The 121896-nt window shown below is 32.9% G+C and overlaps 6 protein-coding genes across 7 annotated transcripts in view; 4 read left to right on the top strand and 2 right to left on the bottom strand.

Moving 5' to 3' along the window:
• The first annotated feature begins 2748 nt into the window (after nucleotides 1-2748).
• Nucleotides 2749-17876, top strand: LOC130655624 (tyrosine-protein phosphatase Lar-like). The gene is made up of 20 exons (XM_057458398.1): nucleotides 2749-2995; nucleotides 4104-4282; nucleotides 5200-5337; nucleotides 5852-6011; nucleotides 6998-7275; nucleotides 7371-7509; nucleotides 7583-7821; nucleotides 8839-8986; nucleotides 9077-9180; nucleotides 9344-9542; nucleotides 9650-9752; nucleotides 10612-10858; nucleotides 10935-11001; nucleotides 11350-11476; nucleotides 12400-12515; nucleotides 12599-13687; nucleotides 13777-14105; nucleotides 16760-16899; nucleotides 16986-17121; nucleotides 17378-17876. Exons 1-20 carry the CDS (start codon nucleotides 2914-2916, stop codon nucleotides 17450-17452), a joined length of 4095 nt encoding a protein of 1364 aa, XP_057314381.1. The 5' UTR covers nucleotides 2749-2913; the 3' UTR covers nucleotides 17453-17876.
• Nucleotides 17877-20975: 3099 nt separating this feature from the next.
• LOC130655868 (uncharacterized) lies at nucleotides 20976-81707 on the top strand. Its single transcript, XM_057458683.1, has 56 exons — nucleotides 20976-21064; nucleotides 27754-27823; nucleotides 28120-28442; nucleotides 30531-30672; nucleotides 30798-31117; nucleotides 34334-34487; nucleotides 37494-37712; nucleotides 37794-38291; nucleotides 38593-38891; nucleotides 39940-40075; nucleotides 43299-43673; nucleotides 43892-44248; nucleotides 46966-47337; nucleotides 47432-47788; nucleotides 47888-48325; nucleotides 49323-49700; nucleotides 50983-51360; nucleotides 52834-52956; nucleotides 53165-53497; nucleotides 54134-54673; nucleotides 55169-55428; nucleotides 61184-61271; nucleotides 61359-61734; nucleotides 61860-61971; nucleotides 62082-62280; nucleotides 62365-62481; nucleotides 62586-63203; nucleotides 64250-64282; nucleotides 65347-65465; nucleotides 65665-65726; nucleotides 65841-65992; nucleotides 66302-66607; nucleotides 66703-67011; nucleotides 67125-67457; nucleotides 67544-68281; nucleotides 69310-69600; nucleotides 69678-69971; nucleotides 70492-70803; nucleotides 71048-71374; nucleotides 71529-71699; nucleotides 71875-72198; nucleotides 72590-72742; nucleotides 73100-73276; nucleotides 73689-73865; nucleotides 73949-74058; nucleotides 74142-74215; nucleotides 74619-74758; nucleotides 74852-75148; nucleotides 75731-76027; nucleotides 76893-77195; nucleotides 77841-78313; nucleotides 78408-78505; nucleotides 78641-78797; nucleotides 79137-79475; nucleotides 80426-80579; nucleotides 80847-81707. Exons 1-56 carry the CDS (start codon nucleotides 21062-21064, stop codon nucleotides 81467-81469), a joined length of 14928 nt encoding a protein of 4975 aa, XP_057314666.1. The 5' UTR covers nucleotides 20976-21061; the 3' UTR covers nucleotides 81470-81707.
• Nucleotides 81708-87844: 6137 nt separating this feature from the next.
• Nucleotides 87845-95491, top strand: LOC130654555 (uncharacterized). Of its 2 annotated transcripts, none has more exons than XM_057457167.1 (17): nucleotides 87845-88072; nucleotides 88939-89092; nucleotides 89186-89280; nucleotides 89485-89688; nucleotides 89923-90095; nucleotides 90226-90667; nucleotides 90740-90969; nucleotides 91041-91208; nucleotides 91280-91535; nucleotides 91630-91898; nucleotides 92070-92470; nucleotides 92785-92944; nucleotides 93144-93369; nucleotides 93451-93526; nucleotides 93599-93648; nucleotides 94366-94611; nucleotides 94683-95491. In XM_057457167.1, the coding sequence occupies exons 1-17, from the start codon at nucleotides 88006-88008 to the stop codon at nucleotides 94757-94759; spliced, it is 3294 nt and encodes a 1097-aa protein (XP_057313150.1). In that variant the 5' UTR covers nucleotides 87845-88005; the 3' UTR covers nucleotides 94760-95491. The 2 variants fall into 2 exon arrangements, with proteins under 2 accessions (XP_057313150.1, XP_057313149.1); XM_057457166.1 differs by having other exon boundaries at nucleotides 87849-88072; nucleotides 92782-92944.
• A 1-nt stretch (nucleotide 95492) lies between these two features.
• Nucleotides 95493-102523, bottom strand: LOC130654556 (sushi, von Willebrand factor type A, EGF and pentraxin domain-containing protein 1-like). The gene is made up of 19 exons (XM_057457168.1): nucleotides 102365-102523; nucleotides 102081-102231; nucleotides 101895-102009; nucleotides 101533-101629; nucleotides 101401-101457; nucleotides 101079-101195; nucleotides 100551-100676; nucleotides 100018-100143; nucleotides 99774-99905; nucleotides 98854-99072; nucleotides 98528-98719; nucleotides 98051-98290; nucleotides 97430-97669; nucleotides 97141-97347; nucleotides 96954-97046; nucleotides 96716-96871; nucleotides 96453-96629; nucleotides 96206-96343; nucleotides 95493-95727 (listed from the first exon to the last, which is right to left on the bottom strand). The coding sequence occupies exons 1-19, from the start codon at nucleotides 102438-102440 to the stop codon at nucleotides 95549-95551; spliced, it is 2838 nt and encodes a 945-aa protein (XP_057313151.1). The 5' UTR covers nucleotides 102441-102523; the 3' UTR covers nucleotides 95493-95548.
• Nucleotides 102524-105736: 3213 nt separating this feature from the next.
• LOC130653849 (gremlin-1-like) lies at nucleotides 105737-106472 on the bottom strand. Its single transcript, XM_057456350.1, has 2 exons — nucleotides 106376-106472; nucleotides 105737-106083 (listed from the first exon to the last, which is right to left on the bottom strand). The coding sequence occupies exons 1-2, from the start codon at nucleotides 106470-106472 to the stop codon at nucleotides 105737-105739; spliced, it is 444 nt and encodes a 147-aa protein (XP_057312333.1).
• An 8460-nt stretch (nucleotides 106473-114932) lies between these two features.
• LOC130654772 (uncharacterized) overlaps nucleotides 114933-121896 on the top strand; it is a 12834-nt gene continuing 5870 nt past the window's right edge. The window contains exons 1-7 of the mRNA XM_057457388.1: nucleotides 114933-115083; nucleotides 116389-116547; nucleotides 118622-118702; nucleotides 118984-119178; nucleotides 120470-120586; nucleotides 120984-121229; nucleotides 121544-121716. Coding sequence (XP_057313371.1) covers nucleotides 115021-115083; nucleotides 116389-116547; nucleotides 118622-118702; nucleotides 118984-119178; nucleotides 120470-120586; nucleotides 120984-121229; nucleotides 121544-121716 — 1034 coding nt within the window. The 5' untranslated portion in view covers nucleotides 114933-115020. The remainder of the gene's footprint in view (nucleotides 115084-116388; nucleotides 116548-118621; nucleotides 118703-118983; nucleotides 119179-120469; nucleotides 120587-120983; nucleotides 121230-121543; nucleotides 121717-121896) is intronic.

The raw sequence follows: 121896 nt of genomic DNA, 5'->3' as shown, positions 1-121896 counted from the left end.
ACAGTGCAAGAAAGACTCTAACCATATGATAAGACTTTTTATCATATTTGCATAATCTTTGTATCGAAACTTATTTCAAAACGTTTTTCTGGAATTATTGACATTCTCTATTTGTTATTCTACTAGTTAGAAAATGTTTTCTACTAGATGTAGCTATGTAATAAAAGAAGTTTACATGAAGTGTTAATAAAAAAGATAGGGGACATATTTTGCCCTAGACAGACATACATGATAAAAGGGCACTGACTGTATATTTTCACCTCGTGGCTTGCATTGCATTATACAACATCAAAACCGTTTAGAATCAATAACCCTACACTTCGTCGTGAATTATTAAAACGTAAAATAATGATCGTAAATAATTTTGCTCGCTTGTGCTTGCTTCCGCCCGTCCGCCCTTCCGCCCTAACCCCCAAAGGGTTTTCAGCCCCGGTGTTTTTTTTTACTCCAACAAAGTTACCACAGGACACTTTGCATAATAGACGAGTTAGTGATTATTAAATAAAAGAAGATTAAGAAGCATTAAACTACATCAATATCTATTTAATTCAGTACATCAATTAAAATAAACCAGATTAAATGAGAATAATTATATGTGTGTGAACACTTAATGACAGTTTCGCTTTAAAGTTAGAATGTGAATTATTTTGATTAGTGTCAGTAAAACATTATTTAATCTGCAACGTTCTTATTAAACGATAACGTATTTTTTCCAGCCTACTGGTATAAAATTGGAAAGCTGTTAGATTGTTCTTTTTAATATTGAGATTTTTTTATACCGAATGAATATATCGGTTGCGGCTAGTGGTATACCCTCCTTAAAAGACCTTCTCGAAGAGATTTGTAAGTGGTTGGATTGGTTAAAACAATTACGAAAGAAATTATCTACTTTTGAAAGGATTTTTAATTGACCTAAAGCCATAAATGCTAATTTCTTGCAGAAAAAGCTCATCTACAGTTCTGTTGTTGTATCTATATATGGCAATTCTATTGCACAACCAAAAAAGTGATAAATGGTTTAAGTTAGTATTAAATATTTTACTTATAATTCTATAGTGTACTAACACCGACTAACTTTTAGTTCGCACACAACTGTTGTTGAGATCAAAACTAAAAAAACAAAACAATTTTGCTTGTGTATGAGCTAAGATAGTATAACAAAGAGCTGTTTTCTTTAATATATTATCCCATCATGCTCAAATTTTATTGAACTGATGATTGATTTTTTATAGTCTTGTGGTCTTTTTAGTTTGTTTTTTTTTTCATACTGACATCACCATGGCAATCCCCAACATTTTCCTGCTATTGCTATCAGGTTGCTTAGTTTTACTTGGGGGTTTAAGTCCCAACGATGCATTCATTACCTATGTTTCTAATGTGACTGCAATCAGTATGTAAAGAGTGGATTTGTATCGGAAGGTAATGTAAGTCCGTAGAATTCTATTGTGCTCTTATGTTTAGTCACCAATGCATTTTTTTTAAAGAATGTATTACCATTCTTTAGAGTTTACACTGCGCTGTTTCTACTAATCATAACGTCTCGATATAAAGAACAGTACGCTGCCAAATTTTTGGACACGCTATCTAAGATAAAAATTAAATTATTTCCTTTTCGTTAGAGAGAAGATAGAGTGTTTAATCCAAAAAACCCAGCGATTATGATTTTTTTATAAAAACGTGTTGCGTCTTTTGAATCCATCTATATTTGAAACGGAGGGCGGAAATTATTATGTTCTATTCTGGCACTAAACATTCGAGACTGACTACTATAGTTTGGTCCTGCGAATACTGTGGTTTTCAACAAATGTAGCTCTAGGTCTTAAATATCTTCTGCATGAGCTCAAAATTAACCTACTTTTAAACTATCTAGGCTACAGATGGAGTTACTCTTAAAGTCGGAAATATTCCCAAACAAACAAAATCAAAATAGCTTAGATGAATTCAAAATATTTGCGTTCCTTAAAGAATCAATTCTGCATAAAATCCTGATTTATCAAACTGAATCATAGCCTGCAGAACAGTAATCAATTGATGTAAAATAGTGTTAGCGACGGAAGAAGCGAGAACTATCAACCTTTTATATATTTTTATACAGCTTTAACCACTTTACAATATAACGTTTTGCTCTGTAAAAACAATCATTTACTTTACGATTATTATAATATTCTTACGTTTCACATGCTTAACGAGTTTTAACAACCTAAAAACGTCAAAAAGCACTATTGTTTTATGTTTTAAAATTTTGTCTTTAAAGCAATTTTATGTTTCGGTTTAAGATACGCTACTAATTTGCTAACCAACATAATTTTGGCGTGTTTTTTTTAATGCTTTACTGAGTTTGCATAAGTAAACTTTTTAGTATATTATGAGCCTGATATACCATTTTAAAAGTATTGGTAAAGAGTTGTAATAAAAACAGCACTTTTTCTCCTACTGTTGACCATGTCAGCCTGTAATTCTACTCCAATTAAAAAGAAAAACAGTTTTTAATCACTTTCTTTCCATGGAATCATAAATAATGAGTATCATGTGAACACTAATATAACCAATGTTTTATCTGTAATGATGTATTGTATGGAAATTACTATAATTCGTGGAAGAGATAATATCTTGTATATTCACATATACCATACAATAACAAGCTTAGTTGGCGTGATATTTCTTAGCATATGCAGAGGTTATAAACAAATCATTATCATTTTATTTCATTATTGGATCAATCTTTAGTTCCTTTTAAGTTCAAGTTTTATATGTTAATAATTTGTCTTATGCATGTTTGAGAGAAAGTATTTCATAGCAATGAAAAATAAAAAGTGTGCAAAGAGATATGTCTTGTAGTGTTACAATCGGCTTCCAGAGTATTTAATTAAACATCATCTGATTCAAATGTTAATTTAGAACAATTAATTTTAAATGAACATTCACTCTGGTATAATGAAGTATATTGTCATCAAAGCGTTTCTGTATTGGAATTATGTGGCACCTGTGTTAAATGGTAGGGTTTTCTTTCTTTTTCTAGTAACACACATAACACATTTTAAACATGCGCTTAATAGTTTTTTAATGCAATGACCCAGGCCAAGTAAATAAAGATATTAGCAAACATGATAAACATGACAGCGAATATTCACACAGTGGTTTACAACAATTCATTTACCAACTTTCAAGAAAGAATTAGCATAATAAAAAAGCGTTTTTAGCATTTTCTTTCTCCTTTTTAATAACACCCAAATATCTTGATCGATTTTTAAGGGAGAGTTTAGAGAAATTCTTCGATTATGACATCACAATTTGTCTAATACACCACTATCTGCTTAAAATTACATACCTTCAAGAAAAAAATTTTTACATTCTATTTAAAGTTCCTAAATTAATTTTATATAACATATTTTCTGGTTTTTACATAGTTTGGTTAAATAAATGGCAAAAATTGCCCGAAAATCCGTTTTCTACCGATTTTCATGTAAAGCCCGAAAAATCGGGTAATTGGATTAATTGCGTGCCAAAATTCTCCGAAAGATTCCCCTCCACGAAATAAAGTTGTCTTGTAAATTTCAAGTCCTTAAAACTAGAAACTTAACGAAATATTCTTTAATTTTTGAACACGTGATTAATCCGATTTCCGCAGTTTTTCAGAATTTACCCAAATTTCGAGCAAAATCGGATTTTTAGGCAGTTTTAGGCGTTATTACTTGTGAATTGTGTGAAAACCAGAATATATGTTAAATAAATTTTATTTGACTGTCAGAACCTAGGGTAATTGAATTTTAAGTGTAACTACAGGTTTTACCATCGTTTAACGTTTGAAAGGCCTTATCATTGTAAGCGCTCCACACACTATAACCGTATGTGCTCTAAACGCTCTACTGGACGCTCAACACCGGGTCCCCCTATTACTTCCTGACGCCGGTTTCCCGGCTAATTTCACTCTAATTATTACGTTTTACCAATTTTTCAAGCTGAGCGGCTTCTTGCCTTGTATATTTGTTGATGAAAATCTGTAGTGTCCAAATTATTAAACTTGTTTAGAAACAATTTCTACCAGAATGGCTGCAGAATTTAGGGAACCATTTACTAGCTAATTATATTTTCCTTTCGTTAAGCATGTACAGATCGCACTCCACTTGGAATGGCAAATGGATTGATCACTTCCAGTCAATTATCAAACAGTTCAATATTTTCTACTGGAAGTGCGGATTTTTTTTTACCGTCGCGTGGAAGACTTTATTCTTCAGGAACATGGTGTAGTCGTGAAAGAAGTTATCAATCAGAATGGTTTCAGGTATTGTGAAGAGGTCAAAGGGGTTTTCAACATTCTTTACATAACTCAAACAGTGAGCAAAATTAGGGATAATTTATACGATAAAAACATCGCGGTAATTATATTAATCAATAAATATAACCAACAATGTATAATTTTGGCAATATATTTTAAAATTAAATTTATCTTCAAGTCTAAAAGGAATCAATAACACACATATCATACAGTCTTTACATTACGTTCTTATAAGGTTACTTGAACATAAAAAGTACAGCTATAATAATAAAATCCCTAAGGTATACCAAGCTACATAATCAATCAGACTTTGATGGTTAATGTGTGGCTTTTGTATTCAAATCTGGTTTAATGTCTTTAATCCAGAGTGCTTCCAAAGTCATTAAGTGATACACAAATTTAAGTGACGTATCAAGAATTCCAACATTATCCATTGTAACGGTACAATTACAAATGCCAAAGTGACGGAATTTAATTACGAAAGAAAATTGTCAAAATTTTACATTGTTGGTTATATACATTGATTAACTTACGGATAAGACCATGTTTCAAACATCACTCAGTTGTCTTTTCCAATTAATTATAATTAGGTTTCAACTTACTTTTAACTTCGGGTTTAAACGAATGGGGAGCTCAAGTGATAGCTATAAAGCAAAAATGCGCAAAAATTTGTGACCATCAACGCGAATATCCAGTTAAATTAACATTTACAATGTGTCTGTCGACCAAGCAATAGTTCAATATAATATTCGCAGGCTAAGTTAAGTGCTTTAATGTGACTTTGAAAGTTTGTGTAATGGAAATCTATAGTAACTTTGTCTTTGTCAACATTTTCTAAAAGAAGAATAGGGATATGCGGAGACTCCATTTATGACAACTTTCATTTGTACATTGTTGACATTGACATTATTTTTTCTTCTTAGGTTTCTTTTTATAATCAAACAATAATCAATGGAATTGCTACTCAAGGTGATCCAAATCATGCTCCAAATTTTATAGTGGAATTCAGATTAGAACACTCAAACAATGGGAAGGATTGGACGCGATTTCAAAACGACAAGGTAAATGTGTACACTACTGTGGTGTATTGAAAAATGATCAAGTATTCTACTTGCAATTTTTTGACTTGCATGCAAAATAAGATGCTGCAAACATAGATACGGAATTGAAAAATGGCGGTCTTGTGCGATCTTCAAAAGTAAATCACACAAAATCGTAATGAACCCGTTGAAGATTTCCAAAATAGTTTTATAATTCAAATCAGTTTGATGAAGAAACTAATATCAAGGTCCTATTGATATAATTTCAAATAAACTGAATAAATTACTACCTGATTATCCTGCAACCTACTTAAAACAAATGTGTGGACTATTTATATCCTTCTTATATATAATTGTACAGAATTGTACGCCAGTTACTGCAATTAATTGTACTATACTGAGTACAATATTTTGTTTTAAGTGAAGATTGTCCGGTAGTGCAATACCACCCACAACACGTTCTTTTGGATTTTTTAAAGGAATTTTATTTTTTTATAATGTCAGTTCGTTCTGTTTGTAAAATTATACATTTCAGAAGTTCACAGGAAATGTTGACAACACCAATGTAGTATACAACTGGTTTATAACATCAATGTTAGCTACCCATGTTCGTTTGTATGCAACACGTGTACACAGAACCGATGATAAAGCTCACACATGTTTGCGAATGGAACTTTATGGTTGCTTAGAGAATGGTGAGTAAAATTGTTGATGTTTTTAAGTAACAACCTGCTTGTTATTCTTATACCCTATGCATATTTAGGCAGGTAATGTTGTCTGTATCTGTTTTACCTAATTTACATGACACATGCAGTGGCGAATTTAGGGTATATCAAGCTAGTCGAGTGGGCTTACTTTATTCCAAAAAAACTATTTCTTTTATCATAAAAACCTTCTCAGGTGTTCTCTTCAAATGGGCCAATTTGAATTTACGTAGATATGCATATAAGATACACACACATATTATATATAGCTCAATGCATCTTCATAAAATTATATGGCGCAATAAGTAAGGAACTGCCTGATTATCCTGCGACTTACTTTGCATGATGTTTTATTAGGGGAAACAAAATTCAATTATTTGCTTTAATTCCCGTAAAGTTCTAGGAGTGGAAAACATTTTTAAACTGCGTCTAAACAGATCAGTCGCGTATCTTAACACTGAAATTAGCAGCAGTACAAAGCCAGTAGGACTAACCAAAAATTAAATTATTATTTTAACTTTTGATAAAATTTCATCATTATTTCTATGATACTGGAAAAAATAACATGAAATTGCTGACAAAATTAGTCATGGTATAAAATTGGACATACACAGTATACACAGAAGTTGTATTTTCGCAACATTTCGGCTGCTAATGAAAGGCGAGTTCATAGTTCTTTCCAATTTTAAAATAACCTTAAAAAATTGAGGTTGGACCACATTTTTTGTCACCGATCTGAGTATCATTTTTGCGTTATCTTTTAATAAGTTTTGTGTCAATTCGTGTGTCAATGAAATGTGTAACTTTGTAGGTCTAATTAAATATTATATGTTTAAATTGAAATCAAAGAAAGGGTTAAGTTATTCTGTTATTCGGTAGCTTTTCTACCATTAATCAAACTGCTTCTTAAGTAGCGACAAGAGTGGTTATTATAGAGATATATATGCAAAAGAATTACAACTTTTATACTTCTTTAGAAATACTCTTACCACTTGGTATGTCAAGCGGTATCATTAAGGATTCCCAGTTGATTGGACCCAATGGACAGAATGAAAAATCAGCGAGATTATTTGTTGCTGGAGAGGGGATGATTCTAGAACGTAGTAATATGTATTTGCAAATTGATTTAATAAAAGCAAAAACAGTTACTGGCATATCTATACAAGGCTCTTACAAAGAATGGAATAAACGGTTTGTGAAAAAATATGTATTAAGTTATTCAAACGACAGTGAAAACTTCATACAGTTAGAACAGGTTAGTATCTGGCATAAAATTCAATTTAATATGTTATATACATATTATGAAACGTTACGTGTTACATATATTCGTGCTGTGTAAATTATTTTTAGATTTTTTTGGAGAATGCCGATTTGGGTGCTGTTTTTGTTTCTATATCGCAGCCCACAACAATGAAATATATTAGAATAACAGCAATAACTTGTGAAAACAAGTGTGGTATGAAAGTTGAAGTTTATGGTTATGACCCAGGTAAAAGTGCATTTTTGCGCTGTCTTGCTCCAATCAATGTTCATGCTGAATTTTAATTTCTTTTTTTCTTTAGTATGTTTTGAAACATTGACAGATATGAATATCTACAGCAGTAACGGTTCATCTGTAACAAATATTGATATTGACAGTCCATATGCATGGTGTGGAACAGATTCTTCCGATTATGTTCACATTGTATTTAATAAACAAGTAGTAATTTCTGGAATAATTTTACAAGGAGATTCGAATGAAGATAGCTGGGTGAAAGAATACAAAGTACAATATGGTGTATCCATATTCAAATACATTAGGGTTAGATGCTTTTGTAATTAATTTCCCTCAGTTTTGTTTTGTTTTATATGAAAACAATAGTAATTAATCATAGCTAAAAGAGAGACATTGAGTACTATAGGGCTGGCCAGCTCGATTACTCAATAATAAACACTTAAATTGAGAGCTGCAGCACACCGGATCGAGCGGTTGGCACATGTGGACTTCACATCCTGTGAAATGGTATTAAAAAAGAATTTCCAACAATAGCAGTACTTAGCGCAACCCCGTTTGGTTTAATGAAAACACGGGGATTTGCCGCAAATCTTAGTGTACTGCCTGTCTTAAAAATAACTCTTCCACAACTTCGAAGTGTATAATACAGTTAATACAGCGAATACAGTTGCTACAAACACACAACCAGTCGCTACACACTTTTTAGTCATTACCTCCATGTTTCTTAATGGATCCACGCCTTAACAGAGGCTCCACATTTGAATGAATGCTCCACATTTGAACAGTTTCTCGAAACATCCCTTTCATTTTTGTAGAAGTCAAACATAGATTTAAGAAATAAATCAACAATAAATACGATCAAAGAATTAGGAAAGAAACAACAGGGCGAAAGCTAAACACTTTTTTTTTCTTTCTTTTTATTTGCGAATTACACAAGGAATCCGTTGTGAGTAAGTCACCAAGAAACTAAGTTGTGCTGTCCCTACAAGTGTTTTACTAGTCCTCAGGCTCCGCTGTATGAAAACCAGTAATGCACCTTTTAACTTAAATTCTGAGAAAATAAATTATAATTTTTTTTTAGCATAAACAAATTGGAGCATAAACTAGTGCCTGAGGAAGTAGTTCATAAGTCATTTTAAGAACGAGAAAAGTGTAATCAAAGCACGTTAATGAAGGGAATCTTTGAATTAGATAGACACCATCCTAGCTAGTTTTTGTGTGTAAAAATTGGTGGTAAATAAGACAACCAATGACTCAATTTATTCCACTTTTTTTCCTCCCCCAATCTATACGTGTAGATTGTTCGGTTTATATTACTTTTAGAGTCTAATTGGTACCACTGCACGGATATCTCCATTATCTGTTAACTGGCTAAATCCCTACATCGTTACAAATTTTCTACACATTACTCCAACATCTTGTAACAATGGCAGATGCTGTTTAAGATTTCGATTAAAAGGATGTCAGTTTGGTAATAGAACTTTAAACTTGGTCGTTTTTTGAAATTAGGAATCACTGAATTGGCAAAGTAATTAAATTAATAATTTTCTCGCATTTTCAGTTCTAGAAGAGCCACATACAATACAAGGAAGCATAACTTCTTCAACAATCACATTTACATGGAAAGCACCAATTTCGCATCCTCTTCCAGTGGACAAATATCATGTATGTACGTTCGAATTGATAATTGCTACGCCATATTTTGTTATCACAACATGATCTGCAATTCTATTTTAGGGTTTTTTAATTCCCTTAATAGTTTTAAATAATTAATAATAGCTACTGTTTGATGTATTCAATAAGATATGCAATGCTTTTCTTTCCTCAGATTGCAATTGCAGCATCAAAGGACTATCAACATGAAAGTAATTTCTTCTTTCCACCTATCAGCACCACCACACCACATTTAAGTTTTAATGTTACAAACATAACCTTTGCAGCAGCTCGTGTTCAAGTTAATATTACAGCGGAAATTCAAGGAGTAAGAACATCTGCTGAACCATACAACTTTTATGTTCAACCAAAAGGTGAGTGCATTTGAATAACTTTAGAGAAATTAGAGCAGTTCTGATCAATTTATTTGCGATTTATAGAATCTTCTACATGATGTTATTGATAATTACTTTTTTATTAGATCCATCGCCACCTGGTTTAGTAAAAACTGTTTTTAGTAATGACACAAACAATGTTACGATTGTCACACTGACCTCTTCTTCAGATGAAAACGGACCAATCAGGTGAGTATCATTTGTTCGTCTGCAATTGTGTAATGTGTGCATGAAGATATACCAAATAGCGCAAAAAAAAAAGAAGAAAAAGGAAAGTATATATTCCTCATTTTTTTACAATTTTTATAAATAATAAAATAGACAAAAATAATAAAACAATGATATATTTTTACGAAGCTTGATAGGAGATAAAAGAACGGAGATTTTGCTTTTCACTAATGCTTGCAGGTGATACAGTGATTGGTGACAAAACTAACCATGTTTTCGTATCCTTCGAGCGTATTTTATCCTATCTGGCGGGCTAGGATACTATTGGTTTCCAAATTGTAGCTACTATCTAATTCTAACATTATAAGCATGCTCGTGTTCCCTCATAAAAACAATATCTACCACTTGCAGAATAGATAGCTAGCTATAGCTGCTACCTTTTGCTAGAAGGTGTCATGCATACATAAATATAAAGATGTTTTAGGCTTAGGACGAGCATTTATGAGCCAGGCACTATGGGAGAAAGATTTGGCGTCAATCAGCAAAGGGTGTGAATTGGCAATAGGAATGTTTAAGGACTTTATCAAAAAGTTACTTTTTTTATTTTCAATTAAATTTTAAGTTTGATCATAGGCGAAAAATAAATTCCTGCAAAACTTAGTCATCCGCAAAAAAGCAAAAAATTTATGCTTTTTTTAAAAAAAATTCCTTCCTGTGCACATTTATAAAAATAAAGTATTGTTGAATTTGACAACTCTGTCAGTTATTATAAATTTCCCTTTCTCTACAAAAATTAGCATGAGCATAAAAAGAGAACTCTGAGGCAACATTCAACTTTTGAATTTGTGCCATCTAAAAAAAAGTAAATGTTTACTTGTAGCTATTATGAGGTTGTGATATCAACAACTCACAAGATTAACCTACCAAACCAACTAGCAAATAAAGCCGAATCTGAATTAAAGAATCTAGATTATTTTCTTGCTGCTACCGTAAAAGCTGATGATTTGACAACAGACGGTATTAAGTTTATCTTTGTGGAAGGTAAAGAAGATGTTTATGGTTTAAATGCAAGAATATCCACCACGGGAAAATATTATTTGTATTCTCGAGCTGTTATAAATGGAAATGTAGGTTTACATGTTTTGTCGTAACCATTTCTTGTTTAGAATGTTTATTTACCCATATATTTAAAATTTTAAATAGGATATTACAAAGTATGGTTTTAATAACATCAATTATTTTTCCAATCTCTCTCAAGGAATCCTGATAGGTAAGTTTCCTTATCTAAACACGCTGGTTAATTTACACAAATTCTTGTTTGTGATTATAATTGCTTTCACCTGTATTCTTTCTTCTCAAGCATCATGCTCTTATGCTTCTATTGTTTATGTTGAATAAAATATTTGTACAGAAATACTGTTATAAACAAGCCAGGCTTAAAATGTAACTAAGCATCAGCGACAAATCAACTGTAATTACCTTTATTAAAATAAAATAAAACTTCCATTAGGGAATATGAAAAATGAATTATCGAACCGTATTTTAACTGTATACAAACCTTGAAATTAACTAAGTTAATTCGTTGTGACGCATTTCATACACAATTTTGTTATTTTAGACATGAAAGTGACTCCTAAACATGTGGAGCCAACAGTATCATCAAGTATTGGATTAATAGCAGGTGTTGCAGCTGCTGGTGTCGCTGTCATCATTGTATTTGTCATTGTAATCATTTTCATGAGAAGGTATATTCCAATCAAGAAGATGCTTGTAAATTATCACATTAACGTGAAAGTTAACTACACCTTTTTCCTTATGTGCAAAATTCACAAGAAAGCGGCGATTAACAGGGCAAGCAAAAAGCTCAACAACTGGGATAAGTACTAAAAACAAGCGTTTACTGTGAAAAAAACGCTTCAAAATAAAGTAAAACTAACGTCAAAAGGATTTTCACACCATAGACATAAGAACGCAAACCCGACTTGAACCCGTCTCTCTTTTTATGACTATGGTCACACATCAAAAATAGGCCATTTCTTTTACGTCACAGTGTATTTAAATTTCTATGTGTGACTATACAAAAATATTATTGTCACACAAAAATAATTTTAACGACGTTTACTCTATAAAAATATTGGTGGCACCAAGGAGGTTTATAAGGAGATGTATTTCCTCTCTCTACAAAACTCCTCGGTGGTACTGCACTGTATAATACTACATTTAAAGATAACAGATGTAAAAAAATTACGTCATATTGCTTCAACACTTAAGTTTGTGTCATCTGATTTCAGATTCAAGGAACTTACCCCTGTCCCAAGAACGCGGTAACCCCAAATAAATTCAAAATTTTGCACTTTTTATTACACTGAAAGTTACAATAAGTTTTACTACTACATCATATGCCCATTAAATGTTCAGCCTAGTCAAAGAGGCGGCTGGTACTTTATGCTTCAGCCCCCACTCCCTTTTCTACCTAGTGCCACATTAAGGACTCTTATAGTCATTTGTACTTTTAGGTAAATGATATGTTTATTAATAAGTTAGACAGATCCTAACCTAGATAACTCTTAACTTCCTCGAAAACAACACTAAGATTTAGGCCAGATTAAATTTTCGAAAAAAAAATACATTGTATAACTCTTTTGAAATACATATCTTGTTTATTTAGACGACGTAAAACCTTGAAGAACTCTTGCAACAAGCGTGTTTCCTCAACTTCTATAGAAATGAAAGGTCACAATGACTTGAAATCACATGAAACTGTTTATAAAGACGACGAAGCAGGTCGGATGGATAATAAGTTCTATGTAGTCGCTTTTTTAAAGTGCTTTTGAACAATTATTAGCTAATATTATTTCTTATTAAAGGTCTACCAAACGAATCTTACTATAATGTTGCAGCGAAGCCGGCATTTCCACCTCTTTCTGTTCAAGAGTTTTTGTCATTTTATTTGGAACACAAAGATAACGTCAGTTCGGATATCGTTAAGCAATTTAAAAGTATTCCAATGGAACATTTACATGAACATAAAGTTGGATCAATGCCTAAAAATAAAGAAAAAAATCGTTACTTGAACGTCACAGCGTACGACCATACTCGCGTTGTCTTGCAGAAAATTACTGGTAAAGAGACTAGTGATTACATTAATGCAAACTATATTCAGAACTATAATGGACAAGTTGAATATATTGCTGCTCAAGGACCAAAAAAGGGAACAATTTTTGATTTCTGGCGAATGGTGCTTGGTGAAAAACCTGCAGCTATCGTGATGCTTACAAAAGCAGTGGAGGGTGATAAAGCAAAATGTGCGCAGTATTGGCCAATTGATAATGGAAAGGAAGTTTATAATGGTATTGACGTGGAAGTGATTGAGGTACAAGTGTATGCAGACTATGTAATTCGTAAAATGAGAGTTTGTTATGAAGATAATAAACATCAGTTTACACATTTGCACTTTACTTCGTGGCCTGACCATGGCTGTCCAGACTACCCCACGTTGCTGCTAAATTTCTGCTATCGAGTGAGACAGCTTATCCCATATGAAAGTGGGAAGCAACTTCTCGTGCATTGCAGTGCTGGCGTTGGTAGGACTGGATCATATATTACCATTGACGCAATGCTGCACTTGGTTAGAACAAAGCAGCTTGTTGATATATACAACTACTTTGAAAGTATTCGACAAGATCGCGTGCAAATGGTGCAAAGGGTTGAACAGTATAAATTTATTTATAGTGCCATTTACGAAGTTTTATGCTGTGGTTACACAGGAATAACATCATCGGAATTTCAAAACACTTACAAAAATTTAGTATCATCAAAACACGTTAGAAAGATCCCTTTGGAAGTCGAATTTAAAAGACTGAACAGCGTTAATATACCTTTTGGTGAAGAAAATTATAAAGCTGCTTTGTTAGAGAAAAATTCTGCGAAAAACCGATATCCAAATATACTGGCACGTAAGCACTGATTTCTTTAGCTTTACTGGTTTGTTAACATTACACCATCTTTAGTAATTCGCTCTATTTTTGACTTCTTTTTGTTTAAGGTGACGAATTTCGTGTATATGTACCGCAAACTAAAAATTCTACCGATTATATCAACGCTGTTTTTGTAAATGGATACAAAAAGAAAGAAGGAATAATAGCTACACAAGCACCATTAGTTGAAACATTAAATGATTTTTGGGTTTTGGTAATGGAGCACGATGTGACAACAATTGTGGTGTTGAATAGCACTGATGAGAATTATCATAACTATCCATCATTTTGTCCAGTTGAGGGATCGGAAAAATTTGGTAATCTTACAGTGAATGTTGAATCAAGCACTCGAGTTGGTGACATCAGCATGCAATCATTCCTCATATCAAATAAAACGGTTTGTATTTGCTTTTTCTTAACAAAATATTAGTTAAAGTAGCAGAGAAATCATCAAAATGACAAAGTTTTCAGATTCACAAATTGTGAAAATTGCTACCACGAATTTCCAGGTGTTAAATTTTGGTTCCTCGTGTTGACATTGTAACGAAATAAAAGTTTCTTAAGGCTGTGTGCTCATATCTATTACAAGAACCTGAAAAATTTGACAGATTCTTTTTTGTCTAATAATCTCCAAACCAAGTGAGATTTAATTCAGATTTCTTTTCTAAATTTTATGTTTTCATATGGTCTGTCTGCATGACAAAAGTAAATTTAAGTCCTATCTGAAAGACGTCATCAGAACGTTACAATTATGTCCCGAAAGGATATTTTTTATATTTTTTATATATGGTTTCTTTATTTTTAATAAGTGTTTACTCTACTGTAGTGCATGGCCTATTGGTTATGGAGTTCACTTTGCAATCACAAAGTCTGTGGTTCATTTAACAGTGCCTTTACCACAGTTACGGGTCAACCTAGGTCATGTAACGGACATTGGGTACGTAATACCGTTATGCACCAACACTTAAGTAGCTATCCACTACATAGACATTCAGAATACGACGCAATTGATGTTACTACTAAAAACTATTACTTTTGTTTAACGTTATTTATTCTTAGCAAAGGATGTTAATAATTTTAAATCCACTGCGTTTTCAATATCAACATTCGTCGCAACAATGAGCAGCAAGTGAAACGCGTCGAATTTGGGGGTTGGACTTTTCCTCCCACGAAACTTTGGTTCAAAAAATATATGGGTACTCAAATGTTTTGCTTCCTTTTTGTACATGTATTTGAAAAATTGATACAATGAAATTCAAAATCGAACTTAAAGAAAAATCTTTATAAAATCCTGGTTTTTATAACCTTTTCACAGGTAAATCTTTAGAAAATAATCCTGGTTCCCAAAAAAATAGCTATTAGTTAATAAATACAACATAAACTGTTTTTTCCATCTCTTCCGAGAAATATTACCCTCAGTCAGCGTATTGACCTCGCAAGTTCGGTCTTTCTCGTATTAGTATTAATTTCCATATTACGTCAGCAATACTATTTGATAAATCTACGGATTTTAGGATAAATCTGCGGATTTTAGGCCTATTTAGTTAGACTCATAGGCCTGAAAACTATGAATTTCCAATGTATAAACTATTCTAAAGGATCATTAAATAAAGGTTGATCCCTTAATGGTAACCAATAAATCAGTTAGAATGTACAAAAATATTTACTATCTTGACCTCATTTAGCATTTTGTTTGTCAATTTTGGTTGATTGACATAACAAATTATGGTCTAATACTTCACGCCTTTAGCAGGACTTCGTTGAATTTTCCCCTGATTTTACAAATTAGATGAAAAGCCGGACGCTTTCTTGCTTTTCGGATGTTATTAATTTTCATCAAGTTAGGCATTCCTCAAATTTATTAGTCTGCACCATCACGCAAACAGTGGTTTAATCTACAGACACATAAAAATCTTTGTGCAATGATGTAAACTTTATTTCACAAAATTCACGGGTAATTAATTTTTATTATTTCCTTAAGCACGTGTCTATTGTCTACTGTTTATGAAAAACATATTGGTTTTATTTATTTCTGCTTGAATGGAATTAACAACAAAACGTTTTGATGAAAAGAACAATGAATTTCACTGTTCGCCTAAAACAAATCAAATGATAAAATAAAGTGTTTTCATTAGTTAGGAATTTTATTGCATGCAAATTTATATTTACCGTGACGGAAGCTTTGCTATAAATTGTTATACGAGTAAAGTCACGGGCAAGTAACATTGTTGTTATAATTGTCAATTTCGGTCAAAAGTGATAAAATGAAACTGACAACAAATGATTTTGTGATAAGAACCATAGAATAAATTTTAAATGTTTCTCCACGGGGTTTCGTTTAAAACGTTTCTTTTTCAGCCTTCTTAATAAAATTATCAACAAACCTTTTTGTGATAAGAAGCACAATAAATTTAAGTCGATTATTTCACGGGTTTAAATAACTAGTGTTTGAATAATTCAAAGCATTTATACTTGTTGCAATGATTATGTTAATTGTCAATTACAAATTAAAAAGGTTCATTAAGATTTTAAAGCCGATAAATTCCAGAAAAAGCTATATTGCTATGTGTCGTTATATTGCTTTCAAATTCAGCTAGTTTGTATTGCAATGAAGTATAGTACAACCAAATTAAAAAATAACAATATTTATTATAATAAAACTAACATAGCACAAATACTAGATCACAATCTAATGAATATAACATGATTCTAGTAATTCTGACATGATTCTATTAATTCTCAGGGATAGCACAGCTGGTTCCACTTATAATTAGTTGAATTCTTCCACCAACACAACTTAACAATGAAGTGTTCTTTCCACATTCAAAGCAATTTCCACATAATAATAAAAACAAACGTTAGTTTGAAGGTTCCATAAAGAAGGTTACAATGATATATTCTTCTGCTCACAAATGTTAACTCTTAACCATATTGAAGCAGACACTGACAGACTTAATCAAATATGGCAACCACAATCTAAACGTGTAATCAATCTTGCCACATCACAATTTGTTTGTCATTTTCTATTGTTCAGTTTTGCAATTTTTTTAGAATGATCGCAAAGTTAATAAATTGCAATTAAATTGGCCAAACCATGATATTCCAGATTATAGTTCGTTGCTCACTTTAATTGATGAAGTTTTAAAATCGCAACAGGGCTATGGTGATGGTACTATATTGGTTACCTGCAGGTGATAATTTTTTATGTCCAATACCCTTCACATTGATGAAGCAACTTGATAGTTGTATCGATAAATATTTTGTTCTGTATTTTAAGTGATGGTGCAAATCGTAGTGGAACTTTCATAGCGTGTATGAATGCATTGGATCAACTGAAAGTTGAACAACATATTGATGTGTTTCAAACTGTACGAAGAATGAGATTAGTCAGGCCTGAGTTTGTTGAAAACATAGTAAGTAGTGTTTATTGTCGTGAAGTTTATTTAAGTATGGTTGAAAGATGCTGTACATAATAGGTGATATAAGGGGTGAATGAATGAATAAATGGTGATGAATGAATAAATGAATAAATAAATGAATGATAAATAAATAAATGAGTAAATGGATGAATGAATGATTGAATGGATTGCAAAAGGGCGCAGCTTTTTATATTTGGGGATATCTTCAAATGTTATTCACACATTTTTCATACATTATATTCTCTTTTAGCGACAGTATCAGTTTATTTACACCGTTTTGAACAAATACTTGGATTCATTTGCAACGTACTCCAACTTCAATTAATTCTTAATAATATACACTTCACTTCACAGTGAAGAAAATAACGTGACAAAATGACAGGATAAACCTTTAGTTGAACTCCAGGGACTAACTTTAAGGATACTTATTGTCTGCTTCGTTGAGATGCCACTTATAGATCATTTTGGAGCCTGAAACATGCCACTGATCCTGAATTGTTCAAATAACAGTTACATGATCAATCGTTTGATTTTTGCTGTTGCGTACGTTTGCTACCCACGCAATATTGTGTGTAAGATTATATGCTTGTTATTTTTTGATATTTTTTTAGATACTTAAATATTTTTAATATGTGTTTAATTTTAAAGAGTTAAGGCTAATGCCCGGAAAAATGTAAAGATGTCTTTCAAAGATTAGGACAAGAAAAGTACGCAGTTTTCCATTCTACTATTTGTTTTGTTAGGTATGGCTTTTGCTTTGAGATTATCCATTTTCTACCAACTAAACAGATTTCTATTTTAGGATTACATCGCTATATTAACTTTCTTTATCAAATATTCTAAAATGGTTGAATAATTAAGTTAATATTATTTTATATTTTTTAAAGTATTTTGTTATATATAATTAGTATTAAATTATTTTTGTAAAAAGCATATCTCAAGAAGAAAATTTTTCTCGAAAAGTAATTACTTCCGCTTTGTATTCGAAACTGTACAGAACTACTTAGTAAAATTTGTTTTTTTTTCTAGTCAAGTATTTAATGGCGGAATTCGTGGAATTAAATCATGTAAATATGTTTTAAAAAATTGTGTGCAAAATCTAGTGCTTAACATCAAAACTACTGAATGGGAATTCGAAAACGCGGAAAAAGTGACAAGATAAAATCTTATTTTTTTAAAATCTTGTTCAGAGACTGTATTGCCATTGCTTGTTACTGTAATCAGATCGTTGATGGCAATTACATTTAACAAATTCTAACTTCTGGTATTTTTTCCTAAATTTTTAACATTTATCTGAGAATCAATCAATTACACATATTATTAAGGAGCACTCTCCCCTCTCCCCATAATTATACGGCGAGGTGATGTTATGGTATTTTTGTGAATCGATTAAATCAAATAAGCCGGTGATTGACCAGATACGACAATACAATAATTAGTTCAGGTCTTTACTTCCATGTCTTTGTCAGGGAAAATATAAAAAAAAAATATTTTGTTTTGTTTTTTTAAGTGACACAACCTCATTAATTCAAACACAAAATGGTTCGGAACGGAAAATTTCTATTTTTAGAATCTGATTGGTTGATAAAATTTCCCGTTTAGATCCGTTCCATTGATTTTATAAACGCTAATTTCCATTTTAAAGGCTACTTGCCTGACCTCTGAGAATTCGCGGATTGATGCTTTTTGCCAATTTTGTAAAATCTTCCAAAAAGTGCCATCGACTCTATTTTTGCAATGGGTTGCAGATAGGCACCAAATACACCTAAAATTTTGAACTAAATGTAAAAAAAATTTCTGTTTTTAGATAAACTTTTGACTGGAAAGAATAATAACAATAACATGTTTGTTCTAAATAAATAAATTTGAGTATCATACTTTATTAAAGGCAGTTCGTTTGCAACACAACCCCTGAAATGATAAGATAAATGCATGACAAAATGACAAAAGAGTTACACATTTCATATCTTAAGAAAATTAAAAATTAACTTTGGCTGGACAGTCAAAGTTGTCTATTTCTAAATATAAAAGTCAGAAGTCATTAGCTGTTAAAATGGAACATCTTTGCAGAGAATGATTTACCTTCATTCTTGTGGGACAATTAATATTTATGAGATGTAGAAAGAAGAACCAGACACCTGCAGTGGTCTTATCACTTTCTGCTGTGTTTTCACAACCTAGTTCCCAGCAATTGTTGTCTCTTTTTTATATCAGGACGGTGAGACGATGTGAAAAAGATACAACAGGTCTGGAAACGAGATTAGTATTTTACATGAAATTTTAATAGACTTGCTTGTAAGATGAAAACCTTAATACACCATGAGATTCCAAAGAATTAATAATCCAGTAGGCAACCTCGTTCCTAGTGCATTTTGGTTTTTTTATGACAACGGCTAAGGGACCACAACACCCTGGGGACAAAGTTGTACAATAGTCTTCCAATAACTCGTGCCACCAAAGGAACAATGAAGCACTTTAATTAGGTAAATAGATAACCTTCGTTTGGGTATGCAAGTTGAATACTCTGTTCACTTTTTTGCTTTGAGAATGAAGTTATCAGGGGTGTTTTGGTGTAGGCAAACGCAAAAATGATTTGACCTATGAGTTAATTATGGGTATTAGTAAAAGTTATTAAAAAGTCCAAGTAAAAAAACACTCCAGTGAATCATTTGACACAATTATTTTAGCAGTTCAAAGAAAAAGAAATAGAAGATAAAGATCTTGTTGCGTCACTTTTCCATAATTTATATGTAACAAAAATTTCTGAGCTGAAAACTTAATAAGGTTTGAGGAATAAAAAAATCAATGATTGAGTGATCAAAACTAATTTATTTACGGTGAGTCTGACCTTGGATCTCATTTTAGATTAGTAAGTTACATTGCGATATCAAGTAAAAAGTGTGCAATTTTATGAACAAAAATAGCTACCTGGCTACAATCATTGACTAGATATATTAAATAAAGATTTCGAAATTAGCGCCACGAGTGATCACATTGGTTGTTTCTATCTTAATGTCTACTTAGCATTTTTATCAACTTGTCAAAGTTCGCTCGTCAGTGTAGCGAACTTCATATCTTAGGTTATTTAGTTAAATGCATTCCTGAAGAATGCTATTTGTTGCTGACGTCAGCTCATTCATTTTTGTCAAAATTTGTGAACTTTGTGGGACGCTTTGTTGATTATTTCATGTGGCCGTGCTAAAGAATACCACTAACGACGATTTACGCTCTTTACTAGGCCTACGCCTGCGCAAATATAGCGACTTTATAGTCTGTGGGCTGCAGAGTATTTCACCTCTTTGTTTGTTTTTTTAAATTGAAGAGCAAAACTGCTTTTGTTTATTAATTTTCTTTATGATTTTAGTAAATTTTAAACATTTTGAAGATGCTTAACCACCTGTCCTGAAAATTATGGACTTTTTTCTTTTTTTACGTTGCTATGTAACGAGTCTATAAAAGTTGACATTGATATTATAAATCAAATTTTTAGAGAAGTATCGCCGTGGTAAATGATTTTTCTCTCTGTCATGCAGTGCTTGAGCAGGTGGTCGATATAGTAATAAATTTTATGTTGCTAATTATTGATATGTTAATTTATTAATAACTGATTAAACTTTTTATCGCAAGAAAAAAAGACCAAAATGCATTTACCCTTCTCTTGTTTCCTGTTTTCGTGATTTATCTACAACGAAAAATAACGTTCTAAAATCATACCGAAAATGCCAAAATGTTTAATTTTTTGTAGCTAATTTTTAATGTAAATATGACTATAGTTTTTGCGAATAATATTAATAAATAATTTATAAAAATATATGGATGAAAAATGAAAAGAATAAAATTTTATACAAGTTCATTTTGAAAAAAATGTCAAGTGAGCGAAGTTTCATTATGGTATAAAATGTCTTGATACTTTTTCAATGAACGAAGCTCCATTATGGTAAGGAATTTTAAATGTCTTGTCAGCGTAACACCATTTGATTCGTTTTTAGTTGCAATCAGTTTTAACATCAGAATATCAATGATTTGTTTTGACTTTGACCAAAAACACGATGTAGTACTGTTTTTGCGCAGTTATTGTTACGGTTTAAAACCTTTGTACATAACTTTAACTTAACCGTACTGACCATGAATGAAGATGATAAAACAAAAACAAAAAGTTGTAACAGGATAGATCAGCCTTGAACAAACATTATATTCCTTTTATTGGCCGCACTATGACTCGCACAAAAAAATATTGAATTAGTGTTAGCCTAAGGAGAAACAACAAAGCTTGTTTACTTAATTTAACAAATGCGAAACTGCAATTATTTTTACCATCCCTATTAACAAGGTCAATGAGGTAAGAGAGACTTTTAAAAGCAAACAGCTCCCTGCAAGACATTATCGCTGTTGCATTTACAGTTTGTTTCGACTTATGAAGATTTTACACAATCTAAATGTTATTCGTTGTGTGAAATAATATAAAGCATAACAGATATATTGATTTCGGGGAAATTATTTTTCTCAATTCTTGATGAACAGAGGATAAAACACCCAAAAATCACAGAACTGATGAGAGAATTGTTATTTAGTGGAATAGGACAGAACTCTCCATCTTTAAGTCACAAGGCACTGTGTTAAAAGTTTAAAATATAATGAAAGGATAATAGTAAAGAAAATAGAGAAGGAAACAAAGTATTTGTTCCGGATAGGGTGGTCATTGCATAAACCTTTGTTTGTTTAGCAGTTATTAAACTTTTTCAACGAAGCATCTTTGATGAAAAACACGGTTTTATTACATGCCAACACAGTATATTTAAAGTATTGGATTGAGTACAAAAAATTGACTCTTTTTTCATTTTTACTTACGTAAGACTACATAAGATAAACTATTTATCTATCTTTGTCGTTCTGTACCCTTTGTGTCATGTTTACTATCATTTTTAAGTCAGCACATCATTGGTGCAGAAATGCACTGATGATCCTCACCATATTGCATACATTTCACCAAAAATTTCCTGTTTTTTAAATTTCAACGTCCCTAGTCATCCACAGAGATGAAGCGAGTGCCAGCCAATTATCAAAAAGAGACAAGGAAGCCCTGAGAAGGAGATTAAAATCTAAAGTTTATCAAATGCCATAAATAATTAGCTTGTTTTTCTATAAAATTTTCAGATGACTTTCAAGTTTTTATTAACTACCATTTCCCCAGCATGACATGCTAAGATATGCTCTTTGAAAACAAAAAAATGCCATCAGAAAGTTCTTCGCAAACCCTTTGAGCACAGTTAACCCAGACCTTTTGTACAAAACGACTGGTTAATAAATACAAATCATAATGTAAAATATGTTACTGCTGAAAAACAGAGGGAAGTAGTCTTTTGGCATTTAAAACATAAACATTGGTAACTCGATCTTTTTTAGGCCAAGTTTTTACAAGCAACGCTTTTTATTTTATAAATTGAAATTTCCCATTAAATCTTTATTCACTCCTTTTAACATTTGTTATTTCTCTGCTAAAAAAAATTAATGGGTAGTTTCATCGTTCCTCTAATTAGAAAGGAAAAGGAGCTCTGGTCAGAAAAGATACAAGATGCCCTGGGGACGAGGTTGGAGGATCTTCTATTTTATTCGACAGTGTTTTGAAAAGTCAAATTCTTCATTGAGTATAATTTCTCTTAACTAACATTTTTTATAAGAAACACTTTATAAAAATTATTTGGGTTCAAAGATCGATTTTCGTAGATTAATGAGGCTCACGAGAAAAAGTACTATTCTTAAAAAAAGTATGTGATCTGCCTGACATCTTGGGTATTTTTCTTGATTATAAGTTATCCTTTTGAGGACTGACACAAGAAATACAGTTTAAGCGTATCCCCGATACATACAGCGGGTCATATTATCGATCAGGTCCGTAAAATTATTCTGCAACGACGGGTTGTGTGTCGAATCGAAAGCGAAAGCCCATGTCGTTAAAAAACACTTTTGTATCAGATTAAAAGTCTTCTTTGCACATTCAGAACTTTGCGAGTATTGAAGATAAGTTTGGATGACTGACTAGCTAGCTTTTTAGTGAAGAACAATGTTGACGATCAAACTAGCCATGATTGGGGGAGATAACAAAATTATTTTAGTTTTCCTCTCAAATGATGTTCGGATATCCACATGATTTCAATCATATTAACCAAAATTGTTGATTATTATAACAAATTATGTACAGCCCATGATTGGTTAACTAGAGCTGAGCGTTTTTCTCCAGCAAGATCACACTGATGCTACATTAAAAGACCTAACCCTTCTTCCTTTTTCTTTAAACCTGTAACACAAGATGAAATGCTTGAAACTTTCAATCTCCTAAGTCATTCTAAAAGTACTGGTGACTGTAGCATTCCTAGGCAAATCTTCTAATGTGTACCACAAAGTCTCTCTTTTATCCTAACCTTAATTATAAATCTCACTTTTCAAACTGGAATGTTTCCTAATTCTCTCAAAACAGTTAAAGTTATTCCTATTTTGAAAAACAAAGGTTCCAAGACATTAACAACTATCGACCAATATCCTTGTTATCAAATATTGACAAAATTTTTGAAAAGCTTGTTCATGCAAGACTTTCTTCTTTTTTGACTGAATACAATATTATTTCTGAACGTCAATTTGGGTTCCAAAAAAACACTCTACCTTGCTCTCATTGATCGCTCTAACTGAAGAGATCAGGAGTGCCCTTGATAATAGTTTGTTTTCCTGTGGTGTTTTCATAGACCTACAAAAGGCCTTTGATACAGTAGGCCACAAAATTTAGCGTAGAAAACTTGAGGTTTAGGGTTTTATCTGGTGTATCTAACCGTTGGTTCATGCCTTATCCTTCTAATTGTAATCAATATGTAAGGTAGAAAGACTCAAGCTCTTCTCTTAAAGCAATTAACATTGGTGTACCTCAAGGCTCTATATTAGGACTTTTTCTCTTTATTTTATATCTTAATGCTCTTTGTAATGCAATCATCTACAGTAAAGCGTCACTTTTTGCTGATGATAGTAGCATTTTATATTCTGATTTATCTGTCAGAAGAATCCAAAAACGTGTTAATATTGACCTCAAACTTCTTTTTAAGTGGTTGTGTGCTAATAGGATTTCCTTGAATATTGCTAAAACTGTCTTCCATGCACTATTTCTCTCACATTTGAATTATGCTTGTCAAGTTTGGGGTCAAAACTTAAATTCCACTAATAGAATTCTTTTCTTTCAGACTTATCACCTTTTCCAAATTTCTGATCACTCAACTCCTTTTTTCTTCAAACTTAATATTCTTAAAATTTCTGACCTTATAAAATTTCGCAATGTTCTTTTGATCTTTTAAATCTCCAAACAACTTACTCCCTTAAGGATAATCAACACATTTGATCTTCATTATTATCCTGTGGAGCACGTAAGCAGAGGAAGGGAAACTGACTACTTCATGAAACCTGTATGTCATACTTTGACATATGGTATAAATCCTATTGTATATCTATATAATAATATGTGATTGTGTCTGTCTGTGACAAGCAAAGTGAATGTGTTCATTTTCACTGACTTTTATGTCTCAAATGTTGAATTTTCTGACGTAACGGCGTGACGTCAATAACACTACTTTAACGTCAATATCCTATATTAAATTAATGAAGCCATTACAGTGCACCTAAAACTTTTTTTCACCGTGTAGGTATATAACTAGGGACCACCTGGGACCAATTTGTGTAAGTTTTCAAAACCTGGGTGCCCAAATCCGTTTTGAAATGCACGGGTTTATGATATCATCAAAAAACTACCATATTTCCGTAACCGTTGGTCAAAAGTACATGATGCTATACATTTTCTTGATCAGCGTTTTAATATCTATAAGATGAAGGCAATGGGTATACAAATTTTAAAAGAAAAATTTTTGTACTTTTCATAGGGACTTTGCTGGCATCAGCAAAATTTTTAAACCCTTATATCTCATTAACCATTCATCATAAGCACGTGATTACATACATTTTCTTTAAACTCTATACAATAGAGGTAACGCAATAACAAGGCTGTAATTTTTTTTGCAGATGAGTTGCTGATGTCATCAAAATTCATAAGACGCTTTTTTTTAATTTTATCCTGCCTCAGGTGATTTTTTCACGGCTTAAGTTCTTCAGATGAATCAATAATTCATCTGAAGAACTTGTGCAGTGTGAGATGTTGGGTTCTTATATGCAACCATTAATAATCAAGACCTGGGTAGGGTCCAGTTCCTTTACAGGCAAGTGAGACTAATAACCATGGCAATCTTTAAGATTAGGTCTATTAGTAGAAACCACCCCCACTGTGTCAGGCTCTACATGACATGTTCAATGACTAAGGTAAACCTAATGTATATTAACCACAATACTAAAGAACTGTAATTCTTTCACCACAATTAACATGAGCAAAACTTGCAGTTTAACTTGCAGTTAAACACCTTTTCTATTAATAAGTTGAAAACGTTATGTTTCTGTTTTCTTACAGACCAATATCTAACTTGATTTGTCTAAATAAAACAACTTTACTTATATTGTCCAAATTTTTCTATCAATCTTTATTTATTTTTTATTAGGATGCATTTTTTCAATTGTTTTTGGAGCTCATAAATAATTGAAATATATGTCTCTTATCTTGGAGGCCTCTCCTTTGATTAATTTTACTATTGGGAGGTCTCCCTCCATTTGTAAATTTAGTTAGTTATTACCTTGTATAATATCTATATATGGAAAATTAATACTACTATTACTACCACTACTTCACCTTTCACTTATATAGCTAGATTATTTTAGTATAAATACAAATATCTTGGCAACCCGTTGTCAGTTTTTGCAAGAATTTAGCTAACACTGCATACGCACTTTTTGATAAGAATGTAAACCTCAAACTTTGTCAGAAATAATAAAATAAGTTTAAGAAAGAAAGAGAGGAGCTTCAGAAAGAGAGAGAGATGTGGATATTTTACAGGGCTAGTCTCACGAATATCCAGGGATATACCATGTCTATTATTATTTCCAGAGGGGGCCATGGCTTCAATAGGGTGTCCTAGCCCAATTAGAGCCTGGGCTTTCAAACCCAATGGCCCACACAGTGTGCCATCTTCCCAATTTCCTGCACATGACTTAGGTTAACCTAGGGCAATAGAAACATTCACTCACCCATATTGTATCGCAGCCAAGGGGATCTAACTCTTGCTTCCTGCACAAAATGTGAGAGTTATTACCACTAAGCTGCGAACAAATTTGTTTGTTTGACTTGGACAAATCTGTTTTCATAACTAAGAATATTCAAGCCTGAATTTTGATTTAAAATAAGAACAAGCCAGGATATAATTCTATTTCAATGCTATTTCAAACTTATGACATTACACTTACAAATTTCTTATTAAGTGTTGAAAGTATTTCATGCCTATTATATGAAATAATTGAAAGCAAAACACCACTTTTAAAATGCTTTTCATATTTGATTCCTTGATGATTGTATATAAAAGGATCCCACAGCCAATCCACCTTTTACAAGTCGGACTGGCCTTGCTTTTCATGAGAAATTTTATCCTTATTTTTATCAAAGTAACATTAATTTAAAGTATTTACAAAAACATTTTGACACATGGTGGCTACTTTCTATGAAATTAAAAATTGCTCAAAAAAGTTGCGCTTGTCAGTAAATCCTCATAATTTCAACCAAAAAATATAATTGCAAAGCAATTGCAAAGAAAGTGCCAACAAGTGGAAGGATGTGGATAATAGAAACTGTAGATAAGAAAGTCCTAAATACCACACTATCAAAATAAAATTTGTGTGAAAAATTTCTGTATATGAGCTTGGTACAAGTTTTTATTATGCAAAAGGATGGCTGAAAGTCCGAAATAGATGAAATTAAATTTAGAAAACTCTTCGGCTATACAGTCAACGTCCACTATGTTGAATTGCGCTATGCCAAATATCTTGCTATCTCAAGGAAGTCCCGTCTCTGTAGCATTTGCCTTACATAAAACAGTATAGGTGTTATTTTGTGAAAAAATCTACTGGATACCAAAAATCAACAACTACCATTTAGGTCCCTCCATTGTGTGTAACTAAGCTTAGGAAAAACATGCCAGACCATTACCTTGTTAGTAGTGCAGAGGTGAAGACAAATTATATAAACAAATTATTTTTCAGACCATTTGCCTTTATAGCTTAATTGGCTTTCAGAGAATCTAACTTGTCCCATGTACATAGCGCAATAACTTACATGCATTACTTATATATGTACACATATTTCCCAAAGTACTTCATAAGGGAAGAAACTTTCACAATGCTTTTGACGATCTGCAGGTGAGTTGGTATCATTTTGCCCTCCATCTCTGCATTATATGCTAATTGTTTCAAACTTACAAATATAACCCTGTAATATCTACTTTTAAAGAGTATTTAATAAAGTATTTTCTTGTTGCTTTTGCTATCTAAATCATAGTTGGGGTTGTCACAACCCAAAGTGTTTCTTGTTTTATATTAAACAAATTTTTGCATATATGTAGTGTGATACTGTATTTGCTTTTCTTTTGTTATGCATTTTGTCAAAAATCTATTTTATTAATAATTGTTACGGACTCTCCAAGTTTATTGTTTCTATTTCAGATCCGTTTTAAAACTTTTCTACTGTTGGTCATATTCCCGATCAGTGTTGCCACAAGAGTTGATACATCATGTAAGTATTTTGTCTGCCATAGGAAATCTAATTTTTGTTTTGAACAGGTCAATGGCTTTACCTCTTATTCTTACGGGTCTATATACCTATAACCTCCTCCTTATCTCATCTGGGTTCTATCCTGAACTGAATTCACAATTTCACCCCAAGTTGCACAAGCAGGCACTGCAAATTTGAATTCTGTTGTTGAATGAAATTCAATGTGTCTGATCAGAGTGTCAATGTAAGAGTGGCACCTTTTTTTTCTTTTGATGCAGCTGATATCTTTAATTTATTTGATTTTGTTATAATTATAGCATGCAGGCAGCCATTGGGTTTTCAAAATGGTGCTATTGCTGATGATCAAGTCCAATGCAATACATATTTTGCTTACAGCCATTGTGCAATTACCTGTTCCCAAGTCAGATATGCTAAAGGCTTGTATCAAACATTTCAATGTTACGAGTCTGCTTACTTTAAAATTACGTTTCCACAGACCACTGTTCTCACTGGAATTTTGGTAGATGTTATGAGGGGAAGAGCAGATTTCCAAAATCTTTTGTCTTATTGCCTTGCTTGTAGCATACAGAAATTTAAAATAATTTACAGCAAAGAAAACATACATTTTAAAGAAACACAGGTAAGACATAATTTGAAGAGTAGCACTTAATTTTTTAAACTTTCTGTTAGTAGATTTTCATAATAAGGTTTTTAATAATAGTTTCATAATAGTTTTGTTTAACAGTTTACTATAATTTATAAAAAAAAAATTTATAGTGACTTCAAGCCACTGCATTGTTTTAACGTGGAAATTAGAATTATAACTTTAGAATGTTGCATAAAAACGTACTGGCAGTTAAATTTTAGTAGAAGTTACTAGCAGTTAAATTTTAGTAGAAGTTACTAGCAGTTAAATTTTAGTAGAAGTTACTAGCAGTTAGATTTTAGTAGAAGTTACTAGCAGTTAAATTTTAGTAGAAGTTACTAGCAGTTAAATTTTAGTAGAAGCTACTAACAGTTAAATTTTAATAAAAGTTACTAGCAGTTAAATTTGTCAATGTCCGAAAAAAGTTGTCCAACTTGTCAGTGTAAAAACGTCTTGATTGCAATGTTATAGCACCATTCTGCCGAGTTATTTACCCTTTTTACAAAGTCCAATGCAATGACTTTGCTAAACTAAGGTATTGGTGTCAGTCTTACTGATGCATTGTTTCTGACATAAACATCAGAAAGTTAACAAATATATTTTTAAAGTATTAAAAATAACTTAATTTGTTAAATGCTATATCATAGTTTATGTTCTCTGTAATCTGGCTAAAATTAAAGAACTTTAAAATCACATTTTATAAATACATCCTTAGTTTTAAAAAGAAATTGTCAGCTAAAGCAAGTAGTTTTTAACAATTTACAGCAACAATTTACAGTAACTTTAAAAACAATATTATCCTGCAAGTGCATCGGCTCTTCACTGGCTTGTGATAAAAACTTATATTTTTTGATATGAAAGTGATGATAAAAACTTCTAAGGATGTGTTAGAAATTATCAATACTAAACTGCTCTCTCTTTAATAGTCTCTATTGCACAACTTTCTACGCCTTTTATAGACCCTAATTGTTTAGTCTTATCAAATTCAGTGTTTTCCAGGTCTCTACTAAAGCCTGTATGCTTTATTCTTTTGTACATAATATTTTTAAGCAAAAGTCTGTATTCAAACTAACAAAGAAATTATTTGAGAAAGTGTACTATACTAGCGCAGAATTTAGAGCGAAACTTGCACAATGTGGGAACATTGTTTTAACTGAAAAGTTTAGTAATGTCTTGTAGCTGATAGTGTTGTGGTAGAGCGTTCGCTTCCAGTGCGGGAGGTCTTGGGTTCAAACCCCAACCGAGTCATGCCAGAGACTATAAAAGTGTGAATCTATCCTTTCTGCTTAGCTTTCAGCATGAGAATAGAATTGATATCTTAGGTGGTTGTCTAGTTGAACGATTGCTGTGCTTGCACGACTTTCGTAGCTCAAATGGGAGCTTTAAATGCGCTAGGACCCCCTTCACAGGACCCTCGTTGATAGCAGTACCAATAGGAACTGAAGAGGCTATCCTGGGTAAATAATTTCAATAGTTTTCGAATACACTAACAAAGGCTTGGAGTTTCTGAAGGTTTAATAACAACATTTTAAATAAACGCTTACAGTCATTCACTGCCACCTAGCCTAAGTTAATTTAAGAAGTTATAATAAACAATATTAACTACTACCAAATCAGATTAAGGCTTTAAAAACTAAAAAAGAAATTTATTTTTATTTTGAGATTTAATGTGCAGCTTGAAATAATATATGTAAATAACTTGTATCTTAATATAGGCTCTGCAAGTATAATTAGAAATAGTATGCAACTATATAAGGGCAAAGTAAAAGAACTGTTTTATTCAGAGAATGTCTAAATAAAGTATAAAACTTTGAGGTCAAATAGCTTGCAAATAGAGAAGGTGACATAATTTATTTCGTCCATGAATGGGTTACTTCGGACACCTAGGACTGAACGTGGCAGCCTCATTTGTTTTTAAACAAAAAATTTTTCTTGTGTTTATTAACAAATTTTAATTGGTTGATGTGTCCTCTATTCGACCTTCCATTATTTTACAAATGTTAATAAACAAAGTAAAGAAAACAGAGAAGCTGCCGAACTTATTCTTTATATGAAAAAACGTTTTTTTACTTACATTTTTAGGTTTATGAAACACCAAATGTTACTAATTACATTTGGTTTGATGTTGCCTTGTTTGTTAAAACAGTGGAAATACAACCTACTCTTCCTTCCAGCGGTATTGTATCTGGCAGATATGAACTCTTTGGCTGTTCTTATTGGAGCCGTAAGTGGTTACATGAAATATTTTCATTATTTTATATTTTTATTATGTCATATTTTTATTATAATATCTTCTATGGTTAAAAACAATGTATTACTTTTAATTCTGTTATTTTCATTTTTTTAAAGACGGAAAACCCATGGGATTAGCTAGTGGTCGTGTTAGTGATGAACAACTTGCAGATGGTCATATATATGAATATCCTCCGTATCTCAATCCACATGGTGCCAGATTAAATACCGCCAGAATGGATGGTTGGAGATCTTCAAGTTATTCCTGGTTAAGAATTGACTTTGGGACTAAGCAAAAGATATTATCCATATCTGTGCAACAACATGTACCAGACTCCTCTAACACCAATAGTTATAAAATATATTATGGAGATGCAATGTTTGTTAAAAAGGCATATACTGGTGTGCAGGCTAATGATGCTACATCCACTGCTGTGGTATGTCTATTATAATACATGACTTTTTTTGTGAGCCAAGAATGGTAGCTGTGAATAGTGACAGGTGAATTCCTGTGGAAAAACCCTTTGGTTATGAATACGATTTTATATTAATTGCATTTATAGTTGCATATTATATTTATATTAATTAGTTTATCTGGTACATAATATACTATTCTTTTACCAATTTCAGTACTTACAGCAGTGTATGTTACTTGTTACTTTTCTTTTCCTGCATAATATATAAATTTTTTATGGTTACTAATTTTAAATCCAACTTCATGGTGCTTAAGAAGTGATGTAAAATCTCCCACTTGGTATCAAAGTATATTTTTTCATATTTTAATTTTTCCTGAAAGTAGAAATTGAGTTCAAACTTTTCCAGTTTCTAATTTTTGAAGTTAGGTCATGTGGTTGCTTGAAAGCGCCTCAAGCGCAACGGTTTTTTTTAAATGACAAAATCAACAAATACGATCTGAAAGTAGAAATTGAGTTCAAACTTTTCCAGTTTCTAATTTTTGAAGTTAGGTCATGTGGTTGCTTGAAAGCGCCTCAAGCGCAACAGTTTTTTTTAAATGACAAAATCACCAAATGCGATTTTAAATTCTATGACAAATTTTAAGCAGTAAGGAGGTATAATTTTAGGATTTTAGCCAAACATATCATTCTTTAAAAAGTCGTGGGCATTTTTAAAAAGGAGTAAAAAATACTAGGGATTACGTCTAGGGCGTTTTCCAAATTTAGCCAAATTCAGCTTTCTATGGATTCAAAATGTCTGTATATTTTAGCAGTATATTACAAATACTAACAGTGTGACCTTTATTTCTATTTATTCACCTTGAAATAATTTATTTTATAAGGATATGACAGAAACTTTAATTGTGATTTTCACAGTTTTAATATTTTTTAAAAAGATAGGGGTATTTAAACCATATTAAACAACGTTGGAAACTCATCAGACTTGGTAAGTTATTGGTTACATGATTTCAACGATTTTGGCTTTACAACATTTTTTAAGCCCATGCGCCAATATTTACATAATACCATGAAGTTTTCCCCCAGAATTTATTTTTTTCTTATTAAGGGTGCAACAGGCATTAAAAATACAATGCTTTAAATCAGAAAAGAAACAGAGTACTCCACACTTTGCTGACTTATTGTGCAACCCTATAAAGTTTGTAAAATAATGATATCGTCATGGCAGCCTTAGGTTTTTTCCATTGTTTCATGTGCTGCCAAATTGTAAAAAAAACACTGCTTTTCCCAGGCTTTTATAAAATGAGTGTTGCGCACTATGGGAATTAATAACTGTTTTGAAAATATAGTTGTAATAGATATATCTATTACAACTATATTTACAAAAAACTGCAGAGAAACTACAGAAGCTAGAAATTTTGAAATATATAACAGCTTCTTATGTGGAGAGCAAGACCCAAGACGCGCTTTTATATTCCCATAGTCAGTTAAGAGATTGCCTATAGTGCGCAGCACCTGATTTATAAAAGTGCTGGAAAAGCATGTTTAAGCAATTTTAGAGTCCTTAAAATGTGAGAAGTGTTACTTCTCTGGGTCTTACAACTTTTTTAACATAATAAACCTAAACCCAGTAACACCTAAACTGCAATTACGATGTCATTATTTTCTACACAAACTTTGGCGTTTGTCTGAACATAGCGCTTTAAATATTCATGTGGTTTCTCTGGATAATTTTATGGAAAAAAATGCAGTATGCCCTGCTTCATGCCCCTGGTGTGAGTTTCAGTATTATTTTGGGATAGGTTATGTAGAATTTAAAAGTAATATCTCTTTCCTGCATATTTTTAAAGTTTTACAAAAGTTAGGACCCTATAATTTGGGAGTTTGCTAATCTAGTTAACCAAAATTTTCCCAAAATAATTTTCCCAAGGTAAGATGATAGAATTGATAGTAGCTGCAAATGGGAGATTTTCACATGGTTTTTCACCACTGTGCTTTGCCTGTTGTGTATTTAAAATGTGAATTATGTCCCTTTTTGAAAAGAAGTATGACAATAATTTAAAACTTCTAAACTAATCTTTTTTAAACAAATCTTAAGAAAAAAATTTATTCTCTAAGATTTTATTTGCTACACCTTCTTTATGGTTTCTTTGTTATTACTGAATGTTACTTCAAACCATACTTTTACACATCTAAGATAAAAAAATTGATTGTGCAAAATTATGTGTTATAATTTAGATTAAGACTGGTTAAAATAATATTTACCTGTCAAAGTGTCTGTGACATATTTTTAAAACTCTGTAAAACCTTTTTTGCATTCAAAATCTTCCTTAAACTACCCTTAAACCAATGGATTTAAGGTTTTTTAGGTTGAAAACCAGATAACCTTTTATACTTTGTCCAGGAAAAAGTAGTTTGGATTAAAATTAAGGCCTTTGTGTAAAATAGTTTAAAATAATGGTTTTATATACATTTAATTATGATTCAATAGAACACTGAGTGTTTGGTACGAATTGGCCATTTTATGAAGCTAGTAGTTATTTCTGCATCTTGTACAAGCAAAATATTTTTGTGATAGTTATTTAAAAATACTTTTCAGTGATGTATATGAAGGGATACATTTATAACAGCTCAAAAAAGATACTGATTAAGAAATCATGCCCAAAGTGTTTACTATATCCTTGAAGTCTTTTAACATAAAGTTTCATCTAATTGTGTTAACGCAAGTTAAGTGTTATTCTAACAAAAAGGAAAATGCTTCCACAATTGACCATGTTCACATTTCACAAAACAAAACCAACTTTTAGGCTTAATTCTCCATTATTAGTTCACTTAATTAGTTTAAATCATTCCTGAATGTTGTGTTAGTTTAAACACAAAATATATATACATTATTGCTGGTCTTCACAGCATATGTTTTTGCTCATTAAAAACTGCAACTTTCAGTTTTTCATAGAACTGTGAAATAACATTGATAATTTAGAGGCTTCGAAATGCAATATTTTTATCCTCCATGTTGTTACATCCCCATTTTAAAGTCTCTTGGGCGTTGAAGTAGAAATCATTTTATAAAGGATTATTTAATAAAATATTTGAATGCTAATTTAAAAACTATTCTTTTCAAATAAGTCCTAAATACAGTGTTGCCTAGAATCCCTTTTTTTAGTTTTTTATACTTTTTTATTAAAAAATCATGTAATATTACAAATATATAGTGATCTAAAACAATATATTATCTAGGATATTACACCACCTAAGACCTACTCATCGTCAGAGATTACGCAGTTTGTATTCAACTACCCGTTATTTGGACAGTACATTGAATATCATCCAAGTTGCACCTATGGATGCCCTTTTGTCAAGCTGGAACTGTATGGCCATCCCTTTTCTTATCGTAAGTTATAATTTTGTTCTAAATAAAAAAAACTTTATTTAAGTGGGGATTCAAATGCTTGAAATTATAATTTAATCCTGTTTTGTGTATGTGTGTGTGTGTGTGTGTGTGTGTATGGTGGTGGAGGAGGAAGAGGGGTGGGTTAACTTTACTGCCCCTTTGGTTTATTATCAATAATTTTTGTTCTTGCTTAGGTATAGGGACTTATTTCTTTTTTTCGTGTTACAAGAAGATTTGAGCAAGTTTATTTGATTCTTTTTACAAACAGATAAAAATAGTAAAATTAGTTCAAAATAAATAAAATTCCAAGCACAGTGCTGCAATGAGTTATATATGAGTTATAAGCTACCACGACAAAGAACAAACTGTGCCTAACGGTTTACTTACAGTAACTTGATGGAAAACAGATTGTTTGTAGTTCTTCTAGAATGTTTTTAAACATCAAAATAATTATTGAAAGTATCAATGGTGAAGTATTTTAAAGAAACACTCTTTAACCATCGTGCATTAATCATGTTAGCTGTTTGTTTGTTTTTGTTTTAATGTTTTTGGCATGATTAACAAATGAATCCAGCTTTCTCAACAGACTCACATTAAACAAAACTTTTAGAGTGCTGCTGTAGGTAAATGTCACTTGTAAGAAACTCTCATACATTGTAACAATCTTAACCCACTACTTGCAGTTACATACATAAGTGGTTATCAACTATCGTTCCAAAGTGCTTGTATTGGGACACAACATTGAAAATAGTACCACCATAAACAACATGCAGCGGCATACATGAATCTTCATGTAGTTTTAATTGTTGTAAATTACCAAAAAGCATCACTTTGGTCTTGCCTCTGTTTATATGTTCATGATTAGCTCATTTTCACGGAAATAAACTTGAAAAGATCAATGTCTTCTGCAAATTTGTTGTCTGTCAAATTCTTTAATTTAGTATAAAGTTGTCAAAGAAGATAAAAAATAGTGGTGGCCCCAGAATTGAACCCTGGGGTACGCCTCAATATATAGCTTCTTCATTAGAACAGATATTGTCAATCTCCACATTTTGAGTTCTGTTGAAAAGGTTATCTGTTAACCACGCTAATTCATTCTCTTTAATACTATAAGCCTGCGACTTCGTTATTTAAACACCATGAGCAATTGTGTCAGGCTTTAGATAGGTCTATGTTTATACAGTCTACCATTTTACCATTATCTATTTCTCTGCGTACACTATCCCATAAAAGAGTGGAAGCCGACTTGATGGATTGTTTTTTTTCAAAAATCCTGCTGACGGATCACTCAGAACATTTCCTTATTCTAAGAAATCCATTAACTGGTTATAAACAGCTTATAAACAGAAGAACGAATATGGGTCTAAAGTTTTCTGGATTGGAACTATCACCAGACTTAAACACAGGCATAGTGGTTAGCACAGTGGAAGTTTCAATGGAAAGATTGACAATATGGCATAGCGGCTTAGATATGTTTTAGGTAATGATGTTTTTCTTGGTCAAAATGACAGAGGCATGGCTGCAGTTTTCAAAGCTCTTATAACTTTACTAAAATAATTTCTGAAGTTATTTGCAATTTTTTTTATCTATGTTATCTATGTTACTAAACACTGATTTTAGTGTTTTCTTAAATTTCTGAGGATGACCCATACTCTCAGTTAAGGTGGTTTTCTGAATAGTTTGCTTCTGTTTTTTTTTTTTGATTTTGTTGTTACACCAGTTACACAATTTTCTATAAATTTTCTAATCATTATTCTCTCTTATTTTACGTGCTTTCAAAAGTGATTTGTCATGGTTGTTCATGTCAGATTTAACATCATCGTTAAGCCACTTGAAAGGACGCTCTTTAATGCGTTTTGCAATCATAGGTGTGTGTTTATTAAAAAATTTCTGAAGTTCAGTGTTGATGTAATCAACTTTGTTGTGGCCATCTGTAGCCTAGTAGACAGGGTTGCCAATTGATATCATTTATATTCTTACATATTTTTTCTTGATCATAACTTGTGTAATTTAAACATTTGATTTTTGCACATGGAGTTTTTCATGTGATTCATTTTTCTGATGCAGTTACCATGTCATGTTCACTAAGTGATCTGGCAAATACATCTACAAAAGATACGTTTTGTAGATAGTTGGTAAAGAACAGATCAATTAAAGATGTACCTGCTGAGGTATCTGTTATGCGTTTAGGTTTATTAAATAATTGTTTAAAACCATATCCATTAACGATTGACTCAAAATCTCTGTCAGTGTTTTTTTTGTTTCATAATTGATATTAAAATCTCTCAAGTATGATTTCAGTGCAATTACTACCTGTAACTTTTTCTCGATGATTATTTCATAATCCGTTGGAGTTAGGTTGCAAATACTTTGATCCCTCAGTAGGGCGATAAAAACATCCAATTAAAAGTGATTTTTGTATAAAAACTTTTTTCCATAACGACTCAATTAAGGAATTTGAAGTTTCATCCATCTTTAATATAGAACGCATTTTCTTCGCCTATCCCCGAACTTTGGTTTTGTTTTAAAATATCCTTGTATATAAACCATCATTATCTGTGTTGTTGTTGTTAACAATATGTGTTCTGATAGTTCAATATTGTCAATTTTCCTTTCTGTGAAGCTCGAAAGTGATTCAAAGTAAGCCATGTTACTTAGTAATCCACAAATGTTGTGGAAAACTAACTTTTCTTTACATAATGCCATGAGGTTTTCCTCGGTCCAGGACACAATTCAATATCACCACATAGTAAAAGTAACAACAACAGTTTAAATAAAACTTTATTGACTTAAGTGGCACTAAACGCGTTTGCTTTAGTTGCTGCCACCTTTTAAGAATGACATATTAAAGGCAAAAGAATTTAAATTTCAAATTTAATTAACAAATCACCATGTGTTAAACTCCAATCAATACTTTGTTTCTTAAGCTTTTTCTTTAATTTTTTAAACATGGAGAATGTTTAAGTATAGTGCTTTCGCTTCTTATTTATTATCTGCTTTTCTTAGCTGATCATCATTGGACTTTTCGTTCCGGATCCATTCAGGACCAAGTGACATTTAAAGACCTTTCCTCTCGACAACCTTTAGCATCAGATGAAGAAGGTGTTTACTTTGGAAATTCTACAGAACAGAGAATTCAGACTACAAAGTTACAAGGCGAAAAAAATTGTTTCAATAATCCTGATAGTTGCACATCTGGATTTTCAGTTGCCTTCTCATCAAAAGGTTTGCTTTGTTATGTGTCAGCTATTAGCTTTACTTTTTCTATCTGTTTTGTAATAAATATTTAATAAATACCTTTTTTAGTTCCCAATACAAGATCAAAAGGAGTCAAGAAAAGTTATGATATTACAGTAGCATCTACTTATGACACAACTTGCAAAACCAGTAATTTTGACTTTGCCAATAGCATTGGTGTATACATTCCTGATGTTCAAATACAAAAGAAAGTCGAAGTGCTAAATGACGTCACTCTAAAGTTATATTATACACAGGATGGCAACACTGGAGAAATTAAAAGAAGAGCAAGATTATTTATTGTGTCTGATTCAGCTTTTGTAACAAACTGTGAGTACACAAGCAAAAAAGAGTTATTATCGAAAGATGTCAGAATAAAACGCACTAATGAATATTTGGAAATCTTAGATTTAAGATCATTGTTGGCAATGGCAGTTAAATCCATGAATTGGTATTCCAGTGTAAAAATTGCAATTGTTTTTGAATTAATTCCAGGAAATATAGATGTTTTAAATTTTCCAGTGTTGGGAAGCGTGGTGGGAAGATTGGATAATTTTATTTACTATGGTAAGTCTTTTAACCCAATTAGTTGCAAGAAATACAACGTAAGCTTATATGTAAAATTATAAATGTTACTGTTGGTAAAGTTTGCAGGAGTTTTTATTGTTACGAAATAAAGGACTTTGGAGTTTTCAAGTTATTTTAAGTTACTTGCACGAATTAGCTGCAATAATGCACCTTCGTAGGATGGTGGATTAGTGGGCAAAATGGGTAAAAACCATTTGAAAATGCGAATTTTTTGAGGATTAGATTATTATTATTTTTTTGATGTGTTAAACTCAGTTTCGCTTGTTATATTTCATTTCAGCATGTGCTGCTAAAATATTTGATTATGTTGTCAGTGTTAATACAGCAACATTTTCAGACAAAGTGTCATGCTCCAACACTAACTACCAGGCTTCTAAAGCTCATCCTTCGCAAACTTACTTTTGGAAAGACTGTAATCCTGGTGATAACTATCTACAAGTGGACCTGCAGGAAGAACAATTTGTGTTTACACTTGTTGCATATGGTGACAAAACAGGTTCACCTCATCAATTTACTTTAAAATATTCCTCAGACAATGTGGATTGGAGAGATGTTGTTAATGCTGACTCAAGTATACATGTACGTCCATTTTTTTATTATGTTAATTAGTCATTGATTTTTTATTTCATTTATCTAGAGGCAAAATGATATTGCAGAGAAGTATAGCCAATATGAGCATAAAACCTGCACATTAGTTTACCAATGCTGCTAAGGTTGTAAATTGTGGGACTTGAACCCACGTATTCTTGCTTGCCAGGCAATATATCTGCCCACTGTGCCATAAATTTGATGCTATCTTTATATCACAAGCTGTAGACAAAGTAAGGACACTACATAGGAAAGATGTATCTCTCCATGTGACATATTTTCCTCCTAAAATGTATAGCAGTAATATATCTCCGAACTAGTCAATAAAATTTTCTCCAATTGTATCACACCCTGGGAGGCATACACCCTCATCGTTCTGTTCTGTTTGTTTTTTTATATCAAACTAGTCAATAAGGCCCGTGGAAAAATCTACTTAGGCAGGAGAAAAATGAAAAGAAAACTATCACTTGAATTTTAATGACTTCTGGAAGGACTCATCAATGCATACAAAACGTTTTATTCAGATATTTGTTTATCTGCCAAATACAAAAATTTTTTTTAGAAATTTGTATATCTGTTTCCCTCATCATATAGATCTTAAAATGCTGATTAAGAAAATGTATAGTATCATGTAATTTTGACGAATGGTTGCAGAGATATTGAGGTTTAAATGTTTTTTAATGACTTCATCAATCTGTTTATTCTAAAACGGATTCGGTTTGAGAAACTTACCAATTTGGTCCCAGGTTTTCCCTAGTTACCCACGCGTTAAAAATTACTGTGTCACCACCTTGTTTCCAAGTTATTTGGTCTTAAAGTTTTAAGGGTATTGTAATAGCTCCATTAATTAATTATTTCAATTAATTATTTTAACTTTATTAGTTTGTAAATTTATCATTTGAGACAGAAGCTTTATGGCGACATTAGAGGAAAATGAACACATGTCGAAATCGCCTGTCACAAACACATTGACACACCATATTATTATAGGAAATGGTTTAATGTGTATTATTTTTACTTCAAATTATGTTATATTTAGATGTTCCAGAAAAAGGAATACTTTATTGAATATCTTAGTCTTCCATTTCCTGTTTATGCCAGATATTTGCGTGTTCTACCTCTAACCTTTCGTGGAGAAGTTTTTCAAATGAAGCTGGATGTTGTTGTCTGTGATTGTGAGTAATATGCATGTATATTTACGATTCAAGGAGTAATCACTTCACTTAAAACTATTCTTACGTAATTGTATCACCTACGTTATATAGAAACAGCCTGCTAAGTGCTAAAAACTACTATATAAACAGTGATGAAACATGTTTTAAGAGAAAAAATAATAGTAAATAGAAAGCAATATCTGCATTGCTGCCTAAACGCGTAAAGGATGTAGTTTTTTTTTTCATGGCCAATGAGAAGAATTGAGATTTTCTTCACATTTTTATTATTTTACTCTGTAACACTAGTGTGGGTAGTGACAACTTGTAAGGCAAGTATTAAGGCAAGTCCATGTATCATTGATTATTGAAAGAAAGGACATTGGTTGTTTGTTAGTTCAACTACCTAGTTACAGAGCAGAGTTTTTAAGGATTTCAAGCTTTTATCAGAACTGCAATCTGCAATTAAAGCCCCAATTTTTATTCAAACACAACAAATTTGTGCGTCAAAGCTTACCAATAGAAAACAATACGCCTAGCTTATTCTTAAAGCCTCAAGTGAAAATGATTTATTATAGCACCAAAAAATGTGGTGAGACTTTTCTTTTTAACAAAAGTTGAACATTTGCCTCCAAATTCACTGCATGGTTTCATGCACACAACAAAGTTACATGACAAAAGAGCTTTTTAAAAGAAAAACTATTAAAAAAAAACTTGGAAAACGTCAAGCTATACTGTTAATTACTCAGTGGAAAAGATTTTAGAAATTTTAGAGATTTTGAAAAAGATTTTAAAAAAGACGAAGTTGTTGATAAACTTTGAGTTATTGTGGTTAACTCATTTTTTTACTACAGGTAACAAAACAAGAAGTAGACAACGATAATACCAATTTTAATTGATAACTTTGGCCATACCCTACCCATGTGGTTTAGAAACTAAAGTAAAAATAACACACCATGTGGCTTAAAACCAGATTTACCAAAAATGCCAATTCACCGAAATGACGTCATTATTTTCTTTACCTGGATCGTCTTAAATGTTGTATTGTGTAGGTTTTCCAAGTTTAATGACATGAGAATTAATATTTCTCATTTCTCAAAAGAATTGTCTAAAATAAGAAACTTTGTTGCTGATATAATGTCGATAAATTTATTTTTTTATTCTGGAGTAAAACTACTACATAGTCAACAAGTCTACCAAGAATCGTGGTCATAGCGTTAGTAATACACAAGAAATTAAAATTTAGGGAGAATTAAGCAAAATATATATGTAATGTCATTTATGATCCCCCTATTTCTACATGGAATGAGTTTGTATTTAGTCGTTTTACAACCAATAAGCATAATTAATTCCTCCCAAACAGCATTTCTACCAAAGCCAGGGCTAAGGAGAACTATCAAGTTTAAAATGCTTTTGTTTTTAAATTATTTCATAAGTATTGATTGGTTTTCCAGTTGAGCTGTATTTTTTCATTTTTCTTAAAGTTATAAGAAAAATTTTTTGTAAACGTTCTAACCTGACTGGTGGCTTTGTGGTGGAGCGTTCCGCTCCAGTGCAGAAGGTATTAGGTTCAAACTCTGGCTGAGTCATGCCAGAGACTATAAAAAGTGTGAATCAATCATTTCCGCTTACCGTTCAATACGAGAATAGGATTGATTGTCTTGGCAGTTGTCTAGTTGAGCGGCTGTTGTGCTTGCACAGCTTCTGTAGCTCAAATGGGAGATTTAAATGCACTTTTGCAGAACTCTCAGTAATAAAAGTACCATTACTGTTGAACTGAAGAGGCTAAATTATATAGAATTTTCATCTTTTACTTGTTATTTTGTTGCCTTTATTGCCTTGATTATACAAATCTTGTTATTGTATAAATCTTGTTATAGCAAATTTAGCACTCAGAAAATAAATGCTTTAGAAATAAGTGGAAGCTCTTATTTCAATTAAATTAATGCAGTTTGTCAAATTTAATTGCGGCTAGAACTTTAATGAAAGAAGAGTTTGCCGAAAAAAGTTTTGTGAATTTTTCTGGTTTTAGCTTAAATCACAAAAGTTTATTTCCTTAAAAATTTATTTTCACAAGCCTAAAAGTTTTAAAAATAATAAAAATTATCCCAGCTGCGAAAGTTTTATCTGCAAAGAAACAAAAAAAAAACCCTTAATTATTAAAAAAGAAAGTCTTCTGACCAACACTTAATAAGGATTTAACAGCACACATTTATCGCTGTTGATTAGTATTTCTATTTGCATCATTTCATTCGTTTTAGTTTCAAAGATAACCTGAGTTACGTTATAATAATTTATTTTACTTCTTTTACAGTATAAAAGTTTAAAACAGTTGTTTGAATTGCTTATCTTTTAAGTTACTCCAAAAAATTTTGCCCAGGTTTGGTAAGCGTTTAAAAATTTATTTTTGGGCAGTCTAGACGAACCAATAAAAATGTCTTATAAAATTATATTTTTTGCAATTTGTCAACCAACACATTAAACATTAAACAATGGATTAAGTGTTGATATTTCTTCAGTGAAATCCTTGTAAAAATTTATGTGGAAATAGTTAACATTAGGAAATAATTTTTAGGAAATTGTTAGAATACATGTTTTTTTTGCATTCATTAAGAATAAAATGGGTCTTTCTCTTTCGTTATCAGTATCTTCAGTAATCATTTGGGCAACAACAAATCTCTTACCACTACCCTTAGGTTATGGTGTCTTACTGATTTTTTTAGTTGAAATTAACGCCTATAAAAATTACCATCAACGCTAAGTTCAAAAGCACGTTAATTAAGTAAAATGGTAATCTCTCCAATGATAGCCATGTTTTGTTAATAATGGTAGCCAAATGCTACAGATGCACAAATTACCTATGTTTGGGAGATGTATAAGAATGTGAGAACTGAAATATGTGTGCCGGGTGAGCCTCTGGAAGATTTTCCACAGACTGACGACTAGTTTACTATAATAAGATATAGATTGTTTTTATAAAAATTTAACTAAAATATCATTAAAGCAGAGAATCCAAACGAAATTGAAATTTTTACAACTTTCACATGATCTATTTGATATTTACATTCTTTTTTCACACATGGCCTTTACTTTGAAACTATTTCCATATGTTTTGGTGAGTTAGTCCACACTGAAGGAACTAACAGGGTTTTCAGAGAAGAGGAGTTTCTAATTTTAGATAATTTGAGCTTTATTTTATGGTTAATTATCTGTACATTGATTTATTTATTTTTATTGTATTATTTAGCTTCTGAGAGTATATACATTACAAATGCTGCTTGGGTGGACAAAGTTTTCTTAACTAACGATGAATCAACTATGGTGATATTATATTATGGATCACCATATACACTCTTCTATAGCCACCCGGTTGGTACTACTGGCATTGAAGGCAGTTATACATATTTGGTTAAAAGGCTTCTCTGCAAAAGGAATGCTGTTAAAGTGGTGTCTGTTAATAAAATCTATGACGTTAGAGACGCACATACTAAAACAATTCGAAATGTCTCTACTGCAGAAGATCTAACTCCAAACGGTTTACAATGTTCTGATTTTTATATAGCTCTTCAATATACAATTTGCCATGGAACTGATAACGTCTTCTACCATTGTCTTTCTGCAGGTATAAGTTTATTTGTTCATATAGATATTTTCAAACACCAGCTTTGGTGATTGTGAACTAAAAATACATAATCTTTGTTAGCCATTTCTCAAAAATATGTTTGCAACTACAGTTTTGAACATTGATGTGCAACACTTTTGTAATGACTGTAAAAAATAAAAAAAGAAGAATGGAATTATATCATATTCTTAATTCTTAAAAATACTTTTGTCATTTAGGTGCTTGTTTTGTAGCAGCGGCTCTGAAAGTTGTTTCTCAGATTGATGTATCAGAGAGCAGAAGAACCCTTTATGTCATCGATGCCAATGATCAATTTGTTTACAGGCATGCAATAGGTGAAACTGTACTTGTAGGAAGTTGGGAAAAGTTGGGAAAAGTATGCTCTTATATCAAAGTATCAAGAATAGGCGATTTGTGGTGTCTTAGTGGCAAAGATATATATCTGTTGAATGATGACACTCAGCAATGGCAACTTGCAGTCAAAAATATTGATTGCAAAAGTTTTGATGTTGGCAGCAATTTCATTGTTTATGCAGGTTCTAAAAGAGTTGTGTTAAGGATACCTTTATCAAAAGGTATGCGTTGTCGTTTTATATACTGACTGTTAGTTATGCAGCATCCTTAATTGTGACACTTGCATGGATCTAATGTTATTCTGTTGTAAGATTGCTCCAAAACTTAACTTTTTTTCTTTCGTGGAATAATGATCCCAATAAAGTAAGAGTTCAGAACGAGTATTACTTCAAGTGAAACTAATATTTAAAATTCAACAGATATACTACTTCTTCCTATACCTAAAAATACCATTTCTATTAATCTTTAAACAAAGCATAAAAAACCTTTGACCTTGTTTTTTCTACGTTTATGCACTGAGTTTTCTTTTGAAATAAAAGTTGTCTGTTGGCTGATTTTTGTTCATTTTTTTTTTTTTGCTATTATTTTATTTTCAAATAAAGTTATTAAATTGAAAAGTATTACAAGGTCTTTCTGATAAAGCTTTTTTATAATTTTGTTTCATGGGAACACATTTAAGAGGGACTGCTCATTGGAAAATTTACTAATCTAAAAAAAAACAAATAATGTGGACAAGCCTTTAAAAAAATAGAAAAATAAAGATGAGAAGGATTCAATATTTTTCTTACTGTTAGAACTTGATAAATTCGCTTAGGTAGATGAACAACAAAAGCAATATTTGATTTTCAAATGGTAACCATGTAAATAAAAAAAATTATTCAGAGTAGTTTATTTTTCCTGTTGTTGTTGTTTTTGTTTTTTTCAATGAATAACCCTTGGCGTGGTAAAAGATGAAGGGGAAAAGTGGAGTTTATTACCATAAGTTTGAAAGCACACAAGTGGCTCCACTAAAGGGTATTAAATTAATTTATTTTAATCCCAGGTTTGGCTTAGTTACCCACTTCAAAACAGATTTTGCATAAGAATGGTGTCTATAAAATTTTCTTCGTATAAAATAGAATACTGTACCCCTTCATTTGTATCAGGCTAATGTAATGTATAGCTTTAACGATAAAGGTTTTTTTTCACTAAGAATTTAACGCCTTTTCCTGTCATCCCCAGATGAACATAGTTAGCATATTAAAGAGGTTGTTTTGGTTAGTGGAAAAATCCATTTTGTTAGGAAATCAAAAGTTTATGAAAAGTAATAAAGGACTCGTCATTATAAAATTCGAAGAAGAATTAATCTTTCAATGAGTTTATTGAATGGACCTTGCACTGACGATCAAAATAATTTATAAGATTATTTTCTAACATTTATCTTGTCCACGTAGTTATTAATTGTAGCACATTCTAAAGACAGTTTCATAGAGGAGGCTATGGCATTCCTGTCTATCCTCCCAATTGTTTGTAGAATAACAAAACGGAGCTAAAAGGAGTCGAACTAAAAAAATGCATCGGGAATGGGACTGTTCTTTAATTACATAACACTAAGTTTTTATAACCACCCATCTCCCTTCATCACCCATCCCCCTCATTAAAAAATTAAAAAAACTGGAATCACGAGCTGGCCACCATTAAAAAAATTTGGAATTTTTTTAAATAAAATTATTTACTTTTGAATATTACGGAAAAATTCGGGGAAATCGAAAACTAAAAATTAATTATTATTTTTTTTCAACCACGACTTCATGCAGATGAAATCGAGTACTACTCTCATTTTCGCACTGTTGGTTAGTTTTGCACTTGTGGTAGGTGTCATGAACCGTAAATTGAAGTAATAATTTCTCAATGGTTTCTGCCATCATTAATATCATTATAACTCTTTCATTTCTGCATAAACGGTAGCATCAATATATAGATAAGTATCAGCGAAGAATGCATGAAATTAAATTCGTTAAAAATTTTTTTTTGTTATTTTAAACATTAGGTTACTTTGTTTATCTTTATTTGTCTGTATGATTTTTATTGCGTTCAAACATTTACCTTCACAATGTTAAATCAATTGGATTCACAGTGTTAAACCCAATTGGATAACTGTGCAAATACCAAATAATGCTATCAAAAGCACGCTGCCTTACATTTTATTATTTTTCGGTATTTAGTACCAACCATTTTCCAGTAAATTGAACAAAAACTTCATGAGCTAACTACAGACTATGCTAGTTATTTCTAGTTTGTATATCCATTTTATTTTCCATAGTTCTTTATTGTTATGCTGATATTTCTCTTATTTTCAGTGAAAAAAAAAATGTGTACGAAGAGTTACTTGAAAAAGTTTAATTTTTCTTTTCTTGCTTTGTTTTTTGTTTCATTGAAAGTAACATCTGTGTTTATTTGGTTGACTAGTTTCATAATATGATAGACCTTTTGCTTTTTTAAAATTTGCAAAAAAAAGAATTAAAAAAACAACACTTTCAAATTACAAGCAGAATGATAAACTTGACCAGCCAAGTCTTTTAAAGTAAAAAAAATAGATTTTGCTTTTGCAAGGACAAAGTTTGCGTGGATGGATAGAAAAAATTGAATAGATGTGAGTAAGCTATTACCACTGGTAAAGGTACCCTACATGGCTGGATCCGCTCAAAAAAGTCTTTAAACAATCTTCATTTAGAACTAGATCTTTCTTACTTTCTCTGATTTTACCCAATCAGTACAAGTGTTATTAGGTTGTTCTACTATTAAAAGGACTTGTTGAAGTTATATTCACTGCATCAGGAGCAGAATGTGTATCATATAATGATATTATCAATTGTCACTGACTAATATAGAGAGTCGATATTTAGTTGGTATTTTTGTGCGTTTTAAATTGAATTTTTTTTCATTGGTTTTATGTTAGGTTTTAGTGCTGTGCACAAGGTGGGAAGTCACCAAATTGGAATATCTAACATTAAAGAACGTTCAACAGGAAAAATTACAAGTTGGGTGTCTAACCAGAAAAAGGTTTATACCATTCAAATAGATTCAATTGGCATCGTTCAAGATTGGACTGTTTACCATGACTTAACAGCATCGATCAAAGATTGCATATTTGTGCCAAATCTTCCTTCTGATTCCAGCATTTGCATAGAATCTCAGAGCATCAGTTATGCTGATAATACCGATGTTCTTTTCACCGCGCCAGCTGCAATTAGCTCAAAAGATATTTATGTGGGAAATAAATATATTATTTATATTGAAGATGTTTCTGGCTACGTTGGAAGGATTGATTGTTAGTGCTTTTTATTCATTTTTTTTGTTTAGTTTGGTTGCCTTCCTGCTTATTGCTGCTATTGTACTAATTATCTTTGCTATTTTGTTTTCAGGGACTGACTGGACCTTTAAAGGGTACGTTGCTCAAACAGATAATTCGATTGAAAAGGTCCATTATGATGAATCCAGTGAACTACTGTACGCACTTCATGCTGATGGTAATATATATACACATACTAAAGGCAAAGCAACATTGTTTTTAAATGGACCGTGTTCTGACTTTGTAAGAGAATCTAATCAAATTTATTGTTTGAGAGATGGATATATATATGTTAGTGGAGTACATAATGGAATTTTAACATGGGTTTTAATGTTTGATGAAAGACACTGTGATGCATTTGTGGTTCAACAAAATTCTTACATCTGCTTGGTCACAGGAGATGGAATTTATTTAAAATACAAAACTCAAGGTTAGAGATGTTTTCGTTACAAAAGTATACTTTGCACCGTCAGTTGTACATGTATATTAACCTGTATCGGTTTGATTATCATTTTGCATTGCATTTCAGATGAACCACAATCAAACGAGCGTGCAATCATATCCAATGGTTTGCAAAGATCAAATGGAAAAAGTTTTGGAACAGGATTTCAAATTTCATATTCAGATCTTCATTCATCTTTTATTGTAGCAGTTCAGACATCATTAAAGATTTGTGAAGCTGTGTATCCTACTTCGTTTATTAATGATATATCGTCATGGAACACCTATTCGTTTTCATGGTCAAAAATTAAAAACAAATTATTTTTATACATTGATGGAAAGGAGGTATATACAAGTGCATGTGTTGATGGGACCAACACGGATGTTGCTTCTCATTATTACATTAACATAGGAAGGTTCTATGATCACCTCTTTTCTTATGTGTCTGGTTTTGGGTTAAGAGATTTAAAGCTTTGGGGAAACTTTTTCAAGAGTGAAGAGCAGACAACAATATTTCAAAGAAAAGGTGAGATTTTTTTTCAGATGTACCTTGATTGTAGAATTTGTCTTGTTGAATAAGAATATCTCTCAGTTTGATAGTTTATAAAGTGTAAACGAAAAATGTTATGTGTGAAATGCATCATATATCTAATTGATTCCATTTCTTTTTTAATTAAGATATTAAAGATATTAAGATTTTAAATTTATACAGCAAAGTTTTTAAGATCTTGAAGCAATTCACAAAAAGAATTATCAGTTACTCAACATATTATGTAGCATTATTAAGTACGCATTAAATAATATGATATCATGTCTGGTTTGTTGCCTTGCTTAAATGTCCATCTTTTCCCTGTAGCATGTGCGTTGGGTGGTTGGTTTGTAGATCAAGTTGATTTGTAGAATACTTTGTGAACACCCAGTCACAATTCAATTAAATTTATAAAGTGAAAAAAATGAGTATACTTAGTATTATACCGAAATTATCGGTTTCAATAAAGAATGGCACAGTTTACAAAAGGACAAATATCACTGTGATGAGTTTTTGTAACCTAAATAGTAGGATTATAAGAGAATTTTGCCAATTGTTTTAGTGTTTAGGCAAAAAATAATGCATAATTATTTTCAATTTATCTCTAATACTGAATGTGATGGGGATATTACTATTTTGTATGGCCTGAATATCATCCTAGATCATTATAGGTAAATATTAGTATTTTTATACCTGCATTGTTTATGTTTCAAACCAGACCAGGAAATTAAACTAATCTTTTAAAACTCTAAGCACTTCTTATCTTTATTAAGTACATACTAATGTTGAGTATAAAATTTCTAATATACCGCATTGATTTTCATACAATTCCATATGCATAAAGGTTGTAGTCAATGCATTGTTTTTTTGTTGTTTTGTTTTTTGTTTTTAATTACATCAAGTTTGTGACACTTTGTTACTTATTTTCCTGTTATACACCTGTCATCAAACAAATGCCCATTTTATTATAATAACATCTTTTTTCTTCAAATAGGTCTCTCTGGTATTAACCAATTTGGCTATCCAGGCAGGGACTGCCAAAAGGTGGTTGTAAATAATGATGAGGAGGACTGGTATTGTCTTGACAAAAACAATATCATAAAAAGACATGCTATGAAACCAGCTAAAACAAGAACTCGTTATGTAAACAGATGGATTTATCATTCCGAAAAAAATTGTTCAAAGTTGGAATACTTCTTAAAGCATTTATTTTGCTTGGAATCTGATGAGAAAGTGATTTATATTTGGCTTAACCAAACGTGGACAAGTTTACAACACTCTCAAAAAGCAGTGGACTTTGCATTGTTATATGATGAAGTGCACATTGGATTTATCGGGATGGATGAAAAAATCTACAAATTCTCCATTTCAGGTTTGCTAGACTGTTAATCTTAAAAGTTGTTTTGTGTGTTGTTAATTGTGAATATATACTTTTTAAAACCGTAAGTGAGTGATTCACTTTCACTTCTGAGTGAAGTCTTTTTATCGTGAGATGAACAATGATATCTCATTTTTGAGTATAAAAAGGTCCCCAAATTTAAAAGACCTTTAACAACTATGGCGGGGATATTTATTCAATGTGTGCCTATATTTTTTTAAGGAAAAACCATGTCGACACACTGCATTTACTTGTACGTTAAATGTTTGAGCACTTATGGAACATTTTTTATTCTTTAAATTATTAATGCCCGAATAGACGAAGCAATTTTGCAGATCAATTTTCAAAATAAAATATTGGAATAAAATTGATCCATAATTGTTGTGTATATATCTTTAAAAAAAATATTCGAAAATTGATCTAATTAAATCAAACTGGTTTGATTTTATTAGATCAACTTTTTGTCACAGCAATGTTATTTTAAAGAAAACCGCCAGCTGCTCACTTTCTTTTGAAACTCACGCCCAGCATTTCATTCATTTTAAATGTTTTTATGCACCTAAAAGAGAGTAAATAGTAGTGAAAAAGCGACTAGAAATTATGTCAGATAATTTTTTATTACCAGGTACGTTTAGATCGTATCAAAATCCACCAATTTTAATTCGTTTAGAATTGCATTATATGCTCTTTCATTTTTGTGATGGAGCCAATCTTTCACCTATACAGTTCTTTTTTTCTAACTTTTTTTTCATGTAAAAGAATAAGATTGCTTGAAAAGATTAAGGAGCACAAAATTGTATCTTCTTTGTTGTCGCTCATGCCTGATGTTATGATAAATAAAATTCAGATTGTTCTTTATATTATATTGTGTATGTAAACAAAAATATTAAATTAATTTAAGAATTGAATAATTATTGGTCTAAAATTTGTGCCTGTATTTTTTTCAACAAAATTCTGACAAATAATATTTTTCGAAAATTAATCTACAAAATTTTCCTGTCTATTCATGCCTTTACTACCTTCTTACAACTGTGTAACTCTATGCAAAAAGATACGTGGTAAAACACGGAGCCTTGTTGCAATTAACTTTACACAGTAAAATTTCCTTTAAGCATGTTCTTATGCTATCCGACAATTTTGAATTTTAGAATTCAAACTTTTTAATAACTGTTCACAGTGATCCAGTTAATATAAGTTGATAGTAGTCTTTAATTGATTTATAATGATATACAGTATTTTTTCTTATATATTTTTGATTACATTACTTTTTATGTAGAATTTCTTAGTTGTCAAGAAAATTCGGATGCAGCCTGCCCTGAAGAAGAAAATTTGGATAATGCAAAAAAAAAATATATTCAGTATAGCAATGGAAAGAATTATTTCTTTCATGTTAATAATGATGAAAAAATGGAAGTAACTTCATACAATGGTGCATGGAGTTCTACGCTTGATACATTTGATAAGACAATTTGCTTGACTATTCTGGTGTATGAAGATTTTATTTGGTGTTTAAAGAAGGATGGATATGTGTATCGAAAGAATCAAGACAGATGGGTGTTAGAAATGAATCGAAAATGCAGTGATTTTAAGATTACAAATGACTATGTTGTTTGTGGAAATAACTCTATATTCGTGCAATGGAGAGTGATTAACGGTAAACCTTCTCTATTTTTCTTTCTAATAATATATATTTCCATTGAAGTTAACAAAAAAGCCAATGTTTGGTGTGCAGCCGGTACTTTTTTAACATTGCAACCATCAGGATTCGTGGTATTGCATTATCATTAAAATAATAATGATCAATTAGGAAAATGGAAAGCTAAAGCAAATCTTGTTGTAGAGCTCAAGATTAACAACAAAGTATTTAGTACAAAAAAAATTTTAATTCCATATTTAGCTTACAAATATTGTTGATGATTTCTATTGTTATAATTATTGGGCATTTAAATAAATATAAGATTTAAGCTTTGCCAAAATATAAGATGATACAAGATGAAAAAGATTAAACATTAAATTCTGTAACTTTCGATTTGTTTTTCGGTTTCACAATATATAAAACTCCACAGCGTTTATTAAAGAAGTTACAGCATATTACAATGCCAGCAATAACTGATATAGTAAAAAATTTAATTATATACTTTTGGAAGAGAAACTTCTACAATTTTCGCGATCATTTGCTCATTCATGAAAAGTTATTGAGTACAAACTTTCCAAATATTCGATTTACAAAAGCAAATCCACTAAAATTTAAAGTCTGGTGTAAAATGTTTTCCTTTTAATTTGCTAAATTTCTTTCAAAACCCACAATTATAATGCAGCTACATAGAATTAGAAAAAATCGAGGAAAAAAGCGTATGTATCCTAAAAAATTAACCCAATAGCAAAAGTGTTTGGAAATGACTTTTCCTCCTTTTCTATCAATAACAACAGTGGCCACTTTATCTGTGAGAACACAAAAAGAAAGTTGTTGCATTGCTTGTTTATCACCATATGGTAAACACGAAGAAATTGTCCATTTTCTGTACGACATTTGTTTGATAAAGACTTTTTTGCTCAGCAAGAAATCTAAAAACCTTATAAATAAGGAATTGAGAAAGTTTATCTTGCAAAAACATTTCAGACGCCACAAAAGTTTGTTTTTTTACGAATACCTTTAATTTGTAAATCCGTAAAAGTTTATCCCAAAAATTTCATTAATATATGTTCTCCAGAAAGTTTTCATGCACGAATGTTTCTCCTATTAAAGTATCTAAAATTATTTAGCAGTTATTGCTAACTTGCTAAACATGTTGAATGAGCAAGGACATCGAGTGTTGTCAAAACAAAACACAGTGTGTGCTTTTTATATATATTTTTTATTTATTTCTTCCATCTGTTTTCAAATTGAAGAACAAAAAATGCATTTCAAGGGGTTTAGGTGGTGAATGATTGATAATGCGAATTACATGAAATAACAATGTAGCATAAATTTTTTTTGCCAGCTATAATAATAACAAAAAAAGGTATAGCTTATAAAGAAAATTCAAGTGGTTGTTTGTGATATTTCTTCTGGAGACTTTCTAGCTGGATGTCCACTTAAAGTTTTACTTGTTCATGTAGCTTCTATACTTTTATTGTTATACTCTAGATGCGATTACGTTTTCTGAAGAGACTTATCAAAACAGTGAAAGGGATGGTTACCGCATCACAGGAGCATGCCCTAGTCAAAGTGCTGGTCCCTGCTATGACATAGATTTGTTTTTGGCTGCAGGTATTCCATATATTCCAATACCATATAAAAACATGCCACGAAAACATAGGTGTCAGAAATGTAAATTTATGGGGTACAAACTGTTTTAACGGCCTTCTGAAACACGAATAAGATGCAAGTATTAGGAAGTAGAGGAAGCAATCTATTCTGATTCACTATCAAAGATCAGCATTATTTGCTTATTTGACTTAACTCCTCTCTGTTTTAGCTCAAGTCCTATCCAAAAAGTCGTTCTATCTTGGCACAGAAAAGGTTGATCATTATGAAAGTGAAATGCGTTGTTTAGCATCTGGTGGAAATCTGGCCAGCGTTCATAGCAACGCAGAGATGGTCTCTGTATTCAACACCCCAGGCAAGTATTCGCTGGAATCGGAAAAAATCTGGCTAGGATTACGTAAGAGAAAGTGGACAGATTCGTCTAGTTACAATTATAACAGATTTGAAGGTGGCAGTGATAAATGCGCGTATTACCAAACTGATGATGATGATATGGATTGGAAGTCGGCAAATTGTGAAGATCACAACCAATTTGTCTGTCAAGGTGGGAAATGTTTGTTGTTGTTATTGTTGTTGTTGTTATTGGTGTGAAATAGTGTGTTGTGCTGTACAAACACATGTATATCTACAGAGAATTTTTTTTAAATACGTCGACTTACATTTTTTTCTTTCAAAAAATACGTCATAGTTTAATATGCACATTATAATGGCTTAATTATAATGGCATCTCACACAATTTTTCTTGACCAAAAACATTGTGGTGACAACACAGAATAAACGACTTTAAGAAACATTTACATCCTCGTATTTTTGTGCAGTGTTAGCAATAAACGTTCAATAAATAAAATGTGTACAGATACGTATACAAGAAAAAATGCTTTTGTCAATCCCTGCATTATCTTTGGCTGCTTGAAAGTTTAGTTTATATTAGAAAAAGGGAAACCTAAACACTGGAAAAACCTTTCAATGCTTGCTAATTTTTTTTGGAGAAAGGTAGTTCTGTTTGTTTCAATGTTACATTAACTGTATAAGTTGTACTATGACGTTTTTTTATCTAGTCTAAAATTAATTGTGAAGTACTTTAGGGTTGGGGAGTACGGGTGGGGGGCGACAAATTAATGTTCTGTGCATGAAAAATGCTTTATAGACATGCCGTTCAGTACACTTTATTATTTTTTAGCTTATGGATCATTATTGCTGAAAACTTTGGTTCCTTCAGAAATGTCTTATATCGACACAAATGGCGTTTGCATCATGTCACCTTATTTGGAAGACAATACTGAAATACTAGCTCTGTTTGATGAACCAACACGTAGGTTCACAACCTTCTACTTCACATTGAAAGACCTGGAAGCAAATAGTTATATTGAAAGTGCGTATTTGACATACATAGCCAAAGATTCATCTGATCGTACTGAGTATCTACATATTGCCATTCTTAGTAATAAAACCTGTTTGAATATACCTATCAGCGAATTGGGAATGCACTTGGAAGATATCGTTCCTATTCACTGGCCATTAGAAACAAGCAAAGTAAATGAGAAGGTCTTCTCCCCAGATATATCCACTATGCTTAGGAAATATGTGAAGAAAAACAAGCTCAGTGGATTAGATGAAAAGATGGCTATTATTATTTATTGGCAATACGGATCTACTACGACACGTCTCACAACAATTAACAAGTTTAACCTCAAAATTTCTTACCAATATAGAGACTACAGTAAGTGTATGTTGTCCATGTGTCACACCATGTATATTATTGTAGGTCATATTCTTTTAACATGTTTTTGATCAAAAGCGCCATTACATAGAATTAGTCATTAGCTTGAAAGAAAACATAGGTTTGCCCATTTACATTATCGGCGTTATTTTGCGCGTTTTCAACACAAAATTGTATTTTGTCAGCCATTTTGAACAAAATACATTAGCTGATATAGGAGACCATCTAGAAATTATGGGGTCATATTCAGTAGCTTTTATTTCATGCACACTATTTTCACTCCTTGAAATTTGTTCAACAAAGTTTTCAAAGTGAGTTTTAGTGGATATATTTATCAAGAAGTTGATATGCACTGTTGGTATTTTTAATATTTATTTTAAAGGACTTGATTAACTTTTTATCCTCTACAACATACAAAAAGGTCATTTTCAATGCAAGAATCCTTTTACCTTTAGTGCAAGTTATGACTATTTTTTGTTTACGTTATTTTCAAAGGTAATTTTTTACTATTTCCATCCCCAACGTCATACAAATGGAAACATCCAGCATTTTTCACCTCACCTGCATTTCCAGCAAGTCAAGTCACCTTTCAATTTTGGTATTACATTTATGGTGCGAACGTTGGAAAGTTGCTTGTTTGGTTGATCGACACATCAAACACGAAGACACCTTACCTCTTTTTTAAATATGGATCTTCTAGAAAAAGGTGGTATCAGGCGAGAATTAATCCTGGCTGGCAAGGGGTATCTACAAAGGTATAGTTTCCTGTTTTTATTCTATCGTTTTAAAAGCTATACATACCTTATTGTTGTTAAATTTGAAATTAGGTTTCGACAGTAATTAAACCGGAAATCATTTCTGCAAAGGCCACTTAAGAGGGTCCTGCTGCGGTAATCCTAACTGTAGTGCTTCTTGGATAACACTTTGCTGGTTGGCAAAATCACATATTATAAATATTATCATTATACAGGTTTACTACTTCAGGAAATTCTGTTATCAATGTAGGACCTGAAAAATATATAAACAACGAATTGCTGAAATAAACTATTGCTTTGCTATAAGAAAAACACAAGAAATAAACATTAACGGATACAATTGAAAATGGATAGCTTGAAAAATAGATTAACGTAAAGAAAAAAACTTGTAACTACATAAATTAGATAAATTAGAGACAGTGCCATAATTTTGATTTAAATTTGATAAATGACTTTCATTTCTTAGAAACAAATCGAGCTTGTTAAATAGTAATGAGCCTTCGTACTTCGTAGTTTTTCGACCAGCTTGTGTTCTAACTCGAGGTAGGCGGAGTAGTGAGTTATTGTCACGCTTGTTGATTTTGTCCTAGATACGTACAAACTCACAGTGTCGTATAGGTTCAAGTTTGTGCATCGATTTAAACACATTATTAACAATCTTTTTATTACGTTGGACTTCGATACTTGGCCATACGAGTGAGGACTCAGTCCGGATGATCTTTTTTGCTCTATTCTGTTTAAATTGGAATTTGGTCTTCCAAGTGATGTTTAGACCAGCAAGTAGGGGATAACAGTAATGGAACAATGGATTTATCAAAAATTTGTAAATAGTTTCAGCTATAGTTGATGATATTGTGCAACGAATTTTACTCTGTAAAGAGGTACGTGTGCATATTCTCATGTATGCTAGCTGGTTATGAGAATTCAAATTCAAATGACGATCTAAGCTTAAAGATATTTTTGAATCAGATTGGTTTAGTTCAATATTATTGATTTTGATCGAACATTTTGGTTGTTTGAATGAAGAGAACCATATAAGATAAGCTCAGTTTTTCCTTTTCTTTTATTTAACAAAAAACAGTTATCGTTTACCCATCTTTCAACAATTTCAGCTTCCTCGATTAAACGCTTTTCGATGTTAGCAGTTTATTTATCGGAGAAATATAATCATCAGCATACATCAACAGAGAGCAAAGCTTTATTTGCTGTTGAAGGTCGTTTACTAAGACCAGGAATAGGAGAGGTCCTAGTATTGAACCTTGCGGTACATCGTGAGTTATGCTCTCTGTATTCGAACTTATTCCATCAAAAACTACTAGCTGTTTGCATTTCAATAATTAATCACACAACCATTTTTGCTCTACACCGTCAATCTCATAGTACGGCAATTTTTGTGATAAACATGCATGGTTGACATTGTCAAATGCTTTCGAAAAATATTGTTGCGTATGTGATCTACTAATTTCGATAATGCGCGTTTGGTAGACCTATTGTGACGAAAGCCATATTGGGAAGGAGTTAATAGATCGTTGTCCTCCAAATAGTCTGCAATCTCTTGATGAGCTATTTTTTCAAAAACCTTAGACAGAAAGTCAAAACGGATATCGGCCTATAGTTGTCAAAACAGTTTCTTTCGCCAGATTTATACAGAGGTGTTATTTTCGCAGTTTCCTCGGCTGTCGGAAGACATACCTTCTTTAAAACTGATGTTTAATAACAACGAAAGGGGCTCTTCAGCTGCATCGTAATCAACGAACCAGGAATCGTAATCAACGAACCAGGAATATCATCCGCACCAGACGCTTTGGAACTTTTAATTGATTTCAATATTATTACAGTAACGAATTTGAAGTTTAATGCAACTTTAAGAGGGTAAAACACGTTAAATAATTAAAGCAATGAAATACTTTCCATGCAGAACTTGAACGAGAAGGTATCTTCTGTGACAAATCTGACCAATAGTTGAGAAAGACGAACAGAATGTGTTAGAAATGCATATTGTGTCGTCAACTTTAAAACATCTACTTGAGTTTTTATCTTCTTTCTTGATTGGATTTAATTGGATTTTTCAATCCAATTCCTAAAGTCCTTTGGACTGTTATTATCCCCTTTAAATAAATTTCGTACATGGTTCGATTTTGCGTGACGAATGGTATTTGTTACAATGTTTCGCGTTTTTTTTATAAACAGACCAATCGACTTCGGCATTAGTACGTTTAGCTTTTTGAAGTTGGTAGTCACGTGTATTCAATTTTAATTTGACATCTTTTTTCATACAGGGGTTATCATCTCCACGAACTTTCCGTTCAAATTTTTATGGCATGAGCATTAATCACTCTAATGACGTAATCTTAAAATAAATCCCATGCAGCGTTCATGCTTGCTTGTGATAAACAGTTCTTCCACTGTACGTTGCGTAAACTTGCTTTGAATTCTTCTTTATCATAATTCTTGTAATTTCTTCACATGCATCTTACGCATTACGCCAACAAGATCGTGATCGCTTAAGGGATTAGCATAAACAATGGAATCTAGTGTTTTAGTGATATTAGTAACAGTTATATCTATCAGCGTTTCACTACTTTAAGTTGTTCGAGTAGGTTTTTTTATGATTTATTTGAACCCAAGGAACATAAAAGTTATTGAAGATAATATTTCGGTTTGTCTGTTCAGTATTCATATTACTGTGGAAAGTTTATCATTTCTTGAACATGATAGTTTAGTAGGCGACGTTTCGGGAGATCCTTCTCCCATCATCGGGCAAAGTAAAATGATGTTGAGCATGTATTTATATAATTGCAGAGGATCGAAATTCATAAAAATTAACCAATCAGAAACGAGCTGATAATTACAGTTAATTACGGTAGTTAACATTTTCGGACCTAGATGTAGGTAACTACTTCTTCTGTAGGGCTGGTAACCAAATCTCAGGAAGTTGATACGAGATGGTGTTTATGTGTTTGTTACGTGCTACACTGTTGATGGTTTCTTTAATCTTCCTGGCCGTTGTTCTGGATTCTCTGTCAATGATTTTCTTCTCATCCCAATTAAACCGATGACTTCTGCTCCAGCTGTGGTCCGCAATTTCGTTTTTCTTTACATCTCCGTTTCTCACTGCGCACATATGTTCTTGTACTCGTTGCTTAAACTTTCTTTTTGTTTCGCCTATGTACACTGCATCACAATCTTTACACGGGATTTCGTCAACAACATTGCATTGTTCTACCAGGTTTAATTTGTCTTTTGGTTTAGACAAAGTGCTTCTTAGGGTGTCTTTAGAGTTAAGAATGCATTTGATCTTGTGTTGCCTTAAAACTCGACGAAGGATCTCGCTAGTACCTGGTACAAAGGGTAGGAATGCTGATGCGATGAAATCCTCTGATGTTTTCTTGTTGTCTCCGTTGCATCTTCTCTTCATTTTATTTTCTACTTGCGTGATGACTTTATGACTGTATCCATTTGCGATTAATGCATTTCTTACACGTCGAATTTCTTCTTTCCTCTCCTGTTGGTCACGCTGTTGGTACGATTCAGTAATGAAGATATGACACTTTCTTTGCAAGATTTCTGATGGTTTGATTCGAAGTTAAGGTACTGGTCAGTGTGTGTTGGTTTACGATACACTGAAACTGAAATGGAACCATTCTTGCGTTTGACCAAAGTGTCCAGGAAAGCGATACTTCCATCGTGTTCAAGCTCAACAGTGAATTTGATTTGTCGATGTAGGCCGTTGATGTGTTCATGGAACACCGTTACACCGTTATACAACTTATCAAAATTTGTTGCTTCTATCCTCAGCAAATTTACAGCAAGTGACCACAGCAAAAACTCAAAAGAATTTTCGGAATACATCAGATGAATAAAGATAGCAGACGACGAATGCATGGTATCATTTGATGTCACATCACTCTACACAAATATTCCCAAAAAAGACACCCTAAACATCATTAAAGACCTTATTGAAAACGATGCTGCATTCGGTGAAAAGACGAAGATTCCAGTACCGGATTTTCTGCGTTTGGTCGAACTTGTTCTAACCAAAACATGGTATCTGTTTAACAAGAACTTCTACACTCAAACAGACGGAGTTGTCATGGGAGGCCCTGCATCATCAGTAGTCGCAGAAATATACATGCAAGCACACAAGACAACAGCATTACTCACATCAGACAGACGTTCAAAGGTTTGGAAAAGATTTGTTGACGACGTATTCGCCATAATCAAAAGATCTCATCTAGAAGAGTTCCATGAACACATCAACGGCCTACATCGACAAATCAAATTCACTGTTGAGCTTGAACACGATGGAAGTATCGCTTTCCTGGACACTTTGGTCAAACGCAAGAATGGTTCCATTTCAGTTTCAGTGTATCGTAAACCAACACACACTGACCAGTACCTTAACTTCGAATCAAACCATCAGAAATCTTGCAAAGAAAGTGTCATATCTTCATTACTGAATCGTACCAACAGCGTAGTCAGTGACCAACAGGAGAGGAAAGAAGAAATTCGACGTGTAAGAAATGCATTAATCGCAAATGGATACAGTCATAAAGTCATCACGCAAGTAGAAAATAAAATGAAGAGAAGATGCAACGGAGACAACAAGAAAACATCAGAGGATTTCATCGCATCAGCATTCCTACCCTTTGTACCAGGTACTAGCGAGATCCTTCGTCGAGTTTTAAGGCAACACAAGATCAAATGCATTCTTAACTCTAAAGACACCCTAAGAAGCACTTTGTCTAAACCAAAAGACAAATTAAACCTGGTAGAACAATGCAATGTTGTTGACGAAATCCCGTGTAAAGATTGTGATGCAGTGTACATAGGCGAAACAAAAAGAAAGTTTAAGCAACGAGTACAAGAACATATGTGCGCAGTGAGAAACGGAGATGTAAAGAAAAACGAAATTGCGGACCACAGCTGGAGCAGAAGTCATCGGTTTAATTGGGATGAGAAGAAAATCATTGACAGAGAATCCAGAACAACGGCCAGGAAGATTAAAGAAACCATCAACAGTGTAGCACGTAACAAACACATAAACACCATCTCGTATCAACTTCCTGAGATTTGGTTACCAGCCCTACAGAAGAAGTAGTTACCTACATCTAGGTCCGAAAATGTTAACTACCGTAATTAACTGTAATTATCAGCTCGTTTCTGATTGGTTAATTTTTATGAATTTCGATCCTCTGCAATTATATAAATACATGCTCAACATCATTTTACTTTGCCCGATGATGGGAGAAGGATCTCCCGAAACGTCGCCTACTAAACTATCATGAACTTAAAAGTATCTTTAATGTTCACGTACTGTAAACGACTAAACGAGAACCCGGCAACCTTGTTAGAAATTTTAAAATTTAATTCCGCTATAAATGCGTACTTGGTTTAGGGTTTCTTACTAAATTTACGTCATGTTTATTTAGTCAGCAATTTTAGGGAAACGGACAATGAATTTTCACTATAATTCAATGTATATTCAGTCATTTACGGTTAACAGACATCGAATTTTCGCGATAATTCCAATGTATAGTCAATCATTTACGGTTAACAGACATCGAATTTTCGCTATAATTCCATGTATATTCTGCGAAAATGTTGATAATAATTTGCTAACAATCTAAAATTTTTACATGATTGATTTTGCACAACACTTTTTTAAAAAACATGGTCTTCCGTATAGCCAAGAAAGTATTTATAGAAAATTTCTATTTACTGGTATAAATGAATGCAATCAACATTTTTTTAGATGCATTTTATTGTCCTTGGACAAACAGGTAGACATGCTGATATAGCCATTGACTCAATTGAAGCGTCTGAGTTGGATTTCGGTTCATGTAAGTATTTCTTCTCATTGTTTTACTTTGCAACTTAGGTTAGCTAAATGTTTACGCTTTACTTCTAATTTATAAATTTATATTTAGCTGGTCTACCAGCAATAGCAAAGTCTGGAGAATATGGTCTTCCACAACCAAAGCTGTTGTACCCTTTCAAGAAAACAACTAAAGATTATGGCCTATATGAAAAAGATTTAACTCACTTTGAGACATTGTTAAGTGAATGGACTTCAGACAAATTTATGTATCCAATGCACGCCTTGAAAGTTGTGAAGGATAGCAATTCTGCCATCTTGCAAGCTGAAGAAATAAGAAACATGAGTGCGGATGTCACTTCTCAATTCTCTGTTTTGTTTCATCTTAAATTCTACCTACCACTTGAACCAGTAATATTCTCGCAGTTTGGAAAAACAGGAGAAAATGTGATGCAAATCAAATTAGCTGAAGACAAGTTGATCCTGGCGTAAGAATATTAATATCGTTGTTTTTATATGCGGATTGGTTATATGCTTGTCTTAAATTAATTCTATACAAGGCAGACAATCCAAGTTCGAAAATACTATTTTTTAAAGTTGTTTATTGATTTAGATGTAACGATGTAGATATATACACATCCTCGTGGAGTTTTGTGAACAACACATGGACGTATCTTGCAATTGTATATGCAAATGAAAAACTGTCTGTTTATGTCAATAATACAGTAAGATTTGTTTTCACATAGTTTAGTGTACGTTGATTACAAATAAAATCTATGCTTCTATTTGTACTTTCAAGTTAAGATTTATGGTATACTGTTGTCATTCTGTTTAGATTGACCATCAAGTTGTTTCATTAGAAGCGTCAGAAATTATACCATTTCCTGAGAATGTTTATTTCTTTCGAGAACCAGCAAATCTTGGACAAACACTCAATGTTTTTTATGAGGGATTGATTTCTTGTTTTCAATTTTACAATGAGAGTCTGTCATCGAAGCATGTTGAAGCATTCGAGCTCTGTCCAGATAGGTTAGGTAAGAGTAATTTTAAACACCTAGTTTGAATATTATAGTATATTATACAAATACCTAAATGTATTTACGGAGATTTTCTTTTAGATAACGTATGGTGTCCTCATCAATGTCATCAAAATAGCTTATGTAGCCCTCTTAAAGGAGGTTGTGTGTGCAATTCAGTTTTGGAAAGATATCATAGCAAATTAACCTGTAGAAACGGTATGCATTTAGGTTATCTAATGTTTTATTGATGTTTAAATTGTCACTTGTCATGTTATTGGGAGAAATAAAATGTGAACACACTCCTCTTTTCTTTATTTTAGTCTTAACGGACAGGTTTTTCCAAAACATCCTATTTGAGAGAACGTTTGATACATCTTTAAACGACGAAATTGAGCAGACATACAAAGAAAAGTCCCCAGTAAATCTTGCGCTGTGTGTTAATGATACCAATGCCATCATTGCAACCTTAACGAAAAGTTGCATGCTTGACTTAGAAGAATGTGTGAGCTTTGTGCTAACCTTTTCACTGTACATCGAAGAAGACAGAGACGATAGATATGTAACGTTTTTCAGATTCGGCAATTTTGCTCTTAACGGTAATTTTACGCTTACAAATCCAGGATTTGCTGAAGGTGAGATAAGATGGGAATCAGATGTTAGGCTATGCATCAAACAGTTTACCTTATCATTGAAGGCGTGGATATATTTCAGCGTAAAAGTCGCTTCTCATCGGCTGGAATATGTGACCATTAATGGACTGGATGTCTCGTCTGGTGTCATTTGTGAAGACGAGTCTACTGCGTTGTCTAGTAATGCAGAATTATCCTTTGGTAATGTTTCAAAAATTTGTATCGATGAGATCTTTTTGGAGAAATGGCAGATGGGAACGGAAGATTTAAAAAACAAATTTTATGATGTTCTATCCAAACGAAATCTAGGTAAAGTCTTTTCTATATTGCTGTGGTAGTGTTAGTGTTTTGAGTGAAAGTAGCGTTTTTGTCGAAGGAAAATAGCAATCAATTTTTGGAATAATAGTAATATGCGACTTTTACACTTTTTCTGTTATGCGATTAAAATATATTATTCTGTCAGCTACAATCATGGACAAGATTATTGAAGCAAGACATTATTATTTCGAATTTCGCCGCCACAATTTCTATATTAGACTTACGCATTTTAAAATTGTCAAGTTCACTGGTTAATGCTTAAAACAGAGCTAGATCCTAGGATGTTGGACTATTTGAATAACCCTATTCGGTACGGATAATCTGGAAAATATAATAACTTTCGTTAGGATTATTCTAAGGGCTTAAATTTACAAGACAACTTTATTTTGTCGAGGGAAATCTTTCTCAGAATTTTGGTTACGTGATTACCCGAATACCTGATTAGCGGATTTTTTGTATTTTGACGAAATATCGGGGAACTATGTGAAAAACCAGAAAATATGTTAAATAGATTTTGTTTGACTATCAGAAACTTTAAACAGAATGTAATAGTGATATTAGACAAATTTCAAACTTCCGATGACGTGACAGAAAATGTGCTGACATAAGCGAAAATTTATTGTTGCTATTTTTGTTTCTTTTGTGACCTAGTAAAAGTGTGCCAAGTTTAATTTAATTAAACAAGCCTGTCAAAAGTTGGAGGGGGTGATCCCCCCGGTCATAATATGTTCGAAATACTCCCGACCGAATATGGTTTAATCTATACTTTTAAAATGTGATAGTTGTTGCTGACGTCAGCACAATCATTCACCTCGAATTTCGCTGATTCTATCGTTATCCAAGCATGCTAGAAAATGTCACTAGCAAATCTTAAATCCTGTCCACCTGGCGCAAATGATGTTTTTTTTTACCCTCAGAGTATTGGTCTTTTCACATTTTGTCCATATTTAAAAGCTGACGGAGTCCTCTATTGTATATTTCTGATGTGTAATTACAATTTTTAACACCTTTGACGGAATGGTAAAATCTGTTTTTAGGCTGGATTGGCATATCAGAAGTGGTAAATTCAGGTATTATAAATTTTCAAATTTATATCAACTTCAATAGATGTCTAATAGTAATAGGATTTTCGTTGTGACAGAATAGTTTTCTTGAAAGAAACTAGATTAATTAAAGAATGAATTTTCAACAAAACAAACATCTAAATACTATATAGTACATGAAATAATTTTATGTGTAAATTGATTTATTAATGTACGTCATCGAAATGACGATGTGGTACTAATTTTGCGGGTCAAAGACATTTCGGGGTGTTAATTTTTGCGAATGATTGTTATTTACGGATGACGCTTATGACAAAGTTGTTTTAATAAATTTCAGTTTTTTTCCTAAAGAGCACTGGGACCGATGTCTAACAACGCTACTATCAGTAATGCTGCTTTTTTAAACACACCTTCTCATAGCTGACAAAAGCTTTGATTTTTTAATGATGTATTTCACACAGCCACTACCTGATCGTACCAATGTTTTAGTATCAATATCCTTTGCAGATATTTTTGTCAAAAGCGTTTTGCACTAGCTCATGTTAGAATACGTACCTTTGTGGCACGTGGCCTTGTGGTTATTGAGTTCGCTTCGCAATCACAAGGTCTGTGGTTCGGTCCACAGCGCGGGCATGTTTAGCAAGTGCCTTTGCCACAGCTACGGGTCAACCCATGCCATGTGAGGGAAATTGGGTAGGTAATACCGGTGTATATTTAATGTATATCTTCCGAACACAGGACCCACATAGATAAAAGTGTTTCCTACACTGAAGTGGCTATATCCTGTTGTTGCAATACCCAATTAGAATTCTTTTTATACGCATTTAAACAATTGGGGTGATATTGTCTCAATCGACCAATACCCAAAAGTATATCCGTCTGACAAATACTTAAGGAACCGTCGGTAAATGATTTTTATCTTTTTTATTGGGTATGGCTGATTAAAAATTGAATTAATTGATATATCAGTACTTTGAAGATGAGTTTTTGTAATCTATTGCAAAATATCCAACAGTGGTTTTTATCTAATTTATCTGCCATGTAAACAATATTTTACTTCATCATTGACTGATTGTAATGTTTTCATTCAGTCAACGTTTACCCGCAATTCGAGCTGTTTGTCTCTTGCAACACCACGCTGTGGCATGATGATCTTAAAGATCCGTTCTCTTTGAAATATCAGGATGTTTCAGAATATATTGAAGATTTGGTGAGTGTGTGTAAATTATTGTTTCACTTTCCTCCACTGGTACAGTTTCTGTCTTTACTGTTAATTTAAAAACATGTCATTAAGCTATACCTAGACAAGCATTGAGAATTTAGAACAAGGGCTTTAATGTTTAATTACACTCAATGATTTTGTGAGAGGTTTTCCCATATTGATTAAATAATATCGACTTTTGTTTCAGGTTGGTTCATTTGCTAGGGCAAAATCGTCGTCGGTTTATGCTGTTAATACAGCGCGTTTCTCGTAAGAAGATTCGTTTATTTACTTTTTTATTTTTTATTTTTGTTTTTCTTCTTTTTTGTGAAAAAAAAAATCTGTGAAACTTCTATTTATTCATGTTTTTGGGGTTTTTTTCAGGATGGGAGAAAACGATACAACCAATGCGTACCTTTTCGTGACCATACGTAACTATTTTAACACTTATAGCGCAGATGCGTTTGTGGGAAAGACGAGTTATAAAAAAAATTTTCGCTATTGTGAAATAGAAAGAACAAAGACGACAGTAGGACGTAAGTCATGCCAGATTACCTTGACGCATTGCAGCCAGTACTAACATTAATGCATTGCAGGACACTGCGATCTCTTTTTAAAGCAGAAAATGATCTTTAACTTTGGTTTCCTTCTGAAAAAAATAGACAGTGTATATCCCTTGGAATAAGTAAGCATAACCACAAAATATAACGTCAAGTTAATGTCACAGTGACTTCTATAAAGTTCTAAATTTAAAACTCAAGTTATGAAACTATTATTAAAAAATTGCAACGGAAGTATTTTGAAAGTCTGCGTAATTTACAGTCGTTCTTTCCTTTTTCTTTTAGTTCACCACACAGCTCCGAATTTCACAGTGGGAATGTTGAACGCGTACACTATGCAGTTTAATATTTCCAATACTGACACCTTGGTGAGGCGTTATCACAAAGGATTTTTAGTGAAAGCTTCCATTCAATATGTTAGCTCAGGTGTAGAACAAACCGTGGAACGCAGATATTTTTTAACTGGAGGTTCTACATTTTTGTATACGGATATTATTACTTACCGAAGTTATAATTTGCAGATATACGCTGTCACGCATGAAGGGTTTAGCCCAACAAGCGAGACACAAGTCATAATAACACCCTCCACAGGCAAGTGTTATGTAAACCTAATTAATTATAATATTGAATGTCAATTTTGTGAGTTTTGCCAGTTTGTAATTTTCCTTCCTGCTTCCATCTTATAGCCAACATCATTCCGCCATCGTTTATCAGCGTCCTACCGCATAACGAAACTTCAATTCGACTTACTTGGAATACGTACCCAATGGAATATTGGAATTCACCGACTTTTTATGGTTTTAAACTATTTTACGCAAGAACCCCTGTCGAAGATAATGTAACCCTCTTCGATTCAATTGATAATACAACAGCCACGGAATACATACTGACCAACACTGGTATTTTCACTGAATACCGCTTTTTTCTTGGAACTGTGAACAAGGATGGGCTTGGTGCTTTGACACCAGGGTATTCAGAACGCAGTGGTCAAAGCGGTACGTCTTAAAACCATGTGGTGTATTAATGAACATGTACTACCGTTAGATTTAGGATAAAATTATGCTAGCGCTCATTAAAAATGTTTATTTTTAAAATGTTTCTTTTGTAGTTCCTGAAATGGCACCTAACGTAACAAACATCACTTTGATAGATTCGACGACTGTTAAGATTTCATGGGATTTGTTGCCTGATGATATTGATATATACAATTCCTACATTCTAAATGGATACAAATTGTACATCTTTCCAATGTTTCCCTCCCTTGCCGTTCCAGAAGGAAGCCTAAATATTACACTCGCGACCGATAGTAAAAATGTTTCTTCACTCAATCATTCAAACGTGGATAACCCTATGATGCCGTATAAATTTTCAATATGGGCATTCAATGACTATATTGGAGAAAATGTTAAGAATGAATACTGTTTCGCGTTCGGTAGAACAGGTTTGTTGCACTTTTTTTTTCTTTTTGCATGCAACTTTTTCGATCAATTAGAGCTAATAATAATAAGTTTATAATTCTTTTTATAGTGCCTGGACGCATTCAAACCCTAAACATAACATTTGGACCTCCAATGCCGAATGACCTTACGTCAATCAACATAAGTATTGGTGACGTTAGACTCCAAAACGAACATACAGTGATTAGATATTACGAAATCATGTATAAATCACTCGACTGGGTGGACAACTACACAACGCTTATACTTAATATTTCCCATACTCTTGAGGAAGAAGAATATTGGAAATACCTCATAAATGTTTTCCTTGACTGTGAAGAAATTAGATATCCTGTTGCGTCTTCGAAGATGATGTACAGTTTACGTTCGGTTTATTATTACACAAATTATACAATGACAGGAAGAGCTTGCAGTGACGAAGGTTGTAGTAATGAAAATCTAACCATTGAATTCCGTACTGCAGAACATTCTCCCTTTTGTCCACCCTCAAATGTGAAGCTTTTTAATACAAGTTCAACATCTCTTAAACTCACATTTGATGCCTTATCTCGTCCCTGTCTATCAGGCGAATTGCAGTTTTATGGATTGGTATTGTTAGAAACAGAGATTTATCACGATGTTGTGAGAGAAAACGTCAGTATAGCAGACCTTATATCAAACGCAACTTTTTATAATGAATCATTGTCCAGGGAAGTTGAATATTTTGGTTTACATGAATATTGGAATTATACAATACTTACATTTGCACAAAATAATGGTGGTATGGGTGTTGTTTCTGATCCAATTTACAGTATGACCGACCAAGATAGTAAGATCCAATTTTAATTCGTTCATTCGTTCGTTTGTTCGTTCGTTTCTTTGTTCGTTTCTATGTTCATTTGTTTTTTCGTTTCTTTGTTCGTTTCTGTGTTCGTTTGTTCGTTTCTTTGTTCGTTTCTTTGTTCGTTTCTTTGTTCGTTTGTTTGTTTCTTTGTTCATTTGTTCGTTCGTTTCCTTGTTTGTTTCTTTGTTTATTTCTTTGTTCGTTTTTTTGTTCGTTTCTTTGTTTCTTTGTTCGTTTCTTTGCTCATTTGTTCGTTTCATTGTTTGTTTCTTTGTTCATTTCTTTGTTCATTTGTTCGTTTCTTTTTCGTTTCTTTGTTCGTTCGTTTGTTTGTTCGTTTGTTTGTTCGTTTGTTTGTTCGTTTTTTTTGTTCGTTTCTTTGTTCGTTTTTTTTGTTCGTTTCTTTGTTCGTTTCTTTGTTCATTTGTTCGTTCGTTTCTTTGTTCGTTTCTTTGTTTCTTTTTCGTTTCTTTTTCGTTTCTTTTTCGTTTCTTTGTTCGTTTCTTTGTTCGTTCGTTTGTTCGTTCGTTCGTTTGCTTGTTCGTTTGCTTGTTCGTTTGTTTCTTTGTTCGTTTCTTTGTTCGTTTGTTCGTTTCTTTGTTCGTTTGTTCGTTCGTTCGTTTGTTTGTTCGTTTGTTTGTTCGTTTGTTTGTTCGTTTTTTTGTTCGTTTCTTTGTTCGTTTCTTTGTTCGTTTGTTCGTTTGTTCGTTCGTTTCTTTGTTCGTTTCTTTGTTTCTTTTTCGTTTCTTTTTCGATTCTTCTTCGTTTCTTTTTCGTTTCTTTTTCGTTTCTTCGTTCGTTTCTTTGTTTGTTCGTTCGTTCGTTCGTTCGTTTGCTTGTTCTTTTGCTTGTTCGTTTGTTCGTTCGTTTGTTCGTTCGTTTCTTTGTTCGTTTGTTTGTTCGTTTGTTTGTTCGTTTGTTCGTTTCTTTGTTTATTTGTTTCTTTGTTCATTTGTTCGTTTCTTTGTTCGTTTCTTTGTTCGTTTCTTTACACGTGTTTTTTTTTCTCTTAGAACCACATGGAACAGTTACGTGTAGTATCTCACATACTAGCTCTTCATCGTTTGAACTTAGCATCGGTAAACCTGAGAGGCTGCTTCAAAATGGTATCTTTCACTATGAAGTACACATTATTGATGCATTTGGAAGTATGATTAATCGTACTGTTGAAGTTCAAAATGATATCACACAGTCTGTGTTCACAAATTTGACGAAATTCACATTTCATAATATTTCTGTAAAAGCAGTGACGATCAAAGGAGCAGGACCTGTACTTGACTTGTACGAACGAACTTTAGAAGACGGTAAGAAAGTCACAAGTTTTTATATATTTTTATAATGTAGCTTCAATTCCTTACTTGTTCACCAAATTTTATTTCAGTTCCAAGTAAACCTCCTGACCAGTTTCTTATACAAAATAAAACAAACGATTCGTTCACTTTAACGTGGCAAGAAATACCACCCCTGTCTGTACACGGCGTCCTCCAGCATTTTCACATTTACGGTAAAGGTTTACTACGCAATGGTTCGTGGCACTCTTTACATGAAGATGTAAATACATACAACCATACGTTTAATCTTTTTCCTGCAACTAAATATGATTTCTGGATTGCTGGTTGTACTAACCCTGGATGTGGAGCGACTACACATTTATATGGAGAAACGCATGAAATGGGTATGCCATTTTGTCTTTATATTAAATTTAACGTTACTAACGATAAGTACAGTGTGGATAGACGTCTGTAGAGCCTTTCACTCTATCAACTTTCAGGTCAAGTACGCTGAAAAGGTGAGACTGGGTTTCCTGGTCTCCCTACAAATCTTTAGACCGCCAAACAAATTGAAAATCCTCCTTAACCTTCCTAACAAAAAAATAAGATTTCTTTGCCGTTTACTTAAAACTAGTTATGGTACCCATAATAGACAACATTTGTCTATTGCATAGTGATTTGTCTTTAATGTGAATTAATTATACCTTCACCTTGCCATTTTTTGTCAACGCTTCCAGATACCCATAAACAGAAAAGTTTGAAATCTTTATATCTCGGCAGTAAAACAGTTTTTTAGCTGGATGGTTACCCTGTGAGATCGCAAAAACAATGAATCTAAAAGTACTATAAAATCAGCTTCATCTTTTGGCTTAGTACATCTAAATATACAAAGAATTGTATAAACTAATTATTTTTTTTCTGCAGTCCCATCTGGAACTGTCAACAACTTTCGAGCTGAAACAATCACATCGGGCAGTGTATACCTCGAATGGTTGCATGTTTTTTCAATGCAAAGACGTGGTGACATCATCGCATACAAAGTTAATGTCACAAATATCCTAAACTCTTGGCAGACTGATGATGATATTAGGTCTGTAATTTGGACAACAAATTTGACACACCTGTTGGTATACGGGCTTGCTAATTTCACGTCATACACTTTTTCGGTTAAAGCTTATACAAAGATTGGTGCTGGACCCTCTACTGCTGTTAAAACATATAAAACACTACAAAATGGTAAGAGATTTCTAGTGAAACAATTTTCAAATAAGTATACGTTCATGTACTTTTATATTCTTGCCATTCTAGCAAACCTGCCTTTTCAGCAAACCCACCTCTCTTATATTCCGCTTCTCTACTAAACCTGCCTTTCTAACATTCCTGCTTCTCTGGTAAACCCGACTTTATTTCCGAGGTTAAAAAGATTTAGACGGTATCTTTATTATAGCTTAGATTTTAAACATGGGTCATTTTCTTTTAGTTCCCAGTTCTCCTCCGCTAAATGTAACTGGCTACGATACCAGTAGTAGTAGCTTAAATATAAGTTGGATACCAATAGCAATTAATTACCACGAGGGAGTGCTGCTTGGTTATAACATATCTTATAAGGTGGTTGATGGTTTTACTAAAATTAGAGGTGGAAGCACTGAAGGCTTTGTCAACTGTAGTCATAACGACATTTGGGAAGGAAGCTGCGAATTAACAGATCTTTCTCTTAATACACCTTACACCATTTATATTGCTGGTTTCACAAAAATTGGTAACGGACCATGGAGTGAGCCGATTAATGCAACTACGGGGGAGTTTGGTATGGCTGTTTATCATGCTTTCGTATTGTACAGCATTTTTAGTTTGATATAAATAGGCTATCATAAACAGTTTTTTTAGGAAAACAAAAATCAAAAGTGATTTTTCCCGAATGATTTTTTAAATAAATAATAGGTTGCAAATATTTTTTGTAGTTGATGGTAACTGGACACTTTGGACAAATTGGGGTAGCTGTTCATTGAGTTGCGGATTGGGTACAGCCATGCGACAGCGCTGGTGTGTCAATCCACGCCCTGCGTTAGGTGGCAAAGATTGTGAAGGTGACAGCAGAGAATTTAGATACTGCAATAACATTCCTTGTCCTGGTATGTTTATCGTAATTGATTAATTTAGAAAGAAGTAAATAAGAGCTGCCTTCGACTCAAGTGCCCTTTTTTAATTTAGTAATTTAAACCAAGACCCTCTGACCTATTACAGAAGGAAGAAACACTGCATCAAATTATCTGTTGTGTCTGTTATTTTAATGTAACAATTTTTTAGGTTATTATTTGGCTAAACGTGGTGAAAATTGTACTCGAACTTGCACGAATCTGGGACCTGTGTTTGGCTGTGCTTTGCAGTTGCACACAGAAAACAACACGCATCATTTTCACGAAACCATCGATGCATACAACTTCACTAAGCTGACACAACTTTCTTGCAATACAACCGCGTTGACCAAAAACTTTAGATTTATGTACGATCCAAGTTATATTGTGAATGGAGGTGTTTGCCGTGGTTATATTGGTGTGAAATCTGATAGAGTGGATTGTAGAGCAACGCCAGGAAGTGATATTCGAAGGTTGTGCAACTGTATTGATAAAGGTATGCCCGGGTTTAAAAAGCAATGGTCAGATAAAGAGTAACACCACATGAGAAGCTTAAAGCAGAAATCAGTAAACTATTATATGTGTTCCTCTGTTCCTTCTGTGTTAAGTGGGTCTTATTTGTAAACTGCTTTGTTCAATTTTTAAATTAAAGTAAACGCTTTTCTTTGATCGCTTTTAAAAGGAATTGTATTATAGATAATGGAGAAATGTGATATCTCAAAGGTCCTTGAAAGTCCTGGAATATATTGTAGTTTGCAGATCGTCTCGGAAATGCCTTGGAAAGTTCAGTAACACGAAAACGTCTTCGTTATAACGTTTGAACGCTGTAAACAAGTAATTGAATGGCTTAAATTGATATTTTTAATCTTATTCTTTTCCCTTGATAGTATCTGCACAGTATACTGAATGGGCGAATTGGGGATTATGCACGAAAAGTTGTGGTACAGGATCTTATCAACGATATAGAGAATGCATTCTGGAAGGTGGATGTACTGGAAATGATCTGGATGTACAAGACTGTAACACACAACCATGCCCAAGTATTTATTTATTTATTTATTTATTGTACTTTCTTATTATTTGTTATTTTATTTGTTTTACTTATTTTTTTAGTCTGTAGAAAAAGCTTTCACAATGCTTATACAAAAAAGGAACATTTTTCTTATTTTAGTATAAAACGCAGAGAAGACTAGTTGGACCTTAGAAATTTTTAAGGATTTTATCAGATGACCTTAAACAAAAAGCTGTGTTAAAGTTCACACAGGAATCACATTTTGTTTTTGAATAATGATTAGTTTTATCTTACTTTGTAGTTTTAATCTGTAAAAATTTAAAGTTGAAACATCTTTATGTAAACTTTAAATCTCTGGAAGTTAGTGACTTTTTTATTATTATAGTTAATGGCATCTGGGGAGAATGGACACCATTTAGTAATTGTTCTTCTACATGTGGTTTTGGTTACCAAAAACGAAAACGATTTTGTGATTCTCCTGCTCCTGAATTCAATGGTTCGTATTGTGCAGGGGATATCGATACAGAAATACTAGATGGCTGCAATCCGATGCCATGCCCTGGTAACATTTTTTTTCTCTAACTTTAATAATATCCAACTACACATTTTTTTTCTTTCGGAATGTTAGGGGTGGGGTCTCCTTGTTCTCCATTTTGCAGTTTTAGTATTTGCTTGTTGACGATTTACTGGGAATGGCAAAGTTTGTAAGCTAGTACCCCAGTCAAAATCGAAGTTTTTCTTGTAGGAACGGAGATAGCTTCTAAAACAAGATATTTTTTGGAAACTCTTGCTGTTTTTATTCCCCCCTTCCTATTTTCATGTCACCATTACAGCCCCTGTTGTTGCTAACCAATTGCTTCGTTTTTTTAAAGAGTTTGACCCTCGTTGTGCTTAAAGAATTTTCTTGACAAAGCGATGTTTTAAAATAGATAAATCAACAAATGATTAAAAGGACATGTGGCGGTTTATTTTAGTTCATGGTGAATGGGCGCCGTGGGAACCTGTCTCCGAATGTAAACACTCCTGTGGAGACGCTGGTCATAGGATACAAAAGCGATACTGTGCAAATCCTGCACCTTTGTACAATGGAGATGATTGCGTTGGAAATAATGAACGAAATTTTACTTGCCCTGGAACTAGTGCTTGTATACGTACGTTGAAGTATTTTCATTTCACTGTTTAAAAATTAATGCTGGCTGTTTAAAATACTGCAAAAATTTGTTTTTTCTTGTAGCTGCTTATTACCGTTTCTTAACGCGATTTATTGAGGAAAAATGGAACTATACCATGTATAACCTAGCAAGCGAATACTCAAGAAATTTAAGTTCACGCATCAAAAGTGAGGTATAAAACTTATGTTGTTAGTATTATAGGGAAATGGAACGTAAAGCTAGAAAGTAATTAAGTGCCTTAATACCTTTTTTTAGATAAAGAACTTCTACAGAACCACAGAAGTTAGCGATCTTGTAGAGAACATGGTGATAGTCTTTCACGAAATGAGGTACCCTAAGTTTTGTTTATACAAGTGCAAATATATATTTATTTATAAATTTATATTTATTATATTTTATATAATACATATTTTTGAATCATTCAGATCTCGATGTCTTTGAGATGTTTGATGATATATATTATTTAAAGTTAAAGTTCCATAAAATATTTTTTAAAATAATAATATTATTTATCATAAATACGAATAAAATATGCAATATTGCATTAGTTTGTCAGAAAATTAACATATATTCCGTGTAAATTAGCCAATCTAATTGCCTGACATTCTTCAAGTATGCGATGATTGTTTTATTATAAATGATTCCGTTTAAATGATTCATACTGCTGATTTATGCTAAAATGGAATCTCAGCTCGATAGTATGGTAATTTTTTATGTCTTTGTTTATCTTAGCAAGGGTAGCGTGATTGTTGACTTTTCCGTTCGATATGAAGGTGTACCGCATATGGAAGCTATGCTACTACAGCACACAATAGAAGAAGGCATGCTTTACACCATGCCGGTCGGGTTAAACGACATCTCTGTCGCTTCCTGTAAGTCGCTTGGTGTACAAGTTACAGCCGTATCTCTGGTGTCCTGTATAAAAATAGTTTTAGAACTCTTTCTTAATTTTATTTCTATTTTAGTACCCGGGGAGCCTCCTCCGGAGGTGACTGCAGTTTCATTAGATCCATTTAAAATTCTTGTCTCGTGGGATGACGTGAATAAAACTGTCTTGCATGGAACTTTCTCCTTGTATCAAGTTTTCTTTAAAAAGTTGGATGGAAATGAAAGTACATGGGATAATTTTGGTACGAGAAATTTATCACTCAAGATTGTAGACTTGCAGCCAGTAACGTGGTATGGTATAAGAGTATTAGCTGCAATCAGCTCTGGAAATGGTGTTGCGAGTTCGCTGATTAAAGTTAAAACTTTAGAAGGAGGTTTGTTTTAGAGCAATTTTACCTTGCCTTTACATTTTTCGTGTTTGCTGAAAAGTTCGAAAGAAGTTCCCCTTAAGAAATTTATTCTACTACTACAGCCAATTTCAAACCACAATAATTTCAAACCGCAATATACTGTACAGTCAAAATGAATTTAAAATGGTGTCAAAAAAGCAGAGTACTGAATCTTTTATCGCTGGACATCATGTCACGCCTAAAGATAGAAATATTTAAGTACCGCATAATATGCTGTATTTTATTTAATTTTTTTTAAAAAAACACTATTTAATATTTATGTATACTTTATCTATTCAAGTGAACAAGTACTCTAAATGTGGTTAGAGTGACTCGTAGTATAGTAAACATAAGGAAACGTTTTGAAAAAAAACAAAAAAAATTTAACAAATGATAAATTCGTGAGAAATATGTGATCAGCCTGTTGTGATAATCGATTTTTTGTTAATTATTTGAGCAAAGCTAATTTTAGGCAAAGCTAATTTTCATATTGGGGATAAAAATTGTGTTTTGCATTCTTTGCTTGATACCATAAATATCTACATTATGATGTACTATTTATTTTAGTTCCGTATATCGCCCCACCATCTTGTGAAAAGCAAATACTGGATTCGAATACAGTATACTTCTCATGGAAGAAAATACCTCACGCACAAGTTCCTGGAATATTGCGTGGATATAGAATAAGATATCGAGAATATTATAAACCTAACGCATGGCAAGAAGTTGTTGTTGATAACACAATGGGTCAAATTACTATCACAAACTTAAAAGCGTACACTTTTTATTGGTTTGAGATCTCTGGCTTTACCAATGCAGGATATGGACCTTTCGAAGTATTTGTGTTTCGCACTCCTCCTGGGGGTATGTTGATATATTATACTCAGGGCCTAGTGCTTATATAACATCCAGGGAAGCAAACAGCGACGGAGACGTAAATTAAGCGTACTCCCACTCAGTCTTTTTTTGTTTCTGTTTCTTAAGCACTTTATTTTGTTGACGTTTGATTCCCTAAAATTAAAATAACTGGAGGGAAATAATTTTTTTTTATATCTTGAGAAGAATTTTTTGCGAAAGTTTAACAGTGTAAATAGTGCGATTGTCTAACCAGTTTATTTTTGCGAATCGAGCAATATTTTTGCGAGAAATAATTTTTGCGAATAGATAACTTTGGTGTATTTCGTAGAAAGAAATTTTCGCGAATAGAAACGCGAAAATAATATCACTCCTTTAGGTATGTCATTGTACTGTATATAATGTTGTCGTAAAATAATACAGGAATGATAATATTTTACCCGACTTTAAGAAACAGAAAAATAACAGTACATAATTAACCTTGTGATTTTTCACTATCGCGTGATGAATTTATATGGCTAACTAATACCTCGAAAATAATTTGTTATTACGAATATCATATATCGTTAATTCTTCGACCGCAATAAATTTATCGTTTTTGTGGAATCGATTTATTAGAACTTTTTATTATTGATGTTTTTAATTACAGGACTCTGCAAATCGCTGCGTTGTAACTAGGTGGATTCGCTCCTAAAATTTTAATAATTTTGTCAGCTCCATAAATTCAATATGTTGTTTAGAATTGTAAAAATTTCTCACCCAATTAAAACAGAAAAATTTGAAACAATGTCTGATTACATTTATAAACATATATACATGATATGATATAGAAAATAAAATATCTGACACAGAAATACTTTACGTTATAATTTAGCCCCGTCCATATTTCCGCCAAACGCAACAGTTGAAGATCGCTACTCGACATCAGAAATGTTTGTAACATGGGATGCTATTCCACTGGAGTTTAGGAATGGATATTTATCAGGCTACAGACTCTTTTATAGAAAGTATCAACAATCCGGACAAGATCTTGTCTCTCAACCGTATACTATCATTACGTTCGACCAGTTTACTTTTGAGTACAAAATGACCGACTTGGAAAGTTATACGAAGTATGAGATTTTATTGCTTGGATTCAACACTTACGGTGATGGACCCATCTTAACATTATACGCAGGTAATTTCACTTATTTCTATCTGTGAAAAACGTACAATCTTTAAAATATTAATTGAAAGCTTTTTCTGTCTTAAATTAACGCTTTTTGAACCTGTCAAAGATTGCTTGTCAGTGTTAAGGATGACTTAGAACTTGAGTTATTTGATAACGTTAAATGTGGAATAAACTTTTTGCGAATAGGCACAGTTTTATTGACATTGCCGGATGAAAGATTACGAAAAAGTAACCGCAAATGCCTATTGTTTTGCTTATATCCAATGTCTGATGAACCGAATTTACAGGAAAATTGCAAACGATCAGGGAATAATGTAACACGCGGAATAATAAATTGATATTGTTCTTTCTTGTTTTAAAAATGCGATATTTTAAGTTTACGAATACAAGGCAATTCGCAATCACTTGTGTTCTTTTCTTTTCCGCTTTCAATTTTCCCTTTAAGGTAGCTTCAAACATTCCTAAATATCCTATTGTTATTGACGTCAGCATCACCTTTTTTCTAAATTTAGGGACTTTTCTTAATAGATAATTCAGTAATGGAGTAATGGTAATCCAGTAATGTTGCCGGCCATATTTGTAAAATGGCGAAGAAACTGCCCTTATTTAAATAATTTTGTCTGTTAATAATTAATGCTTTTTTTCCAATAGATACGTGCAAATGTCCAAAGTATGTGTTTAGTAATTGGTACGACTACAAACCATACATTGGTCAAGTTGGTAAAATAGAAGGCGATGTTGAGGGTTTATTTCCTGACATTCTGAAGATGGTGGTGAATAACGTATGTACTGATTGCAAATCATACCGACCATCGCTATATTATAACAGAACCAAGAGTGGACGAACTTCTCAAAAAGAAGATGTTGATGAAGTGAAAAAGTATCTGGACGGTGATGTTCACTTGTCTTTTCCTATCTTTGGAAGATTCGCAATAACTCGATTTGCTGGAACATATCCATTTGTCGGTATTGTTGCATCTCAGGGAAGCGCCTTAATTGTTTATCAACCAGAGTACAAGACTGTTGGATTCTTGAATATCCTTACTGCAGTGTATGCTGCTTGGCCCGTAATTCTGATAGCTATTTTATTAGCGACAATAATGGGATGGGTCCTTTGGTTCTCCGTAAGTTTTTTTATTATTTTTACTGTTATTATTTTGGATTCAATTTTTTCTTCAGGGTATGATAACTTTTGCGTTCGTTTGAACATTATTTTAGGAACAATATGTATCTGAGAGTGACATCACAAGACAGAGGTCTGTGTATGGCGCGTACGAAGGATTTTGGCTTTCATTTATCACTATGACGACGTTAGGGTAACCCAGTTGTTAAAACTACGCATATAATATCTATCAGCAAATAGAATTTAGCGAAGAAGATGTGTTCTCATAATTCGTATGTCTCTCCCGTACTTTGCATTTTATTACTTCATTACCTATAATTGCATTTAGATATGGAGATTATGTATCTTCGTCTAATCTAGCTAAAGCTCTCATGATATGGTGGATTTTGATTGGTTTATGCATAATCAGCATTTTTGGTGGTGCTGTCTCATCTGGCATGAGTGTGAGCGCTATGGACACTAAATATAAATTATACGGAACAAAGGTATTTGCTTAACTTTGGTTCATCTGCACATTTAGCTCATAGAATGCAAAAAAGGTTGTTGAAAATCTGCACTCAAACACTGCGCTGCGATTGGTCTTGCGTATACGTCTAAGAATTTGTAAAGTCTAAGAATCAAAAATAGTAGTTTTTAAAATTAGTTGAATGGCCCACGGGAAAAACCACGTGACAAAAAAATTGCAGAGATAGATTTAATGACCTCACTGATTCGACCAATTTTTTTGTTACTATTTCAAAGTACCCGTGAAATTATTGTCTTGAATAAATCTTGTACATATAATATTAAGAGATTTACCCTTTAAACTTTTTTAATAATTTTAGGTCGCAGCCATTACTAATACATTCGAGTTCCGCACAGCTATTCTCCGCAATGCTATTGTTGACAAATCAAGAAATTACACGAAAGTAACGGATGTTTTAGACGCCGTGGAGAAGGGTGAGGTTGTTATTGGAATGATTGATGCTATCTCTACCAAAGGTTATACCGAAGAATTAAAAAGAAGAAGCCTAAAGATATATGAAATTTTGGATTTGAAGAGCGGATACGGAGTTATTTTGTCGGCAGAGTTTGCCAGGGTGGAAGATGATATGAGAAGTTTTGTTTCCTCAAACCAAGCTGAGATCTCCCGGTTTGTACAAAAGAAAATTGGATTGTTGCAGGTAAGGCTTGCCTTGTTTACGTTTTACTAAGAGGATAGAGAAAGAGAAGAAGGCAAAACTTTTTGTAAATGATCTTTCCCTTATATTGTTAAATAGCAACTTATATGCAATGGCATCAAGAATCAACAGAATTTAACTGAAATTTTCCAAAATGGCTAGCTAATTCTCGCAAAAAAGTATTCTGTCACTGTAAAAAAACATAATGCAACTTCCAGCATCGCCAACAACTGGCAATTTCAACCTCCACAAATAACACATATAGTCCAGGGGAATCTTTAAGAAAATATCACATTTGCTATTTTGACCAAAATTATTTCGTGCTTTCATAGAACAAAATCGGGCTTGTCTGACAGTCAAAATACGTAGTAGAAATTACTTGCTGAAGAGTACCGTTGGCGATTAATTTTGTTATCGAAAATTAATCGAATCCGTGGGACGAGAAAAATATCGCCTATGTAAAATACGAATCAAACATTAAAAGTAAAAAATAAATTGTCCTTTACGTTATTTAATTACGGGCTAATAGAATCAATCAAAAGATACATAAGTTAAAAAGGCTAAAGAAAGATTTGCGATTAAGAGTTTCAAGCAACAACAAGACGCAATATTTCTTAAAAATAATAAAAAGATTTATCACTCTTTCAACAGCATATTCGTTTCTCGACGTTTCCGCTAATGGAATTGAATCTTCGGCTATAAGTCACCCTCATGTCCTCATAGGTGAAATATTCCACCATTAAAGCTAAATTATGTTGAATTTAAAGTAAATGCATATGAATGAAAACATATTTTCTTTTTGCTTCTTTAGCGTCCCATGCTGAGTACAGTCTCAGAAAAAATATGGATTAATTTGTACTGGGCGCCATTTTAAAAATAACTCGCAATCAAATTAAGATAGTAATATAAAGATGAAGCAGGTCCAAATAAATATTATTTTGTTTTCTTTTTAGCCATTTGTAACGGTTGTAGAAGAGTTGCTTCTTACACCCGAAGAATCCACCTCCATAATACTGACATTGTGTTACGTATACTTAGCCATGGCATTTGTTGGCATATGTGTCTCCTATATAATTAAATGTTACAAAAAGAGAAAAGTCCATCCTGGTAAATATATGATTTTTTTATAATTATGTATGAACCTTTTTTTTTGTCAAAACACTGTACTATAAGAGTCCTTAAAAATGACGTAATTAGTATTTTTTGAAGGACAATTTCTAGATTTTTCCAATTTTTTTTAAGTAAAAAGTTTAAGATTAAAAGGTCTTAAAGCCATTCTTTAACGAACAGAGTCTGTTTTGGTTTGCTTTTTCTTACAATTAACCATGTTGACGAATTAAACTAACTTTTATTTTAATACATTTAAATTTTTAGTACAGCCAACACCAGTGCTGATTCATCAAGAGCTGAGTGATCTCCGCGTTTTTTTCGAAGAATTTAAGTTAGGATATCAGCAAAAGATGAAGAAACTTGAAGATAAACACACCGATGAGCTGTTTCGACTTGTTGTTTTGAAAAAAAGCTACACAAGACAGATGTTAAGAGCCGGCTTGACTCCAAACCTAGACGTTAAGTCAACAGTGAAGAAGGAAAGGAAGAAGCTCAAAGTTGTTGTCGACTCTCCGCCGCCTGTGCAATTAAAAAAGAAAAAGAAGAAAAAAGAAAGAAAAAAGGAAAAGGAATTAAAAATAGAAGAAACGGTACCCTCTGTCATTGAAAACAATGAGGTGATTTACGAACGCATAGCGTATGAGACAATGCCAGATGCGCAGACATACCAGATGCACAATACTGATGATAGATTATTGTATGGCATGTGGAGGAACTTTGAACAGAAAAAAGAACGCAAACAGGAAGAAAAGCAACAACAAAAACAAGAAAAACAAAAATCAGAAGATCTTAAACGTAGAGAAAAGGAGAATGAAGCTCTCATAAAATTGGCTTTGGAGAGAACCCGTGTAATTCTTGTACAAGATTCATCCGTTGATAATGTTTGAGTCAGAAATATTTTATTTATATGCCTTCCATAACAATGAGGAAATGTGTTTTAATTTCTGATATGCTAACAATTTAACTCTGCACTGTAAAAAAGTTTTACGCTACACAAAAAGCGAAAAAATGCACCTTAAAGATACCATTTTGGTCGAAGCACGGTGACACGATTTTACAGAACAAGCAGTACTGAGAATTTTAAATTATTGTAATTGCAGAAATAACACAAGAGTAACTTTCTTACGTTTATTCATTTTCTTTCACATGTTGTCAGCGGAACGCAAACTCAAGTATCCTTCGAAGGAAAATAATAGAATTGAATTTCGTATGTTAGAGTGCAAATTATTTGCCGAAGAAATTATTTGCGGAACTGATTTTTTGGATTTGTTCCATCCATTTGGTCATCCGCATAATTGTCCTTTGCCAAATTTTACATGCCATTGGTACATTGATTACCTGTAGAACCTAATCCATTGAGTTCTGTTTCTTCGCTTTGTTTTGGATTTTATGAAATTAAGCTCTGGCGAAATCGAACTTTTGGATCCTGTTTATTTTTTTCCCAAGGTTATTATGCACCAAGCTTCTTAGCTGCTGTCACGGTGCTTTGTTTTGCCGCAGATTTCCAAAATTACGGGAGAAAAGGCATGGAAGTCACAAATTGTACCGTACCCTTTAGTTTTTTTGTTAGAAATTTAGCTTTTAAAAGCTGAGAAAGGAAAGTTTCTTTTGTATACTTATGTTTACATTTTCTACATTATAATACATCGGACAAGGTAGGGTGAAGTAACCTCGTTCTCAGGCTTTGTTAGGCTTTTTATATTTGGACCAAGGCTGTCCAAATATAAAAAGACAAAAGAAGCCCCGGGGACGAGGTTAGGGACAAAGTTTTGTCACCTGATTGTGTTCGTTTTATGACAAAAACCATCTAACCAGCCGATTATATGGACTCTAAAGTTCAGTAATTGTGGTGTTGTGCGGGTATGACTGTAATTCAGCTGCAATATATTACTTCTACATTCACAAAGTCTCTGTTACAACTGTGATATCGTCCCACAACCTGTTTAAAATTGTTTGTCAAAAATTTCCGATAATAAAATTTTGGCGATGAACAGAAGTTAATTTCGCAGGAACTGATTTTTGCTAATGATTAAAGAAGCTTACCAGAGTTTGACAATAAAAGTGGATTTGATGATTTTAGCGGGCCACAAAACACCCTTAACACCCTTATTGGTAAAAATAAAGTACATCTTTTTCAATTATTTTTGTAATAAAATTCAAGGCTCGTGTTTCCAAAATCTTATTTTAGAAACAATGCTGTGGCTCAATAATAAAACAAGTTTTTTTTTATAAAATTTGAATAATCTGGAATATTACCTATTGCATTTCTGTCGTTTATTTTATTTTTTTAATCGGGACAGCGAGACAATAGGCGTTGGGAACGAATTTGCTCTTTACAAACTTTACAGAGCAAAAGACATATCATTGTAGTGTAACCAATCATATTTTGAATATTTTGAAAATTGTAAATTTTTCTTTATTTTTAATAATTATTTAGGAATCACTTTTATTAAGTATTATTTAAAACCCTAAAAATTGATATGCTTAAACTAAAATGTACGATTCTTATAAAAAAGTGTGTAACATGGAAATGCTGAATGAGCAACCTCGCCGCCAAGGCCGTTTTCATTTTTTTAAGGTCATATTTTTCAAAAGATAAAAAAACGGAAAATTATTTTCGTATTAAAGAGTGTGATTACTTTCAAAGGAGAGATTTTCATTTTGTGTCCCAACATCCCTTGAACAAATTCAGCTTTATGCGGCGTGTGACGTCACAAATCAACGAAATATGTACGAACCAAGTTCAATTTTGTTTGATAATGGCGGCGACCGTTAATGTAAATATAGTTTTTAAGGAAAGAATTTAGTCATAAAAAATTAAAATTTTTCATGCCAAGCGGTTTTCGTGACATGAAAGAATGTTTTTATTACAGAAAAAATATATGTGTAAGATTTTTCGCTAGTTTTCCTTTAAATAATAAGCCTTATTTCTTTCAGAATTTAAATTCTTTTCATCTAATTTATCAAGCACTAAAGAAAAATAAAAAAAACAACTTCGTACCTAAATCATTTTGCTGTTAATTTACAACAACAACCACGAAAAGATTTTCGTGAGCAGATCGCATGGTAGTGAGGTTAGACAACTTTACGTCAATTAGCTAACCTCGTCTCCAGAACTTTTTTACTTTTCGATAATGGCATCGTTATTAAAAAGTGAAAAAGAGCCCTGGGGATGATGTTGGTCAATTATTTAGATTTTATTCTTCTTTATTTCTTGAAATGAGACAAAATGTTAACAATATTCTAAAAATATGCTCGTCGTAAAATTTTGCTTGCATCCTAAATGGAATATAGTTAAGCAAAAATCAACGTATAAACTTGTATTCTATCGTTGGTGTAAAATGTCTTTTTTACCCTTAAAATCTAGTTGAATGCCACCGCTTAAAGAATTGCACTATAAAATCTTAAGTGTGCTAATAATATGCTAAGATTAGCTATATCAGAATAATTTTGCGCAAAAGTTAATAATATTCAAGTTGAAAGGGAAAAATATATTGAAGTGTGTACGTGTAAAAGCAACTATGCGTCACCACGTTAGGCAACCTATAAATTAAAGATAAACCCTGTATAGCCTAACGAAAGTATTAAAAAATTTACGAAATACGCATTTCTTAAAAGGATAATACTTTATTCGCAACGTACGCACTCGTGGTCTGTTTTCTCATAAATTGTGCATATTTCATGACACAATATAGTTTGGTTTTTTTGCAAACCGCGTATTCATTATTCAGCGTTTCTTCTCGTAAAGTCACGAAAATTCTCGTTCCAATACTCGGTCATTAATGCGCAGCTAAAATTTACCTCTTTGACGGGTATTGCTATATTGATTTGCGGGTTGCACTCCTCACTTCACTCTCATGAGTCTGAGAATAATTTCTGAAATAAAATTTTAATTTTTTAATTTTAATCTCAAAGTTTGCTTGAGACACATACAACTAAAAAAACAATTTTCCAAAAATTTCGTGCGTTTTACTCCCCTTTCTAAATATTAAAGATAATATGCGACTATAAAGAGGTAAAAGAAACAATGTCTCAGCTAGCTATTTTGTCCAGGTAATGTTCACAACCCTTCTTTTAATGAAAAATGCAAGTTATATTTGTATCCAACATAAACTTTTGTATAAACAGGTAACTTTCTAATGTAAAAAGGTAACTTAAAGATGCTAACATGTATAAACAGCTAGCTAGAGCTATCTCACAAAATAGTTTAAAACTTTGGAACTGGAAATTTATTTCTTAAAAAACTACGTTTATCATAAATATAAATTCTATATGCAAAGTTTTATGACGTTGATGCTTTTTGTGGTTGTCCTGTAAATTATTGATTTTACTAGTCGATAAAGCCCGTGGAAAAATCCACTGAAGCAGGATAAAATTGAAAAATAAGCGTCATATGAATTTTGATGACGTCAGCAACCCATCTGCCAAAAAAATTAGAACCTTGTTTTTACGTTGCCTTTATTGTGTAGACTTTAAAGCGCTGATCAAGAAAGTGTATGTAATCACGTGCTTTTGATGAATGGTTAATGAGATTTACGGGTTTAAAAATTTTGCTGACGTCAGCAAAGTCGCTAATAAAAGTACAAAAAATTATTTTTTCGAAATTTGTGTACCCGTTTCATGTTATAGCTCTTGAAACGCTGATCAAGAAAATGTATAGGATCATGTACTTTTGACCAACGGTTACGGAAATATTGTGGTTTAAAGGTTTTTTGATGACGTCATAAACCCGTCCATTCCGAAACGGATTTGGGGACTCAGGTTTGGAATTACCCAAATTGGTCCCAGCTGCTCCCTAGTTACCCACGCGGTGAAAAAACATCGACGTCACCAACTCGTTTCCAAGTTGTTTGGCCTCGAAATTTTATTTGCACTGTAATGGCTTCATTAATTTAATATAGGATATTGACGTTAAAGTTGTGTTATTTTCGTCGCGCCCTAACGTCAAAAAATTTAACATATTAGACATGCATTTTTCGGCAACATCAAAGGAAAATGAAGACATCCACTTTGCCTGTCACAGACACACAGACAGACACACCTAGCGTATTATTATAGAGATTCTCAATGTTCCGCCTCGTGTTTGTATACAACATGCTGCCATTTTTAAATTCCGAACTCTCGCCTAAAATCACGTGACTATGTCTATTGTTTATGGTGGGATTCCCGCTGCTGACGTAAGCGTTCTGAGACATTGCTATTATAAGTTCCCATGTTATCTTTAAAGATTTTTCTTCTAATTTACTGAAAACAGAGCATTGTGCTTCGTTTAAACGTAGGAACATGTATTATTTATTGTTTTAACACAATTTCGATTTTTACAAAGTAGGTTAATCGCGTACTTGGGTTGACCCTGAGTAGGTAAGAGTGCTAAAATGGTAACCCAAGTTTTCTTTCGCGAGGAACGTTAACCCAAGTTCGTTTTGGCAAGTTAATTCTTCTGTAGGGATGCAGACAAGCAGCTAGGCTTTATTTATTAACTCCTGTCGATAAAAAAGGTCCGGTTTCAGGATGGGACATGAAATAAGTCTGCATTTGCTAATTTTTTTTTTTTTAAATGAAAAAACTTAGCAAAATGATTCAAAAATATATCTACAAAACAGAAAAATAGGCTTAGTGACTAATAGTGGAAGAAATATCTGCGCTCCCCGGGCTAATTTTACACATACTTGATGGTACTATGGCTTGACTGCTTCAAATATCAAGTTTATTACATGCTCTTTTATAAGTATCCTGAATGTTTTGTTTGTAGAGAGTGTAAACTGTTTAATAATTCAAAAGTGTCTTCCTTTGCAACAACCCTCCTTAAACAACTAGAAATAATAGTAAAACGAAAATTCGAGTGTGAGAGACAAGGTAGCAATAATTTAAATAAAAAACTCACGTTTGCCTTAACAATGTTTTTGTTTTTGGTTCCATCCACTAAACACAGGCAATTTTCTTCGCTATAAAAGATAGCTAACGAAAAAGCATGTTGTTTTTATTCTTCGTCTTAAGTTTGAATCTACAGTTAGCTCCTGGTAACTCGAACACCGGATAACGTTCATTATCTCGAATCATTTTCTTAGGTCCCTTGCACTTTCGTTAATACCTTCTTACAAAAAAAACTATAGTTAACTCGAACCTCGGATAACTCGAACATTCGTTAACTCGACCGACTCTTTTTCCCTCCCATTTTTATCGCCAAAATTCCACTTTTCCCGGTAACTGTTGCCCCATCTCTTGAAAAAATCGCTTTCCGAATTATAATTTCATTTTAGACTAAATTCGAACTATTTTCATCGGTCCCTTGGAGGTTTAAGTAACTGGTATCTGTGTTTTGTTGCCATTACTTATTTGGTCAAGGCAATCTTTGATAGAAGCAATATCTACTTTTCCAATAAAAAATGTGTTAACTTTCGTATTGTACAACCACTCGTTAAAAAGAGACTAATGTTCGTTCTTTTTTGTTGTCTCCATTTTGCTTTATCGCCACGAAGTTATAATAACTCGCCAAAAAAATGCTTAACTCGAAAACAAGCCAAGTACGTGCAAACCCAAGTAGGGCTTTGTGTCGTAATTGGGTCAAAATCGCAATTTGCTTACAACGTTATCACGTAAAAGAAATTAAATTAAATTTAGGACTAAAAATAAGATACATACATTATCATGTTAAAAATTGAAGCCTTCAAGTGTTCTTAAAAATAAAAACCTGAGTAACATAACCATATTAGCACTTTTTCGTCTTTTGACTCGTGTTATAAGTAAAAGGCCATGTAAAACCGACAAAATTTTAAATTTTTTAACCAACAAAAAATTTCTGTTTTTATAAACCAACCTCGTCCCCAGGACTTGATAGGGTTTTAAAAAGCCTAACAAGTCCTGGGGACTAGGTTGATAAAAAAAACGTGTTATTTATTATAACTCAGGTTTTTTAGATGGTCGGCGTATAAATGGAGCTTCTTAACGTGAGAATATAAAAATCATAAATAATGAATAAACATGAAATGGAAAACCTTTGTTGCGTCCGCAGAATGAATACAAACTGAAATCGACAACCAGTTGAATGAGCGAAATGTAATTTTAATATTTTTTAACTATTTAGAATTACAGCTTATCAAAAGGGGGTTCTTTTTTATTAACAGTTAATTTCTCAGTTATACACGCAAACAAAATTATAATGTATATACTAAAGTTGTTGGTTTTATTTTATTTTTAATTAACATAAAAGAAAATACTTTCTTACAAACTTTGTTTTTTTTCTTCAGATTCGAAAACTTTTCTGTTCTGTTCTTTTTTCATAATTTTTTAGCATCAGTAAAGTTTGGTTTGTTCGGCCACACTAGCAATCATACCCCCTTGTCGAGTTGAATAATTTTAGGTAGATACTTTCTTTTAAATGAAACACTTTTAATATATCGGAATAGAAGCAAGACGGATAAAAATGTGGAGTCAATTTTTATTTTGTTGTTGGCTTTATATCAGTTTTGGAAGTTGTGTGCCATTCAAGGGTAAGAAATCTTACTTATTTTCATGTTTTAATAAAATTTAAAACACTTAGACTTTACGTTGGTTAATTTTGTGTTTCCAAAAAGTTTTTAATTACTTGGTCCAAGGCCATTTATTTATTAATTTATTTTCTGAGATTCATATCGCAAATATATATATATATTTTCTCATATGTTCCATATGTTTAGCGATTCTTTTTCTTTTAACTTGAACGATTGTAAGAACACAAAATGGAACGAAACCTTTGTTTTTCTAATTTTTCCACCTTAATATTGTTTAAGGCGTTCTTAGAAAAAGCAAAAGCAGTGGCGAAATATAAGTTAAAACACAACCTCGCACAATATTAATTCGTTTTATATTGTTCCTAACTTGCTCAAAAATTTTCTGACTACGAAAGTTTTGTTATGAAGACATGGTAAATAAATTTAACGTCAGCTTTTTCATCAAAATTGCGTGTGCGCAGGCGCATAATTTTGAATGCAATATTGGACCTGGGTATGCCGTAAATAAACTATTCACTTAAGCAAGTGCATTGAAGTTATAAATATTAAAAATATTCAATAAATGTTTGTTATTCTGTTTATTGCTAAGCAACAGGTTTTGCACGCACGCTCAGTTCTTAATAATAAGAATGCAAAACTTGATAAGGATAACATCAAGAAAATTGGGACATACATAAAAATGGCTTGTAAGAACAGCTGTCTAAGGCGGATATATTGCCTCACTATATTTATTTATTTATTTCCACTAAGATTTATTTTCAAAATTTATCTTTTACGATGGGTGTTTTCTCCATTCGAGCAATAAACTCTAAACAATCTTCAGAGAAAAGGACTGGGAATGATATTGTGCTCAAAACCTTTTTTAGGATCTCCAGATGAAAAAGGGGAGTTATGTGAGATCAGTGCATCCGATAAATGTCCGTACCAGCCATGTTGCGGTTACATCAAGTTCTTCCCTTCTTCTGTTCATCGTGTTCTTCAGTCGGTAACCGGTTGTGTGTGCAACAAAGACTGCCAAAGGTTTGTTTAAGATAAAATAAATTAAAATACATCCTCTTCAGTTAAATTTGTTGCAGCTACTTTCTACCTTCTTTTTATGATGTCTCTGTGCAGGAAACGTATGCCATGCAAACATGGAAAATGCGACACAATTAAAGGAAAATGCGTATGTGAACATTGCTGGAGAGGACCACAGTGTGATAAGTTCGGTACTTGAAACTTTTAAACATTTGCTTAATTTTTTGTTTGTTTGTGTTTGCTACTTTATACTTTCACAATTGAATGACAATCTGGAAAGGAGCAGTTTTAGACCATTGAGGTGTTCTGCTTAAAGTGATAAAGCATCGCTTTAGTCTCTGTGTTGTATTTTTACAAGATTCTTCACTAAGGTATTAAATTATATACCGTTTCAGCAAACAAGGCTAAGCCAGTGGTTACAACTAAGAAGTTGCACGTTTTCATTGAGCACACTCATCCGATAAATATACCTGTCGCCACTATCACAGCAACAGACAAGGACAAAGAACTGTGCAATAAGAACTCAGATTGCCCATGTGGTGACCTTGTGTATAAATTGGATGGAACCTCGGAGGAATTTGAGATTGATAGAGACAACGGTTAGTGTGAGATGTAAATTCGCCTATTTTTAATTCTTCAAGCGGAATTTTTATTATTGTTGTTGCATCCCACATCACTTTCAAAACTTTTTGAAAAGATATTTTTTAACTGGAAAACTGAAATCCGAAATTTTAAATGTGCTTGAAAACTTTTTCGCCAAATTATCTGAATTCTTTTTCACATCACATCATTTTCACGTTATACTATGTATAACAAACATATTCATATTTTAGGATCGTTATCATTGAAACAGCCCCCAACACTCAAAAAATACGACTTGGTTGTGACTGTTGAAAATGTTGGAGATGAATATACTGACAACAAAGCGATATTGAAGGTGGAAGTTTTGGTGCGTGGTCTTTTGGATGAAGAACTACCTGTTGTACATCATCGGTCAAGAAGAGCGGTTTGTAATTTTGAAAATTTGGACATTTTCCTATGTTAAATGTCGCAAAACGTTTGACATATTAATTTACATACCTTGTCTTTTTTTCTACTCGCCATACTTTATTTCGGCTAAAATATTTTGTTATTAGATTGCTACCGCCCATCCTCTCTTGGTGGAAGCCTCTCCATATTTGGAAACATCCTATTACTTCAACAAAGGGGACGAAATATCATTCAAGATAAAAATCACGTACAACGGAACCACTGGAAGTAACGTTGACTCAATCTTAGTTAACGTGACCAGCAGATGGCTAGTGTTAAGTAATCCAGTTGCGCATGAATTTACTTCCGCTACTATGGATAATCAAGTTGCAAACTACGCTAAAGACACATTGACTGCCACTTCATCATTTTATGGAAATCTTACTGGAACCGTAAAAGATGATGTTGCGCCATTAAGCAGTCTATCTTTGGATATCACAGCCAACGCCACCTTTGAATCAAATGATGTGATAATCACTTCAGTTCAATCAACACCAATTGTTTATGCCGTTTTTCCAGAAGTGAATGTGTCAAGGGATCATAGCAACAGTGAGTGTCACGAATTAAGCAAATACAATTATTATAAACTTACTTTCTCCATAATACCTTCTTTATATTTAGTTGTGGATGTTTATGGTAGCCTCGGTATGAAAATGAGTATCAGTCTTCCTGTTCTTAACTACTCTCTCCTTGTTGAATTGACTACAAATGTCGAAAACTATGTTTTCATGGAAATCAAAAATGTTACAATCGCTTTTATTGGTTACAATGGAAACGGAGATGCCATTGCACATTCTTCCCAAGGAAATGGTGAAACTGACCAAGTTGTGATTAACTTCGGTTATATAACGGTAGGAAATTTCCAACTGGCTTTCTTTAACTTTTTAACTCATGGTATTTACTTGCACATAAAATTATTTAGATTCCTGAAATGTTACATGCTTCTGAACGAAATATTGTTGTGTCTTTTGATGTCAAAATTAATGATCATCCGTTGGTTGCAAACGGAAGTGCTCATTGGTTTGGAGTTGGGCTTCAAGCTGGTCCCAGTGCATTATGGGTTGAACAACAAGGAATCCAAGTGAAGAAAGTAGGTTCAAGTTATAAAGGTTTTTTTTTACATCTAATGAAGATTTAATTGGTAATCGTTGCTTTTTTCAGGTGGAACCAGCATTGGAGTTGACTATTACCAGAGAACTGTTAGGAAACTTTACCCGATTGTACATTGATGAAATGGTTACAATAACATATAATATCTCTCACGCCAACACGTCATTGACAACCGCATACAATCTCAACATGACGCTTTCCACTGAATATTTTTCTCTTACGGAAGTGCTAGAACCAAAGAATAGCTTTAATCAAATAAATGCAACAACATTTGCAATTGGCTTAAACGCTTCTAACTTAAATCAAGGTAAAATCAAAGTGCCTTGTGTTTAACTTAATCAGCAAAAAATACTTCTGATACTATTGATAATAAATATATACGTATTTCGATTTTTTTATAGGAAGCATGATTGTGGGAAAAATAAAAATGACGTTATTGAAAAACATCTCTCCCCTTCTTTCTGTTCCAATTACCATGGAACTGAACTATGAAAATGGTGACAGGGTGGCGAAACGGCCGGTCGTGAACACATTTACTTCAATTACAACCGGTACACCACTCATTACGTATGAGATGATAACTCAGCCGGATGTAGTCACGCCTGGAATGAGAAGAACATTCACAATTACCATTCTGCTTACGAAAATGCGTTCACCCATAGAGGTGGAGGTACTGAATGTCCATTAATTTTCTTTGGTTGTTAGTTGATTGTTGGTAAATAAAATGCAAAAAATTGTTTAAAGTAGGAAAACAAATATAATAGTTCGAATATTAATACAATAAATAACAGGTAAGTGATTTGATGCCTAAATTATGATTTTTTTGCGATATTTGATGTAGATTGTAATGCCTGTGGCAAATGGCTCACCAGTAATGGCGATATTATCATATGAAGTTATAAGTATTGGGAGTAACATCATGGGTTTAAATAGTTCAGCGACTCCTACTTTTGTCACCACAACAAATCACACGTCTTTGAAAGATCAAGCTAATATCAACCTGGGCACCGGTATTAACGAATCGCCCTCAACTACGAACTCACCTGTCAATCAAATCAAATTAAGATTCGAATCAATTGTAGTTGAAAATAGCAACTTAACAAACTGTTCTACTTATTGGGTAGGGGCTGGGGTTATTGGTAAGCCTAAGATGGTGTGGATTGGTCAAGTAGCGATCAAACCATACATTTCCAGCAACAGACGTCCTGATGTGAACTTAATGTATAACTCTACAAAGATCGGGTGAGTAAGACGTTTTTTAAGAAAAGGCAATTGTTGCGCTAATAAAATGCAGGCGGGGTTGTCGAAATGTTGAGTGTGCTTAAGACTCGTTTTTATGCAATAGATAATTGACTAGGAATAAGCGCTCCCCAAATGTGCAGAGTATGCTGCTGCATACTCCGCACATATGGAGCGATCAATAAAAAACAATGACCAGCATGCAACATTCTGCACTCAAGTTTGACTATTTAACAAAAAAACTAAAAATATTTTGACGACATTATATTAAACCTACCATTCCAACGCGTTCACCATTAAAATTATATTTTTAGCAGAGACATATATACTTTCAATTTGATCATGAACCATACCGAGTCGTCCGATCAAGTCGCTTATAATGTCACGTTTGAATATTTTCTTCCACCCTATTTGGAATTCGTGAACTCGACGACATCAAGTTTGGTACAAAAAGTAGCAGGGAAGACAAGATATTCGGTCAGTTCTCCTTTTTTTTCTCTTTTTCTAAAGATTGAAATCAAACTTTAATTTTGTCTTGAACGCACTGTATAATATATGGAGCGGGACGTCATTATAATTTTTTATCACTTTTCAATAAGCCCATTACTGATCTTAAGATAATAACCGTTCATCTTCTTTTCTGAATAACAAATTTTGTTTCGACGTTTTTACGCAGATGGAAGAACTGTTTTTCACTTCGGAAATTACACATTCAATTGTTGCAAGACTTCACAAAGAGAAGTCGCCTCAGACAGGCAAGGTAAATTTTGAGGTACCACTACGCTTAGAATACACAAATGCTGAAAATGCTGAAAAATGGCAGTACTGGAAATCTGTGCGTCATTCGATGGAGGTTTTGAGCAGAGCACCGATTATTCCAAAATCTGCACGAGCAAGGCCTAGTAAGTGTTCTTTGCGTAAGTTCAAAATTTTTTTCTTTTGTTTTCTGTTGTAGGCAACTTTTACAAATACTTTCTTCTTAGATTATTATGGCAGAGGCTTCTACATCGATACTAAATCAGGTCATGTTTACGTTTGCATGAGTCAGCATGTTATGAGGTGAGCGTTTATCCAATCTTGTAGAGATTGTGAAATCGTAAAGCTTGTGAGTGTATCTTTTTCTTTATTCAGCCAAACTCCTGCTTGTTATCACTCTGATGATGATGGTGCAAAGTGGATAGGTAATATCAGTAATTTTATTTATTGCGGTCTGATATACAACATAGCTACACTGCAATTTTATTCAAAAAATTATTGGAATGAATGGTTAATTTAAAAGATCATACCCAGAAGCAATGATTTACGGCTTTGAATATTATACTCACACATAATTTACAGTGGGAACCAAAAAATTGTAAGCATAAGCGTATCATAATCCCTTTTGCTTACAAAAAGTACAAACACATTAAACAAATATTCAAATGATTCTGGAGACCCACTGCTTCTTTCACTAAGAAGCGAAAGAAGCAGTGGGTACGAGTTTGAAACTGTTACAAATTCGTTAATGACCTGTGAATTACCTGTTTGATGGAGACAGTAGAATTGTTTAAAAAAGCTATTGATAAACTTGATCGATGCATTGATGTGAAAGTAGGCAAATGTGTCACTCAAATACAAGTAATTTTTTTTTTCGTGTTTTATTTTTGATTTCCGAAAAAATGATGTGTTCGCTATAGACAGGTGTTTTTCAAAAGAAATGTTTTCATGATTGCGAAAATTTGCGTCCGCTTTAAAGTGTCCGCTATTTAAAGGGATTTCTATGAGGCTATTACCATGATTCGGCCAGTTTCTGTAAAAAGGGTCCGCTATATAGCATGTCCGCGTTAGACTTTATAACCTACTGATCTCCACTCTCCACCGTTTTATTACTTTAATTAACATTACATTATTTTGTGTAGCACTGGACAGCAGAATTGGAAGTGTTCTTGGTCATGACAGCTCTCGCGTTCTTCATGCGATAGCACGAAATCAAGTCACCTATATGAAGTACAACACAACAGAAGACGAATGGTATCCCATCGTTGATAGTGCCTTCACAATGGATGCTGTCTTATTCAAAAATGTTGAAGACGCAACATGGATCGAGCCACAAAACTCACCACCCCCAGAATTCACCGGTGATTTATTCGGAAAGCAATTTACAGGTAAAAATCCTATATCTGCGTTTTTGTCGCGGCCATTGAACTTGTAAATATTTTTTACGACATTTTTTTAGGTACTGATGATGGCTTATTTTACAGACCGAAAATTGGCGATGCGTGGGTGTTGAGAGCAAGGTGGAGATTAAAATAAATACAAACAGACTGTCGGGATATTTTTTAGGGTTTGTTAAACGTAAACTCTGGAATCATCTCATATCTCAATTTGATATACCTACTTGTGTAAATACTATTTTAATTTTTTTCAAAACAAAAAAAATATCTTCATTTACTCTAATGAGCGCGTACAGTACCTCCCATATCATCCCATCCCACCCACCCACCCACCCTCTCCCTTTCTTTATTTTACATTACCATATATACCAAACGAACGTTGTTAAAATGGTCGATTATCCATAGAGTCGTTAGTTAGCTTGTATTTTGATAAAAAGAAATAAAACAACTATTCCCTCTTTTTATCATGGCTGCACTGATACTAATAGTTTCTTTAATAAGCCTGTCTCTGACATGAACGCCTGTCTGTACCAAAGATTTGAAAATCAAATCCCCAAGGGGTCATTCAATTAAATGTTGTTTGGAATTTCTTTGTATATATTTATTTCTCTGTTTTGTGTTGTTGTTTTTGTGTTGTTGTTTTTTGAATGACGATTGAAGTTTTTTTTATACTAAATTTTAAAGAGGGTCGTACAGCTGTGACACAACTGCTGTTTTTATAAGTTTATGATGCCCAGAGATAAGAAGAACAGCAATGTTGTGGTGCAGTGTTATTAACATAAGGACGTTTATTATACGTATTATTAAATGCACCAGCATAATTCGGATTTTTTTTTCACTTAACAAAACATAAATAATTATTATAAACAAACTCTGTGTTTTTCGTATTTATTTCCAATATAAACCTTCTATGTGGTTATACATGAATTCACTGCTTACGTAATGGAACAACACGAACGTTGATAACAATGGAGGAGCGTGCACCAAAAACATCAGTGGCTTCACAGGTAAACTTTCTCGAATCTTTAGGACTGGCATCGGTTATTGTGTAGCTTAACACCCGTTGTGAAGGAGAATCAGTAACTTGGTGGGTAAATCTTGAACCCCCTAAAAACATGGCGAACAGCACTATTATTCAGAAATTAATTGAAGTCCACTATTAATCACAATTCTATAAAAAAATGTTAAGAAATTTTCCTCTTTCAACTCCCTCTAATTCCTCCATTTCCAAAATTTAATAACACTATTTCTTTCAGTGTTTTTTTTTTCATTTGGAGCTGTGTTTGTCCCGACATAATAAGCAAGCGTTTATCTCTTTAATAAAAGCCGTATTTTATCTGTCTGTCCGCGATAGGCGACTCCCGTGGCGGAAACACGAAATGCGATATACAAAGGACGGGCGACCCCGTGGATTTTTCCACGAGTTAACGGCTAGTCTATGTTATAATACCCGTATGCGTCTGTCTGTCACGCAAAATGGTACCACAAATAGCAAGATGTACGCCATGCGATATAAAAAGAACAGGCGAACCCGTGGATTCTTCCACGGGCTACCGACTAGTATGACAAAATATCTAATCAATACCTGGAAACACTAACGGTTTGATATTCCATTCTAATTTTTGTGGCGGTTGTGTGTAAGACACGCACGAAAATGTTACGTTATTTCCCGCCAACACTGTGACGTATATGCTTGGTACAGCTGCCAATGACTTGGGCATTTCTAAACAAATCCTGTACTGTTATTTTTTTTTTTAAATTAATTATCAATAAGCTACAACATTTTGATTATTCTATGTTCAAAAATACATAAGTATTTTTTAAGTACATACCTAAACACTCAGTTCTTGATATGGCTCCTTTATTTTGAGCAGACGTTCCTTCGGGACACCGAGTACAGGCTGTTGAACCATATCCATAACTGTAGAATTCCTTTTCACAAGCAATACAACCTCCATTCCGAAAGTCAACAAAACCAGTAGGCGAATGAAATCCAGCCGGACACATTCCTAAAGAACGTGCATTATAACAACTTAATTTAAAATTTACTTAATGTTTATGCGCATGCGTAGGTTTTATGACATTTTTTACATACCTATACATGCATCCTGGTTTACATTTCGCGTCTTCTTCGTCCCAAATCCCATGGGGCATTTTTTACAAGCTACTTGACCTTCCTCATCTTGATAAGTATGTTTAGGACAAGAGACGCATTTATCTTTCACGTGTTGAGTGCCACGCGGGCATTTACCTAGTATATAGAGTTGTGTGGAAATTAGTATGGTCTATTAACAGCTTAAGACAAAATGACTCAGTAAGCAAAATATACTAACCGCATTTTGGTGTCCCACTTTGGTCTCTATAGTCGTACGTCATAACACTTCCTCTGGGACACTTTTTGTCCCCCTGCGGTAGTGGGATTTTATCTACAAAAATTGCGAAAAAATGTCAACTAACATTATTGCTCCAAAAAGGTCGTAACAGATCAAAAATTAGCACGGTTTCTTCTAAATAACTCACCAACACAGTCAGGAATTCTCTCAACGCCTTGAAAGTTTCCATCAAAACACATCCAAGCGTTTTTCATCCCGAAAGGTGGTGACTGGTGGAAAACCTTTCCATCTGGACATTGCGCTGTACAAAATGCGCTTACTGGACTCATTGAAGTGCAATATTTTAAAATAGTTTGATCTCCACCCTCGATGCAGTCAAACGAGCAAGTAATAACTATGACATATAAGACATTTACTAACAAAGTAGATATTTTATGTGTTTACTGCAAATTGTAAACTATAAGAGAACGTTCTACCTTTAATTACAACAGTAAATTCGCACGTCGCCAAATTACCGTTTACATCTACGGCGTCGTACAACACATTAAACGATGTCGGTGGATAATATTCATTATTTTTTTGTGTTTGTCGGATTTTCTTTATTCCAATATTATCAACAAACTCTGGTTCCTTCCATTTGACAAACACTTTACCAGTCCCCTTTGTTGTGTACAACATATCTTGTGGACAGTGCTTTATCACTGGTGGACTGGTATCTAATGATATAGTAACTTATGATATAAGCATTTAAAGGAGAAATTGTATAATCCTGAAATTTTTTAAGAACGACAGGAATCAAATTATAACAAAAAATCAAAAAGCCAACTCTTCTTTATTGTACTCTTTGTCAGTTTTTGAAACTTCGTTTATGAATGTGGAAGTCCTGTTTTGCTACATTAGCATGCGTTTAAATTTTTATCTCATTTCAGATAAAGAAGTCCTGTTTTCATGACATTACGAGCCTCGCTTTTAAGCAAGGATCAAATATGACATAGGTAATTGGATAAACCGGCTGCGGGTTAATATGCATTCGTAAATTTTGGACTTTGCCAAATAATTTATCTTAGTCTATCACTAGTCCAAGTTGGCTGTTATACCTTTAACGTGTACGCGATATGTACAGCTAGCTTCATCGCCTACTTCATTTTTTGCAAACATTTTAACTGTAGTGTGTCCAAGAGGAAATTCGTAGTCTGCGCTTACGTAAGGTGGATTGGATCTGATGTTTTTGTCATCCATATTAGAAATTACGCCAATGTAAGCAGCGCCTAACGAGACTTTATTTTTATTTATCGGTAAACTGATCGCAACATCCTCTGGACACTCGATCTTTGGTACTATAATGAAAATTTTTATTTAAACCAGATTTTTCTAGATAACACATCAATTTACTGCAAATATTCACACTACTTTTGCAACGGTTTGCCCTCCATCATCTAGAAAGTTTTAAAGCATAACCTGAAACAGGTTTTGTATTGCATTTTTAAATTTTTGTTCAATAAATAAATGCAAGGCGTAAAGATTCTTTGTTAATCCTTATTCTCATGAAAAAAAAAATTAAATTTTAAACTTACTTTGAATACAGTGAGGCTTTGCATAATCCACATATTCTTTATTGTTACATTTTACAGTATGATTGCCAACCAGTTTGTAACCATTGTTGCAATAATACGTACACGAGCCACCATGCTGTATTCCTGTTTTGGTGCAACTGTACGGCACCAAGTAGCCATCTTCTATTGTTTGGAGTTTGGGGCAGAGTGTTGCTATGACATGAATTTATGAAAAACTATAAAAACCTAATATTATCATTATTTTTGCAAACGGTTTTACATACAATGCTGTAAAATAACAAATAGCCCAGCACTTTGAAAATTTTCTACGAAAAAAAAAAACTTACGAATACAGTTGGGTGTGACAGATTTTGTGCCGGAAGACGAGGTCCAAATTCCATTGGCATCACACACCATAGTATCAGCACTATTCTCGTGCAGAGTGTATCCAATGTGACAACTAAATTTACATGTATCTCCGTAATGTTTTGCTCCAGGAGTTAAACACGAATTAGGAGAAACGGTTACTTGACTATCTGTGAGGGTCAATGGGAAACACTTGCGAGCTGTAAAAAAAAATGTTAACTCAAAATTTCACCTCGTTCTTACTTAAGCATCTTTACTTGGGTTAAACATCGACATGTCGTAGAATTTAAACTCTAATAAGTGAAATGGAAGTATTTGAAAACACATTGTTCTTAGTTCAATTAGGTGGTTACCAAAAATCGTAAGCGAGCGATTTTAGTGTCTGAAATAAGATTTCTGCATGTGATACTACCGATCCCTTTCATACAACTATCGCAGAATAAGCAACGAGATAATAGGGACTTAACGAAAAAGGAATGGGGACTATCTGCAACGACGTTGTCAATAACTTTTTACGAAAGCGCGTCATATGAAAAACGCGCCAAAAATTGATTACGAATAATTAAACGAAAGCGACAACGTAAAAGCAAAACAAATATGGCTGCTGTGAAAATTACAAAAATTGAGAAACTGACAAAAAAACTAAAAGCAAGCCGTTGAACACACAAAAAGGAAAAAAAACACTTTTATTCTTTTTTTGCCTGTTTTAATTAGTACTCTGTTAGTTTTAACATTTTTAGTTCGTTAAAATATTTGACGTTCTACCCACACCCTCTTGATTTACACATGCCCTTTAAAAAATAGTGATATTTTCTCTGTCGTGGATGGGCCTATCCTTGTTTTGTAAGGTCGTTAGTTACAAATAAATTATGATTTCTATCAATTCAACGAAAATACTAACGACTGCATTCTTGATCAACTGTTGCATTTCTTTTGACGTAACCTTCTTTACATTGACATTCATAGTTTCCACTAATATCAAAACAGCGCGAAGTTGTTTCGTTGCACGGGTTGTACTTGCACTTTCTTGCCTCTACAAAATAAATTTTGCTTATTTATTTATTTGTTCGTTTGTTTGTTTACTTTCTTTAACCGTTAAAAATAGCAAAAAATAAATCTAAAATTTATTAGCAATTTTTTGTTACCTATACAACTTTTGCCGTCTGCAGCAAGTAGGAAACCTTTTTTACACTGGCACTTATAACTTCCCTTTGTGTTCTTGCATATTTGTTCACAATCATTGTGATCGATTGAAGCACATTCATTAACGTCTGAAACATAAAAAATGCTTAATGGGAAAAACTGTTTCACACAAAAACACATCTCTCTAAGAATAAGCAGTCTTTGTATTTCGTTTTAGATGATGTCAATCAATTCTTATTATTTGCTTTACTGGAATCAAATTTTAAACAGCCATTTAAAACCCTCATGCTTACAAGCAGGGTTTGCTTATAAATACTTTTTAAAAGCACTTATACCAAATACTTGTTTTTAAATCTAAGATCTTTCTGCATTGAGCAAATAGTTTGGCCCCGATCTCTCCCTCCTATAACCTTTCTTTGTTTTGAACTATATTTCTATTTCAACAGACATTTCTGTCTATTGAGAAATCGAGTTCGAAAGGCAGAGAGTGAGAGAGTGACGAGACCACATCCTCGATAAGTAAATGAAGAAAAACCTTGGCATGGAAATCCAGCATATCCTTCGTTGCATTCACAGGTATACCCTGGCATCGTGTTCACGCAATGAGCATTTTTTTGACCATAGCAATCAGTATAATTTGGATGGTAACATTCATTGATATCTAAAAGATAAAGTTACAATGTTCTTGTGAAAGACAAGCACTAAGTTGCCACGTATGTATTGACGCTATCAGAGGTTTTTTTAAGGCTATCGACTGGTAGCCTTATGGTAAAACGTTCGCTTTCAGTGCGGAAGGTCTTGCTTTCAAACACCGGCCAGACCAGAGACTATGAAAATGTGAATCTATTCTTTCTGCTAATCTTTCAACATGAGAATAGGATTGATATCTTAGGAGGATGTCTAGTTGAGCGGTTGCTGTACTTGTACGGTTTTCGTAGCTCAAATGTGATTTTTAAATGCACTAGGACCCCATTCGCAGAACCCTCGTTGATAGCAGTACTAATAGGAACTGCAGAGGCTATCCTTGGTAAATAATTTCAATAATAATAATAATAATAATTACCTTCACAGGAGTCTCCGATCGGTTCAAATCCTTCTTGACACTTACAGATGTATCCACCTGGAATGTTTTCACAAATTTGAGCTGGCTTGTTGCAATATTCTTCGCACTCGTTGCGATCTAAAAGTATAGTGGCGTTGCTCATTGTTCGGATGCCGAATGAATCATAAAATGATGGCACCATTGAACATATGTCTGCATCAGAGCGTTTAAACAAAATTAACAGGGGTAATAACCAGTGACGTTAATTTAGGGATAGCGTAGAGGGAAAAATAAGGGAAATGAAAAAGAGCATAAAAATAATGATTTTTTCGAAACAACAAACCTATGCATAGGTCAACTTTTCCATCATTTATTGCATGAAATCCTGCTGGGCAATCCTCTAAATAAAAACAAACAAATAATTATAACTCCGGTTACATTCCCTAAAACAAAGAAATTAAAAATGAACTTTTACCTAATGTAATTTCGTATGATGATTTGATTTGCATATGTTTCTTAAATGTAGTGTAAAAGAAAGCGCGATAAGTTGTTTGATTGTATTGTATACGTATCTAAAGTGTGCCAAAGTTTATTATCACAGATTTTCAGTTATACCGACACTTGTTAGACTTTCTCTACGAAAATAGCCTTCTTTTTGTTCATAAATCGTGCTAAGGTCTATGAATAATAGTTATAAGTGGTCTATGGCTAAAAACGCCAGAGATATTTTCTATGGGTTAAATAACGGTGCAAAGAGAAAAAGTATTTGCTTTTTTGTCCTCAGAGCTCTTCGAGATAAGAGCTATGGGGTCAAGAATAAAATGATTTTTTATCTACCCATGCAAGTTTCCAGTGGTCAATAACTCCGCTTCCTTGCGCTTTTCTGACTCGTACTTCTACACCTGATAAACCATCAAAATCTTGTGGAGATAACAGCTCTTCATGGTCAATACTAAGGAGATGCAAGGAACAAGTTTTGTATGACAGTCACTGTGAATTAAACACAAGAAACTAAACACTAACCTTCCTCTTTCGTAAACACCACCTTTTCCAGACACACATTTCCATGGTGATTTTTTTCCTTGGCCATCTTTGTATCCAGCCAATCGAAAGCATATGCTGCTATCAGTGCCGGCAAACAGCCAATTAGACGTCTTTATTTCCATTCCATATCCTAATTTACATAACAAAATTAGAGAACCGAGGATTATATTTTTAGATTCTTACATCTATACGTTTGAGAATAGCTGAAACAAGAAAAATTAGGAAAAACAGTGTATTAATTTTAAAAAAAATTATGTACTAACGTTTTCCTTCTGGTATAGCTAGCACACATAACAAACCGTTGAGCACAATCAAAGAAGCTCCTATTAAAGCCACCATGTTGCAAATTTGATTTACCTCATTTGAGAAAGGCAGTACTTTATAAGGTAAAGGTTTGCATGATATGAACCGGATGATTATTTGCCACCTCAAGTGGTTTACATTTTGTTTGACCAGCTTGCGGAAATAAATAGATCAAGCATAGGGTGTTAATGATTTAAGATTTAAATTTAAAGTGTTGTAATTCAAACTTGAAATATTAAACAAAGCTGTCTTTAAACACCTTGTGTTTTGCATGACGTAGTTGTGTATCTGTAGAAAAAACAACCTGCACTGCCTGTGGAAATTGCAAATATGGAAAATAAAAGCCCCTATTTGATTATGATATACCTTTTACTGTTATCAGGATCGCTCACGAAGTGTATTCTTACCTGGCGCCGTAGCTTAGTGGTTGTAACTCTCGCACTTTGTGCGGGAGACCAAGGTTCGATTCCCCTTGGCGGCGATTCAATAGGGACGTGAGGAAAATTGTCAAAATGGAACACTGTGTGGGCCTTTGGGTGTTGCAGGGAGTTGTCTGATAGAGCGCGAACACTAATTGGGCCGGCATAACTTAAAATGTGCATAATAACTCTATGACTCCCCATCTAAGCCATGGCCCTTCCTGGAAATAATAGACAGGTGGTATTTGTAAGACTAGCCATGTAAAACCTTCACATGTATCTATCTACGTTTGTGTTGATTAGTGGTTGTTATTTCTGTCATCGTCTTGGCTGCTGATGTTGTTATTGGTAACGTCATCATCGCCGTCGGCATAATCGTTGCTGTTGATGCTGACACCGCAGTGACCGTAATCGCTGGGTTTTTTTATAAAAATAAATGTTATGACATAAGTAGTCTCTTCCTTACCCCCGTCCCCACTACTTTTGTTTAATTTTTTTTATTTCAAAATATTTGCTGAAGCTTTAGAACCAAAGAAATTTCAGTACAACAAGGCCAAACACGTTTCTAAAGTTGGGATACGAGAAACTAGAAAAATTGCTTGAAAAATTTAGGGGACTTATAGAAATGATAGAATTTAATAATAAAAAACGGAAAAAAATCTTGTATTTTTCCTTTTGTTCATTTAAAATTACATTAACGGGTTCCCGATAACAGCTTTCACCACCGTGCAATGTCTGATTATTAATTTTCTATTTGGTAAATATACCGGGAGGTTCTAGGAATAAGTTAGACTTTAAAATAACTCCCAACAATAACTCGAGATATCAGACAAGCATATTTACATTCAGTCTCCATATCAATTACCAACAAAACTGCACCTGTTAAATTCTTTACAAAATATATGAAATTAAAAATAGTATCTGCTGGCAAAAATAAACTGTCGAGTACGTGTCAGAAAGTTATATCAAGTTGAAAACAAGTTTCGCGAGGAAACACATTAACACTTAAATTGCATTTGTGATTTTAGTATCACGAATACCTGGACAAAAAATAATACCTTTGAAGCATTTTGCGTATTTATGCAGTGAAAACAATCTAATTCTCGAATATTTCCCCTTGCACTCAATTAAAGGGGTCTATTTGAAAAATTGTCCGTCTCCCCGTCACCCATCTTATTTGGAAAACTATTTAGCAACCCATGGAAATCATCACTACAATCTGCGTCAGTGACTTTATCAAGGTCTTCTTAATTTTCATTGTAAACATTATAAAAAAATCTTCTTAGTAATCATTGTAACATGCTTAACTAACTTCTAACTGCTCAAAATTTTGTCACTTGAGACAGATTCATAATTTAGGCTGACAAATAATTTACTTTTTCAAATTTTAATGACCCAAAACACAAAAAACAATGCAAAGTTTGAGAAGATTACAAGACTTCCACAATCACAATTACTGCTAAATGTATAAAAAAATCAACGAAACTTACTGCCTTCGGTTACCGGTGAATTGTTTTTGTGGCAATGTGTTAAAATCTACTTTTTCAAGCATGATTATTTGGCGGCCAAGAAGTTCTTCACGAAAGTTTAGAACGATAATTTATTTCATTCGGTGTTTTTACGCGAACCAATTTGTATCGTATGGAAAAAATCTGATTTCAGGTCAATTACGATTGGCGAATTCAGAGGGCGAATTAACCACGAAAACGGTTTTTAATTTCGTCGCGAAACAAAAAACAAAATCAACACGTGACATATTTAAAGTACTAAAGGCAAAGCATTCTAAAAGTTTTCCTGAAAATATACACTAATTACTGCGCGCATGCTCGGATACATTCGCGTCCAATTCTTTCAAGGAAATCCATCTTTACATATTTCGAAATTTTATATGACTATTTCGGAAGGCTTTTAAGCAATGTCAAAGGTTACCTAATGAAAGGTTAATCTAGCTATATAACTTTTGTTTTAAGCACACAATTTGGTAGCGAAGCAACCTTTCTCACACTAGTAGCTATAAAAAAGTAATTGAAGATAGCACAAACAACTCTAGTGACGAAGCATTAGCATTAATGACTTCCTAGAAAAATCGAGTTTTACTAAGTTTTTTTAACCCACGTTCTTCTTTCCATAATTAAAAAAAAAAATCGAGTTATTTCAAAGAAGTATAATTAACACTTACAATAAATCTATATATCTAAATATACCGGTTATGACTGAATCGAATTCGGTCTATAATGTTTCAATTATGGGCAACCTAGTTTTTCTAAGTTAGCCAGTATACTGGAGGATTGAGTGCAACATTCATATTAAACTAGTCGTTAGCCCGTGGAAAATCCACGGGTTCGCCTATCCTTTTTATACCGCATTGCGTGCTTCTCGCTACTTGCGCAGCTAAGCTACCATTTTGCGTGACAGACAGACAGACAGCCAGACACACAGACAGACAGACAGACGTATACCGGTATTATAATATAGATTATAATATAGATGCTTCATTACGAAAAATCACGTAAAAAATACATAATAACATTGTTTTGACGTTAGTAATTTGTTTGAAAATATACAAAGGAAACTAAATTATGTGTCGGAAGACAAAGATGCCGGATTCTTTTATTTATATCAACTCTAATTTTAGCCTTGAAATCAAAGCGTATAAGAACATTGATATATATTTGTTCAAATCCAATCTAATTTTAGAAACTTATCACTTGGACCCTTTTAAAATTTATTATAACCTGTTACAAATGGAAATGAGGGAATGCCATGACAATAAGAACTACAACAAACAACTATATAGACCAGTTTTTCTTGATTGCGTATGCCTTCTCAGGGTATTCTTTATACGTCATTAAATGTCACGGCAAGTAATTTTACATTGCCTCGATTATTACAGCACTTTCTTATTTTTTAGTTTTAATTTCTGTTAGGGTCATGAAGAAACTTTACTGCTCTTGTTTTGCATTTAATCTCCTTGCATTTGCATGACATGGCGAGGTGTATCTCGAAGTCTTTATATAAACTCGATTGCCCGGGACAATGAAGAGTCACAATCTTTAAACTTTTTTCATCAGGGAGACAACCTCTACATAATTGAATACCGTTATTGTATACTCCTGCGATGTGTGGAGACCAGGCTGTGAAGCATTGACCAATGCATGCACTGCTGGTAATTGTTTGATTGATGCATCCTGGGTAATGGATAACTTGTTTAAGTTTGTAGGATCTGCAATCTTGGGGAAAGCTTTTCTCGTTAAGTTCAGCTGAATGAATAATCAAGTCATGCAGGATGAAGTTGATGCATACGACGCTGATTATATGTCTCATCTTGTGCTGCTAAAAATATAGAAGGGAGCTACATTAGAAGAAATTATTATCATTTTCATCTTCAGTGAGTATCAGATGGGAGTCTATCTTGTTTTCCATAAGATTTTTTTACGCTGATTGGACAACTTGAACGTATATTCAGTTTAAAGAAGGTAGTCTACTGTCTTTAATGGACGTAATACTTAAGAATTCCAATTTTCAAACTAAAATACGACAATGTAAACCTACCTTTAAAAGAGCTGTATTTCAAAATGATTTCAAAAAGTAAATTTTCAACTTTTCGCATATATGATATCTTTAAATGTTTGTTCACATCAATTTTCATCTGTTTGGTAAAAAGTTAAACGATTAATTTGCAATGAAAATATGACTTAATAAATTGCTCTGTTAAATCAAAACACTTTGAGCGACTTAAAACGTAATCCGTCGTATTTTGTTTCATTTCAATCATGTTTTTGACATCTTAAAAGGATAATGATATGGTTAAGGTAACAAAAACAATTCTTTACTTTGGTCGACATCTGACTCGCGTGTCTGCCAGTTGTTACCAGTGAGACATTCCATGTTGTGAACAAAATTGTTTTTCTTAACCTTCGCCACAACATCAGTAACTGTTCTTAGTTGGCAGGAAGTGTTTATGTTAGATTACAAATCACTGTTTTTACTTTACGAGATGACAAAAACGCTGTAAGAAAATGTTTTCTCTGAAAAAATAATAAATAGCACTATTTCTTGCTTTCATCGACAAATTTCTAAGAGTTTATAATCTTAGTGAAGGGTGTACATGTCGTGTTAAACGAGTATGGCGTTATTTAATTTGGGAGTAGGGCGTTAATTTGATTTGGGCGTTAAATTTTAAAAGTGACTTAATTCCTTAAGTTGTGCGAATCAAGAATTTTAATGCTATTTGCAGTTTTGAAAGAAATATTTGATTCTGTTTAATTAAGTTTTTATGATTTTATTAGAGTTTGATTAGTTCTTTCTAATTAACACAGCATTCGTCTTATTTACCCGGTATCATTGCTTCCAAATTATGATGCAAATTTAAGTGATAAAAGATAAAGAATATTTACTATAGTAATCTATACCAATCTGCTAACTTCATTTATCAAAACAGAAAAAAAAGTTTTTTAGGTCACAAATGTTTCCAGAACGACGTCAAAGTTGAAATTTCCGTGTTTGGAATAAAAAAGAACACTATCTTTGTTGTTAAGTAATTCTAGTCTGCAAAATACATACCGTAAATCTTCCAATAATCTTCCTAAGACCTTATCTTAGGACAGAAATATTGAATTCCTCTTATATAAAAGCTTAGACGCAAACGATAAAAAAACACAAAATAACAATTCAAAGCAAAAAAACCCCAATTCAAACTAATCAATGAGCGCAAGGCCAGCACAGGTACATCATACTGTCTCAAATATCCTAGGAATTAAATATATTTGTTTGGGTGAGTGAAGCAATTCGCTTAAAACATCGAAAAAGGTAGTGGTTTCCAGATACTGACCACGTGGATGTAGAAGAATAGAAGTAACCAATCAAACATCTCGGTCAACATCCTGAACGCAGAAAATTCGATTTCGATCCAGCGTAATTCTTTAACACATTCTTTCAATTTTCCGGTGGTAAGAAAAAGCACACTGGATCTCCCGGCTAGGATCACCTGGGTACTATGAAAACACATAATACTTGTTCAATTTGTGGCAGCCGTTCTAAACAGAATACTGGTATTCTTGACATGTTCTTATCGCCGTCCCAATGTCCGAAAAGTCTCTCTGGAAACGAAGATGGAGATTCAAACGACATTGCAATTTTGGTTCACAAAAACTTGAAAAATAACATGTCTCTAACACAGCCTTTCCTTGTTTTGATAGAAATTTTTTTAAGCACTTTTACCAATATTTTTTTGTTTGACTGTTCTAAGGTTTAGTGATTTACTTCTGCCATTTTGAATACGTCATGAGGAAGTTGAACATATCGGAACAACATCCAGGTTAAACAGTGAATGTCAAAAATGGGAAAATAAACTGCAAAAAAGAAACAATTAAGTCGTATTAGTCATGGTTAGAATATGGGAGAAAGTTCTGAAGAGGATATGGCAATCGTTTATTAAGCTGGTCGTGCCTCTAGTCGTTTGTTTTAGAAAATAATAACGAGACTAACGCAGGTAAAATATTGATGTTGATTCTGAGGTAAATCTTACTTTGCAAAATCTAAGAGAATGCCTACATTGTATTTCGATTTGAAGTTGCTTATATTTCTCTTGGTGTTTAAGAAATCAGTTACAGATTGTGGTGATGTTTATGTGATGTCCTCACAGAAGTCAAACATATGGGGACTGCTATCTTTAACTTATTCAAAACCGATTTTTAAGTACAATTATGATATTATTTTTCTTGAAAATGAAATTCGTGAGCAGGTTTTATTGAATTCTGACAACAAAATTGGATACGCTACGGTTGATGTTTGTGACAGGGAAGATGTTCTTACTAAAGCTGTTCTTGATATCATTTTTAGTCCGACCAAAGTAAATGTTGTATTCAGTTACATGCCATTCCATATGTCTGTACTTGCTGCACAGTTATTGATAAATGAAAAGATTTATTTCATCACAACGGTTACAGATGAAATCTTCCCCCAGAACTTGGAAAATTTGCCTCATGTTGTCGTTAGGCATTCTTTATCTCCAAAACAACATTGGTCCTTGTTGGAGAAAAATGCTCTTGAGAGAAACATTAAGGATATTACATTTGTAATAATTTGTGACAATAAAAAACAGTGTATGAAGGATGTACACTTTAGGTCGCAAAATATTTGTGTCAGGACGATCTTAGTCAATGCTGACGATTCTGAAAAGTCGTTTGACACTGATGTTTTTAAATACGTCCAGAGTACATATTACGTATTTTTTGATTCCCCCAAACTTTTGAAGTTTCTTCCAAATGGAACACAAGATGTAAACGGAAGAACTTTGTATATTGAGGAAACAAAATTTGTCGTTGAGAAATGCAACTTGCTATCACTTATTTTGAAAAAGCATAATCGCTTTTGCGAAGTTGAATATTTACGCCTAACAGATGATAATATCTACAGACTAACCATTACCTTAGCGATGGCATACCTAATGGAGATTGTTAATTGGTTCCAGGTAAAATCAATGGCAAAATCTGAAGCCTTTCTTTACGGAAATAGTACATCTTGTGATAGGCCAACATGTCCATTAGGAAAAGAACTAAAGTATGGGAGTTATTTTGAAAAGAGAAATATCAATCGCACAGCATGGTACTGCAGGACGTGTGAAGGAAATCGTGTGAAAAATAAAAGAGGAGATGGACCGTGTACACCATGCAATGTCGGTTTTAAAAGCAACAAAAATAAGTCTCTTTGTTTCGATCCCTATGAAGACAAATATCTCAAGCATTCAGATAAAGAGCTTGTCATTCTATACTGTCTTTCAGGTATTTTAATCTTACTTGTGAGTGTGGCGATTTTCGTTTTTATTTTAAATCGTAAAAAGCTTATTATACGATCGAGCAATTGGCGAATTTCAGTCCTTCAAATGATTTTATATATATTAACGATTACTGCATTGCCAATTTTATTTGTTGGAAAACCAAGTGAATTCATTTGCACTTTTCGTCCACTTCTTATCAGCGTACTGCAATCCACATTCGTTGGTATAACATTCAGTAAATTGCAGAAAATAATCACCGTCTTTCAGAAGAAAAACAAAATGATGTATAAGGATGTAGTATTCATCACAGCCACAGAGTATCTCATTGTCTTTCTTGTACCAACATTTGACTTGTGTATTGTATTGATCGCCTTACAGAGCAAACAGTCTGCTGTAAGCGAGACAATTTTATACAATAAGAGATACAGTTATTGCGCTTCCGATGTCTATATACAAGTTCACTATGGATACACATTTTTGCTGATGTTATTTAACGGAGTACAGGCGTTCAGATCAAGGAAACTTCCAACTCTTTATAAGGAGACCTTTAGCACCATTTTTGTATGCTTTTTATCCAATCTACTACTGGGCATTGAAGTACTGATTTTCTACAGTCACCATAATCCATACAAACAAACTTTATTAATCGCATGCTCCGTACTCGGATCAGTGGCAATCAATTTTGTGGTTCAGTACTTTTATCGTATATACAGGGTACTTAAAATAGCGGATCAAAAAGTTGACAGGAAATTTACCAAGACAAAAGAAGTATCATCTCCCAATGTCAAAACCACTTTTGTTTGAACAAAAAAAAGCACAAAATAAACCTCGTTTGTTGTCTTTGCCTCCATAAAAAAGAGCAGAAAAGCCCTGGGAACTATGTTTGTAAAGGAGGACGATATTGAGGTTAAGTATCCGCAGAATAAAGACAAAGAAACTAAAAAAACATACAAACGCATCCGTTTTATAAAGATAGTGTCTAGCTAAATATATAGCTAATATTTTTTTGTTTTTGCAGAATAGAAACAAGAAAATATTTCTATTTTTGTCTATTTTTTGTGGCTTCTGGTCAATAATAATACTTTATTGCAATAAAAGAATGACAGTTTTATGGAGATGCTGCGAATAATCGTTTCAATAGTAAATAAAAAAAGCAATTCTATATGTAACAAGTTGAAATGTGTTATAAAGGAAGTGTGGAAATTTTTATGTGGAATGTCACTTAGCAAGTATGATAATTTTCAACACGATAACGGGACAACCCCCCAAAGCTCTATTTTCACTTTTTGATATTGGGACGATGGAGTCCTGGGAACGAGGCCCATATATCGCATACTAATGTATGCCTTAACTAGCCTTGCAATGACTGAGATTTATGGATTAACTTATGAAACAGAGGTAAATTGCTCATGCATGTACTCGAATGGCATACACTTCAACCTCGTTCCCAAGGCTCCTTTTATTTTGTTTCTTGTATCGGAGAGATGGCATACACTAATGTATTATCATTTTATTTTTTTATATGCTTTGTCATGACGTTTTGTTAATTTAAATTACTTTGTTGACTTAAAATTGACGTAAAATAAAAGAAAAGACGAAATAAATAAACCTTTGTATTTTTTAAACTAAAAAAGCCCTGTCGTCGTTCTGGCATTTTTCAGTGACATGGAATATCGTTGAATCTTCTTTTGTGCCCAGACTCAAATTTGTGGTAAGGCTAGTAAAAAAGAAAGACTCGAATTTTTCGCAATTTAAAATATCGTAAAAAAAAAGAGAAAGAAAAGTACCCCCTTCTGGCTAACAACTACGTTCTCAAAATGCGTTTTTTTGTAGATTAAATTGGGAAAGGTTTGCAACACCTTTTCATCGCATCTTTTTTTAATGGTGGTGATACGCAAATCAGAAGCGTACATTTTATATCACAAATATTAACCCAGGTCGACGTACGTTTTTAGATATGTGACTGTCATCAAAATATTATGTTTTAAAACATTCTTCCAGCCTCGTTCCCGGGACTATTTGTCTCTCATTGACACTGGGCTTATTGGTTAGATCTGACGAAAAATGTTCGTCTCAGCCCCGTGCCCGGCATGAGAAAAAAGACAACAGGTCCTGGGATTGAGGTTGACATTATCCGTGATCCGTCGACTTTTGTTTATCATCTTGATAATTTTCATAATGGTAGAATAGTAGCGAGAAAAAAAGTCGTGGCAAAATGAAATGGATTTCAAAATCTAAATACTTATGCTACTAGATTTTCCATATTTTCTGAGGATTTGTACTGCCCCTATTGTTCCTAACAACCATTGTTATTCTGGAATTGATGAGCAGTTTGGCTCCACATTCCCAGTCCATTTGCACTTGCTGAGAATCGCTATGTATGCTATCCTCCTTCACCTAACCTTTATTATACTTTAATAAAAAGATAAATGTTAGGTCAGCAGATACATATATATACAGGAAATGATAAATTGGTGTAGTTATACACATATAATTAATTGTTCAAATTTATTCTCTTGGTCTTGGATCTGAATTACCATTCTTGAATTTTTCTGTTCATTTTTAACAAAAAAGGCCAACATATTTTAACATCAGAATTTATTTAAACATGAAATTTTAAGTGTATATGCTTTATACAACCTCCTCTATAGGTTTATATTTGAAATAAATATATTTGATGTTTTATGAAGAAATAACTATGCAAATGAACTGCATGCAATGAAAATGTTCACTTCAGTTGAATATTATGGTCAAACTCTTATAAAATTTAAATTCAGAATTTCCTATCTGATATATACGATGGCCCCTATGGCTCACTTCTCTTCCAATTGAAAAACACATCTCTTCTTTGATCAAACCAGTTCTCTTCTGTATTCTCACACTTCTCTGGGTGGCCTCAAACTTTCTTTTCGCAACTTAAATTAAAAATTTGGTCTGTAATTTTACACCTATGGTTTATATATATATTTTTTTCACTTTTTGCAAGAAGTATACTTGGCTAACACGTACTTACTTTACGGACAGCTTATTGTAGCAGGTCCCGAAGCATGTGCATGAATCAAATAATATCAATTCAGATTAGTAGCAGAGTAATCAATTTTATTTATCAATAGACACAATAAATGGCAAAATAAATAGCTGCCCAAAGATCTCAAAGTCATGGTAGTGCCAACCAAGCAAATCACATGTTTTTCTTAACTATAATAAATTATGCTTATAAGAATATTAGGCTGGGATTCTAGGTTAAAAACAATAGTTCTTTTGTTAAGAACAATAGAATAATAATAATACTGACCAGCCTGGTTAGAATTTAGTGGGTGTTATATATTAAAAAAAGTAAAAAAAATGCCTCAATGGTATACCACAATATGTTTTTATCTAAAGTATGTGTAGTGGTCCACTACACAAATTTTTTGGAGAGTCATTAATTACTAAGAACACTTGTTTGTCATTTATTCATCCGTTAACTATTATATTTCGAAAACACAAAAATGTCTGGGGACAAGGGTTGTCATTTATTCAAAAACTTGAGTTATCAAAATCCAGCTCAATCAATATTCCAGACTGATTGTATATGTATAGCTATATCTACGATGGCCCCTATGGCTCACTTCTCTTAATAAAAACACTTTTCTTCTTAGTCAAAACACTTCTTTTCTTTCCTTGGAAATCTTCTCTTCCGATCGATTTAAAACAGGATTGTAGGAATTGAAAACCAGGCCTTATTTCGTTCTAAAAGTACCTAAACATGTTGGTATGACATTTACACAATGCAGCATTTTGTTTTACAAGCATCAAAAAACATTGTATGAATTTTAAACATATAACGTTGTATTTGGTTCTAAAACCATTAAAACAAATTTGGTAAAATTTTTTAAATTGCATCCATATACTATACTTCGTTTAAATCTTTTGTTTTGGCTTGGCTTCATGGCTTCATATTGAAAAAATTATACATTATGCTGGTATGTTTGAAGTTGTTTCATCTTGTATATTTTATAGTAATTTACATTTGGTTATTTTTCATATCAATGATAATATCAATTATAATAGAAAACTCTGTTTATCCTTATTATTTATAAACTTCATCATCATCATCATCATTCTCGGTTAACGTCCGTTTTGCATGCTAGCATGGGTTGGTCGGGGTATATTAATGACCCTCTTCCAATCTGATCTAGACTGTGTTAGATCTAAACTCAACTTCCTCTGTATCAAGTCTGTCCTTATAACCTCCTGCCAAGTCTTTCTCGGTCTGCCTCTGAGCTTTGCCCCAGGAACTATCAAGTCTCTACACTTTCTTACCCAATTATCCTCCTCCATTCTTTCCAAGTGCCCCAGCCAATTCAATCTTCTTATTTCATTTTAAAAAAAGTTTAGTTAAATAAAATTAAAGTTTTTATTTAAAACGAAGCACTTCGTATATATATATAGCTTTCATTGAGCAAAACGAAGTAATTCAGACCCTATGTATATAATAATAATATTCATGTTAATACAGTATATACTGCTTAAATGTAAAATTTCACCAAACCTATTGTTATATTATAGCATTATAGGATCAACGACAGAAAGTAATATAAAGTTATATAATAAGCCTAAGTTTTGCCTGTTTCACATGCAAATAGTTGTATATGTATATATATATATATACATAAAAAAAACATTGTACAAAGATTTAAAATCCCTATATTTTGTTCTAAAATGACAAGAAAAGTGTAAAAACTGCTGCATTTCGCTCTAAAATAAAGATAATACATTGCATTTTAACTTAAAAATTGCCCTGTCAGCTTTGAAATGACGGGAAAATGTTATTTTATATTTTTAAATTTCTTCATATATATATATATATATATATATATATATGTTAGTGCTTTTATTCATTGGAGTTTTATAAATGTGAGTTTGTTTATAATTTAATTCAAGTAGTTTACACTAGGGTATTATTTTACTCAGATAACACCCAATAAATTATTTAGACAGACGGTGGCTATTATAACAGACAAACAACAGCTATTATTGAAAAGACCAGTTGTTAGCCTGTGGAATAATCCACAGGGGTTGGCTGTCTTTAAATTACACGCTGTTCTATGTGCCTGTAGCGGGAAATGTTTCTTGCAGACAGACAGACAGAATACGACTATTATTATGGAGACTAGTTGGTGGCCCGTGAATAAATAATCGGATTTTCCGGTCCTTTATAGGCCACATTTTCTGTGTCTCGCTACTTGCGGTACTATTTTGCACTAAGACAGACAGATGACATTTATTGTTATAGAGATTGTGTGTGTATAATATTGGCCTCTACTAGTAGTTAATCAATTTGCAGTTGTTTTAAAGCTGTCTTACTTTATAGAAGATTTAATTTATAATCAATTATACCATTAAAGTGCCCACCTGTGGATGATTTGAATAAAAAATGTCCGAAGAAATTAATGCAACAGTCTGTGGTCCAACAAAGCAATATAATAAAACTGAAAAAGTAAGTTATATTTTTTAAATATTATTATTAACGGGGAACTAGCAATTTTTAACAAACTGGTCTTAATTGAATTTCCGCGCCCGAAGGCGTAGGAAATTCTTTAAAACCATCGTTTTTTTCTTTCGGAGCATTTTTTGAGAAAAAATCGACCCTGGGATTTCACGTTGGTCCGTCACAGATGTAAACTTCGTACCCAAGCTCCTTAACTACTGGGAAGTCTAGTATTGACGCTTCAGGCCAAAATTGGTATTTGTTTTCGACAAAATTCGGCACAGTTAACAAAAAAAGTATGCTGAACATAATGGTGACATAATAATTTTGATTTTTGTCACCTAAATTTCATTTTAGGCCAAAATTGGTCCAAAAATTAGAACTACTTTATTTTTAACAAAATCTGGCACAGTAAACAAATAAAGTATGCTGAACATGATGGTGACATCAAAATTTTGATTTCTTGTTACCTAAATGTCATTTTAGGCAAAAATTGGTCTAAAAATTAAAACTACTTTATTTTTGACAAATTTTGGCACAATTGACAAAAAAAGTATGCTGAAAATGATGGTCACATCAAAATTTTGATTTTTTGTCAACTAATGCCGTTTAAGACCATAAACGTTTCAATCGCAAGACTTTCAACCATGAATGATAGGCTGTATTTTTTGTTAGCAATTTCTTTTAAAATGTAAGTCTATTATGACACGTTTCGTTTTGTTTGCGTTTGTTGTAAGATATAATGTCACCGATGGGCTTTATCTTCAGAGGTTCATGCACCAAACCCCTTCGAATGTTTGGCACAATAACACAACGAATTAGCAGGTTTTCATCAAATATTTTGGTAGCGCGCGGAAATTCTTAGAGCCCCCAGGGCTTCTTGTTCTATGTGACTACGATGTATATTTTTTTTACTAACTTAACTTTGGTTTTATTGTTTATGAAATAGTGACAAAATAAGCAAATCAAACAGATTTATGAAAGACAAAGGTTTATATTTCTTCCTTATGTCAGATTTAGATGATTGGAGTGATTTTTTAGCCTTCAAAAGCTTGTTGTGCTGATGCCATATGACACTACAACCGACAAAATACATTCGAAACAGGTTGGCTTGAAAATGACCATTAGAAAAATTGATTCTTTTTGGGAGGAAATTGTGACATTTAAATGCAAAATGTGACAAAAATTTATTTCATGTTGTTTGTGATCTTAATGTTTTAGTCACAAAAATTTAAACACAGTGTGGAACTTTACCCAGAAATGTAATTTTTATATAAAAAAAATTAATACATATCTATGTATCTTGTATCATAGATTATGCAATCTGTGGTAAAGCTGTTTGTTCAGATGTCAACGCCAAATTACAGTATGCCCTGGCAAATGAAAAGACAACAACAAACATCTGGTTCTGGTTTCATCATCTCAAATCGTAGAATTTTAACAAATGGTCATGTAGTTGCATATCAAAAATCGGTGAGTTAGTTTTTATAGACATTCGAAACAAGTTTGAAAAATAATAACCGGAATAGTTGTGCTGGATCTATATTAGTAGAATTTTTCGGTAAGTTTCGAAGCAAATTATAAAATTATCCTCATTATTAAAAGCATTAATACAAATGCATAAAATGATAAAGTTGAACAAATATTAATTTAAAATAAAAAAAACCTGGCGTATAAAATACATTTTAGTGTTTTTCACAATAAGTTGCCTACAAGTGATTTTATAGTATTTTTAATGGAGCAGTAAAAGCTCACACTATTTGTTAAAATTAAGTTTTTACATGAGGGCTTATGATAGATAAAGCTTTGGCAATTTTATGCAGACATACTTCTTGGCTAATTTCGAGGACTGTGTTCAGATGAGTCAAATACTCTTGCTATTCATATGGGATGAAAATTCGAAAAATGAGGTTACTTTTACTGTGTATAAGTTGTAAGCATAATACTTTGTTATTTATAATAAGAGATAACCCTGACATGCATTTGTCTATCCGTGTATTATATTGGGGTATATTTTTATACATTGAATTCACTAAGGAATTTTACTTGATTAACATTAAAGTAATTTTTGCTTCTTTACTGTTCCTAAGTGGTGGGTGTATAGAAGTTTTAAGGAAGGACGGCATACGCAAAATGGGAGGTTTGTCTTAAAATAACGGGGATGACAGTAACTCTGTCCCTGTTCCTTACACTTATCTTCAGTTTACAAGTATAATAATTTATACCCTTAATTATGCCTTAGTCTTGTTGATCTAGCGTGTGTGATTACACTGTCAGGCTGGTAACAGAATTTAGTGTGATGTTTGTAGATCCTAATCTCTCCAATTTAAAACTAATATCAAACATGCAATATTGTGGTTTACCACTTCCCTAGCCCTGACATGGACACAACTGATATGTATAATGTAGTAATAAATTCACAAATTGAAGAATTATTATTTCATGCAAACATTGCTTAACAGCAAAGTGCACAGAACTAGGGGCCACAGACCAACTTACTATGTAAGGAAGGGGTGGTGATAATGTCGCAAATCAGCATGTTTTTTGAACATGTTCTATGGTACGTGTGGCTATGTTACAATAATCAATTGTATTTAAAAAATTACTCTATGAAATATGTTGTTGTATGAGGTTTGACATATTAGTAGCATCCAGTTCAAATTGGAATATTTTATGCCATTATAGAAATAGCAAAAGCTCATGAAAGAAATTGTATAAAATTATTATTGGTAATAGTTATATTTTTGTCAGGATAACATAGGAAAATGTTTAAAAAGCTCTTTCAAAATACTCTATGTTGCAGATTGAATGTTCAAAAAGTTGTGCAAGCGAAAGTGAAAAACAGGCTCAAGAGAATGTGAAATATGGAATCCATTGAGGTATTACGAAAAAGAAGTTAGCACAAATTATTTTTGCACAAGTAACAAGAGGCATATAACACAACAGACTGACAAATATAATACATTTAGCACTTCACCATAACTCCTTGACAATATTAATTCAATTGTGTTTACTTTAGCGGGATGTTTTTCAGTTCTTTATTATATTTATGAGGTGCATGATTTATGCATCTAAATATCTTGCTCAGTTCCCTGCAAATGGTGTAGTGAAGTGCTTGTTCACGTTTCCTGATGATAAGTGCACATGGATTGTACCAGACCAGTGCTGAAGAGATAATAAAAACAACTTTGTATTATTAGCCTAGTCGACCTCCCATTAAAATAAACAAAGTGCCTTTAAAATGACACAAATATTACAATCAATAAATTCTAAATGTCTGTTCAGATTCTCCTTAGAATGTTTTATTCTTTTTAAAAAAAGATTATTGTTATATGTTTTTCCATTCTGTTTGCCAATGAAGTGAGTGCATGTCTTTTGGTCGATTTTTAGCATCATTTTACAGATTAAAACACTTCATTATTGTCTTCATACTTCGTATATTTTTTACCTAAACAGAAAAATTAGAGTTAAAAAAGGGTTAAAATAAGAACAAAAATTTGTCACTCCTAATTTTGTTGAAAACTGTAAATAATATTTTATTCTCTAGGTTAGAGTTCGTAAACATGGTGATGCCAAGAAGTACCACGCACATGTGATTCATGTTGCTCATGAGTGTGATATTGCAATGGTAGGTTGTTTTATACGGTTCTTAAACATATATATGGTGAAATTTAGAATGAAAAGGTTCCATTCATTGATGTCAGCATTCGTTAATTGCCAAAAATTCTTGATTCGTGTAGCCAGGTTTTTGCCAACATGTTTTTAAATTTGTTGTAACTGTTTGCGTATAGGCATGGACAAAAGCAAAAGAAAAAAATGGTTCTGTGAAAAAAATTGAATAAGAGCATTTTAGTAACACTAGATTGTTATATTTATTTTGGAATAAACCAATTTATCCTTGTAATTTAGGTTGGTGTCAGTGATGATGCCTTTTGGGAAGGGTTGGAAGCGTTGGAGTTTGGTGATATTCCTCAATTGGAAGAAGATATTGTGGTAGTTGGTTTCCCAACAGGTGGTGACAACATCAGTGTAACACGTGGTGTTGTCTCCAGAGTGGATATACAAAGATATTCACACTCAGGAGCCCACCTGCTTGCAATTCAGGTGATTTTGCGTATACCTTTGGATAGCAAATTTTTTTAGGTTTTGTTTTAGGCAGAATATACAATTAAAAAATGTAGGTTAATATATATTTTTGTGGTAGTGCCGTAACCGCCGGAGGGGAGCAGAGGGCCAGGGGGCACAGCCTCCCCCCCAATAATTTTCCTACTAAAAGAAAAATAGGAGAAAGAGAGAGAGAAAGAGAGACAGATTTACTTCTCTTAGATAACTCCTTAGTTTTCTTTAGTTATCTTCTTAGATAAACCCAAGAAAACTACTTTTGTTTGAAGTTATAATAGTGGGAAAACTGGTGTTAGTTATGCCTGCTACAAATGCTGTTAGCAAACGATGTATAAAAACTTACCTTCGAGCTACAACAATTGTTACACGGATGAATAATTTGATGGTATTGCATATTCACAAATTATATAATGATAATATGAAGTTGCTAACAATTTTATTAATAAGAGAGAGTCGTTTAGAAATATTCGGATCCTTCCCATAGATCAATATTATAAAAATCACTAAATGTTTTAAAAAGACTGGCAGCACATTTTAAAAAGTCCAAATGCGATGTAAATTTTCTAAAAAGTGCCACCCTTAAAACCCTTAAAACTTCTAGTGTTCTTATCATTTTTTATATTATTGTAGTTGTGTAGTGTAAACATGTATTTCTTTCTACCTTTTGGTTTTGATGGAAATTTTTATCTATATTTTTATGCCAATTAAACAATGCAGCTTTCTAAATTGCAAAATTATCGAAACATTCATCGTGATTTCTAACATAGAACCATGAGATCATTGACGTCTGGAAAGGCATTTTTCGCCAATCTAGAGATGCAAATTTTAAAAACTTCCCACTCGGCGCCCACCATGGAAGCCTCGGGTAGCCACTATATAAAGCGAAATTCATAATGGATTTTTTTATATAGGCCCCCAGTATTAAAATTGTGGTTACGGCACTGTGTGGAACCATCTCTTTAAATTTTAACCTAATAAAACTTAATGAACTAATTTTGGTTTTGTGTTTTCTTAATGGTGAGCTATCACATTTGGTGGACTTCTTTATCCAAAATTCACATTGTTAAAAATTCTTCGGAGAAAAAAAATTGACGTCTGTGTTGGTATTGTTCAAGTCTTTTTGAAGCATTGGAACTTTAAAAATGATCACATTTCACCTTTGTGCAAAGTATGAACGAATGGTTCTTTTTAAGCAGCTTATATCATCTCGTCTTATTAATATTTTGTATTTTTCATTTGCTTTGTGCAAAATTTAAAAACATTTTTTTTATAGATCGATGCAGCAATTAATGCTGGCAACAGCGGCGGACCAGCTTTAAAGGATGGAAAAGTTGTCGGTATCGCATTTGAAACACTTGACAATGCCGAAAATATTGGGTACATTATTCCTGTAAGTGTAACGTCTCTATAAGAAGTTGTTGTTTTAATTGTGTTTCACTTTTGTTTAATTTTTTTACCCAAGAATCTTTATTCTGTAAATTCAAGAAAAATACTGTATTGTTTAGTTGTCTTACAGGTCAGCCACTTCATTCAACGTCACCTAATATTTACTTCTAAATGTAAATTTTCTTGAGATCTTCCTAAGATTTTTTATGATTTCTATGAAAAGCCATAATAATTTCTTTTTTGGAGTCCAAGAACCTAAGTTGGGAAGGCGAGCTAACAGATTTTTCTTTTGCCTTTATTCTTTTTAAGATTTGAGTAGGTAATCTCTTAAAGTCTTGCTCTAAATTTTTTCTGTCTCGAATCTTATATTTATGGATAAGAATGTATGAAATTTATCTTAGATTCCAGTGGTTTCGCATTTTCTAGAGGACATCAGTAGAAATGAAAAATTTTCTGGTTTTTGTAACTTGGGAATTAGATGGCAACCCATTGAGAGTGACCACATGAGAACGTACTTTAAGCTAACCCCAAAAGACTCTGGAATTCTCATCTCCCGGTCGCTGAAGTTATCGTGCAGTTACAACCATCTGCAACGAGGAGATGTTTTAATGGGTATCAACGGTGTAAACATAGCTGATGATGGAACTGTGAGTTTTTTTTTTTCAAATAATTGAATCTTTTACACAAAATCACAATGAAACAAGTAGCTTTTTTTGTATTGTGAATTAGTTCATTGAATACAATCTGGGTCATGACTTAAGTCATTTGCTGCTTTCTCCTATTACGGTTTACTCCATGATGCAAACATCTCTATAGCAAATGTCATTACCACATCTACAAATTAAACCAAGCCGCTTAAGTGAAAATGTATACATGTAGAATTATGTGCATTGCAAACAGTATTTTGAACACTGAGACATTCCTACCCTGTATAAATATTTAGAAATATCTTTTTTTACAGGTACCATTCAGAGGAAATGAAAGAATCTTATGGAATTATTTAATTCATTCAAAATTTCCCCAGGAAGTTATTGAAGCGACAATTCTTCGATCAGGAAAGAAGAAAACAGTTGAAGTAGCTTTGGAAGTACTTACATTTTTAGTTCCTCCTCAGTTATACGACAGACGCCCAAGGTAGGTGTTATCTTCCTAGGTTTCTTTTTACAACCCTACCAGTAGAATGTCTATTGTTCGTGAAATTAGGTCTTGATTACGTCTCGACTACAAGATGCAACGATGAGATACTCAACTGAACATATTTTCAAATGTTATTATTACTGCCAACAGGTTTGAAAGCATACTTTGAATCAATAA

Source organism: Hydractinia symbiolongicarpus, chromosome 8 (assembly GCF_029227915.1).
Source record: "Hydractinia symbiolongicarpus strain clone_291-10 chromosome 8, HSymV2.1, whole genome shotgun sequence".
NCBI lineage: Eukaryota > Metazoa > Cnidaria > Hydrozoa > Anthoathecata > Hydractiniidae > Hydractinia > Hydractinia symbiolongicarpus.
This window is presented reverse-complemented; position numbering and strand designations above follow the sequence as displayed.

Coding starts and splice junctions, on each gene's coding strand:
- LOC130654555 (XM_057457166.1), top strand. CDS start 88,006: ATGTGGAGTCAATTTTTATTTTGTTGTTGGCTTTATATCAGTTTTGGA. Junction 91,209..91,279: donor AAGGAATCCAAGTGAAGAAA/GTAGGTTCAAGT, acceptor TGCTTTTTTCAG/GTGGAACCAGCATTGGAGTT. Junction 92,471..92,781: donor TATAACTCTACAAAGATCGG/GTGAGTAAGACG, acceptor TTATATTTTTAG/CAGAGACATATATACTTTCA.
- LOC130654556 (XM_057457168.1), bottom strand. CDS start 102,440: ATGGTGGCTTTAATAGGAGCTTCTTTGATTGTGCTCAACGGTTTGTTA. Junction 96,872..96,953: donor AAGTGGGACACCAAAATGCG/GTTAGTATATTT, acceptor TCTATATACTAG/GTAAATGCCCGCGTGGCACT. Junction 95,728..96,205: donor CAAACCGTTAGTGTTTCCAG/GTATTGATTAGA, acceptor CCATGTTTTTAG/GGGGTTCAAGATTTACCCAC.
- LOC130655868 (XM_057458683.1), top strand. Junction 43,674..43,891: donor CTACCATTGTCTTTCTGCAG/GTATAAGTTTAT, acceptor TTTGTCATTTAG/GTGCTTGTTTTGTAGCAGCG. Junction 66,608..66,702: donor CATAATAACACCCTCCACAG/GCAAGTGTTATG, acceptor TCCATCTTATAG/CCAACATCATTCCGCCATCG.
- LOC130655624 (XM_057458398.1), top strand. CDS start 2,914: ATGAACATTCACTCTGGTATAATGAAGTATATTGTCATCAAAGCGTTT. Junction 2,996..4,103: donor TGTGGCACCTGTGTTAAATG/GTAGGGTTTTCT, acceptor CCTTTCGTTAAG/CATGTACAGATCGCACTCCA. Junction 11,477..12,399: donor GTAATCATTTTCATGAGAAG/GTATATTCCAAT, acceptor TTGTTTATTTAG/ACGACGTAAAACCTTGAAGA.
- LOC130653849 (XM_057456350.1), bottom strand. CDS start 106,472: ATGAAAATTGATGTGAACAAACATTTAAAGATATCATATATGCGAAAA. Junction 106,084..106,375: donor GAAATACAGCTCTTTTAAAG/GTAGGTTTACAT, acceptor TTATTCATTCAG/CTGAACTTAACGAGAAAAGC.